Source organism: Phascolarctos cinereus, unplaced genomic scaffold (genome assembly GCF_003287225.1).
Source record: "Phascolarctos cinereus isolate Bilbo 61053 unplaced genomic scaffold, phaCin_HiC Scaffold_2;HRSCAF=192, whole genome shotgun sequence".
NCBI lineage: Eukaryota > Metazoa > Chordata > Mammalia > Diprotodontia > Phascolarctidae > Phascolarctos > Phascolarctos cinereus.
The window spans coordinates 252394978-252539156 of record NW_027555625.1 but is presented as its reverse complement, the minus strand read 5'-3'; the positions used below and the strand labels follow the sequence as shown (position 1 = coordinate 252539156).

The window sequence follows — 144179 nt, the reverse complement described above, 5'->3', positions numbered from 1 at the left end:
GGCCACCCCTTGTGGAGGGGGAACCCACTTTAGTGTGGCTAGACCTCAATACTTATACCAATGGTTGCGCCATGAGCTATAGCCCTAACAATGAGAGGTAACAGCAACAATGTGATAAGTCTGATTCATAGCAGGGCTTCATGACTAGAACTTGTCTGAGCTTGTCCAGTGCTTGTCCAAACTCAGAGAATAGCTGGTGCTAGTCAAAGCAGTGCAATAATTATGTGAAATAATTCTGGGATTTTGCTGGGGCTCAGATCATCCAGGTTATGCCAAGCTCAGTGCACAAGCCTGCTTGCTTGGCCTTAGCTCTGGAAAACAGGGTGTCTCTTAATAGTATCTTGACAAGTCTTAGGAGAAGAGGGAATCACTTGGCTCAAGAGACGGCAATAGCTGCAGGCAGTGGTGGAATGGTCAGAGTTCCTGGACTCAACCTCCTGGAAAGAGAAGAAGAGCTCCTAGAGCCATGGTCCAGGAGCTGGAGAAGCAGCAAAGAACAGATCCTCAATATGGAAGAGCAAACCTGGTCTTGCCTGCCAATGCCACCATGTTTATGTGGTGTGTTTCCCTCAAGAACTTCAACAATAGAGCGTGGCACTAGGACTCTGAATAAAGGAGAACTGCAGCAACTGTTCAGGGCTTCCTTGAGTCCTTTGTGCTTTGTTTTCTGCATCTGATAAATATTATTAGTTTTAATACTTGTATCAGGACTGAGGGTCCTCTTACCCACATCTATGGAGACTAAGACATCGGCAAGTTCTGATGTTTCTAGGTGATGCTCTGGGTGCGGAGCATAAGTCAAAGAGTTATTTGTGGGAGGCTTTAACAGATCATAAGCTCCTTGAGGGCAGGAACTGTCTTTGAACTCTTTTTGTATCCCCAGGGCTTAGCCCGGGGCCTACAACTTTTTTTGTGGTTGCTGTTCAGTCCTGTCCAACTATCTGTGATCCCATTTGAGGTTTTCTTGGCAAAGATACTGAACTGGTTTGCCATTTCCTTCCAATTCATTTTATATGTGAAGAAACTGAGGTAGACAGGGTTAAGTGATCCCAAGGTCACACAATAAGTGTCTGAGGTCAGATTTGAACTCATGAAGATGAGTCTTCCTCACTTCACTCTATCCACTGACCCACGTAGCTGGCCCCTCTAACATAGTAGACAATAAATGTTTATTATTTGTGGTTTATTGTTGTTATTATTTGTGTAAGTGTTTATCATTATTGATTGACCAATCTCAAGACTGAAACAAGTTATAAGCCCAGAGTTGACATTACAGCTATATAATGGCTTGCTACCATCTTAAAGTGTGATCAATATTCTATCTTAGGTCCATTTCTCCACAAAGGAATACACCCCTGAGATTATAAGCAATGTTAGCAGAGAAAGGATACTTCTTAAATAAGAAACGCATTCTCAATCAGTAATATTCTATAAAGGGAGCTTTCCCCACACTCAGCTTTTCCAGAAAAACTTCTTTTCTGACTCTCATCTGCTTTCCAAAGGCTGACTGCTTCATTCCTAAACTGGTTTTGGTTTGAACCTATCAAAGGCAAGAAGAAACCTAAATCAACGCCAAGAAGAGTAAAACGGGCTGTAGATCTCTGACAGAGACAAAGATCAGTGCCTTCCCAGGGGAAAAAAAAAGGCCAACTCTTGCTGGAACGTGATTCTCCAAGATCCATTAATCCCTGCAAAGAGCAGAGAACTTTTATCAGGGAGACTAAATTAGGAAAGAGAGGGGAAAAACATACATTCCTATAATAACATTAGTTCACACTCCTATAAGGGCTTTATAATTGGTATAAATGTTATCCCCATTTTACAGATGAGAAAACTGAATCTCAGAGAAAGGGAGTGACCCAGTCAAGAATTCAAATCCAAGGTCTTATAATGTTAAAGACTAGTACTCTTTCCATACGTACCTTTGTTTTTAGGTTAAAGCTATAGGGATAGGGACTAGACCTAGGATTTAATTGAAATAGGGGGCATTCAGATGAGAAAACTCCCACTACCAATACAGGTTGGCACCTTTCTGCTACTTATATCTTAGAGAGTTACCTAAAGGATGGTGTTAAACTCAAAAGAAACAGGAACCACTAAACCTTACATAAGGATCCCTTGAGGTCATGTGCCTTAGAAAACCACATATCAACATTTTCTATGTTCTACCATATTTTTATTTATTTTGTTAAATATTTCCCTATTACCTTTTAATCTGGTTTGGATCTCACTCAGGACTGTTGCTGGCCACCTGCTTGACAGCTCTGGCCTAGAGTACTAAGAAATTAAGTGACTTGCCCAGGGTCACACAGACATTCCGAGCCAGAGACTAGAGTTGAAATCTAGGTCTTCCTGGCTCTGAGGCCAGCCCTTTATATACTATAAAATGCTGCCTCTTGCTAAGTGAAGCAAGAGAGGGAAAATTTGGAAAGAAGAATCTAACTCTGACTATGTGATCACCTAATCTCTCTGGGCTTCAGTTTCTTTATTTCTAAGGTTGCCTTTGCTTCAGAAGGTCTCTGTAGATGGAATGCTGGGCCTGGAGTCAGGAAGACTCACCTTCATGAGTTCAAATCCATCCTTAGACACTTGCTAGTGTGACCCTAGGCAAGTCACTTAACCTTGTTTGCCTCGGTTTCTTCATCTGTAAAATGAGCTGAAGAAGGAAATGGCAAACCACTCCAGTGTCTTTGCCAAGAAAATCCCAAATGGGGTCACGAAAAGTCAGACAAAACTGAAATGAATGAACAACAACTTTGTTTTGGAGGACTTGGAACAATAATGTGGAACGTGAAGGGCAAGGGAGCATTAGGGGACTTTCCACTTGGTTTCAAGAGTAACTGGAATATATGGAATATTAGGAGAAGGTTCAGGTTAGTATTAAGGTGGTTTGGAAGACCCCCCAACTTATCCCTGTTCTCCCGTCAACTTAGTGAGGGAAGGCATTTTCTGCCTTCGTTTCATGGGTCTGGTCTGCAAGTGAATCATAAGGGTTTCTTCAAACTTGGAGAAGGTAGGATTGACCTGGCAGAATCTTAACTGTCCCAAACCACCCATACATATTGTATCTAGAAACACCAGCATGTTCTGGAGATTAGAGCTGATGAGAAGACTTGAGCTAAGACAATGAAGACCTCTGCACATAAACCCAGCATTATCAGAGCCAGATAGCTAAGGTGACCCAGAGGGCAAGGGTGATGAGCAGGTAAAGACCTTGGGCACTCAAGCTGCCTCTTCTTTCCTGCAAGAGCAGCCTGTTCTGGAAAAGGCTGACTCCTCTGCTCTACTAGGGGAATTTTAAACAAATAAATAAGCTACGTGAGCCAACATAAAAGGAAAGGTGATCACTTCTCTTCTAGGGTTGAAAGGTACACAGATATGGCCGTGGCTCCTTCTCTCCAAGTAACTTGTCCTGGGATCCTCCTGCCCCCTGGAACACACATAGCTTGACTAATAAGCTATAAGCTGATAGCTTGGGGTTAAGAGCATAGATATAAACAGATACACAAACAGACACCAACACACACAGATACACAAATAAGATCATAAAGAGAAACCAAAGACATACCCAGGTACACATAGACTCAAAGGGACACACCCACAAAAACACAAACACACTCTCACAAACACACTCTCCACACTCTTATAAACATCCATTCACAAACACACATACACACACACACACACACACACACACACACACACACACACGCACTCAGTTGCTGTTACATTTGAAGAGGGGGGCCAGTCAGTCACAGGTCCCAGCCTGAGCAGCACGAACTTCTCAGTTCATTTGCTTGTGGATGCAAGTGTAATCCCCTGGGCTGCCAGCGTCATCAGGGCTCAGAGACCCTCCACCTCCGCCTGCGTCTGCAGAGAAGAGAAGGCTGGGCTCAGGCTCGGAGACACCGGTGCGGTGGCAGTGATCAGGAAAAGCTGCAGGTAAGGAGAATGACCACTCAGGGCTCAGGTTTTAGCAGCAGAGGCTGAGATAAGGCTGAGACTGAGGTAAGGGGCCAAGGGAGCTAGACTCCTCTCAGGCATAGACTTGCAGGGAGCCTCTCAGAGCTGGGGGAGCCAGCTCTGAAGTAGGTATGCCATGCAGGGACTACATGTCCCTACTATGGGAGTTGGGTTCCCACCAATCACCCTTAGGGATGAGGGAGCAGAGCAGTGAGAAGCAGAAGGCACCCACTGTGGGAGCTTGGCTTCCCTCCACCACAAGAGTATAATGGGCAGCATGCGGGCAACGCTGTTCATCCTGAGTTTGGCCATCCTCAGTCCCTCAGAGACACAAACTTTTTTCTCTGGTCTCTCAAGTCTGTGCTGTTTTGTCGATAGCATAGGGCCAGGATAGGGCCAGGTTAGCAAGGAAGGAAAGCATCCCCCTACCTTCCCCTTCCCCATCGTTGCCTAGCCAGCCTGGATGCCTGACACCCAGATTGTCACGCTCCTATCTTGCTGGACAGCGCATTTCTTCTGCCAACACAATGTCTCTGTTGCCTGGATTCTCTGTGGAATGTAATGATGACCCAAAAGGAAAAGCTGTTTCCCCAGGACAGTGTAAAATCTCTACTTTAACAGAAGCAGTGGTGAGTAGCCAGCTTGCTTTGTGGAGCTATATAAGGTGACTGACTCAGAAGGGAAGGTGCCTTCACAGGGACTGGAGGGCAGAAGGCTTGCCCTGCCTGCCCATGGAGAAGGGCTAAGAGAAAATTCATCACCTATTTGTGGATTTCTCTGGGCAGAGCAGACAGAACAGAGCAAAGCAGGAAAGTGACAGCGACAGATGAAACCATGTAGAGTCCTAGGATTCAATGGGAATGAGGTTTGAGTGCTCTGAGTGGGTTCAGAGCCTTTCTGGTCTTTCTGAAGTTTTATTCTAGAATTTTTATCCTTGGAAAGGGGCTGGTACTTTCACTTGGGGAGGAGGGAAGAGGCACTTGCTGCGATGTCTGAGTAAGATTCTCAGACCTCAGAAATTTCTGGTTATTTTCTTTCCCAATGTCCAGCTCTGAGCCCAGCCCTCAATAACAAGCCAGTCTGTTCATCCCTCCAGCCACTATATGGAATATGGGGCAGAAGCCATTAGCCCCATCAGAGGTCATGATGCAGGATGACCAGCGCCACCAAGCTGGGGACATAGGGATGAGGTATGAGGACAATTGCTCTTTCTACAATTTGACAGGTAGTGACTTTTACCCAGATAATAGCAGCCAATCCAACTGCACCTTCCCAGAACAACCTCTAGACTTCTATATTCTCCTCCCTGTGATATACTCTGTTATTTGTGCTGTGGGATTAACTGGCAACACTGCAGTCATCTACGTGATCCTCAAGGCACCAAAAATGAAGACAGTGACCAATATGTTCATCCTGAATCTGGCCATTGCTGATGACCTCTTCACATTGGTGCTGCCCATCAATATTGCTGAACATCTTCTGCGCTACTGGCCCTTTGGTGAGCTCCTTTGTAAGGTCATCCTGGCCATTGACCACTACAACATTTTCTCCAGTATCTACTTCCTGACCGTGATGAGTGTAGACAGGTACCTGGTGGTGCTGGCCACCGTCCAGTCCCGACGTCTGTCCTATCGAAACTACAGTGCGGCAAGAACCACCAGCATCTGCATCTGGCTCTGGGTGACCCTCATTGTCCTGCCCTTCTTCATCTTTGCTAGTGTCTATACCAATGAACTGCAGATCAAGAGCTGTGGGCTAAGCTTCCCTCAGCCGGAGAGGTTCTGGTTCAAGGCCAGCCGCATCTATACCCTGGTCCTGGGCTTTGCTATTCCTGTTTCAACCATCTGTATCCTTTACATTGGAATGCTTCACAAGCTGAGGACCATGAGCCTAAATTCCAATGCCAGGGCCTTAAACAAGGCCAAAAGAAAAGTGACCATCATGGTCATCATTGTCCTAGCAGTGTGCCTCCTTTGCTGGATGCCCTTCCACCTGGCAACCATTGTGGCACTAACTACAGACCTGCCCCAGACCTCCCTAGTCATTGGCATTTCCTATTTCATCACCAGCCTGAGCTACACCAACTCCTGTCTGAACCCCTTTCTTTATGCCTTCCTGGATGACAACTTTCGTAAGAGTTTCCGAAAGATGCTGGAATGCAAAACAACCTGAGCAAGGGACAGTGGCCCCAGCTCCGCCAATATCCCCAGTCTCACTCCCTGTGGGCCCCCTCTCAATGGTCCTGGCCCAGGATTTGGGCAGCCCAGGCCAGCTTCTTGTTCTTTTGTCTTTCTTTGTATCCCCTATACTTAGCACAGTGCCTGGCACATACTAAGCTCCTAATAAATGTTTGTTGATGTGACTTGTCTTTCAATGCTTCCACCACTTTTGTGACTCTGGGCCCTCCCAAAGAAAGGTTTCGTTGAATCGCAAAGGGACAGTGAATGTTCTCATTTCATTTGCAATCAGTCCTGTGTTTTTATGTCATATTCCTAGGTTGCCACCTGCTGAACAGCTCCAGGACAGCAGCCTGGGTTTGAGGGCACTCAAAGTCTGGGACAAACTCAAAATGTCCAGCTCTCAAAAAATTCCAAGTCCATCCCAGAAAGATTGAACTGGACAAACTAGTAGAAACAAACTCTCCCCCACCAATCAGCTCAATCAGAAAAATTCAAACTAACACAAATAAAGTAACCCAAAGAAACTAGTTCAGACAGGTTAACCCTAGGTAGATCAGCTTAAAGTAGGCTGAATGTCTATTCAGTCTCCATAGACTAACACAGGCAAAGTGACCAGACTGATCTTACTGGAACACACCAATAAACAGTCCTAGACAGACTGATCAATGTGGAAAGAACAGCCTAGAGAAGCTAGGTCAGATACTTTATTGTTTCTAAAGACAAGTCTTATGAAACAAAAGGACAGGGAAGGGAAGAGTAGTGATCCTGTAGTCTGTTCATCCTGCCCCTTTCTGAAGCACATTGATTGCATTCATCCTAACCAAAAAAACTAAAGGTTGATCCTGGCATAGTCACCACAGTAGCCAGCCCTGGCCTTTGGGAACCCCCCCCCATAACCCTATCCTTATCATCTTATCCCTGTGAATTCACCCTTGTGACCCATTCAGCTATGATCTCATCGTGGTGCCCTCATCCTTGTGACCAATTTCACCTGTGACCTTATCACTGTGTCCCCATCATTACAATTTCGTTACCCGGCTCCCAAATACAAATAGCTTTTGATTCAGGGTGTGGCTACAGACATTTATTAGCTGTGTGGCCCTGGACAAGTCACTTAACCTCTGTTTGCTTCAGTTTCTTCAACTGTAAAATGAGGGTGCTATTATTACCCTTGCAGGGTTGTTGTGAGGAAGAAATGAGATAATATTAGTGAAGTGTTTAGCACAATGTGTGGCACATAGTAAGCACTATGTGAGCTCATTTTCTGCCCCTGACTAAAATTTGGGCACAACAGATTTCTCTTATCCCCAAAGAATGAAAGAACAAGAAAATGGGGGCACAGAGCAAGACTACAGAACATTGTGAGTGTCAAGAAATGTGTGTGTGTGTATATACATCTCCTCTCCAAATAAAGTCCAAGAAACTGTACCATTTCCAAGAAGTACCATTAAGCTGGAGAATTTATAATGAGACTTTTACCCTCCCCTTCCTGCCCTTAGAACTATAGCCTGTGGTCCCCCTTAACACATAGGGTTATGGCTCTTCCCTCAAAATTTGCCAGGACTTCCAAACATGACAGGGGAGATTTGAGAATTCAGAGGCTACTTAATAAATCTTTTCTTCCTATATACTGTCATCCTAACCAAGAAAACTAAAGATTGACCCTGGCATAGTCACCACAGTAGCCAGCCCTGGCCTTTGGGGACCCCCCCCATAACCCTATCCTTATCATCTTATCCCTGTGAATTCACCCTTGTGACCCATTCAGCTATGATCTCATCGTGGTGCCCTCATCCTTGTGACCAATTTCACCTGTGACCTTATCACTGTGTCCCCATCATTACAATTTCGTTACCCGGCTCCCAAATACAATGCATCCTGTGATTCCACTACCACTGCACATGCTGCCCTACAGCATAGCACACAGCCCAACAGAATGGGGAGGAGCACTGTGACCTCATGGACATGCCAGATCAGTAACCCACTCCCACCTCTACTTACTGAGTGTGGCCACTCTTAGTCATAGGTCCTGGAAGCTGAAGACAGAACCAAGAGAAAGTGAGGAAGAAACCAGATTCCTCCTGGTTTTAGTGACGCCCCAAATAAGGCAGTGCAACTAACTAATAGAAATGTCATTGATGGGACCTCCAGAGTCCATCCAAAGGGCAACAATGGCCATGGCTGGATCAGAGAGGTCAAAGGTTATGGGAGTATGGTATTATCTCTCAGGTGAGAGTACCTACTGGAGTGAAGGCGGGAAGAAGGGCCATAGGCAAAGCTCCCAAACATAGGATCCCTTCTCCCCACCAAGTACAAGTTTAGAAGCTTCATTTAGCCCTTAGGGCTCACTAACCTCTCTTTAATCCTCTCTGTCCCACTAATCCTTCATTAACACCACAGATCACTACCCCGAGTGCTCACTGACTCCCAAAGCCTTTTACTACCACCACCACTCCAGACCTCACTAATCCCCAGTCCTCACTGACTGCCTTGGACAATAGTTTTCTTGGCTCTCAGCCAGGACCCTTTCTACCATCAAAATAGCAACCAAGACCCTAAGAGAGTGAGTCCTGGCTTGTCTGTGGGATCCCAGCGCCCCCTCGTGGGAAAGACTCATCATGACTGATCCAGATAAATGGATAGACTCATGACTTATCCAGGGAAATATGTAGACTTGATACCCTCCCCAGGGTAAGCATTCATTTGGCGGAAAAACAGACCCTGGGTGGAAAGAAAAGAAGAAAAGACAAGGCAGGGTGAAACCAGGAAGAAGCATTTGCTCAGAGATGGGAAAGGTTCTGCAGAAGAGCTGAGTTCTGAAGGCTGTGGTGAAGGGGGAAGTCCAGCAGACAGGAGGCCAAAATACATACAGAGGATCTGAGAATTGGAACCTCCAGTACAAGGAACACTGACCACCCACCCCCAAACCTTCTGCTGCATCTAGTGCCAGTTATCAGCCTACAAGGCCTCCAGCTAAGGACTCGGGGTTCACCCTCCTTGAGAATGAAGAGAAAGTGTCCTCCACATAGGCCCTGTCCTAACCCTAGCCCAACCACAGCATGACCCCAAACCCCAAACACATGTGTGCACACACAATGTTCTTACACGAGCACACACACACACACACAGCCCCAATCCACCTCTACCTCACCACTCTCACCACACACATACAGGCTCAGTTCATTACATATACACTGCTTTGCCACAGAAGCTCTCCCACACACGTAGTCCCACTCACTCATACACACCCTCTATACACACAGCTACCATGACACCCAGATCAAGTGTCATCCCTCAGTGCACTCCAGCTGAGATAAACCCACACATAAGGAGCCCTGCCTCATCACCCCTATGTACAGAATCTGCTTATTATCCAGCAACACATAGCCCCTAACCCCAGGTCAGCCCATACACACACAAACACATATAACCCTTAGCTCTACCTCACACACAAGCAGCCCTAACTCAGCCCACACACAGAGCCCTGGCCAACTCAGCCCTAGCTTAATTCACACCTATGTTGCCCACTTATAACATAGCTCAGTCACACATCAGAGCTTATTTACACAGCACACACACACACACACACACACACACACACACACGCCTCCAGCTCCACCTAAACCCCTGAACATGTGCATGCATGCATGCATACACACATAAACACACACTCAAGAGCCCCATAGCAGCTTCCCTAACATACAACCCCACACATACACCTCTATATGTGGCTCCCCTCTCAGATACACAAATAACAGCCACATACACAGCCCTCAGCCTCTCCTATACATACAACTCTCAAATCTATCCTGTTCCCAGGCACATAACTCTGTTCCCACACACAAACACACACATAGCCTCCCTCCACATCCAAACACACTCAAAGAGCCTCAATACCCACCCACAAACACATGTTCAACTCTCAGCCCCACCCTGTATCCTCATACTCACCACTCACACACACAGTCTCCCTCCCACACATGCACAAATCACCAGCTTGAATTCAGCCCATACATGTACACACACTGCACCTGACCCTTTCTCAGCATCCCACAACACACATATATAGACCTTGTCCCCCAACTTCAGCTCATACCCACCCAGCCTGAACCGCATGTAGAGACATCCCCAGAGAGCTACCATTCCTTGCTCATCTACTCTACATGCACACAGCTCCCCCAAAAAGACAAAGCCACCAGTCTAAGCACAATGCAGATACACATACAGTATATTTCCCTAGTACAAACTCCATTCAAACAGCCCTTAGCCACACCTCAGCCTTCTAAAGAAAATTTGATCATATCACCACCACTCCTATTGGATCAACTCCACTGGCTCCTCATTGCCTACCTTTAAGATTCAATGTAAAATCCTCTGTTGGACTTTTAAAGCCCTCCATGACCTGGTCCCTTCCTAGCTTTCCAACCTTGTTACTCCTTATGCATCATGTACACTCTGCAATTCAATGGCACTGGCCTCCTTACTGTTCTTCAAACTAGGCACACCATCTCCCAACTCCAAGCATTTCCATTCACAGTACTCCATGCCTAGAATTCCTTCCTTCCTCTTTTCCACCTTCAAAATTCCCTGGTTTCCTTCACGCCTCAGCTAAATTTTCATTTTCTGCAAGGAACTTTTTGATCCTTATTCATACTAGTGCCTTCTTTCTGGTGATTATCTTTAACTTATCCTGTATATATCTGCTTGTATGTAAACGTTGGCATGGTGTCTCTCAATAAGACTACGAGCTCCTTGAGAGCAGGAGCTGGTTTTTTGTCTTTGTATCTCGAGTCTTAGTACAGTGCCTGGCACACAGTAAATACTTAATAAAGGGTTGTTGACTACTGGCTGAGTCTCTATACACAGTTCTGACCAGGTCTAGCCAAGAAAGGGATTTGTTCATAGCCTAGAAAGGCTTCACAGGGGATTTGAGTTTTGAGGCCACCATACAAACGTAATTCCCAGCACCATCTCAGTCCATCTCTGTACATAAATTTGCCTTTATTATTCCCAGAGAACCTCACCTCAGCACTCCACACAGAGTCCTACCCCACTTAAATCTTTCTTGAAGCATATACACACCCCAGACTAGTGCTCCTTTCTCCCAAACAGTTCAGCTTCACACATACATACACACATACACACACACACACACACACACACACACACGTCTCCAATCCCATAAACAACTGCTTATTCTACTGAAGGCTAAACACACACCGCTCCCATTCACTTCTCCAACTAATCCTCTTCCAACAAATCCATAGCCTGCAAGAATTGTGTTATGTTTATATTTTTGCCAGTGTCAGGTAATAGCTACTTATATACAAAGATTAGTCTCCCAATCCCAATTGATCTCTCCAGGTTATCACGTAGCACAAAGTATTTGTTCCTCGGAAGACTGGAAGAAGATAATAAAAAAGAAAAACAAAAGAGAGGCAAAGGGACATCCTAATCTGTATCAGGAGGAATACCATGACACAGAAAAGAAAGGGGGAAAGAATCACTGAATATTTGGGTTTGGATGATAGATAGGAGCCTCTTTCTATAGAAATGGGAGCTTGACAGTCTCCAGAAGATACAGCTACGTCAGTCACATGGATGCTATCAGGTGAATATTCGATCATCCAGTAGGAGTCAGAGGAGGAGGAGAAAACCAGCAGCAGCTGGTGACAACCTGCTGTATAATAGGGTAGCTATTGTTGATCAGCATAAACAATAAAGAGATCTGTGGTCTTCCTGGGCAGATGTCTGGCATGTGACAGTCTTCTAAGTCTTGGCAAACCTGATAATCATTATTCACTCTCAGTGATTCATATGGAAACAAATTATATTTCCAGAAAGGACCTAGAAAGCATTGCTAGAAATTAAGAAGTGCTGAGCAAGAAATTGAAGATAGACTGAAAAAAAAAAGACAGCAAAGTATTAAATTTGAAGAAAATATACTCATGTAATATACACTCATTTCCACACTGCACTGCCTGAACTCTGACCGTATTTTTCATTCTTTTCATGCCCATCCCACTAGAAGCTTCAACGCTTCCCTGGAGCATGGAGTTCTGGTAGATAGATGAGTTTTTGCCGTATCTTACCTAAAACCACGTCTTCTCGGCATTTCCACAACATAGCACTCATTTTCTGGTTCTGATTAATCTGTTATCTTCTTCCATTAGAATGTAAGCTACTTGAGGGCAGAGACTATCTGGCTTGTTTGTTTTTGTATCCCTAGTACTTAGCACAGTACCTGAGAATAACTGCTTGATAAATTTTCTATCTACAATCTATTTATCTATAGAACCAGAGAAAGGAAACATAACAGAGAGCATTTGAGTAAAAATCCATGGAGCAATAAACAGAAGAAATATCCTATAAAACACATGGACAGAAGGAAAAAGCACAAATGTGGTGGGGAGGCATAAAATGGTATTGATGGACCTGTTTGGACATCTGCTAGAGGTCTCTGCCAAGAGCACAGCAATTGATAAATTCTTGACTGGTCTTAACGAAAATTCCATTCTTCAAAAACAATGAGGAGAGTTTCCATTTTGAACTGGATGCTGAAGCAAATGTCATAGGAATCAGGTAAAAATGACCACTTCTGTCTTAGAATTCATGTTAGAGGAGGGAAAACCTGGTCCTCGTCTGGCGTGCACACTAGATTTGTGAAGACTGACCTTAAAGAGTTCCAAGAAAGAATAAAGTAGGATTTGGTGGTCTAAAATTACATAAGGAAAGTCTACCCAAAGGGGATGGCAAATTCTCAAAAACGAAATTCCAATGACACAAACACAAATCATTCTGAAAAGCAATCTGGTGGAAACTAAGTGTAGACCAACATTTCACATGACATACCAAGATAAGTTCCAAATGGGTGCTTGACTTAGACAAGGAGTGACATCATAAACAAATTAGAGGAGCTGGGAAGAAAGTATCTGTTAGGTCTAGCTTCCTCTTTCCTTCCTTCCTTCCTTTGTTTCACAACCAAACAAGAGAGAGAGAGGATCACAGAAGGCAAAATAGACAATTTTTAATCACATAAACTTAAAAGTCTTTCACAAACAAAATTAACACAACTAAAATTAAGAAAGAAGAAAATAAATAAAAAGGAATCTCTGGTAAAGGTCTCAATTCTAATGGAACTGGTCCAAATTTCTAAAAATCATAGCCATTCTCCAGTTAATAGTCAAAAGATAGTTAAATCCTTTTTCAGAGAAAGAAATCAAAGCTATCAATAGCCATATTTCTAATATGGCCTAAATCACTAATAATTAGAGAAATACACATTGACACAAGTCTTACATTCTATTTCACACTCATCAGATTGGCAAAATTGACCAAAAAAAAGAAAATGACAACTGCAATCTATTTCTGGTGGAGCTGTGATTTGATGCAGCACTTCTAGAAAGCAATTTGGACCTATGCTCAAAAAGTTATTAAACTGTGCGCAGCTTCTGACCCAGCAATAACACCATTTGGTTTGTACCCCAAAGAGAAGCAAGAAAGAGGAACTCATACGCAGAAAAATATTTGTGGCAGCTCTTTTTGTAGTGGCAAGAACTGGAAACTGAGGATGTGCCCCTCAAAAGGGGGATGATTGAACAGGTTGTGATATAGGAACATGATGGAATGCTGCACTATAAGAGATGATAAAGGGGATAGCTTAATAGAAAGCTAGGAAGACTTGGATGAACTGATGCAGAGCGATATGAGTAAAACCAGGGGGGGAAATTATACAATAAACTTTGAAATACTTGGGAACTGATCGATGCATTGACCAACCATGATTCCAGAGGACTCATGATGAAAAATGCTATCATCCTCTTAAGACAATAATTGCAAGATCTGTGTTCTTCAGTTATTTCAGTAGACAGAGAGGTAATAGATTCAAAATAAGGATTTAGAATTTTGTTTACATGGCCAATTCAGGAATTTGTTTTGCTTCACTATACATGTCATTAACAAGAATTTTGTTTTTCTTTCTCAACTAGGCAACTAAGTGGAATAGTAGATAGAGTACTGGATCTGAAATCAGGAAGACCTCAGTTCAAATCTGACTATAGACACTTAAGGATAAGTCATTAAACCTCTATCTGCCTCTGTTTCCTTACATATGAAAAGGGGATAGTAATAGTACTTACCTTTCATAAAATGCCTTGCAAACCCTTAAGCACTGAAGAAATGCTCTAGCTAATATCATAGTAGGGGGCAAGAGGAGAAAGAGAAAATGTTGATTTTCATTTATTTTCAAAATAAAGGTAAAAAAAAATTATTCCAAAGAGAGAGAAAAGGAGAATTTATCTGAAGAGACCGATATGTATGAATAGGTAATGCAATGACTGCCTTAGATTTTTGAAAGACATACATACAAACTGACAGCAAAGGCAGGTAACTAGGGATGAATTAAAATCAGTATCCTCTAAGAATAACATCAGAAATGCTAATACTCAGAATGAGCTGAGGCTGGCAATGAATGCTATTAAAAAATAAACAAATAAATAAAAATCAAAGGACTATTTTTAGGTATACTTGGACAAAGGGTAGGATCAAAGTAGATTAAGGATCAATGTTCAGAATGGGACAATTTAAACAGAAGATGGCAAGAAGGTAAAAGTCCTTGACTTTTTCTCCTGTTCTCGCTACCAAGAGAGTCATTTTTGCACTGGGAAAGATAGAACAAGGAAATGACAGTGAAAGGAGTTGTCAAGATATTAACAGATGAAAATTAGTGATGCAGTTTTAACAAGGTGCTTAGGTTTGATGTATAAATACCTATCAGTAGTTCCAAAAAGCAAGAATGAAAAGTTCAGTTAGTAAGGAAATGCAATGTCTTGTATCATGAGTGATGTTTGTATTTTTGCCACATTGATTGGCTGCTATTTGTATTCCAAATATAGGTTGATCTTTTTTCTGGGTTAGAAGGCAAAGGGACTCAAAGAATGACTCTCTATACTTCAGGTTATCAGGGATGATGAAGTGTATTAAAGGAAACAAAAAAAGCTTCAGTGGGAGAGAGACAGACAGATGGACAGAGAGAGGGGGGGGGGAGAGAGAGAAGGAAAGGGAGGAAGGGAAGGAAGGACAGAGGGAGAAAGAGAGAGGGAGGAAGGGAGTGAGAGAGAGGGAGGGAGGGGGAGAGAGATGGAGGGAAGGAGGGAGGGAAGGAGAAAGAGAGAGAGAGAGAGAGAGAGAGAGAGAGAGAGAGAGAGAGAGAGAGAGAGAGGGAGAGAGAGAAAGGGAGCTGAGGTGGAGAAAGGGAGAACTGACCCTTGTCAGGGTCAAGTGGAGGAGGTGTGTTACATAGAGAAGGAATGGAATACTTAAGACCACTTGTACAATTAGAGCTTAACAGATTTGAGGCTTTTCCTAAAGAGGAAGGAGTTAGATGCTTGAGGAAGAAAAAGTTTCTTGTCCTGCAAGAAATGATACAATAAAACACAGAAGCAATCAGGCTAATATTATCCAATAAGGGTCAGAAGAATTTTAAAAAGAGTGGTATGAATTGGTGATTCCTTGTTCAGAGGTAGTAAGGCACCTATTTATCAACTGAGAACCAGAAAAAGGTCTCTTGTCTTCCCAGGGCATGTGTCCAAGAGAATCTCCCAAGACCATTGAATATGGATGATAGGGGCAGCTAGGTGGTACAGTGGATAGAGCTCTGGCCTTGGAGTCAGGAGGACCTGAGTTCAAATCCTACCTCAAACACTTGACATTAGCTGTGTGACCCTGGGCAAGTCACTTAACCATGTTGGCCTCACCAAAAGCAAAAAAAAGTGGATGATAACTACACACTTTTGGTAATTCATGTGGGCACAAATGATCCTGCCAGAAGGAACCTAAAAAGGACAGCCAGTGATTATGAAGTCTTGAGGAAATAGCACAGGTTATGCTTTCCTTACTGTTTCCTACTACAGGCAAAGGATGCTGGTGAAGAAAGTCAATTCAGGGAGTAAGTATCTAGATAATAAAGTAATATCTTAATACAATTAGGACTTCTGGACCAAGGCTTAAAATATAGATATGCCAGATCTCTGATCAGAGATGTAGTATGAACAAAAGGTTGGTCAGAATGTGTCTTGAAAACCTAATCAAAAGAGCTTTCAATAAAAACAGATGGAGGAGGGAGAAAACTGCTATCTAACCCCAAACTAGGATAATACAGAGTAACTACAATGAAGGAAAAAGAATAGTAATTGACATACTCAGAAGTTCACAGGAAATAAAATCTAAGAAAGAAGTGAACAGCAAAACCCAAATGTCTATAAATACAGGCTAGGAGACAAGTAAAAGAAATCAGAGGTTCCTAACCCAAGAAGGCAAATTTGTCTTAAGAGCTGCCACTGAGATTTGATGGGATGAAATTCATGACTGAATCATGACTCTGGGAGGGTATGCTTTATTGAAAAAAAAAGATAAGTCAAACATGGAAGGGAATATAGTGTTATAGATTAAGAAGGTATATAAGAACCAGAGCAGAGGGGGCATAATAAAGAGTATTTGGTTGAAAGTAAACAGAGGGAGAAATGGAAATTATTTTGTCATTAGAGTACTATAGTACCAGTGCAGAAAGAGGAAACAGATGAAGAATTTTGTAAATATCATAAGCCTGGTGCAGAGGTAAGATATGGGAGACTTCAGGTATTCAGACAATAAAAGCCACTAACATTTATATAATACTTTAGGTTTACAAAGTGCTTTCCGTCGGTTATTTGTTTTGTCCATCCTCATAAAAACCTGGTAAAGTAGGTAGTTATTATCCTCACTTAACTGATAACAAAGACTTTTCCAGAGTCACATAACCAGTAAGCATCCGAGGTAGGATTTGAACTCACGTTTTCCTCATTCCAAGTCTAGCTCTTTATCCATCATATAAGCTCTTGCTAGAGCTCTGTCTCTACCAAACACTAATAACTTGTGATTTGTCTTTTTTAAGCCCTCTTGATAGTTGGTTTGGCATTTGTTGCGGGAGGGGTGAACACTTGCGTTTATTACTAGCATCAGCTCAATCTAACAAAGGGAAATTCTATTCTACTTTGGATTTTCACTAACAGGATGTAACTGATTGGTTGGATGGAAATGATGGGAATCCTAAAGAGAGGTTACCACTCTCTCTTAGAGTTTAGTGATAGAGGAAGAGAGGAAATCTGGATATAGTCTGATATGTACCTTGGATTTTTGGAAAATAAGTTTCAAAGGGTTCAAAGGATTCAACAGGTTGAAATGCTATAGGGAAAGACAGCCCAGGAAAGATGGGAGATGTGCAAGAATGAAATTCTGAAGACACATAGGAACACAATTCCAGTGAGGAAAAAAAAATATTTGTGTGAAAATACTGATGTGCATGCATGGGGAACTCACCAGTCCATTTAGATTTTAGAAGAAATATGCAAAAGATGGAAACAAGGCCAGGTTACCGAGAATTCATACAAGAGAATGACATAGTCCTATAAAAATAGTGGCAGGAGAGGGGAGAGATGGGGAGAAAATTTGGAGCTCAAAATCTTATGGAAGTGAATGTTGAAAACTAAAATAAATTAATTTTTTAAAATAGTGGAAGGAGTGGAGCTCAGTAATGAGATTTTCACCGTGCTTCTTTATAATGTTGTGCAAATTAATTAAATTCTAAAGTAGTATTGCCCTTAACTACCATGTCTCTCCATTCGTGATGGAGACCAAATGTTTGCTGGCTAAGGTGGCTAGAAGCCTTTCTAGCTTGCTTAAACCTTTCAGAACTTAGGTTTTCCTGCTATAACCTCCAAAAAACCAGTTCACTTTCATTCCGCAATGAGACCTAAGAGGACGATATGTGGTAAAGAAAACAAAAGTAAATAAGAATTAAAAACTTCTGCCTCCTCTCCGTCATCTGTTTTCATTGGCTCATCCATTCTGAATCATCATCATCATCATCATCATCATCATCATTTCACTTTCATTTTATTAGTGTTCATTAGGTATACTCCATCCCTAGACTAGAGTCCAGCATCTCTATTTTAAACCATAACCCCAAAATCTAGATCCGATTCTCATTCACCATCTTCTGAAAGAGCTGTTCACTTGAAAAGCCAGCTTTCTCTTCTGAATTCCTTACTTTCAGTCAGTAGCACTGAGAGAAACTCTTCCTAAGTGATTAAAATTATCAATTTCTCGCCAAAACTGTATAATCCTAGCAATGATTTCCAGGTTCCTTATGGAAACATCATTTCTTCCTAAGTGAATCATCTCATGGGGATTGTGTTCATCAGATTTCATAGTAATGTCCCAGATATATGCTCCAGAAAGACAACAGAACTCTAATATTTGTCAAGTTGACAAACAGCCACTCTTATATCTCTCAACAAGGAGTTATGACACACCACTATATATCTTTTCTGTTGACGATTATCTCTGTATGTCTCCCTTTTAAAATATTTTATTTTATTTTCAAATGAAGAGCTCCCTTCTCTCCCTACCACCTCCCCTTCTCCACCATTAAGAAATCAAGAAAAATAAAATCCCTCTTAATAACATGTGTATAGTCAAGTAAAACACATTCCTCATGTCAAAAAAATAATAATAAAGTCTCAATCTGTACTTGAATCCATCACCTCTCTCTCAGGAAATGGCTAGCATGTTCATTATAAGCTACCAAGAATCATAGTTGGTCATTGTATTGATCAAAGTTCCCAAGTCTTTCAAAGTTGTTTCTCTTTGTAACATTGTTGTTATTGTATAAATTGTTCTCCTAGTCTGATCACCTCACTCTGTATCAACTCATATAAATTTTCCCAGGTTTCTCTGAAACTGTCCCCTTCATCCTTTCTTACAGTACAGTATAATTCCATCACATTTATATACTATAACTTATTCAATCGTTCCCCAATTGATGGACACCTCCTCAGTTTCCAATTCTCTGTCACCGCAAAAAGAGCTGCTTATAAATATTTTCAAACATGTGGATCCTTTTCCTCTTTCTTTGATCTCTTTGGGGTATAAACTTAATACTTGCCAAAGGATAAAGCGAAGTTTAATGTTCTTCAAACCTTTTTGTTAAATGTTAAATTCTTTAGAAGAGTCTTTTTCCTATTACATTTCTCCAAATGTTCAGCTGGCCTTCTTCCTGTCCTTCGTTTTGTAATATTCTTCCACTTCACATCCTGCAAGCACAGATTAAGATTCTGCTTTTTAGAATAGAAAGCCTTTTTACCTTCTCTCATAGGAAGACGATACTGTGCTTAGGTTTTCTTAGTACTTGCAGAAACACAAACACAGAGCATTCTCTGCAGATCACTGCAAAATGCAAAGGCGTCAGTTCTCTATTATTCTTTTCAGTAGCTGCTGTGACTAAGCCTTACAAACTCTCAATAATGATCCCAAAGGATAGGGGAAGAAGACTTTGACCTATATGATGAAAAAATAAAAGACACAGATTTCAGGCCAGAAGAGGCAGTCAGATACAGAAGGACAATTTCAGATAGTATGATTTCTTCTCTGTCTGCACTGAGATGCAATTATCCTTTCCATATCATGACTTTCCTCATCATGGTTTCGATATATTGAGGGTCAGCATAAGAAATTAAAATGAAAATTTGGGGGAGTTTTGCAGAAGCCACAGACAGCATGCAAAGACCAGCAGATGACACAGAGCCTATGACCAAATACTTAACCCAAATTTTATAAGGTACTATAAACACTCCATAAAAGAAAAAGATAAAATTCAGACTTTTTCTCTGGTATGAAAGGAGGACCAAAAAAATTTCACACAGATTTTTCAGACTGCAGGAAGGAGTGGGGGACCGCACATCCCTAGCCCCCATGATGTGGAAAGGATAATTGTATTGACTACAGAAAACATTTATCTGCAGCTGTGTTTGTATACACGCTGAAATGATGACCTACTAGAGACATTTACCTAGATCTGTGCTGAGAAAATTAACAAGCAAATACCTATCAGAGTCTTCCCTGAGGCACTGACCAGAGCAAACATCTGTCTGTGCCTATGTCTATGTTAGAATGCTGACCAGAGCAAACATTAGAGGCATCATGGTACAATGGGAAAAAAACATTGTCTTTGAAATCAGAAGACTTGGGTCTAAATTCTGACTCTGCCACTTCCTATCTGTGTGACTTTCAGCAAACCACTTAACTTCCCCGGGCCTCAGTTTCCTCATCTGTAAAATGAGGGGGTAGGTCTAGATGGTCTCTGGAGTTCCTTCCAGAGGAGGACTAGAACAAAGGAAAACCAACAGCAAGACCTATGATCCTATGACCTTTAATTATCTCTGTCTGCACTGAGACATGACCAGAATAAACATCTCTCTATAAACATCTCTGTGTCTGGACTGAGGTCCTGGCTGCAGCAATCATCTGTCTGTGTCTGAACTGAGACCCTGACCACAGAAAACCTATGTCCATGCCTGAATCTTCCTGGAGACACTTATCAGAGCAAACATCCACCCCTGTCTAGACTGAGGTCACCGACCATCTCTCTGTGACTGTGACTGAGTCTGAACTGAAATATTGACCAGATCAAACACTTTTTCTGTATCTGTACTGTGACATTGACTACAGCAAATGTCCATCTCCGTCTGCATTGAGACCCTGCCCAGAACAAATGATTCTCATCAAGAAAGGAGGCAAGGTTCCCCCACACACAAAATGGTTTTTCATTCAAATCAATGAGAATTAGCTCCTTTAATTAACCATGGCTCAAAGTTTAGTCTCTGATCTATGAAAGCCATTTGAATTCAATTCAACTAAGCTCCACAAAAATCTATTAAGTGCCTACTGTATACACACCACCATTCTAGGCCTGAAGAGGAGGTCAGAGGCAGCTAGGTGGCGCAGTGGGTAGAGCTCTGGCCTTGGAGTTAGGAGGACCTGAGTTCAAATCCAGCCTCAGACACTTGACATTTACTAGCTGTGTGACTCTGGGCAAGTCACTTAACCCAGACTGCCTCACCAAAAAGAAAAAAAAAGAGGTCAATATAAGACATGATTCTTGCCTTCAGGAAGCTTACAGTCTACCTAGGAGGAGGAGATTTTAAACAGTTTACTGTAATATATAATAATATATAGTGTGTTCGAAAAGTTCCAAATAAGGTACTTCATGAGGTACAAGGGGGAAGAAGACATTACTAACTTGGGGAATCAAGGAATCCTTCATGGAAGAGATAGTTTGAGTTAGGCAATAAAAGACGAGTAGGAAATTAACTAGTAGAAAGTATAATGGAGAATTTTCCATGAATAATGTGCAGTATTAACAATGCAAGTGGAGAAGAGCAGTCAAACTCACCACTGCAGGTTGCATACAGCCCCACAACACTCCATAGTTTTTCCTGAACCAGATTAAAATGTAACTGGGAAATATTTAACAAAATAAATAAAAATGCAATAAAATATAAATACGATTACATTTTAAAACTAAATCAATTTAGGACAACTAAGTGGCACAGTGGCCCTAGAGTCAGGAGGACCTGAGTTCAAATCTGACGTTACTAGCTGAGTGACCCTGGGCAAGTCACTTAATCTCAATTGCCTCCAAAAAAAGAACTAAGTCAATATGTGACCTTCAGGGATCCTTAGGTATAGGTTAGTGGACCCCCTCTCTATATGAGTTTGACATGACTGTCCTAGATGACCTGAAAATTCTCTTCCAGCTCTCCAAGTGTGACTATGCCAGTGTGTAGCTGAAATGGAACCTGAGGGGGGAGGAATGATATTTTCACTTCCTCAGAGGTGATTAACAATGATGTCTGAGTCTCCCAGGATAATGTTGGTGGATAGAGAGAGAGGGTGAACATAAGCTTAGAACTAAGTCACTGAGAATGTTGAAACTGACCTGGGAGTTGGTAAATGAAAGCAGCAAGGATGAGGACAAGGTGGAATACATGGCTTATGTGGATTGTAAGGGCTGATTGGTTATGGGGGAACAGAGGCAGTAGAATGATCTAGAAATGAGTATGCCTATGCTTCCTTCCAATCCTGTGAGCTGGAGGAGGTAGGTGAAGGCCTTCTAATAGATAGGATTCTGAACAATGTAGTATCATCTGGGGAGAAGTCACATCCTAGTTAAGATGAAGCAGTGGAAGGAGTACTGGTTGAAAAGGTCAAAGCTGTAACCTCAGTTGCCTCACAAAAAACCCCCAAAAACAACAAAAAAGTTAAAAATTATTTTGCATGTAATTGGGGGAAAATAAAATATTAAATTAAAAAAGATTTTTCTGTATCTATTGATATAATTGTATTTTTTTGTTGATTTTGTTATTGAAATAATCAATTATGTTAATAATTTTTCTTATACTGAATCAGGTTGGTATTCATGATATAAATCCTGCTAGGTCACATTGTAAAAAAAGAGAGAGAGAGAGAGAGAGAGAGAGAGAGAGAAGGTCAAAGCCGTAGGGGAGATTATTGAAGATAGAGCAGAGGTCACAGAATCATAAATTTAGAGCTGGAAGGGACCTCAGGAGCCAGCCAGCCCCACACTCACATTTTAAAGGCGGGGAAACTGAGGCCCCACGAGGTAATCAGTGATTTACCTAAGGTCGTACAGATAGTAAGTGGCAGAGACAGGATTCCAACTTTGATGCAATGATTATAAATCTCATATCCTTTCTACCATACCATGCTGCTTCCCACAGGGAGATGATGGGGTAGGGTCACCTTCTTCTAGAGCCGGGTTTCTTAAACATTGTCATGGTATAGAAACTTTTGGCAGTCTGGTGATGCCTCTGGATTCCTTCTCTGAATAACGTTTTTAAAATGCATGAAATAAAATACATAGGATTATAAAGGAAAATAAAGGTTGGTGAAAATAAAGATTTAATTTTTTCCCATCTAAGTTCACTGACTCCGTAAAATCTATCCATAGAACCCTTGGAGTCAGTGAACTTCGGGATGAGAACCCCTCATCTAGAAGGGTGATGGGTCTGATCATCATCCCTCAGAAGAATAATGAAATTCCTCTCTCCTAGAGGAATGATGGAGACATCTGCATGTACACACACTCACTCACACACACACACACACACACACACACACACACACACACACACACACACACAGAATGGAATGGTCTAAGTAGACAGGGGTGAGGAAGCTGTGGCCTTTTAGATCCTTGGGTGTGGCCTTTTGACTGAGTCCAAGTTTTATAGAACAAATCCTTTTATTAAGAGGATTTGTTCTGTGAAGTTTGGATTCAGTCAAAAGGCTGCACTTGAGGACGTAGAGGGCCACATGTGGTCTTGAGGCTGCAGGTTCCCCACCCCTGGAAGAGATGAATGAACCAGGTTGGGGTGGGACTGGGAAGGAGCAGGGCTAATCAGAATAGAGATAAGGATTCAGGACAAAGCAGCGGGAATATGTAGTTTGCATATAAGGCAATGAGACTGGATGACTTGGAGTAGGGCACTAGCACTATAAGAATCAGTCTGGCAGCATCCCACAGACCACCAGTCCTGCTTACAGTCCAGCCCTCACAAGTTACTCCCGTGAAAAGATGTCAGCCATCACCACCAACTGTCAATCACCCGTCACATACAGGGTCAGCAGACCAGTCTAACAGTAAATTACCCTTAGGAAGACACAGAAGACAACATGTGTCAGGTAAGTCAAACCACCACCACCACTACCACCTTGACCACTATCTCCCCTCAGACCCTCTGGGAGACAGCCCAAGATCCTGAACCCAAGAGCCTTTGGAATAGCTTCCAGCCCAGTGTCCACAGGTAACAACCTGGGAAACAGCTCCTTGGGGAACACAGCCTGGACAACTGTTCCTAGAGCTGCTGTAGTCACAGCTACCAAAGAGCCAGGAAAGAAAGTTGTCACCAAAGTCCTTGGCTCTATCAAGTGACTCAGCATCAGAATCTGATATGATTTTATTAATGGAGATGACATTTAGGAAGAGGTATTATTACCATCTGCTTTACTGATGCTCCCTAAGGACCATAGGATTTTTCCCATCTGACTTGCAGCTAAAACTTTCTCTAAGTGTTGTGTCCCCCATTAGAATGTAAGCTGTTTGAGGGAAGGACTGCCTTATTTTTCTATTTGCATCCTCAGTGTATAGCACAGTGCTTTGCCATAGTAAGCCTTTAATAAATGCTCCCCCCATTCATTCATTCAACATGAAAAGTTTTAAGTGGATGTAGAATGCTGGTATTTTAGGGGTATCCCTGTGAGAAATCTTTGCCCAGGCAGACATATGCCCCCATTCATTGGCTAAAATTCTAGATCACAATTCTAGAAGCAGAAAGAACCTTAGAGGCTGCTGAGCCCAACCTCCTTGTTTTGCAGGCGTGGAAACTATAAAATCATCTATTTAGTATTCAAAGCCCTCCATAAGCTTCCCCTACACACACAACACACACACACACACACACACACACACACACACACCCCTTTCCAGTCTTTTTACACCTTATAAACATCCATCCACCCACGGATTCCTTGATCCAGCATGGCTGGCCTACTTGGCTGTTCCTCAAATGAGATGCTTCATCTCCTGACTCCTGACATTTTCACTTACTGTCCCTCATGCCAGAAATGCTCATCCTCTTCATCTCTGCCTCCTAACTTCTCTGGCTTCCTTCAAGTCTCAGCTAACGTCTTACTTTCTATAGGAAGCCTTTCCCAATCTCCCTTAATGCCAATGCCTTCTCTCTATTGATTATTTCCAATTTTTCCCACATACAGTTTGTACATAGAGTCTATTTTCTCTCTCTTCACACCCCTCATTAGATTGTGAGCTCTTTGAGAGCATGGACTGTATTTTGACTTTTCTTTTATCCCGTGGCACATAGTAGGCACTTAATGTTTGTTGACTGAATGACTGACCTAAACTCTTGAGACAGATGGTAAGGCCTGAAGCTGGGGGTAAAAGACATCAATCTAAATCTGGTTACTGACACATCTGAATTCTACAGCTCCCTCCTATTCCAACCTCAAAAAGGGAGAGCTGTGATCACTGGGTTTGCTCCAAGGAGATGGAGAAACCAAGCAACCTATTTTCCAGTTAACCAAAAGATAGACATCCATGATCTCAGTGAGCCCCAGGGCTAGAACAAGGGCTCAGGACTGCCCCTCCCCACAAAGCCAGCCTTAATGAGAGGACTGTAAGGAAACACTCCCTAAAGCAACTTCAGCAAATATGGATTTACATTTAGGGCTATGGAAAGCTCAGTCTGGGCTGTACTGGGGCCCCACACCAACTGATGAGGATGCTGTTGGCACCATCATGGTCTTATGGACTCCTGGGACTGTCTCTGTAGCTCTGGCTCCAATCAGCCTTCACTGTTTCTTTCTAATAATGAGAATACCGATCAAAAGGCAGCAAGCAAGAAGGTACACGTTGCTTATTACGTGTTTATTACATGCATAATACTGTTAATTACACAGATAATCTTGTTTATCACATGCAGGGTCCTTTCTTACAACTCCTGGGTTTCCCATTCTGTTCCCACCGTGAAGATGAGCACAGCAAAAGCTTCACTGCTGTGTTTAGGTATCCTGGAAAGAGCATTGTCTGTACCCTTTAATACAGAGATACCACAACGAGGCATATACCCCAAGAAAGTGAAAGACAAAAAGAAAGGTCATGTCTATATATATACCAAAATATTCATAGCAATACTTTTGTGGTAGCAAAGAAGTACAAAGTGCCCATTGCCTGAAGAATGGGTAAAGAGACTGTGGCACATGAACATACAGGAATAATATTGTGCCATAAGAAACAACAAGTTTGAGGAATTCAGAGAAACATGCAAAGACTTGCATGAAGTGATACAGGATAAAGTGATCAGAACCAGAAAAACAATGTACACAATGATAACATAAAAGGAAATAGTAAGTACTATAACAAAATGGAATGTTGTATAATTATAATGACTAAGATAGGCTCCAGAGAAGAAATAATGAGGCAATTTACCTCCTTCCTTTCATTAGAGAAGTGAGGGAATAGTGTTAGGGAATGTCATACTGTCAGACGCCTATGATGTCAGTTAAATCATAGGATCATAGATTTAGAGCTGAAGGGACCTTAGAGGCCATCTAGTTCAAGCTCTATTTTGCAGATGAGGAAACTGAGGCACAGAGAAGTTGTGTCTTTCAACTAGTATTTGAGGTGAAATTTGAACTGAGGTCCTCTTGAACCATTACACTTCAAGATCTTTGAGGGCAAGGGCTGTCTTTTTGCATCCCCAGTGCTTAGCACAATGCCTGGCACATAGTAGGCACTTAATAAACATTTATTGACTGAGTGACTTCAAGACCAGTGTCTAATACAATATGCCATGCTGGGGAAAGGAAGGCAGGAAGGGAGGCAAGAGGGATGGGAAGGAAAGAAGGAAGGAAAGGAAGGAAGGAAGGAAGGAAGGAAGGAAGGAAGGAAGGAAGGAAGGAAGGGAGGAAGGAAGGGAGGAAGGAGGGGAGGAAGGGGGGAGGAAGGAAGGAAGGAAGGAAGGAAGGAAGGAAGGAAGGAAGGAAGGAAGGAAGGAGGGAAGGAAGGAGGGAAGGAAGGAGGGAGGAAGGAGGGAGGGAAGGAGGGAGGGAAGGAAGGAAGGAAGGAAGGAAGGAAGGAAGGAAGGAAGGAAGGAAGGAAGAAAGGAAGGAAGGAAGGAGGGAGGGAAGGAAGGAAGGAAGGAAGGAAGGCAGGAAGGCAGGCATTGGTCTTTAAAGTTAGAATTCCTGGGCTCATATTCTGGTTTTACCACTTGGTAGTGTCATAACATGTAAATCATTTCACCTTCCTGAGTTTTGGTTCCTCATCTGAAAATGGGGATAATAATACTACATAAGCTCACAAGCATTGCTGTGAGGAAAGTGCTTTGTAAACCTTAAAGCTCAACAGACATGGGAGCTCTTATTCTTGTTACCACGGAGCTACTGCCCTGTTAGGAGGTGGCCAATCACTCCCTAAATTATTGTTCCTTTGGTTAGAACTCCCGGAGTGACACATGCTGTATCCTTGTGAAGAAGGGCTGGGGCTATCACTATTTTTTTAGTTGGTTATCTGGAGGTTTTTCTGCTTCCCAAGTACACATTCCGGAACAGAGGCTTGCAGTTTTTGTAATGTGGAAAGGATGATGGGAATGAAATAATCTGTCATTAATCCAATAATAGCTCAGCTATAGGGAAAAAGTGTTGGCAGCTTCACCAACTGTGAATTCACATTTAGGGCTATTGAAAGCCCAAACAGAATTTTATTGGAGCACCACGCCTACTGATAAGGATGCTGTTGGCCCCATAGTAGTCTTACGGAGCTCCTAGGACCATCTCTGTAGCGTTGGCTCCAATCAGCCCTCACCACACCCACGCCCTTCCCAATGGCACAGCACCATAAACTTATTTTCTTATTTTGCTCCATTTCTAACACATTCTAGTTATCAGTAACCCCAGAAATTGGCCCCCAGAGACACCACAGAGAATCATAAAGCTGAAGAGATAGACATTAATCTGCAGAGAATGAGAGAAAAACATCATCACATAGCACAAGGGGTTCTGTTCCTTCCCGGTCCTTCTTCCTCCTCTCACGGAAATATAGGCAAGGCCATGGCTCCTGATGGCCTGGATCAACCCAACGTATTTCAAAGTCCAACTCAGACCTAAGAGAGGTCTATTCTTCACCCATTACATTTAGTTAGAGAGAAATCCTCAACGGCGGTCTGAATGAGAGAACAGTGAGTACACAGTGCACAGTAGGCACTGGCTGCCTTTCTGGCTACAGATTTAAGAGCAAGAAAAACACGGAAGCCACAGGGAGCACTTCAGAGCGTGTAGAGAGTTGCAGCTAACAAATATTAAAGCATTTAGTCTCTCTTCCTGGAGGTATCCAGTCCATCCCAGAAAAGTACAGAATTCTTCATTCTTTGCAGGAATTTAGTAGGCACAGCAATACCTCTAGAGGCCCCTTCCCTGCCTGGTCCTCAGTTTCCTCATCTTTAAAATAAGGGCATTGAACTAGATGGTTTCTGAAGGTTCCCATCCACCTCCACTCAGTCAATCATCTGGCATATGCCAAGCACCTTGGTGTGGGGTCTTCTGTGCATTAGATTTCTCTTCTTTTGAAGTAAATCATCACTGAGAAATCATCACCATTTCCCCCCTTACATTGCTGAGGAAAGAACACTGAATATATTATGGCCTGTGCATAAAAATATTATAAGAGCCCTTCTATGCCTTGCCAGTAAGGATGGACAATATTACTGGTGGGCCTGGACACCATGGTAAGCCACAGGTCAGTCACAGAAGTCTTTAGTGTGTAATGGGTGAGGGGCACACCTTGTGAATGAAAAGGGGCCCAGAAATCAGAAGCACAGGCTCTTTTCCCATGCACTAAAAGGGTTTGCAGAAAGTAGCTGTAACAAAGCATCAGCAAACACGAAACACCAACAGCTCTCGGGCTGAGCATTTAGGAGAAATGTTTGCGCGTCTAGAAAGCGTGTTCAAGGCTCCCAGGGGCATTCAGACTCTTGGTTTGTTGTGCCCTGCTGGCTGCTGCTCATTTCAGGAAAGTCTTGTAACGTGGAATCAGGGCAACAGCAAGGCACTCTTTCCTCTCATGGCTGATCCGGCCCTGGGCACGGTGGATGACTGGAAGTCTGGGCCAAAGGGAGCAAGTGCCAGCAGCTGCCGAGAGCCAAGGCAAAGGGCAGCTAGAACTCTCCCAGATCTAGCTCGGCGTTGGCACACCCCTGTGATCATTCCCCAGGGCTACTCTGCCACCTCATTCAATTAGGCTCCAGCCCTTCCATCTAGGTTCCCCCCCAACAAGATCCCAAAGGAGACAGAACAGGGGAACACAGAAATAGAATGTCAGAGTTAGAAAGAACCTTGGAGATCATCAAGTTCACCTGCTCTCATTTTACATATGAGGCAGGATTGGTAAAGGTGAGGAATGGGCCTGGTCCGTGGATACATCATCAGGCATCCTGGGGCAGCAAGGCCCAGGGAACGGGATCATAGACAGCACATGGGATGACACCCAGCACCATTACGAGCACTTTTCTATCCTGAGACATCAGGTTTTCCTCTCCATCCCCTGAAAGGTAAAAAGTAAATAACCAAATCCTCCACAAGGATTTCTGTGAGATCGTGGCCATCCACGTGTCCTTGTGTTTTTACATCCCCGTTACTGTGCTTGGATGGGTGTTGGTGTGTGTGTCTCCATGTCTGTGTGAATGTCTTGGTGGGTCTCTGTACATCTACGTGTGTATATGTGTATTCGTGTGTGTGCGTGTTTTCATAAGTGGAGTGTTAGCCTGAAGGCCAGACGCCCTCTGCATAGGCTATTTTCTCCCCATTGCCCCTCTGCTCACCATACCAGGAAGGCATATTTTTGGTCCAGCTGTGACCAATCACAGAAACAGCCCTTGTTTTGAGTCTGTTTCCACGTGGACTTCCTCCCCTGGTTTTGTGGCTCTGCCCCTGGCAGAGCCGCTCTGAGGCCACAGCCTCTAAGGGTCACAGTCACAAAGCCATCCTGACGGTATCCAGCCCCACAGCTGATCCTTTTGCCCAACACTGAGTCTGAAGAGAACTCCACTACAGAGCTGTTACCTGCGTGAGTTCTGTGTTGGGTGTGGATGGACTTTGGGGGCTGGTGGGCATTATGGGGAGTTCCACGCCTAGTCATGCGGGCCTGGGTACAGTTTCTGAAGTCTTGCAGGCAAATGCCACATCCTTGGCAATGCTCCGCACACGGTCAGACACCTGCAGCTCCCGGCGTAGGGAGGATGCACAGCAGAACTTACGAAAACAGGCCTTGAAGTTCTCATCCAGGAAAGCATAGAGGATGGGGTTCAGGCCACTGTTAGCGTAGCCCAGGACGATGCAGAAGTGCAGGACAGCCACCGCAGCTCTACTGGCCGGCTCGACTCCCTGGCTCTGAGCCAGGACAAATACCTGGATAGGGGTCCAGCACCCCACAAATACAGCCACTACCACTAGAACGAGCCGAGTGATGCGCCGCAGGTTGCGGTCCTTCTCCCTTGAGCCAGAGAGTACTCGGACACTGCGGAGCCGCCGGATCATGAGGCTATAGCAGGCTGAGATGATGAGGACAGGAATCACAAAAGAGAAGAGGAACACGCAGATCCCAAACACGGAGCGCCAATAATTCTCAGGGGTGGGGTACTCCAGCAGGCACTCAATCTCTATCAAGAAAAAGAAAACAAGCATGAGGACCAGCCAGCCACAGCTTCCCCACTGACCCCAGCACTGGGCCCATCACTTGAGGGAGGGTCCCAGTTGGAGCTGAGTCACTAGAACTTCCCCAGCCCTCCAAATATCCCCACTCTCATTCTAGGTCCTGTCTAAATCTCCACTCCACCACCACCACCATTATCTGTACAAGGTAGGTTATGTCTACCATCTCTCAAAGGGACATTGGGTCTGGCCACTTGCTCACAGAAGAATGAAGGAACTAGATGGGTCTGGCTTCCTCCATGTCATAAGATCATATAGAGTTGTAAGTGACCTTAGAAGTCATCTGGTCCACCTCCTCCATTCAACAGAAGAAGAAACTGAGACCCAGAGAGGTTAGATGGCTTTGGGGATCACAAATTTCAAACTGGAATGGATCCTAGAAGCCATCAAGTATAACCCCCTTTCATTTTGCAGACCAAAAAAAAACTGAGATACAGAAAGGCTAATTGATTTGCCCTGGGCTCTATGGGTACTGAATGTCTGAGGCAGGACTTGAACCCTTCCTACTCTAAGTCCAATGCCCCATCTATTATACCATGATGGCAGTAAGCAGTAGAGGTAAGATTCAAACCCAGGTTCTCTGACTATAAATTGAGCACAATTTGCACAGTGCCATACTTCCTCCTACAGTAGGAAAATGTATCTGGATGGGTATGATCAACTTCCTCTAAAGCAGAAATTCTTAACCTGGTTAGGGGTCCATTGTAATTAGATGAGAAAGAAACTACATCTTTATTTTTACTAACCTCTAACTGAAATTTAGCATTTCCTTCAAGTATTAATTTTTTTTAAAAAGCATTATTCTAAGAAAGGGTATATAGGCTTTACCAGACTGCCAACATATCCACGATACAAAAGAATGTTAAGAACCCCTGCTCTAGAGACATAAGGGGTCTAGTCTCTTTTCCCCAGAAGGATAGAGACTCTGCATGGGTCTGTCTTTTCCCCAGAGAAATGATAGGTCTAGGCATCCTCCCCCAGAGAAATGATGAATTTGCCCTCAAAGGGTTGATGGTCTGCCTACCACCACCTCATATATGCGCACTAACCATCATCATCATCCATCTGGGCTGAGCCCATGACTGTGACAGGAACACCAATGAGGGAAGCTAGGGCCCAGATGCCAACGTTGACAGCCTTGGCCTTGTTGGGTGTGCGGATGTCCAGGGCCCGGACTGGGTGGCAGATGGCAATGTAGCGGTCCACACTCATGGCAGTCAGGGTGAAAGTGCTGGTGAACATGTTGTAGTAGTCAATGGCAATGACCGTCTTGCACAGCGCATTTCCAAATGGCCAGTAGCCCAAGAAGACATCAGTGCCTTGGAAAGGCAGAGTCAACAGGACCAGGGCATCTGCCAGTGCCAAGTTAAAGATGTAAATATTTGTAGCTGTCTTCATCTTTGTGTGTCTGTGGTGGGAGCAGAAGAGAGACAGAGAAAGGGGGGAAAATTAAATTCATGAGAACAATCATTGGGCTTTTCAGATTCCCTTAGAGACACCAAGGGATTGTGCTAGGTGGAGGAGGGAGCGGATAACAACAGCCTCAGGGGCTGACCACTCAACCTGCCCCCAAAGAAAGGACCCAGCCAGTTCAGGGAACCCAGAAAATTCAGGCCTAAGCTTTCCCATTACAGTCAGTCCTCCAAAGTGAAGACTCCTGCACATGTATGTGATTCAGAGGGACATGCTCTGATGTTTGAAACCTGAGTAGATGACCAATTCTCCCCACCCCTCAACACTCCCTCTAGACCCTGACAATAATCCTGTAACTTCCGGAGACTTGAGCTTCCCAGGTCACTTGGGTGATTGGTGACACTTTCTACCTTGGCCCAGACTGGTCATCGCTGTTTGGTGATGGCAGCATTGGAGCTGATGATAGTGACGATGGTGATACAGGTGATGATTCAGGCGATGAAAATGATAGAGACGACGACGGTGATAGATGAATAAGAGTGTTAGAGGTCACAATCGTTTTAGATGGCAATATGATGGCGGCAGTGGCGGTGATGTCAGTGGTAGTAATGGCAGCTGTGGCAATGGTGGTAGCCATGGTGATGGCAGCAGGAATGTTGGTGATAGCATTGGGGGAGATGGAGATGGCAGTGAAGATGGTAGCCATGGTGATGGTAATGGCAAAGATAATCAGGGTAGTAATCCTGATGGGGGTGGGGCAGCGGGCAGTGAGGGATATCGACTGTGTGTCCTTTGCTACGTCAGCTTTACGCTCCTGGGCAGGTTGTCAGTATGCTTTCCTGGCCCTCTCAATTCACATGCGTCGATGTCTCTGGAGAGCTTTTCACCTGCCTTGTCTATTTAAATTCAGGATGTAGGTTTGGGGTTTTTTCCCATCCCAATACTGAAGGAGGATGAAAAAGATAAAAATAGCAGCCTTAGTCTCTACTAAAATGCTTTCCCAGGAGGGCTCCAGGCTGGCCTGTCCAAATGATGTCGTCAGGGAAGGACATCTAGGACAGGTGGGGTCCACACTGGCGGTTGTAAAGCATAGTTGCATTGGAGCATTGGATTTGGAGTCACAGGACATGGGTTCAAATTTCAGCTCTACCATTGTGACATCAGACAGGTCACTTTGCCTCTTGGGCTTTAGCTTCCTTTTCTATGAAATAATGATATGTGACCCTTCTAGCTCTAAAACTATCTGTGTTCTAATAATCAATCTGGACTAGACTCAGCATTGTGCAAGATTTCAGAGATCATGTAGTTAATCTAACCACAAGTTAGAGACTAGAATGAATCCCAGGCACCTGATCCACTGTACCACACTGCTTGTCATCATCATCAGTCATCACAACTCCCACTTCTGTAGTACTTTTACAGTTAAGATACTTTCCCTACCAACTACTGTTATCCTCATTTTATATATTACTTACTTACATGTTACATATTACTTATTCACCTATGGCTGAATAAGGGTGAGTGCCCTGACCAAGATAAATATAACTAGTGTTGGAGGTAGGATTTGAACTCAGGTCTGACTCTATAGGTCTAACACTCTTTGATACATCCCTTTTGTTTGCACCTATGGTACTGCACCAAAGGTTCCAAGATGCCTTCTTGAGGAAGGCAAGACAGTAATGTCAGCTCTCAAATTATCTATGCCTTCTGTCCCTCCAACAACCTAATCTCCTCAGTCCTGCCTGTACATTTTTGCTCACATTGTCCTCCTCACAAAAAAAAAAGATGACCTCTCCTCTATCCTTTCTATAATCTACCCTATCCTATCCATCCTTCAGGGCCTAAATCAAAGCACAGCTCACTAAGCAATACACACTGTGGCCCTGTTTCCTGTGTATCCATGTTGTCTTCCTAGCCAGACCGACTTCCATGAGTGTGTGTGTGTGTGTGTGTGTATTATATATGTATATATAAAATATATGTGAATGTACCCTATTACCTATCTCATCTACAATGGGAAGCATAGGGCTGGGCACATATGTGGGCTCAATAAATCTGTGTTGAATTAAACTGTCTTGATGAAAAATTAGAGATGGGCCAGAGGAGAAATGAGAACGGGGGGGGGGGAGTTGGGGGGGGGGAGGGAGGAGGAGAAGCATCCATGACCCAAGCTCTAGAGTTCCCCAACACTGGGCTCCAGGGTCTGGCCTTAGAGGCACCATCCATTTCCACTGTGTGATGGAGCATGGCTGGCCCTAGACATGAGGCTGACATGAGAGTTAGAAAATCCCCCTCCCTCCCCACCAGGGCAGTGATCCCTCTAACTAGGCAGGCCTCAAGTGGCTCAGGACTTGCTGAAGCCTAAACCCCACAGGCATGCCTTCCAGTCAGGCCCTCAGACAGTGTCCTGCCCCGTCAGGGATCGCAGTGACCAGTTTTCTCAGAGGACCTCAGATACAGACCTCCTTTCTCATTCTGTTCCTAAGTCAAGTACCAGAGACTTGGGTCACAGCTTTTTCTCCTTCTCCCCAGGGGGTCAACAGAGCAGATTATACCAAAGATACATATTGGTCCCTAGAGCTCTAGAGCCCTACCCATTCATCACTTGCAATTGCCACTAAGAGTAGCAGGAAACTGGTGATAGCCATAGCCTCCCTATATCTGCAGCTGTCCAGATCAGCAGGGTACTAGGAGGTGTCAAAGCAAGGACAGAGGCACATCTGATTATGACATGTTAAGGAGGACCCAGAACCCACCTACCTGATGATGACATACATGACAAGGCAGTTCCCCAGCAGACCTCCTATGAACACAGCCAGGTAGACCACCACAATGGTGACCCTGAGGCCAATGGGCAGAAAGATGTCCTGGGTCACATTGATCCAGTGAGGAGGCACTCCGCTTCCATTTGGGAAGGAGAAGTTGTTGAACAGCCGGTTTCCATAGAAATCCTCCCAGAATGAGGCCAGGAAGAGGGGTTCCATGGTGCTCTCTCCACTCACTTGCCCCACACTGGCTCTGAGAAACCAAGGAAAGAGAGAAATGTGACTAGCGCCAGAGCTTCGCCTGCAAACTACCTCTCCGAGCCCCACCCCCCCAACAGACACACTCCTTCCTCACTTTTCTACCAGGCTGCCTAACGACAGTGAGACAGGTAACATGCTTACACACACACACACACACACACACACACACACACACACACTGACAGGCATGTGTGGACACAGATACATACAGAGGGACACTTGGCTACAACCCTGACAGACACGCCGGCACTGGAGAGACATACACAGAAATGCACGCACAGTAACTGCTCATTGGGAAGGATTCTAGCCTACTGTAGCCACTGCTGGGAATGTACCCCTCCTGAGACCCCCACCCATGCTTTCCTATCGTCCTGAAGTTCCCCCCCCGCCCACTCTGCACACAGAGAGAAGAAAGCCCGATCCTGTTTGTCCCTAGTGCCTGAGGACACACTAAGAACATCTCCGAGCTACCCCCACACCGCGGCCAAGCCCCGATCCTGCGACACCCAGAGCCACCCAGCCGCCCGGCTGCCCCCAACTTCTCACCCTGGGAGCAAACCCCCAGTGGGCTCAGAAACGCCCTTCCCCCAGAACAGGTAAATGTAAGTCGAGAGCCAAAGCCCAAAACAAAAAAATAAAATAAAATAAAAAAGCTGAAGGTGGGGGGCGGGGAAGGGAAGACAGCTTTAGGAAAGGATGGGGAACGAATGGCAGGCAGGCAAAAGGAATGGGGAGCAGGAGGGGATGGGGTCCGGAGGTAGGGCTGGGGGAAGATTGTCCCGCCTGGGGAAGGCTTCCCCCTCCCCCGCAGCCAGAGCTTTCTCCCACCCGGCTGGGCCAATTCCCGGCGTTGCCGCTCTGCAGACGTCTCAGAGAGCTCCTAGCCAACTGCACCCGTGGAGAAGAGAGGAAAGGAGGGGAGAGGAAGAGAGGAGTGGAGAAGAGGGGAGGGGAGAGAAGAAAGGAGAGGAAAGGAGCAGAAGGGGAAGGGAAGGGACAGGCGCAGGAGGTTTGCGGGAGAACAGGATCAGGAGGAGGAGGGGCAATTCGGGCAGGTTCGGGGAAGGGGAGAAGGGAGAGGCGGGACTGGAGGTGTCTGAGCCTAGGTTTTTACTAACTCTGAGTGCACCTAACAGACGCACACGCACTCGCTCAGACACACACACACACACACACACACACACACACACACACACACACACACACACACTGATGTAAGTCGAACACACAAACATCCACCCTTGGCCAGGTCCCTACAGAGGTCCTAGATGGAAGCCTATTTTCCTAGGATTATCCAACCAGACACTAATTAGCATCCAGATAGAAAGGAGAATGTGACCCAAAATGAGATAGGGGAGAGGAGATATCATTGTAACCATTTTACAATCTACGTGAATGTGCCTATGTGTGTGAACATACATCTCTGTCAGTGAGCGAGCCTGCGTGTGTCTACAGGTCTTTTGTGCCTTTGGCATTAGAGAAGAAACAGAATAGGATAGAGGAAAAAGCTCTGGATTAGGAGTTAAATCCCAGCTCTTCCACTGACTAGCGGCAATGGGACTGGGTGAATCCTCCCACCTTCCTGAGCCTGTTTCCTTCTCTGTTAAAACGAAGGAGTAGGATTAGATATCTCTAAGTTCTAGCACTAAATCCCATGCGATGCTTTTCCCCTTGAGGAGACAAGTGGTTGTCTAGACTCGGCTTGAAGTGCTCAAGTGAAGGGGCCCCATTACCTACCGGCATTACCTACCTACATTGGGACAGCTCTAATTATTAGGAAGTTGTTCAATATGTGAAACTGAAATTTGCTTCTCTAAAGCTCCCATCTATTGCTCCTCATTCTGCCCGTGGTGCCAAACAGAACACATCTAATCCCTCTTCCCTGTCACAGCCCTTCAAATACCCAGAAACCGCAATCCTGCCTCCTTTAAGTTTTCTCTAACTTAAACATTCCCAATTCCTTCAACTGAGCTTTGTATGACATAGTCTCAAGGTCCTTAACTGTACTTGTTCACAAGTGAGCATGGTGTTCCAGAGATGTTGTAACCAAAGCAGAGTAAAGTGAGACTCTCACTTCCCTCATTCTGGACACAATGCCTTTCCTAAAACTTCATTATTCATTAGCTTTTGGAGCTGCCATGTATAGCCATTAACCACTATTGAGCTTGCACTCCACTAAAACCCATGAATCTTTTTCACGTGAACTGCCAAGTAGATTGTAGTTGCTTAGCTGGGCTCCCTGGGTTTGCTCCTCTCCAAAGCTTGACTCTTGATGACAGTACTTCTCTCTTGAATCCATAGTCAGCTTTCTTCTCTGCTTCCAGAATTCATAGTCTCTGAAGCTGCTTCCTACCTAAAATGCTGTTATTTTCTATGGTTTTGTCTCTGTGACTTCTTTTAAGTGTGCATCCCTATTCAAGAGGCAGTTGGTGGTGCAGTGGATAGAGCATGGGGTCTGAAGTCAAGAAAGCTTAAATTCAAATCCATTCTCCAGACACTTACTAGCTGTATGACCGTGGGCAAGTCACTTAACCTCTGTTTGCCTCAGTTTCTTCAACCATAAAATGGGAGTAATAATAGCAAATAGGGTTTTTAGTGGACTGCAAACTCAAGGTTACAGGTTAGCAGGGTTCCATAAGGATAAGCTCATCACTTCTAAACTCACCACCATACTGCTAACCCAAGCCCTGATGCATGCTTCCTCTTCTCTGTTTGGAGGACTGGAGAGTGAAGTATCAAACTCCTCCCTATGCCTTCCTTCATAAAGAAGAGACTGGACTCTCAACTCACTCCATTTTGCATCTGCTCCTCTGCCTGGTTTCAGCTCCATGGAACAAGATGTCCAAAGGTGTCCAGTCCCTCCCACACCCTGGCTTTCCTGCCTCCTTTTGTGTGTTGTCTCCCTCTTATCAATTGTAAGCTTCCTGAGGGCAGATCCTACCTTTCTTTTATTAATTGTATTATTTATTATATTTATATATTATATAATATATACAATTATTTACTAATTGTATTCCCAGCACTTAGCACAGTGTCTGGTGCATAGTAATCACTTAATAGATGTTTATTGGATTGGATTGGATCAGATATGGTAAAGAGGAAAGGGGTGTGTGATTCTTCTGCATAGTGAAGGGAAGGAAACAGATGGTTGCAAAGTCATATTTAGAAGCAGAGAAGATGGAAGGTAGGAAGCTTATATTGAATAGTTTCCATCATCTCAATAAGGGAGGAGTTAGGATTATTTAACAAGAGTAGGTGGGACTTGATTTTGAAATAGCCTTGGAGGGGAGCTTCCCAAGAACTTCCAGAAAGATGCCATCATCTTTGGAGGACCACAAGGGAGCCAGATGCTCCTGGCCAAGAAAAGGATCATGGCCAAGAAGTGGAAGTGGCCAGAAAAACTTCAGGGGAATAAGATAGAATATTCATTTGGAAGCCTCCCCTGGCTTCTACCCCAGTTAGGCTGAGTAGAAATCTTAAATGTATTGTTTTTAAACTAACACTTTCTTGTTCCTTGCTTCAGCCCAATGTGACTTGAATATGGTAAAGAAGGAGGAACAAATGTCTAAATTGGGATTCCAATGATGGAGTGGGGAGGTAAGGGATCAAGGATTAAGCATGGCCATTCCCCAACACAGGGATCCCATCAGACTCAATGGTATAGAAGGTCAAAGAGGCTTAGTGTTTCCAGCCAAGGCTAAAAGATAAAGATAAGTGGATTTTTTTTTTAATAAGGAAAGGAGAAAACCTTAGGCCAAAGACAAGGGCCCCTGTAGACCAGTTCTAAGAAGAGACTGCTGTCCAGGAAGCTGATACTTTCTAGTTAGGCCTAAGGCCCAGAGTGTGAAACTTTATACCATCACCCACCCCAGGTCAAGAAAAAAAGTAAAAATGTGAATGTGCAAGACAGCCTTCCCTCCTTCCCTTCCCCTAGAACTAAATCCAGCCCAAAGGAGGAAATTATATTCCTTCTTTACTGGATTAATCTCTTAACACACACACACACATACACACACACATACACACACACACACACACACACACACACACACACACACACACACACACGTGCTCTTGTGCTTCTTAAACCAATCTAAAGGTCCATGAAGGCTCTCTGATGTTCCCTAACCTTTCACTCTCACTGGTGGATGCATAAACTCCAGTATCTACCACCAGATTTCTTTCCCTTTTTCTCCTTTCAAAATACAAGTCCAGAACTCAGTTCAGGTACCACCTCTTCCATGAAGTCTTATTCCCATCCATTATATATGATCTTTCCTTCCTCAGATTTTGCCAGAGCACTTTGTCTGCCATTTCCTTTGCATCCATCAGACTCCCCACCTCATAATTTCTGTTCTCATTCCCCTTATGTGGGTTCAGAACATAAGTATCTGACTCTGGTTTCTACTCCCCGGGGAATCCCAAATATAAATTCCTTCATGGTAGGGACTGTCCTTTCTTAATCATTGTATCCCCAGGACCTATCGCAAAACTTTATACATAGGAAGTACTTAATAAATGTATGCTAAATACATAAATGAAAATGTATTTTTCAGGATATTTATTTAAAGGAAAAAGAATAAATTCACAAATAATACAGTAGCCATATGCAATCTGAATGCATAGAGGGTTAACAGAGGGTCCCTTTCACTCACTATTTACATTGTTATGTAAATGCTAGAGCTACAGCAACAAGACAAGAGAAAGAAGTTAAAGATACAAGCACTGGCAAAGAAGAGACCAAATTATTCCTCTGTGAAGATGTCACAATGGCTTACTTAGAAAACCCCAGAGAATCAGTGAAGAAGCTAATTAAGATGATCAATTCAATTATAGTTTTTGAGATTGTCGTTTTTCAGTTGTGTCCAACTCTCTGTAACCCCCTTTTGGGGGTTTTCTTGGCAAAGGTACTAGAGTGGCTTGCCATTTCCTTCTCCAGTTCATTTTATGGGTGAGGAAACTGAAGCAAACAGAGTTAAGTGACTTGCCCAGGGTCACACAGCTAGGGTCACACACACTAGCTGTGTCATACTATTGGAACTCATGAAATCAGGATAGTATAGATAGTATCAGGATACAAAATAAATCAACAAATTATCAGCATTATTACTATAAATCAACAATTATTAAGCAATTATTATAAATCAAATTATCAGCAGTATTCTATACAATACTAACAAAATCTAGAAGGCGATAATAGAGAAATTTCATTCAAAATAACTACAAAATGCATAAAATCTGGTAGTTAACTTACCAATATACACTCAGGACTTTTCTGAATACAACTGTAAGACACTAGAGGAAAGCATGAAATAATTGCAGAATAGTCATTGTTTACAGTTAGACCTCAAACATAAAATAATCATGATACTACCTAAATCAATTTACAAATATCATGCTATACCAATCAGACTACCAAGGGATTACTTTGTTGAACAAGACAACATAATAACAAAATTCGTTTGGCACAGGTCAAAAAGTACAGAATCTCAAAGGAAATAAAGAAAAGCAGGAATGTTGGAGGCAAAGTATTACTACTGTTGTTGTTTGTCCTTCATTTTTGAAGACAACAAATGACATCATGGGTTGATGGCTTGACTCCTACGTAAATTGGATTCAAGTGAGGCAGAGTTGCAAAAAGTCATCAGCCTCACTCTTTCTTCCAAAGTCACTGAAGTCCAGTGGCAAGACAAAAGTCAAGATAACCGCCGATGGCCCAGGATGAAGGGGATGACCTTGACATCTTTGATGCCTGCCCAAGCTCTAAGCGCTCCATAGCACCTGCTTCAGCCATCTTCATGGCCACTGGAACAAACTGTTCTTATTCACTCATTCCACTGGGGGAAGTCTTCACATGCTTGGGGTAGACACCCTCCCAACTCACCACAGGGTTTGAGGCCCATTAGTTACCTTCAACCTGGTGTAGCCCATCTACCAAGACAGTTTACTGGGGTGTAGCCACCGAGAATGTTACAACTTTTTGGAGCCATAGGTGAGAGCTGAGTACCAGGTAGATACCAAAGGTGGATGAGCAACTCTGAAAAGAGCTCAGCAAACCCTTATACCGGAGGTGCTAGTCCTCCCTGAATTAGTATAACTAGATCTCAAACAATACTATAAGGCAGTAACCATCAAAACTATTTCGAACTATGCCAGTATGGCAGCATAGCCAATCATGCAGTCCTGTAATCCTTGCTACCAGAGGATGATGAAGTTGGTACAGGAGTTCTGAGCTGTGGTAGGGAGGGTTAGAGCCAATCAGTTGTCCACACTAAGCCCAGCTCCAATATAAAAGACTTATATGAACTGTGGCAGAGGGAAGAAAGCAGAACTACGAGTACAATATACAAAACAACTACAATAATGTAAATGAAAACTATATTCAAAAGCATATGAATTCAGGTTAGTTGCATTGACTAATCTTGTTTCCAGAAAATATGAAATGAAACACACTCCCTTCCTTTTAGTAGGCATATGGGGACATCTGGGTGTGGAATGCTTCCTATATCATTAGATGTCATCACTTTGTTAATCAAGTTTTCTTAATTGTTTTCTTTTTGTTTCCAAGGGAGGATTCAATGTGGTGGAGGGTTTATCATGAAACAATCATTACAGAAAAAAAAAATCAATAGACCTTTAAAAAAATTAAAATAATCAGAACAGAACTAGGCTGGTATGAATTAAACTTACTGGTATAGTTTATTCACTTCCCATCATTGATCAACATCTTAGGCCATGAGAGATCAGCATGTATTTCCATTCCTTCAAACCTTCTGCCCATAAATGGTAAATCTGCTCTAGAAGAGAACACACCCCAACAAATACACATTATATTAGCTGCACTCAACTTCCAGTTCTCTGGGCTATTTATAAAGTCACACCTTACCCACAACCAATCTGGAAACCTCTAGCTTTAGGGTTCCTCCTACCCTATCACTAACTCTCTGTTGGGGCCCTGTCAGTTTCCTCCACCCAAGGAGGCTTCACGATAAAGGGTGTTTCAAAAGTCTGCACTAAGACCTTTGGGATACCTTGTATGATTTTACACAGGTAAAGACAAACAATCATACACACACACACCCCCCAAAGATTAATTCAAATGTACATTACAGTGCTAAACGTCCTTGACTTACCACAGGGTACCTTCCTGCGACCATACCTCTCCAGTTCCCCAAACTGGGGCTCTCCCTGCCAAGCTATCCCCAGACCAGGTTCCCCCTGATTAGTCTAGTCAAGAGTTCTTAATCTGGGGACCATGAATTTTTTTTTAAATATTTTTATTCCTATATTTCAATATAATTAATTTCCTTTGTAATCCTACGTATTTTATACATTTTAAAACATTAGTCTGAGAAAGAGTCCATAGACTTTACTATACTATCAAAAAAGGGTCCATTACCAAAAAAATTAAGGGTCCCTGATCCAAGAGCTCAAACCACTTTCTTTTTCTTCCTCTAGCAAAGAGCCTGCAAGACACAGTCATGGCCCTCACTGGGTTTTTTTCTATATCATTAGTTCTCCATCCCACCCATGTCATGACATATATTCTAGCATATGGATTTGGAAATGGATTAGGAGGTGGGGTGGGAATTAGGGGTGAAAACTGGTGGGCCTGATAGTCCTTGCTTACTAGGTGAATATGTAGCAGTGATTACTCCACTTAAAGGCCAATTATATTATACTTCACCAGGATTCTCCAGTACCTTTAAGTGGTTTGGGGATATCTCATCTCTGTCTAGCTGAAGCCCTCATTTATTGTGTTCCCCAAATTTTAGGGAGTCCCAGAACCCCAGTTTCATCTAACAGTCAAATTAGCTTTTATAATGGAATATTCAAAGATAATAGCAAGAACAAATGTACAAATATTTCTCCCATCACCAGGGGCATGATCTCACACACAGACCTTTTATTCTTTGAGCAGGTGAAGAGGATTAAATTCACAGCTTAACTCACTTCACTAGTTCCACTACATTCTAAATCCAAACCTCCAACCCACCTCCCAGGCTTGCATCCTGGGACCCTGGCTTCTGAGGATTTCCCTTAGTTCTAGGAAGCCCTGGATTCATCCCTGAAAGGCCCTGATTTGTTCATCAGTGAGCAGACATTGACAAAACCACCTGTCAGCCCTTAATACCCCACGTGCTTTCCAGCTGTGCTCTCAGTCTCCACTCGCCTCACATGACTTAGACACCATTTTCCAAAAACAAAAGAATTTTCTTTTATTACCAGGAATAATCAGAGCCATTCATCTGACTCTCCTGGGGATAAATTAATCTTACCAGTAGTAAGTCATGTCATTTACAGAATGTTGCAAGCTGTCACAGAGCTAGGGCAATAGCCCAGCCAATCTCCCTTCCTGAGCATCTCCCTGGAAGGTCCTTATGAATGCTTCTTCCATCTCCTCCCCCTGTACCCAGCCTTTTAGATTCATAAGATCCTGTGCTAAAAAGGTCCTCAGAGATCATCTGGACCAACCTAGACTTCAACAGGAATCCCCTTTCCAATATCCATAACAAGTTGCAGACCTCCAATGATGAAGAATCAAACACTGCCAGAGAGAGATCATTTCACTTTGGGGCAGTTAATTAATAGCTAATAATATTAATTTGTTTTCTGGTTATGGCTGACTCTTTGTGACCCCATTTGGGGTTTTCTTGGAAAAAATAAGAGTGGTTTGTAATCTCCTTCTCCAGCTCATTTTACAGATGAGGAAACTGAGGCAGACAGAGGTTAAATGACTTGTCCAAGGTCACACTCCAGCATAAGTATCTGAGGCAGCATTTGAACTAAGGTCTTCCTAATTCCAGGTCTAGTACTCCATCCACTGCACCACCCAGCTAGAAAGTTTGTCATTACATTGATCTAAAGCTTCCCTCTCCACAGCCCCTTGCTCCTACTTCCATCTTCTGCTGAAAAGCAGAACAAACACAATCCATTTTCCACAACCACCTTCCAGTTATCGAACGCTGCCATCATGTCTCCCTAAGTCTTCTCTTCTCCAGGCTAAACATCCCTAGTCTCTTCAAGCTCACAAAAGTGTAGAGTCTGAGTTAGAAGGGACATCTAGTCCAACCTGTACATGTCATTCTTTTCCCTCCACATCTCCAGCTTAGTGATCACCTAGTCTTTAATCAAAGGACCCTGTCCTCTGACATCGTGATTTCAGCTATGGTCTGGTAGAGTGGATAGAGTGCTGAGACTGAAGTCAGGAAAAACTGAGTTCAAATCTGGCCTCAGATTCCTACTAGCTGTGTGACCCTAGGCAAATCACTTAACTTTTGTCTGCCCCAATTTCTTCATCTGTAAAATAGGGATGATAATAGCATCTACCTCCCAGGGTTGTTGTGAAGATCAAAATGATATAAAATGTGTAAAGGACTTAGCACAGTTCTTGGCACTTAGTAGGTACTCAACAAATGCTTGTTTTCTTTCTTCCTTTCAATTCCCCAACCATCTTGGTCATCCTGCTTTGGATGAGCTCCAGCTTGGCAACATCCTTTCTAATGTAATAAGAGTTGATCAGGGGAGAGTCTGAACAATCTGATGAGTCACCTCTATCAATTTGATAGCGAAATCACACACAATTGTCCCTGAGCCGACTGGGCTCTCTCTCTCCCCTTCTCTATCTCTCCTTCTCTCTCTCTCTGTCTCTCTCTTTCTCTTCTCTCTCTCTCTGTGTCTCTCTCTCTTTCTCTTCTCTCTCTCTCTCTCTCTCTCTCTCTCTCTCTCTCTCTCTCTCTCTCTCTCTCCCCCTTCTCTCTCTCCTATCTCTCTCCTGTCTCTCTTTCTCTCTCTTTCTCCCTCTCTTTCTCTTTCTCTCTCCCCTTCTCTTTCTCTCTCTCTGTCTTTCCTCTCTCTCTCCTCTCTCTGTTTCTCCTCTCTCTCTCTCTCTCTCTCTCTCTCTCTCTCTCTCTCTCTCTCTCTCTCTCTTCTCTCTCTCTCTCTCTTTCTCTCAGCTCCTACCTTTAGAATCATGCTCACCAAAAGGGTTCATGTTTCTCAAGAGAGGAGAACCCTCTGGCTCTTTATAATCCCATCCCAGAGGTTAAAATCACTCGAGATTTGCTTCCTGCATAGGATTTCCTCAAAAAGGAGGAATAGAAGGTACTCAATGTATAATATACATTATATAGAACAGCTATTTATTTCCTCCACATAAAAGAAATGCTATTAGCACAAAGACTCATAAGTACACATTGACAAAGACTTAAATATGCAGGAGTAATTTATAACTACCATAATATTCTCCTGGTGGTTGATACTTGAAATTAAAACATGAAGCATTTAGAAGGATTATTGAATAGGCATTTCACTCCATTTCAGCTCTGTCCTCTCTCTCAAGGTCATATCTTCTGGCAAGCCACTCCATGAGCTCGGCTCCTGCTTCTGTAGGTGGTCATCTTCTCCTCCTCCAAGAAGCACTGTAGTAGCTCTGAGGGTCATTTCCCAAATTGTAGCCTGTAATAACCAAGGAACATAGGCACTTTCACTTTCTCAAACTCACAAGACTGCCTTCAAGGGTGGAAATATTCAACCCAGGATTGCTGTTTGGCTACCTACACTCAGGCAAAGAAACACAAAGCAGAAGAGGCATTCAGGGCCTTAGATCCCAAATCAGGTTCACCAGGAAGAGTGGTTGTTCTGGTAGCCATATAAAGTACTCACCTTCTTGCTGGAAAGATTCACAAAGGAAGAGAGTTACATGGCATATGTTCCAGAATAAGAAAGGAAGAGGGAGGAATTAATGTAGCCTCTTCCTCCTGCTGTCATGGATGTGAAGGGGTTGCTATGTCATCCCAACGCACCAAGTGTTCAGCCTTGAGGGAATATATGTGGCCCACCAGAACAGGGAATATATCAGCCCAGCTCCAGGCAATACACATGACAATGGAAGTGGGCTAGCTTTGGATATCCTTTAGGAGGTGATCGTGAGCCACAGCAAATCCTGAGGGGGTTCCCCTGATTATACCCATCACAATGAAATCACAGGTTATAGACCTTTGGCAGAAATGGTATCTCCCATGGAACTAGAAATGCCCTGGTCCTTCACTAGGAGGATTCAGGGCACTTCTCTGATTGGTCTTCAGTGACCAGAGCTACCTCTTGACAATTGGTTGACTGAGGTCCAGGAGGACAGGTTCTTTTTGGAGGAATTATCCTCCCTGTTGTATATAAACTTAAGTTGTAAAAAACAGTTTCATCTCTCTCACCTCCATTTTTCTAATTCAGCTTTCTCCCCCTGGACTTCCAGATCTGAGTCTGTAAGAAGACATTTCATCCCAAATGCGGGCATTTTTACTGGCTGTCTCCCATGCTTGCAATGCTCTCCCTCCTCATCTCTGTCTTCTGGCTTCCTTGGCTTCCTTTGAGTCCCAGATAAAATCCTAATTTTTCAGGAAGCCTTTCCTAACCCGTCTTAATTCCAGTGCCTGTTATTTCCAATTTATCCTGTAGGTAGCTTGCTTGTACGTTGTTATTTGCATGTTGTCTCCTCCACTAGATTATATGCTCCTTGAGGGCAGGGGATTGTATTTTGCCTTTCTCTGTATCTCCAGAATTTAACACAGTGCCTGGTACATAATAGGTGCTTAATAAATATTTATTGACTAAGTGAAACAAGAAGGGAATGGATTTCTCACTTCCTCTTCACCAGTAGTAGAAAAATAATGACTTGCAGGAGGCTAAGAACATGTCAAGCCCAGCCTATCTGAGGCTGAAATTGAACTAAGGTCTTCCTAACTCCAGGTCTGGTATTCCATCCTGAGGCTGGAGTTCTTGGACTTTGGGTTTCTGTCTTCCCCTTTCTGCCTGTTTCCTTTTCTGAGCACGTTCCAGAAACTAGCAAACCTGAGAATAGATTATTCCAGCTTTGGAGTTTCGTCTCAGGTAATCCTGAGTCTGAGAGTTCCTGAGTTTTCAAGTGGGGCACTAGCATCCTGGAGGGAGAAGATTTCACTAACAGCATGCTACTTGGAGGAAAAAAGAATTTCCCAACTCAAGAACCAAATTCATTATATGACAAGCCAGGAAATTTATAGTTTGCCAATATTACATGACATCGCTGTACAGTGCATGGACAACACTGGTCTGAGGTGAATGGGAAATATTTGTTCAGCAGTCCCACTTTGGGGCAGGGGACAGGGACTTTAATAAGTGTAATGAGCTAATTGAGTGTTTTATGTTTCTTATAGTTGTTCAAATAATCCTATGAGCCTTTTACATCACAAGCATTTTCTGTTGTAGAGAAAATATAAAGCTGTCCCAAAAACAGTACCCATATTCTACTTTGAGTATATTTGTTGGAGAAGACACTGTTACTCATATTCGGGGGAAACTAGGCATGAGCCATACTAAGATTTGTTTTAGATTCCCGCAGAGTAGGGGCAGAGCCAAAGAGAAAACTTGACCCATTTTGTGAAAACTGCAGAAAACACAAAAATGTAACACCCACACCTGAACACTGTACTCCAGATATGGGTTGATTAGGGTAGGTGACAGAAGGTAACTAACCTTCTGTTAATGCAGCCTAAGCTAGCATTGGGTAGTTAGATGGCAAAGTGGATAATGCACTGGGCTAGGAATCATGAGTTCAAATCCAGCCTCAGACACTTACTAGCTGGGTGCCTGGGCAAGGTTTTATTTACCTGTTTACCTCTGTTTCCTCATCTGTAAAATGAGCTGGAGAAGGAAACGGCAAACCATTCCAGTATCTTTGCCAAGAAAATCCCAAAAGGGATCACAAAGAGTCAGACACGACTGAACAACAAGATAACATTAGCTTTTTTGGCTTCTAGCTCACACTCTTCAATTTCACAACTACCTAGACATTTATTATACAACTACAGAAATACTTATTTGTGATGATCCATATAGAGCCTATAGTCCAAAAACAAAACCAAAAGCAAACCCAGGCAATTTATTACAGTGATTGCCTAGACATATTATCCCCATTTTATGATTGTACGGTTGTTTTTGTCATGTTGGTTGCTTTTGAAATCAGCTCCATTTTTAAAAATCAACTCCAACAAGTATATATATTTTTAAATGGATTTTGAGTGAGCTGTTTTGCTGTTTTAAAACCATAACAAATTGATATGTAAGAGGCCTGAAAACAACACAGCAATGGTTCTGGATGGATCAAGGTGTTCCCATAGCAAGGCTAAAGAGTTCTCAGCCTCTGGTCTTTGAGAGTTAGAAGTCCAGTTCTTGTTGTTTAGACAGTTCTCTGCCCAGTATCTCTGGAGAGGAAGCATCATAGTCCATGTTCTAGCCAGATCTGAACAACAACAAAAATGGTCCCTTGGCCCAGAGCTCTATTGATGAAGGGCTTAGCCTCAGGCATTATATAAACAACAAAGACCCTTCCCACAATGCCATGCCAGCTTCTCCTTGTTTTTCTTGTCAAATTCCTTCTTGATTTGAGCCACTACTATTACGTGTTCTACTTTGTTAGTGCTGTCTCTCCTTCAACATGACTTCATTTTTATAATGGAACACAGGTGATAGAGGTGTTTTGATAAATGTTTAACAATCAGCTCTTGGGGAATGGGGCAGGGGGAATGGGAGACAGACAATGTATGCAGGACAAACATAAGTTTAACCTGAATTGTTAGCATTTTTTCCATCACTTTCTTAAATCAGATCGTCAACAAAACAATAAATCAAGCTCTGGTTTGCAGCATTTGTGGATTTCTGAGGTGCAAACGCTCACACTGAAAATTTAACAACCTCTCAATAGCCATTCAGGCTGGCTCTAGTATATCCTGAATGGGTCGAAGAGGAAGTTAATGAGTCTTAGACAAAGTTCATTACTTTCTTTATCATTGCTCATCTTAGAGCTGAGTTTTTATTTTTTAACGTGAGCATAGGACTTTACATTTATTTCATAGAAGTTTGATCTTATCAGTTTTCACCAATTATTCTAACTTGTTTTGATATCTTTTTAGATACTGGTCCTATTATCTACTATTTTAGCTAGCCTTTTCTAATTCTTCCTCCATGAATTTGATAAGCGTACCACCTATACTGTCATGAGCAGATAAAATCATATTAAACAGGACAAGGCTAAGGAGAAATAATGACTCCAGAGACCTCTCTCTAGGAAGATCCCCCTTTGGTCCCATTTGCTCTACCAACTCCCAAGTAACATTTCATACTCTTGTCTAGCCTACATTGTGAGAGATGTTGTCAAATGCCTTGCTAAAATCCAGACATTTGGCATTCTCCTCTGACCTCCTAGTAGAGGAACCCTGTCAAAAAAAAGAAAATGAAATTAGTCAAATATGGCTTCTTGAGGAACCCATACTGGTTCATAGCAATTACCACTTCCCTTTCTAAGTGTTCACAAACAATTCTTCAATAATACATGCATAACTTTGCTTGAAATCAAAGTCAAGTTTACCACAGGGCCTGTAATTTAAACAATAGCCCTTCATAGAAGAAAAAAGCCCATATGTACAAAAATATTTATAGTAACTCTCTTTGTGGAGGCAAAGAATTGGAAACTGAGCAGATGCCCATAAAATGGGGAATGGTTGAAGTGGTTATGGTATGTGAATGTGACAAAATACTATTGTGCTCTGAGAAATGATGAAGGCAATAGTTTCAGAGAAATCTGGGAAGACTTTTATGAACTGGGTGATGCACAATGAAGTAAGCAGCACCAGGAGAACAATTTATAGAATAACAACAATAATAATAACAACAGTGAAAGACTTGAGAACTCTGACCAACTCAATGACCAATCACAATTCCAAAGGACTCATGATGATACATGGTGTCAACCTCTTGATAGAGAGCTGATGGACTTAATACAGATTGAGATGTGTTTTCTTTTTTAGACATGGAGAATGAAGGAATTTGTTTTGCTAAAATATATATGTGTAACAGGGGTCTTGTTTTTCATGCTTTCTCAAGGAGGGAGTGGGAGGGAGAGGCAGAGAGAAGGGAGAGAATGCAGACCTGAAAACAAAAATCAAATTAAATTTTTCAAAAAGGAAAGAAAATTTATAAACAAATGTGATTGAACTACATTTCTAATATAAATGTACATAAATAAGTAAATATGTATAAATATATAATCTCATATAACAAATATAAATAAGTACAGTTCCTTTTTATTAAAAATTAGAATATTGACTGTCTCCAATCCTGCAGCACCTCCTCTGTAGTCCAGTTTTCCCAACACCACTGACAGGGCCTCAACAAGCCCATCTGTCCTTTCCAGGGCCCTGGAAAGTAGTATTGGGCAGCATGAAAAGCACAGGACATGAAATCAAAGGCCCTGAGTTTGAAATTCAGCTCTGCTGCTTATTACCTGTGTGACCTTAGGTAAGTCACAACCTTTCTTTGTTTCAGTTTCCTCATTTATAAAAAGAGTGAGTTAGACTAGATGATCCTTAAGATCTAAGGTCCCTGAATCTAATGCTATGTAATTTGTCCAGGTCCAATGACTGATAGTCATTGAGCATGACTAAGCAATCTCTTACTTATGGGGATTTCTCATTCCCTATTAACCTTTCTTGTATCCTTCCCACTCTGAAAATTATTCTTCTTGGCAAAGAAAACAGAAACAAAACAGAAGTTGGGTTGTCCTACCTTCTTCTCTGTTATCCATCATCATTTTCCCATTTTCTCTCCAAGCAGAAATATTATCCCTTTTTTATCTTTCTCTAGCTCTCAAGAGAGCTAATATATATATATATATATTTTTTTTCTCAGGCAAAATGCCTTTTGAAGTAACATATTATCTCTCCAAGTTCCCCACAGATCCCTCTATCACTACCTCTGGCATAAGACAGAAAAAATAGTAAGAAGCCAAGACACTCAGTGGTAATGGCCCAGTTATGGTGAAGAAGACGCTAGTACCTTCTTTGGAATGTGGCATCTAAGGGAATAAAGCTGGCTGCCCCCTACCCTCAATCACACCCTGGTCTTTAACCAGCCTCACTGGGGTGGGGCTTTCCACTACCCTAATCTCAGACCTACTCCCAGTGCTACATGGGTAATTCTTCACACCCTCTTTCAAGGGACATGGGATTTCTCCACCTCAGATCATTTTCCTAAAACTTCAGTCTTCCTTCCTCTCCTGCCTACTCTTTGTTTTGGTCTCATCACCTCGGACAATAATTTAACAAGCCAAACAACCCACTACACATATGCACACATGTACATATAAACACATATAAAATTGTACAATGAAATTCTGCACATTAGAGCTATGTGTGGAGAAGGGAAGTGTCCAATTCCAGCAAGGAAATAAAGAAGTCATGTCTTCCTGACAGGCCCAAGATCACAAATCATCACTGCAGTTTACTCATTCTCTTTGTTGGCTATGTCTACATCAGCCATGCATCTGATTTTCTTCCCTTTTTTTCATCTTTAAATGCATTTATTTTGAAAACTTAAAATCTGTACATGTACAAAAAAATCTGAATTTTTGGAAAAAGCCACAATGTTTCATTGTTTTTATCCTAGCCATTAATATTTTACCATAGGGAAAGAGTTTTACCGTGTGTATATAGATATATACATATACATATATATGTATATATATATAGTGTGTGTATTTGTATATATGCATGTGTGTATATATGTGTATGTGTGTGCATATACATGTGTGTGTGTATGTGTGTATGTGTGTGTGTGTGTATATATATATATATATATATATATATACATATATTTTTTTCCAGTCTGTCTGTAATTCAGTAAGTTAAAATATCTCTGTTACATTGAGATATTAAACTGCAAACACCGGTACTGTCAGAAAAACTGAAAATCCATTCACACACACACACACACACACACACAAAACCTTAAACCTAAGTTATCTCTTTTTGGTTCATATACAGTAATTGAAAAAAAATTTCATTTGGAAACGTGTCTTTAAGAAAAAAACTCTCACTTATATAATTCTCTATTTTGAAATGGAAATGCATTTAAAATAATGATAAAGTAAATTAATGTTATCAAAATGCACCCTAGCAAAGAAGTTTCAAGGTTTGCAATGCTACACTGATGACGTTTGGCTAGTGTTCCATTTTTTCAAAGGAAGAAATATAATCTGGTTTGCAATTTCAACAGTTCCGTGCTGAAAAGAACCCAGTCTTTTAGAAACAGACCAAAGGCACTTCAGAATGGTTCTGGTGTGTTCCACAATGCCATTCTGGAGCAGAGACAGCATCTGGCTGAACAACCAGTTCCCTCAGTAAAAGAAGCGTCGATTTTTTTTCCATTTCAAACGCTGTGACCGGAGCCGACTAGCTGAAGCAGTTTAAATTAACAGTCACAGTTCAGGGTTGTGTGGCCAATCAGAAGTGACTCTCCATCAGAGCCACCCAGCCCCTCCCCTCAGGTGGGGAGTCAGCCCCTCCCAAATTCCTCCTCCCACATATGACGACCGGGTCTTGTCAGCATCACTACCCTAGAGCTCTCGGCCCCAACCAAAGCTTTAAGACACTTTGCAGAAAAATGAGCCTGGCCCCTCCCCCACCTCTCCTGGGTCCTTCTCTGGAAGGTTCTCCAACAGGGTTGCTAGGAGACCCACATCAGCATCCCTGGGTCATCCAGCCAATAACTAAAAGTGTGATAGAGACCGCAGGCTCCCCCAGACAAATGAGCAAATGCAGGCACAGGGAAGAGTGAATGGGCACATATTTCGACACACATGTAGACATATACAGAGACACATGGACAAACACAGAGATAGAGACAAACACACTAATACATACATGGAATCATGGGTATGTAAATACACATTAACACATACATTGCAGACTGTTCCTCAGACTGGCTCTTCCTGTCTGATCTTGCTGTAATACAAGGATATGCATATGGACAGGCACATGAGCAAACACCTGCCCAGAGAGACAAACATGGGCAGACACTGAAATAACCACATAGACATATACATAGACACACAGACAAGTGAACAGACACAAGACCTATAGACAAGCATATGAATATATATATGTATGTGTATATATGTGTGTAAACATGTATGTATGCACATGGGTACATATACATTTGTTAACACATTGCCAGACCTGCTCAGGAATACATGCATGTACTGGCAGACATGTACAAACACACAACATACATAATAGCTCTTCCTCTCTAAGCAGCACTGTCAGATCAAGATCCCCTTTAGACTGCAGGTCTCTGACTCCGGAGGGGCTAAGGTACCTCTCAGAAAGCCCTGAGTTCCCATCATCATTGATCTGAAAACCCAGACACCTGAAACATCAGATGTGGAGGAGCATTCAAGCAGAAGTCTAAAGACAACAAATGACTGCCCAGCCATATAGCTGGACAGCCGCAGCTCTGCTGCCTCTGGGCTTAGGGGATGTGAAGGGTCCGAGATCCCTGGGTGACTAAGGCTAAGAATGGAATGAGGGTCTCAAGACTGATTTGGGGCATGTGGGGGGAAGAGCAGCCTCTCCGTGTCCCCACATAGGACAGAGACACTTTGTAGGAATAAAGAAACAGCAAATTACAGCTTCTTCCATCAAAGGCCACTTGCTTCGAGTGAAACCTTGTCTGTCAGACACAGATACGTGTATACACATGCAAACACAGAGACCCACACATCTGGTACTTAACCAAGGATCTAGGTGGCGTTTCCCAAGTAACAGCATTCCCACAGTACCCTCCAATCCAAATTCATTATTTCTGACCCCACTCTTTCTTCCTTTCCTTATTCAGTCATCCATCCACCCTAGAAAGGGACAGCTAGAGCTGAAGGCAGAGAGGAAAGAGTAGGCAGGGAAGGGGCCATAAACCTCGGACCTTATTGTGGTCATTGCCACACCAACAACATCTTTTGGCTAGCGTTGCCTTTATCACACTATCGGAGAAGGTGGCTGTATTCCCAATCCAGCTCCTTACCCCTGAGATAATAACCCAGGCACCTCTCTCTCCAGCTCCAGGATTACTGCACCAGACCCAGCATACACACTGCCCAGCCACCTCCAGAGAGAAGCTCAGGCAAGACAGATATCTATGCTCAGAGTGAGAATTCTGACAGACATTTCAGAGGTGCTCAAAGTAGGGAGCCAAGAGCATGCCCAGCTGGCAGATCTCACCAGTTCCCCAAATCCTTCCTAATTCAGATGTGTGATCTTGGGCAAGTCACAGTTTCTCTGGGACTCAGTTTCCTCATCTATAAAATGAAGGGAATGAACTACATGCCCTCTGAGGTCACTTCTAGCTCTAAGTCACTGATTATGTTGTGTTCCCTTGCCTTGATAAAGGAATCAAGACAATTATAAAGATTTCCTCTCCTTAGGAATTCAGCTCTGCTGCCTCTGAGGTCAGGGGAGGTAAAGGGACCAGGATCACTGGGCATTTCTGAAACCCATCAAATGACCTAAGGGAACTCTTAACAGAGTCCTGTCCCCTAAATGACATGGAAGTGAGGTGGGGGCCATGCTGGCAAAAATTTTGAACCAGGTCAGTCAGAAGGACATCACGGCCTGGATCCTATCTATATTCCATGATCTCTATTACCCCACCCCGAGTCCTGGCATACCACAATCACACAAAACTCTTCCAAGATGTCTTCTTCACCTATCCTCTCCTCCTCCCTTCATCAACTGTTTTCTGACCTGATGTACGCACACCTTGTAAGAGTCTTCTTCCTTTGGCATACACAATTTCTAGGCTTTTCAAAGACAATAAAGCCAAAGTTCTCAACCTGGAGTCAGTGAGGTCCATGAACACGGGGGGGGGGAATTACATCTTTATTTTTAGAAACCTCTAACTGAAATTTAGCATTTCCTTTAATTATTTTTAAACATTCTGAGAAAGGAGCAATAGGCTTCACCAGACTAACAGAGGATCTGTTACAATACACAAAAAAAGGTTAAGAATCCCTGTTATAAAGGGACTTCAATCCAATCTAACCCAATAAACATTTATTAAGTGCCTATTATGTGCCACATTGGGCTAAGTGTTGGGACACAATTAATAAAATTAAAGATAACTTCTGCCCTCAAGGAGCTTACAATCTAATGGAGGGAGACAACTCACAAAAGGAGTCAGGAAAGGAGAGGGGAGACTAGGGGAACTTGACTGGGAGCATCTTGCTCAGTGGAGTTGAAATGGGGGGAGGGTAGGGAAGGAAGCTGAGGGAACTGGTGTCAGTCAGGGTTTGAGTTAGCAGCCCAGTGATGAGATTAAAGGTGATGAGCTTTACCTGGGAGGGGCATCTTGTTTGGTGGAGTTGAAAACAGGCAGGGCACTAGACTAAAGGAAAAAGGAAAAAGGGATAGTGTCATGAAAGCAACAAACTTAAGGACAGACTTTGGAAGATAGTGGAGGAGAGAAGAGCCTGTCATGCTATGGGCCATGAGGTCACGAAGAGTCAGAGCCAACAGAATGATGGAAAAACAACAAGGGCAGTAGTTGTAGAATAGAAACACATTTCCTAATGTGACACGTTGAATATGATGTATATGTAGATAGCATGTTGGGTGGTCTTCTCATTCTCAGCTCATAACCCTTACTCAGAAAACTTGGGAAATATGTAGACAATACCAATCAATATCCTCATTCCAACTTCCATTGAAGTCTATAATATTACACGTAGCACTTGTGGCACCCCATTCTCACACCTGGAGTCTCCAGAATAGTTACCTCAGATTCAAAGTGCATTGTGGGTCCTCACCTACATAAACAATAGAACCCAGCCCTGCCCTCTCAGGGCAGCCATTCCATTTTGCCCCAGGCACTCTCTCCTGATATCCTAATTCCATTGCAGTCTCCTTGCCCCCTCCCAGGCACCCCCTTTCCAGCTATACACTGCTGCCTGATGCCCTGAGCTGACTCCACCCTGATGCTGAACCTATATGACACTGATAACCTTCCCGAAATCATGGTTCAGTGTTTACCATACTCCCACCCCAATATACCCACCCCACCCCAGTGATTCTGAACCCCCAGCTGCCATTCTTCAAATCCCATTCTTGGTCTCCCACTGCCCTCTCCTTTATTCCCATTCCCCACAACTCATCCCCATCATCCCATTCTAAAGCTCCCATTTCTTTCACTGTGCTCTCTAGAATGCTCCTCTAGAATGTTAAATAACAAACTTGCATCTTAAACCTTTTCCTTTCCTACTCCTTCCCTCTTCTTGTGCTCACTGACACCTGCTCCCTCCTGATGACACAGCTTACCTGACTTACCCTTCCCAGAGCTGGTTGTACATTTTCTGCTGCCCTGACTCACAGATAGGTGAGTTGGAATACTTGTTCCCCAGTGCTACTTCCAGGCTTTCCCTGTACCTCATTCAGTAACCTCTCTTCCTTTGAGGTTCATTCAATCTATATCACCCAATCAAGATTCTGGGGCTGCTGTCTACCAACCTCCTGGACACTCTCCTTCCTTTCTCAATGAATTCAGTGTATGGCTCACAGTCTTTCCTCCCAAATCCTGCCTTCATACTAGAGGACTTCAGCATGCACATTGATACTTTTTCAAACACTAACCTTCCAGTTCCTCAACTTATTTATTTCCTATAACCTAATCCTCCACCTCACCACAACTACACACAAGATGGTCATACCCTTGCTCTCACCATCACCCATAGATCTGCTACATCCATGTTCATGAATGCTGAGATTCCTTTATTTAATCACAATCTGTTGTCATTTCACCTCTGCCTCTGCCTTACAACCTCAAACCCTGTTCATCATGCTCACTGTGACCTAAGATCCCTCTACCCCTCAATTCTTTCCAGGACATCAGCCTTCAGTGGCTACACTTGCCCCTTGATCCTTTGGTGAACCAGTTCAACCTATACTGTCTTCTTCTCTCCTTGTCCCCTTATCCTATTGAAGATCTTCAAGCCTCAGCCTTAGATTACTCAGCCAGTCCACTGCCTTCACTATTATTCATATGCTACTAAATGAAGATGGAGAAAATCACAAAACTATGCCGACTTGGTCCTTTATACATTTATGACACATGATCTCAACTGAGCCCTTAACTGCAGCAAGACAATCCTTTTATACCTCGCCAAATGACTCACTATCTCACTCACCACAGCAGTTTCTAAACCTTTCCATATCTCCTCAAACTTCCCATGGTTCTCTTCCCACTCCCCATCCTCTCAGCTGAAAACCTTGCCTCATTTTTCACTGAAAAAATTGAAACCCACATCAAAACAATTCTGAGGTACCACATCATACCTATCAGATTGGCCAAGACAACAAAACAAGAAATGATAAATGTTGGAGAAGATGTGGGAAAATTGGAACACTAATGCACTGTTGGTGGAGTTGTGAACTGATCCAACCATTTTGAAGAGCAATTTGGACCTATGCCCAAAGGGCTATAAAAATGTGCATACCCTTTGACCCAGTAATAGCACTTCTAGGGGTGTATCCCAAAGAGATCATACAAATGGGAAAAGGACCCAAAAGAACAAAAATATTTATAGCAGCTCTTTTTGTGGTGGCAAAGAATTGGAAATTGAGGTGATGCCCATCAATTGGGGAATGGATGAACAAGTTGTGGTATATGAATGTAATGGAATGCTATTGTGCCATAAGAAATGATGAGCAGGTGGACTTCAGAAAAACCTGGAAAGACTTATATGGTCTGATGCTGAATGAAGTGAGCAGAACCAGGAGAGTGTTGTACACAATAACAGCCACATTGTGCAATGACTAATATTGACAAACTTAACCCTTCCCGGCAATATAAGGATCTAAGACATCTCCAAAGGCCTCATGATGGAAAATGCTATCCATATCCAAAGAAAGAACTATAGAGTATGAATACAGATCGAAGCATACTATTTGCTATTTTTTTTCTTCTGTTGAGTTTTGTTTCCTCTTTCTGGTGGTTCCTCCTATTGGTTCTAATTCTTACTTACAACATCACTAATGTGAAAATATGTTTAATAGGAATGTAAATGTATAGCCTATATCAGATTGCACACCGTCTTGGGGAGGGTGGTAGGAAGGAAGGGGGAGAAAAATTTTAAACTCAAAAGCATATGGAAGTGATTGTTGACAAATCAAAATTAATTAATTAAAAAATTGAAACCAATTATCGAGAGCCACCTCTTCTCTCCTCATCTCACTTCATTAAGATGCATCCTGCTGCTTTCTCCTTTTCCACTCCTATCTCTTAAGAAGACATAGTCTTTCTCCTTGCCAAAGTAAGCCCCTCTTCATGCACAAGGGATGTCATTCCATCCCATCTTCCTCAGCAGATTGCCTCCTGTAGCAACACTACACTCTCTTTTATCTTCAATCTCTCCTGTTTACTGGCTGCTTCCCTACTTTTCCCTTCTTCTTCTCAATTCCTCAGAACCCCTCACTTGATCCATCTATCCCCACTATCTATTATACTATATCTGTTTTCCCTTTTGTGGCTAAATTCCTTGAGAGGCTTGTCAACGCTTATCACCTCTACTTTCCTTCCTTCTTTACTTTCCGAGGTCTAACTTCTAACCTTTTCATTCAACTGAAACGGTTCACTCCAAAGTTACCAATAATGTCTCAACAGCAAATCTAATGGTCTTTTCTAAGGCCTCATCTTTCTTTACCTCTCTGCAGCCTTTGGAACTATCAATCACCCTCTTCTCTTCGATATTCTCTAGATTTTCATGACACTGCTCTCTCCTGGTTTTCCTTCTCAAAAGCTTCTGTCCTGGGCCCTCTTTTCTTCTCCCTCTATTCTATTTCATTTGCTGATCTCATCAGCTCCTATGAATTCAATTAGCATCTCTCTGGTGATACTGATGCTGATGCTCTCAGATTAATTTGTCCAGTCCTTTACCCCCCTTTAGGCCCTCTGGCCCTAAGAAATGGACCTTCAGCTCTAGATGCAGGGAGCAGAGCCTTAGATTTAAGGGGTTCTATTCATGGCGGCTTTGGAACCAGGATTCCATGTCAGAATTGCAAACCTACCCAAAATGACAAGAACATAAGTAAGGCTCAATGAAGATAAGTAGCAAAGAAAATTTTGGATTTTAGCACATGCTTCCTTACCCTAATAAATTGTAGGGCACAATAAGGCAAGCAATCTAGATCTGTTTAAATGCAAAAACAACAAATAGGCAGCATTCTAGTGATGTAAACACTGTATCTATCACATTAAACTTAATATAAATTATTATTTTTCATGTTTGTATAATTATATATAATGTATTTATACAATTATATAATATAAAACAAATGAATAATTTATTATATAAATTATAAACATAGGATTCAGTAATACAGAAGTATCCATTTTTTAAAACTTGATAAATCAACAGATGCAAAATTTGAAAAATCCTATTAATGAAACTGACTCCCTATACCTAGAACTGAAGAGTATAAACCAAACATATGGAAACCCCAGCTTGTTTCTCGGGGCCATGGGGCCTAAGGAGAAAGCAAAGGTGGCCCTTCTCCCTTCCAGTTTAGCATATGGTGGCCACAATGTGGATGAATGAGACATTTACCCCTGGATACCATTGGAAAGAGGGAGATATTGTGCCACTATGGGGTGGACTTAAAGACAAGGGCAATTCCAGCTACCCAGCCAATGCCAAGAGGCTACTCTCACCCATGGGGTAGGCTGCCACACAATGTCTTCTCTCAGAAGTAGATCCCTGGCATCACTCATGAGGGTACCTCCCTCTTAGAGAGTCTGGGCATGTGCCAAAGCCCCATTACATAATATTATTGCACTGTAAGAAATGACAAAAGAGGTGGATTCAAAAAAACCTAGAAAGATGTATCAATTCAGACAGAATGACATAAGTAGCACAACAAGTTATACAATTACTACAGCAAAGTAAAGAAAACTAACTGGGAAAGACTTAAGAACTCCAATCAATGCCATAACCAACCATGACATCAGAGCATCAATACTAAAGCATGCTTCCCACCTCTTGTTAGAAAGGTGAGAGACTAGAGGCACAGGATAAGAAAGATATTTTGGTCATGGCCCATGTGTAGATTTTTGCTTAATTATGCTTATCTGTCATGAGAATTTGTTTTTATTCGGAAAAGAAAGCATAGCTGGTGATAGTGATGTCCCAAAAAATGAGAAAAGAAAAACAGTACAGAAGTGAACAGAAGGAAGTTCAGAGGGAGACACAGACAAGAAAGATGGCTTTGAAATTAATATACTGAGTTATTATACACAATTTTAAAAATAAGAGATATATAATAGACATTTGCAATTTCACACGCAATTTTCTTCTACCTTTTCTGTAACTGTTCATGTTTATTGGTTCGGAATAATAAAAAATAGACATTGCTAAAGGATTTTTTTAAAAAGAAAGACTTAGAGAAATGTGCCTTTACTCTCTAGAAAATCAAGAAGAATAAAATGTTCCATGAAAGAATGTAATAAACACTTCAAGGAGGAAACAACAAAGAGAAAGGATGTGAAGAAGCAGAGAGAAAATCTTACCCTGTTTCAGGAGACTGGGGGTGTGGGAGAGGTGGAAGAATATAAAACAAAGGAAGCAGAGAAAAAGGATCATTGAACTTTTGGAGTTAAATAATAGGTTTGGTTCTCTTTCTATAGAAAGGAAGCTGCTCCCTTTCAGGAAGAAGAAGCTTTATATGTTCTGAGAAATGATGATATGCACCTACAAGTTACAGAATCCTATAATTCAAGAGTTGGAAGAGACCTCAGTGGCCATTTAATATAACCTATAAACAAAAAGGATTTCCTACTTTCCCATACTCAAGTAGCTGTCAAGCATCTGCTTAGAAAGACCTCCAGTGCAGAGGAACCACCACTCAAAAGAGACCATTCCACTTTCAGAGTGCTCTTTTTGTAAGGAAGCACTTCCTGACATCACACCCTAAAGCAGCCTCTTTGCAAATTCCACCTCCAGCTCCTAGTTGTGGCCTCTAGGACCCAACAGAACAACTCTATTCCTTCCTCCACATGACAGCCCTTCAAACACTTGAACACAGCTATCATGACTCCCCCCCCCTCCCCAACCAAAGTCTTCACTTCTTCTGGCTAAGGATTCTAATTCCCCAATCTTTACGTGACAAAAGGCCCTTTGCTATCCTGGTTGCTTTCTTCAGGACACTCCAGTTTAGCAATGTCCTCCTTAAACTGCGGCACCCAGAATTGGACCCAGCATCTTCTGGACTTTGGTTTAATTTATAGAAATGATGGACATTTGGCCAAGCATGGAGTACACCTTACAAGGGCTCATGGAAACATGTTTGCTAGAGTTTGGGAAATTTGAATTAAGAAATCTTGAAACTAAAAAGCAAGAGGAAGAAAACTTCAAATGAGGATGTCAAGCTGTTACAATAGAAAGTCAAAGGCACAACACAAGAGGAATAGCAGAAGGCTAGTAACTCATGAGAGACAATACCCAAGAAGAAAGACAACAATTATGCCTACAACTTCAGATAGCTAAGCACATATGCTTAATCTGGGTGATAGATAAATCAGGTGAATTTGAGATCCTAATGCAAGAAGGAAAATTTAACATCATAGGTAATGCTGGTGACATGGAACTCACAACTGGAATATGATTATGAAGAGGCATTTCTTATTCAAAAGGAGCAGAATAAGTAAAAGAGGTGGTTGGGTTGCACTCATCTTAAGATATACTTACTGGAAAAAATTCTGCAACTAGAGAAGAGATACATGACAGCATTCAAATAAGGAACGATGAAAGGAAATAGAAATTATATGTTTGTGTAACACTGACTACCCCAACCAAGTATATTACATTCCACCTCTCCCCATGGTTCTCCAGTACCCTTAGAGGATTTGGGGTGTCTAGGCTCTGCCATTAACTTTAGCCCCCCATTGAAAGTGTTTCCCCAATTTTAGGGGTGGATTCCCTGAACCCCAGTTCCATTTAACCACTAAAAGTTGAATTAGATTTTGTTATTTGTTCAGTCGTTCCAGTCATTTCAGTCATGTCTGACTCTTTGTGACCCTTTTGGGGTTTTCTTGGCAAAGATTTCCTTCTCCAGCTCATTTTACAGGTGAGGAAACTGAGGCAAACAAGGTAAAGTGACTTGCCCAGGGTTGCCCAGCTGGTAAGAGTCTGAAGCTGGATTTGAACTCAGGTCTTCCTGACTTCAGGCCTGGCACTCTATCCACTGTGCCACCTAGCTGCCCCCATTGCTTTTGCAAATGAATATTTACTTCCAAGGTATAATAACAAATACATAAACATACTTTCTGACATGCTGAACATAATCCCACTACTCCTCATCCCTCAGCTACCTCAATACTCTGGGGAGGAGAAAGGAATTCTGTTCACAGCTTAGCTCAGTTCCTATATAGGATAGTCCCTAGCTCTAATTCCAAAGCTTCCCTTAGGTTTGAATCCCAGGCACCCTAGCTTTTCTGAGTTTCCCTGAAGGACTGGCAAATTATAACATCTCACCTGGAATCTTGGCTCCAAGGTCACCATGGCTCAATCCTGGGTCCAATGGGGATTCTATCTCCTGCACCTGAAACTAAGAAGGACAAAAGAAATGGAAAAAGATGAATATTCCAGGTATGTTTCTTGGGGCCATGGAGCCTAAAAGGAGAGTAGGGGAAGTAGGAAGGCCTTCCCCTTCACCAGTTCAGTTCATGGCCATGTAAGGGTTAAGCTTCATGCTCTCTGGACACCAAACTAAAAATAAAGTGAGGATCCCAGTCTCAAAGCTTTTAAAGACATGACTTGTTCCAGTGACATAGCCCATGGTAGAGGCCATTACCATTTACATGATAGGAGAACACAGGATGTCTTCTCCCAGAAGTAGGATATCTCCATATTAGATAATCTGGACATATATGGCAAAGTCCTCATTACAGTTGTAAGACTGTATTAAAGATGGCACAGCTGGGTGGCGCAGTAGATAGAGCTCCAACCTTGGAGTCAAGAGGACCTGAGTTCAAATCCGGTCTCAGACATTTGATACTTACTAGCTGTGTGACCCTGGGCAAGTCACTTAATCCCGATTGCCTCACTCCCCCCAAAAAAAGAATATATTAGAGATAATCAGGAGAGAATAAGAATGAGGAAATAGACCAAAACTTAGCAAAACAAAACACAAACCTACAATGTAGTGATGGTAGACTTCAATTATCAGTACATTTGCTGCCAAAAGCAGACAAATTATGGATTTGCCTTAATGATAATTTCATTCTTTAAAAGGTGTTACGGAGCCTATTGCACTGTGACTGTGACGATTCAATTCATGACCTAAGTGTTTGAAAATCATCCACCATCATTTAAAAGCTAAGACTTTCTCAAAGGATTCCAAAGTTTATTTCAGTCATTATTTAAACTACATGTAATACCGTATTTCTGAGCTGTCATGGACAAGTGGATTATTCACACATAATGATTTCTTTACATACTGCAATGGATTAAGTTCACTATTCATGTCTACTTTTAATGATTTTTTTGCCTTTTTAGAAAATTGGCTGCAGTCAATATATTTTTTAAAGTAAGTCTGAACTTGAGGTCTCTATAACCCTTTCTTATGTCTATACAGGTAGAGTTTTGCTTTTTGGAATTTTGTAACTACAAGTGCTAGCCTATATCTCTGAGAGATATAAATGAATATTGCTTGCTACAGAATATATATTTACATATATACATTTATACATAGCTATATTAATAAGCAAGGACTTTGTTACCCTGTTATGATCTTTCTATGATGAAAGTTTATTGCCCTCCCCTGTGGAATTTGAGTTAGTATTTCACATATAGAATCCCAAGACAAAAAACCATGAGCGCCACCATAGGGCCTTTGATCACTCACTTGACCGAGGAGGGCAAGGGTATCCTTCTGGAATTTTCCAGACAATTTTGGAGAGAGAACTCCCTCAACAGTTTTATTCCATGTCTTAAAAGTATCAATTGTGGTTACTTTTTTTTAGCTTTCATCTCTAAGACCTCTTTTCCCCAATAATAACTCCATGAAGTGTCCATCTGAACCCAGACAGCCCCACCACACCCAGAGCATCATTGGTAAGGTTTTGCATACCTTCCTCATAGCCAACCTTGAGTAAATCAGGGAACATTCCATTTTCATCATCCTTCAGATAATTACTGTACTCAAAGATCCCAAAGCTCAAATCTCACTGCCTCTCAAAGGAGTCTATTTGACAGCTCTAATTATGAGGAAATGTCTCCTGATATCAAGCCTGAATTTGCTTCTTTGCAATGTTTGTTCCTTGTTCCTGGTTCTGCCTTCTGGGATCAAACAGAACAAGTCCAATCCCCCTGCCATAGGAGGGCTCTTCAGATACTGTAACATAGCTATAAGGCCACCCTCCTCCCACTCCCGCCTCATCCTCAATATTCTCTTCTCCAGATTAAATATTCCCAGTTCCTACAACCAATAATTATATGAAATGAATTCAAGCTCGCTAGGACTCAGTTTTCTCATCTGTAAAATGAGGGGATTGAACCTTATGGATCTTAGGGGCCAACTCTAAATCTATGATTTTGTGATGCTAAGTCCCCAAGATGCTTTCACTGTCCTGGTTGCTCTTCTCTGTCTGCTCTCTAGTTTTGCATGCAGGCCCAAACCTAACCCTCCAGAAGAGTTCTGCCCAGGGCAGAATACAGTGGAAACTACCAACTCCCTGGGGAATTCTGGGAGCCAGATTCTCTTAATATAGCCCCAAAATCCCATTAGCTTTTTTTTTTTTGGCAACTGCTTCACATCACTAACTCTTACTGAGCTTCCAGGCCACAAAACTCCAAAATCTTTTTCAGACAGACTGCTGACTAACCATGCTTCCCCTAACCTATGCTTGTGAGGTTGACTTTTTAATTCAAGTATAAGATTTAAAATTTATCTTTATTGAATTCTCACTTATTTGATTCAACCCAATGCTCTAGAGTATCAATATCTTTTTTGGATTCTGACTGTGTCACTTAATACAGTTAATGCAGTTAGCTCTCCCAGCTTTGTGTCATCTAAAAATTTCATGAGCTTAATACCATCTATGCTTTTACTTAAATTATTGATAAAAAAAAATGTTTTACAGCACAGACACCTGAGGAACTCTACCAGAGACCTCCTGCCATATTGGCATTGAACTACTAAAATACAACCATTCTTTGAAGCTGACCATCCAACCAATTCTGAATTCATCTAATTATATCATCATCTAGTCTCTGTCTCTCCACCTTCTCCACAAATATAGCATGAGATGCTTTTTCAAAAAGATGAGGACTGGCCTGTGATTTCCAGTACCAATATCCATGTAGGTCAGCACAAATTTCTTCAATTTAGAGTCTTAAAGAGTTATCTAGAACAGTGGTACCAAATTTAAATAGAATTCACTAAACCACACACGAGGATTCCTGCAAGAAGCATATTGACTTAGAAAACCACAAATTAACATTATTGATGTTTTATTGTATTTTTATTTACTTTGTTAGATATTCCTCAATTACATTTTTATCAAGTTCCTGCTGGCATGGTCAGTATGTTTGACACCTCTGGTCTAGAACATGGCGAAGTTAAATGACTTATCCAGGGTTACACAGTAAACAAGTGTCAGACATCAGTCTTGAACTAAGGTCTTCTTGGCTCCCAGGCCAGGCCTCTATCCATCATACCATGTTGCCTCTCTTTTGATTTACTAAAATCTAAATAAATTATATCCACAGTTTCCCTCTCATCTATTGGTTTGATAATTTTGTCAAAGAAAATAAATTATGTCATTCTGGCATGACCTGTTCCTAAGGAGGGCAGCTAGGTTGCACTGGGATAGAGCACCAGGCCTGGAGTCAAAAAGACCTGAATTCAAATCTGGCCTCAGACACTTACTCGCTGTGTGACCCTGGACAAGTCACTTAACCCTCTTTGCCTCAGTAAAATGAGCTGGAGAAGGAAATGACAAACCACTTCAGTATCTTTGCCAAGAAAACCCCAAACGAGGTCACAGAGACTCAGGCATGACTGAAACAACTGAACAACAACATTATTCCTAAGGAAGCCAGACTGGGTCCTTATAATCACTGCGTCCATTTCTAGATGTTTACCAGTTACCTCTTTAATGATTCCTTTTAGTATTTTCCCAGGAATTAACATCAAGTTCACTGGCCTGTGGTTTATGGCTTCTATTGTCTTCCCTTTGTTGAAAATTAATGTAATATTTGCTGTTCTCCAATCTTTTCATACCTCTCTTATTTTCCATGATCTTCAAATCATTTTCAGGGCTCATCAGTCACATCTGTCAATTCTTTCAGTATAGAAGATGAAGGTCACCTGGGCCAACAGACCTGTGTTCATCAAGGGCAACTAGGTACTCTCTTGTTATCTCATTATTTATCTTGGGTTTCAACTCCCCACTAGTCATTTTTGCACCATTATTTTCAGGGCAAAAGTCATTGACCTGAAGTGATCTTTACCCTGGAATTATTCTTCTTAACAGAAAAAAAAAGAGAAAAATTGTGCAGTTCTGCTTTATCTCTATTCTCATTTGTCACCATCCTTTCTATCTCCAGCAAGTATTCTATTCCTTCTCTTATCTCCTTTATCTCTTAATACAGCTTTAAAAAAAAAAAAACAACCTTTTTTGCTGTCCCCTCCCCAGCCCCAGCTCATTCTATGATTTAGCACTCCTGACTTTATTTTTATAGGACCATATCATGTTCTGGCCTTGACCCCGTCTTCTTTACATTTTCTTCTAGAATCTAAGATAGTTTGTTGAGTTCCCTTTCCTTCCACATAGATCTCTCCAGTCAAATCCCATTTTTCCTCCTCATTGGAATTGTTTCCCTTTGTGTCTTTCAAATTTCATTCTTCAGCATTTCCTTCATCTGCTGGGATGGCATCCCCTGTAGAATTGTACAAATGTAGTTCATTCTTTTCTCTGAATACTTTGAAATCTGCTTTCCCAAAGTCTAGTGTACGTCTCAGACTAGGCCTAGATATCCTCTCTTCTTCTATCACAACCTCTAAGAAGGAGTAGTCACTTACCCTTAGGGTTTCCTACATTTCCACCCCAGCAACAAGCTCCTCCCTGTTAGTGAGAATAAGATCCAGAATTGAATTTCCCTTTGTTGGTTCCTCTACTCTTTGGAGTATGAAATTAGCATTAAAGCAAGTCAAGAAGTTATTACCTGCTCTGTTTTTGGCAGAGAGAGCACCAACAGATGTCTGGATAATTGAAAACTCCTGTTAACTAGTACAAATATCATGTCTCCATGCCAGGTCTGTGATCTGTTTCCCAAATTCCTCATCTATTTCCTCTTACTGACCAGAATTGACTTTAAAACTCAGATTTTTAAAAGACATATTTGAAAATGAATGTAAGAACAGGAAACTAAGGACATGTACAGAACAGTAGCATGATTCTGTGAAAAATATGAAGTGCGCTAAGACCCAAGATGAACCAAGATTGGTAATGAATGCTAAGAACAATGAAAATGGGTTCTTTAGTCATTTGGGGGAACAAGATGAAAGCTCAAAGAATAGGACCTTGGCTTGGGGTGGATGAACCAATAATAGGGGTCAACAATGAGAAAGTTGAAGTACTGAATCATTATTTCACTTCCGTTCTCTTTTTTTCTGTCAGGAAGAATTATCTTTGGATTAAGAAGAGAATAATGATTACCTGAGAATGACAACTAAAGGTAAGTCAAGATAGCAGTGAAAAAGCCACTAAATGTCATCAATGAGTTCAAGCCACTGGACTCTTAAAAACCCTAGACTAGGGTGCTAAAAGAACTGGAAGCTGTGATTGGTCAGTCTCTGTCTATGATCTTTGAAAGACTTAGGAGAACATGAGAGACGATGTTAGACTGCTGGGGGATAGAAGTTCCAATTTCCAAAAAAGAGCAAAGAATGGTGACTTCTTCTATGCCTGACAAAACCTAGAACACGTGGTTTTTGAGCATTTAAAAAGGGAATTGGTAATCACTAAAAGCCAACATGGCTTCATCAAGAACAGGTCAAGTCAGATTATTTACTTTTTTTGATAGGGTTACAAGATGGTAGGTCAGCAAATTGCTATAGCCATGATATAGTTAGCAAAGTTTCTCAGGGTCTCCCATGCTACCATCACATACAAAGGGGAAGGGCATGCTAGACAATATTAGAGTTGGAGAGATTTAGAACTGATTGCACAACTGAATCCAAAGGGTAGTGCATAATAAGTGCCAAATAAATATTTATTGAATTGAATAAGTGGGTCAATAACTTGGAGAAGTCTCCAGTGGATTGTACAAGGATCTGTCTTTCTCTCTGTGGGGTCTTACACTTTTATCAGCTGGAGGCAGCTGGTGGTTCAGTGGATAGAACTCTGGACCTGGAGTTAAGAAAACCTGAGTTCAAATCTGGCATCAAATACTTACTAGCTGTGAGACCCTGAGCAAGTTACTTAACTTATGTTTGCCTCAGTGCCCCCAAATGTAAAATGGGGGTTATAATAGCATCTACTTCACAGAGTTGTGAGGATTAAATGAAATAATATTTCTAAAAACACTAAGCACAGTGTCTGGTACGTAGGAGGCATAATATAAATGCTTATTCCTTTTCCTTTATCAAAATTTTATATAGAATCATAGAAACTATGCTTGTCAAATTTGCAGATTATAAGAAGTTAGGAGGAATAGGCAGCAGATTTAATGACAAAGACTCCAAAAGGATTTCACCAGGCTAGAATGATGAGCTAAATCAAAGAAAACTGAATTTAATGAGGGATAAATGTGAAGTTTTATATTTGTGATCAAATACTCAAGGATAGTAGGTGTGGCTAGACAACAGTTTGTGTGAAAAGAAAAAGTCTGGGAATTTTACAAGATTAATGAATGTCAATGTGATATGCTAGCCTAAACTCCATTAAAAGGAATAGTATCCATCGCAAGGGAGCTAATGGTTCTACCATCATCTGCATTGGTCAGACCATGGCTAGAGTCCTGTGTTCAAGTCTTGGGAACCACATTTTAGGAAGGACATAGACAAGCTTGATGTTATCTGGAAGAAGGCAGCCACAACAGTAAAGGAACTAGAGATCATATCATATGAAGGTCATATTGACGAAAGTGGGCATGTTTAACCTGGAAAAAAGAAGGCAAATCAGAGGAATATGATAGCAATATTGTAGTACTTGAAGCACTGCTGTAATGTGGAAGAGGTATAAAAAAAATTCTGCTTAGTCCCAGGGGTAAAACCAAGAAGGCAAAAGTTTCATAAAGGCATATTTAAAATTGATGTAAATGTAGAAAGTTGATCAAGGGAGTTTCCAAACAACTTGGCGAGCTTACAGAATGATGAGCTTCTGTTGGGTTTTTTTTTTGATTCCCTGGAAACTATACTCCTAATGCCAGCCCTACAGTTCCTCAGCCTTCTCAGCTCTTGTGAATGCCATCTCCAAATGGACATACCATCTGGACTTTACCATCACTCTCGACTATGCAACCTGCTGGACTCTGGGATTCCCCTCTCTGATAACACTCTCCTTTCCTTTCATGTTTCTCACATGCTTGTTTTTCTTGTTCCATTCTGGCTCCACCATCATTGAGAGCCTCGAGTTTCCAATCCCTCCCTATGCTCCATTTCATCACCCTACCTCTAGCTCCATTTTCTTTTCTTCACAGTCTTGCCTCTATGGTCAACCTTTTCAAAAATGTACTGTATCTCATCCTCAAATCTTTCATCTCCTAGTGTTTCCACTATTCCCCTGATAATCTCCAATCTTGACCAAACCCTGCCTTTTTGCCTTCTCTATGCCTATTCTCAAATAGTATGAGATTGCCTGGAAAGGTTAGGTGGATACCTAACATGGAGGGCTTTAAGGTCAGATTAATGTGTTCAAATATTTAGTGAGAAATAGTGAAAAGCTGGGGGCAGCTAAGTGGCATAGTGGATAGAGCACTGGCTCGGGATTCAGGAGAACCTGAGTTCAAATCCAGCCTCAGACACATAACACTTACTAGCTGTGTGACCCTGGGCAAGTCACTTAACCCCATTGCCTAGCAAAAAAACAAAAAACAAACAAAAAAACAAAGAAATAGTGAAAAGCTGAAGCTAAGTGGAACAGTGGATAGAGCACCAGACCTGAGTCAGGAAGATTCCTCTTCCTGAGTTCAAATCTGGCCTCAGACACTTACTAGCTGTATGAAACTGGGCAAGTCACTTAACCCTGTTTGCCTCAGTCTCCTCATCTGTAAAATGAGCTAGAGAAGGATATAGAAAACCAATCCGGTATTTTTGCCAAGAAAACCCCAAATGGAGTCACAAAGAGTTGGACATGACTGATAAATGATTGAACAACAAGGGAAACATTGAAGGATTTTCAGCAGGAGAATTACATAACCAAATCTATGCCAAAGGAAGATTGGCCTGTACCAATATGAAAAATGGATTGTAGCAGTGAGAATAGAGGCTAGAAGAATGATTAGGACATTATTAAATATTCTTGGTAATGAAGATGGTAGCACTGGAAAGATAAAAGAGAGAAATGTTACAACAACAGAGAGGGAGAAAAATAAAAAATAAAACCAAGATTTTAAACATGAAGAACTAGGTAAATGATGGTGCCTCTGAGAGGAATAGGGATATCAAAAGGAAGAACAGGTTGAAGAGATAAATCGTAAATGTGGTATTACTTTTTTACCTATGGAGTATGAGGTACCAGCAAAATATACCAATGAAGCTGTGCCATAGGCAGTTAGAAATGAAAGTCTGGTGCTTCAGAAGAGAGGTCAGATAATAGATTTGAGAGTTATGCCCATAAAGGTGATAGTTTAAGCTATGGGAATGAATGGCATTGCCAGGGAGGAAAACATAGAAAGGAAAGTGATTAGAGAAACAGAAGAGAATAAGAAGAGCATAGTGCCTTGGAAGCCAACAAACGATGGAGTATTTTGGGGGTACTAGTCAATAACATCAGACACTACAGAAAGGCCAAGAAGTACAAATTTGAGAGTCAAAATCGAGATATTAAAATTTGGGAGTCAAAATCTGGGAGTCAAAATTCGTGACTCAAAGAGTCAAAATCTGGGAGTCACATTTCAGGAAGTCAAAATTCAGGAATCAAAATGTCAGAATCAGGGGCAGCTAGGTGGCACAGTGGATAGAGCACCAGCCTTGGATTCAGGAGGACCTGAGTTCAAATCCAGCCTCAGACACATAACATTTACTAACTGTGTGACCCTGGGCAAGTCACTTAACCCCCATTGCCTGGACAAAAAAAAAATGTCAGAATCAAGGAGCCAGAATTAAGGAGTCAAAAAGTCTTAATTTGAGAATCAAAATTAAGGGAGTAAAAAGTCCGCAAGTCAAAAAGTTTAAATTTGAATCAACATCAAGGAGTCAAAATTTGGGGATCAAAATCTGCGAGTCAAAATTCATGAGTCAAAACATCGAAATGTGGAAGTCGCAATCCAGGGAGTCAAAATTTGTGAGTCACAATGTCAGAATCAGAGAGTCAAAATGGGGAAGTCAAGGTATAAAACTCGGGAGTCAAAATCCTGTAGTCAAATTTGGGAGTCAAAATCTAAGAATCAAGAAGTCTAAATTTGGGAGTCAAAATCAAGGAGTTGAAATTTGGAATCAAAATCTGGGAGTCAAAATTCATGAGTGAGGGGCAACTAGGTGGCACAATGGATAGATCACCGACCCTGAAGTCAGGAGTACCTGAGTTCAAATCCGGCCTCTTGACACCTACTAACTGTGTGTCCCCTGGGCAAGTCACTTAACCCCAATTGCCTTTAAAAAAAATTATTCATGAGTAAAAAAGTCAGAATTTGAGAAGTCAAAATCCAATGAGTTACCATGTCAAAATTTGGGAGTCAAAATATTAAAATCAAATCTAATACCTGTAAGGAAAAACCGTGCACAGTGACATGCTTTGCTTTTCTGTGTGGCTGAAGCAGACATTATGTCCTGATTCTATGATCAGGGCTCAGGTAAATACAATAGGACATATGGAAGAATCAAGGTTTTTCCACCGGTACGAGCTTAAAAGTTATTTTTGCCTGGATATATCCACACTGACCAAACTTCTTATACTAATGAGGTGGATACAGCCACCCTGTTGTAGAAACGATGAGGGAGGAGAGGGGATCAGGGAGAAAAGTGGTTAGTTCTCTGAGAACCACAGAGAAATTGGCACTTCCCCAGAACTTTCTCAAGTACATAAGGCGAGTATAGAACCTCCTAGTGCATGGCACAAGATTGGATTAGGAGCAGCAATACCACCTAGTGGTTAATAAGGAAAAATAATTACGCAGTATAGACTATGAAAACTAATAGCAATAGCAATTTATTTGTGTCCCATTCCAATATCTTTTCCATATGTATATTTATAAAGTTTTGGAATAGTTGCCATTTTTTCTAATATACTCTTCTTATTTCTCACTTTGCATCACCTCATGTCTTTCCATATTCTTTGTCTCTTTCATGCATCAAATGAACACTTTAAGAACCAGTGATTCTTTGTGTACGGGAACTCTCTCCATCAAAGAAGAAAAGCCTTAGTGAAATTTTTTAAGTAACTAACTAGCCCCTACCCCATGATCACACAGGTAGTAAGCACAGAAGCAAGATTAGAACCCAGGTCTACCTGACTGCAAGTTTAGCATCCTGCTACATCATTGCCACCTGCCATTTTTATAGTTGTCATTTTTACAGTATTATAGCATTCCACTGCATTAATATATGCCAATTAATTCAGCCATTCCACAACTGTTGAAAATGCTGATTGTATCCAGATTTTATTTTATTTCATTATTTGCCATTACCAAGAAAGCAGCCATGGATATTTTTGGTACAAATAGAACCTTCCTGTAGTACCAAGGTACATGTCCCCAAGAAAAACTACCTTAGGTTTGAGACACTCCATGGGGTCAGCACCCACTCAAAACATAACTCATGAGTTCCCACCAATTTGTTTGTTCTTACCAACCAGCCAGGGGACACACCAATTCAAAGCAAGAGATATTCAATCAAACTGCATAGCAAATAAAGTGTTGAAAAAAGAACATTCCATACACATAAGGAGTTCATTTTCCAACAGGTTACAATGCCAACAATAGAGAAGGATATATAGAGAAAGAATTCACCCAACCAGAGAGTAATTATATATAGAAGACAAACTTCTAGGAAACACATGTCACCAAGGCTTACATGAAGGAGTATACAAAAGAAATGTATGTGGCCAGGGCACAAACATGTAGGTTACATACAAAGAGAACAAATACGGCCTGGGCAGGCACATGTCTAGGGCAACTCACACATCCTAAAGTACAGAGCTGCTAATGGTGCTTCTGGTGATGACATTGCGCTGCTCTCTGCTGAGCATTTCAGTTGCATGTCACATTTCACTCTCTTCTGGGTATCATATCGCCTCTTCTAGATGTTTCTCCTCATTCTCATAGCTGACAGATTGTTCTCTGATACCATCCACTGAGAAGTAAGTAGGAATCTTCTCCTTGATGTGGGCAGGCTGACTGCTCTTTTTAGTGTGTGAACAAAGTTTTGAGTCACTGAACCCAACTACAGATGCTAGCAAAGCACTAGCAGATTTGTCTGGTGCTAATTTGAAATCCACAGCCCCAGTGCATAATAGACAATTAGAATTTCCCTAATTTTAGTCGTATTGTTGAGTAGATTCAGATCAGGCTGAAAAATTGGTCTCAAAGAGTATGATTAATAGTTCAACGTCAACCTATATGGTAGAGTTCATAAGGGATTTGTCTAGTCTATTAAACATCATCATCAGTAACTTAGATGATAGAAGAGATGGCATGCTTTTCAAATTAGCAGATTACAGAAAGCTGAGCACTACAGATGGCATATGGGATGACAGAATACAAAAATACCTTGACTGTCTAGAACAATAGACTGAAATTGATTAGTAATAAATATAAAGTCTTCACAGCAATTAAAAAAACTGCACAAATATGAGATGGGAAGTTGTGGTTTGCTAGTAGTTCTTATGAAAGAAACTTGAGGGGTTTATTGAATTAACTTATGAAATGGCAATCAAATAATAATAATTAATAATATACTCTTCAGTTGCACTAATGACTGTATCATAGGTGTAACAGAATGCTTTGGGCTGCAGAGGTAGAAAAGACCATAATTAGCACTTCATGCTATGCCAGCCTGGAGAAAGATACATTGTGGCTGATCCTACTGGCATTTCATCAGGTATTGAAGAGACTCCCCTTTGTCAGTGACTGGGATGGAGCCGTCTGAGCGCCCCAGTGAGTAAATTGGCAACAAGGTGGAAGACTTGCCAAGGTCAGAAGAAGAGCAGGAGGACTGCAGGTGCAAAACGAAAGGACAGTCCTAGAAGAAACTTCTCAAAACACAGTAACAGCTAATATTTATATAGTACTATAAGTTCTATAAAATGTTTAACAAACATTACCTCACTTGATCCTCCCAATAACATTGTGAGGTAAGTGCTATAGATACAATTTTCCCCATTCTACAAATAATACAACTGAAGTCCTAAAAGGGCTTGTCATTGGTCACACAGCTAGTAAGCGTCAGAAGCAAGATTTGAACCACAGCCTATCCTAACCCCATGAGGGCATCTAGGTGGCACTAGGTTGGAACCAGGAAGAGTCATCTTCATGAATTTAAATCCAGCCTCAGATACTTACTATCTGTGTGACCCTGGACAAGTCACTTAACCCTGTTTACCTCAGTTTCCTCATCTTTAAAATGATCTGGAGAAGGAAATGGCAAACCACTCCAGTATCTCTGTCAAGAAAACCCCACATGGGGTCACAAATTGAAATGACTAAACAATAACAACAACCATATGCCAAAGGCATGCCTCTAATGCCAGTCCCTCTTAGTTCAGGTCTGATGTTGGAACAAAAAGAGGTACTCCCAAGTCACTGAACACCGTACAAAGCGGATGGTTTACTTTGGCCTAACACACCATGACATTTAGTTTCTCTGGATGTGGTGCCCCTCGTCTCCATCTGGAAATGCAACTGGTCAACAACTCGACAGAAAGGGTAGAGTATGTAAACTCCTGTGGTGTCAGCTACCTACCAAGTCTGAGACACCCTGACTACATGTGGGTAGGACTCTTAATGGCCCCAGACCAGGAAGCTACATCAGGCAATCTGAGGCCATCCGGGAAACTGTATCAGGAAAATGCTGGTCCTTTCACACTCTCTCTGAGTTTGTCTTGTGCTGTGACTCGTCATGCATGAGACAGAACGAGGGCTGACAGGATCCGTGTCCATGAGGGAAGTGAGAGTGATGTGATCCAACCTTGGCAGAGGATAAGGATGGCTCACCCTATGAGACAAGAGGAAAGGAAGAAGAGCCTGTGAAGACACTGAGAAGTGCTGGAAGAGTCAAGGAGGGGAAATGAGCTTGTCAGTTCGAGGCAGTGGGAAGGGTAGGGCTGGGACTAGGAAGTAAGGGAAGAAGTATGGATGTGCATGTATGTATGTGTGTGTGTATGTATACATACATGCGTATATGTATGTGTGTGTGTGTCCCAACTCACAATGTCCAAAATAGAACTTCCTCCCTAAACCCAGCCCTCCTTAAACTTCCGTATTTGTATGGAGGGCAACCACTAGTCTTCCATCACCCACATTTACAACTATGAAGTCATCCTTGACTCTCCCCTCTCCTTCATTCCCATAGCCAATTAGTTGTGATGTTTTCTCTAGCCTACCTCCACATTATTCTTGTATATGTCCCTTTTCTTCACCCACATGATCATTCTACTAGTTCAGACCTGCATCATCCCTTCCCTAGACTATTGCAATAGCCTCCTAGCTGGTCTCTCTGTTTTCAATCCCATCTTTCTCCCAAATTCCCCACACGGAGCTGCCCAGAAAAATCTTCCTAAGACATGGGTCTGGCCATGTTACTCCCCTGTTCCATCTTTCAGGGGTCCCTGTTTCCTCTAGGATAAAATACAATCTCCTGAGACTGTCATTTAAAGTCCTCCACTGTCTGGAGCCAAACTATTTCATGTCGTATTCATGAATTCTACTTTCCAGCCATACTGGCCTAATTTCCCCAAATTTGGTATTGCATGCAGTTCACACAGGCTGCCTCCAAAGCCTGCAATGTCTTCCAATTCCTAGCTTCTATCAAGGTTGCTAAGTGGTACAGTAAATTAAATGCTGGACTTGGAGACAAGAAAACCTGAGTTCAAATCTTGCAACAGACATTGGTTGGGTGACCCTGGACAAATCAATTGACCTCTTGGATCCTCAGTTTCTTCATCTGTAAAATGGGGATATTGACAGCTTTTACCTCAAAGGATTATTGTGAGGAGCAAATAAGGGGAGGGAAGGAAACAAGCATTTATCAAGTATCTACCATGTGCCAGGCACTGTGCTAAGCACTTCACAAATATTATCTCATTTGATCCTCACAACAATGCCTGTTATTTTCATTTTACAGTTGAGGAAACTGAGGCAGAGAGAGGTGAAATGACTTGCCTGGGGCTTCACAACGTGGAAGTGTCTGAGGCCATATTTTAATTCAATTCTTCCTGACTCCAGCCCCAGCACTCTATCCACCGTGCCATCTAATATATGTTTGCTGTGTAAAACTTAACATGATATAAAAATGCTATTATTATCATCAAGGTCCAGTGCATAATCCATTCTCTGGGAACCCTTTCTTGTTCTCCTGAGTTATTTGTTTCCTTCCTTCTCAAAATATCACGTGTATATTTACCTGTTGGTTCCCCGCACAGAATGTAAGCTCCTTGAGGGCAAGGCTATATGTCATTTTATCTTTATATCTCCAGCGCCTAATAGTCCCTTGAACATAAGAGCCATTTAATAAATATTTGTTGGATTGGGTTGTTTTGATTGGCTGGGGATGAGGGAAGACCCCTGGAGACACTGTCCAGATAGCCCTGCCTGCCCCTGCCTGTACATCTTGGTGCTGACCACCCAGGCCCCTCTCAACTAGCCATAGACTACTGGGGACAAAGTTTGGGAGGTGCAGGATGCCTGTCTGAATGTCTGAGGACCTGCATATTAGAGACATCTGAGGCCCAAGGATCCCAGCCCACTCTAGCACAGTGAAAAGACTGTTGGGTTTAGAGTCAAGCGACCAAGGTTTAAATTCCATCTCTGCCACTCATTGCCAGTATAAGCTACTACAATTCATTTGATTTCTCTGACGTTTCCTCCTAGGCTTGTTTCTAACTAAATCTATGATCCAATGACCTCTTGCAATCAGTCCAGGTATTGGAAGGAAGGTGATTTTCAGATCCTCCCCCCCAAACAAATGCCCCTTTCATGTTGCTCTCACCATCCCCACCACCACCACTTCCTCCTCAAACTGAAGCCAGTGGCAGGCTGGAAGAGAGAGGGACTTAGAAGGAAGGGGAAAGAGGAAGGGAGGGGGGTGGTTGCCAAGGCTGGGGTTGCCAGGCAACCAAGTCAACAGTATCAACAGCCTGAGCCACTGACCAAGGAGGGAAGGGGCTTCCCACTGAACAGACAGAAAGACAAAACGGCAGGTAAGGGACAGAGAGACTGGTCTGGGGGTCAGCAGGAAAGGAGTTTATGCCCCATAGATTCTGCGGGAGAGGGGTTAGGGAAGAGTCTTGGTCTCCTCGTGAGGCTGCCCCCACACACACTGCCCAAGCACAAGGCAAGTCAGGATATGTCAGCCCAGACTCAGCACGAAGTTTCTTCTCCCTTACCCAGAGTCCACAGGGATAGCCACCACTCCCCCCGAGACCTCCAGATTCCTTCTCAAATCATCTACCTATTCCCACAGTCACAGGCCCACAGGCCTCAGGGACTCTCTCTGCCCCTCAACTTCAGGGACACTTGGGACATTCCTGTTCCTTTGAGCCTCATCTAAACTCTGTCCTTCTAGCAATCCTGCATTCTTTTCTATTCTCCGCCCCCTCTAACGAGAGGCAGCAAAGAGTCACAGAGCGATGGATTTTGATTCAGGAAGGTCTGGGTTTTCAATTTGTCTCTAACACTTACTAGCTGTGTGATGCTGGACAAGCCATCTAACCTCCCAAGCCTCATTTTCCTAATCTGTAAAATGGGAATAACAATATTTATGGCACCTACCTCACAGAGCTGTTGTGAGGTACTTTGCAAGCTTAAAAGTGCTTCGGAAGGTCAGTCCTTATTGCTACTCCATCCTTCCTAACGTGGGGGTCCTCTTCTCCATGCCTCTGGGCTCCCCAGAACATCCTCCTTCCTATAACTCCAGCTTTCCTATTGCACATCCTCCGGAAAACAACAACTTTGGGACTTCACTTCCTGCTGGCCCCTCTCATATGAGATGGCCTATGCTAGTTTTTTTTAATGCCTTTCTCCCCTCCAAATACTCCAAATAATCTAGTGAATGGCCTTTTTGCTATTCCTTGCACATGACACTCAGTCTCCTGACTCCAAGGCTTTTCTCTGGCTGTCCTCCATGTATGGAACTCTCCCTCTTCATCTCTGTCCCCTGGCTTTCTTAAATCTCAGCCAAAGTCCTACCTTCTACAGAGGCGTTTCCAGTCCTCCTTAATCTTAGTGCCTTCCCTATGAGATTATCTCTGATTTACCATATATATGAATATATGTTGGGGCAGCTAGTTGGCACAGTGAATAGAGCACAGGCTCTGAAGTCAGGAAGACCTAAGTTCAAATGTGGCCTCAGATATTTACTAGCTGTGTGACTGTGGGCAAGTCACTTAACTCTGTTTGTCTCAGTTTCCTCATCTGTAAAATGAGCTGGAGAAGGAAATGATAAACCAGTCCAGTATCTTTGCCAAGAAAATCCCAAATGGGGTCACAAAGAGTCAGACATGTCTGAAACAACTGAACAACAACAATGAATACGTGCATATGTGTGTGTGTGTGTGTAACAAATAGACCATAGATATGATATGTTTGTATATGTAATACTGTTTATACATAGCTCTGTGCATGTTGTCTCTCCCTTAAACTATGCCCTTCTCAAGAGGTATCTTTTGCCTTTCTTTGCAGGCCCAGCACTTAGCATAATTCCCATCACATAATTATTAATAAACCTAATTGACTGACTATGCAAAAATCTCTTTTGGCTTTTTAGTAGCCAATGCTGCTGCCATGGATACAAAACAATCCACCCTAAACTGCTAGTTCCCTTCCACAGTGACAGGGTTATCTGAGATTCCAACACCTTGTTTGGAAGCAAGTGTGTCTATATCTGGCCAGTGACCTCGACACCCCCTCCCCCTGTGTCTATGCCCTCACCCCAGAACACCCTTTTTTCAACAGATACCAAGAAGATCCCAGAAGCCCATGCACGATTCAAATGCACAGTACTGGACAGAATCTAATCTCAGAGCTTTTCATCATTGCTCACTCCATATTGACTTCACAGGAAGGAGACACAGTAGGGAGGAGCAGGAAGAGCTCTAGTGACCAGGTGATAGCCCTATCCCCACATACCATCCCTGTTCTACACTCATTATAACTAGTGGTGTAGCAGATAGAGCACTGGGCCTAGAATCGGGAAGACCTAAGATTAAATAGGGCCTCAGACACCCACAGCTGTGTGACCCTGGGAAGGGAGCTCGCAATCTAATATGATAATAGTAGCACCTACCTCATAGCGTTTCTGTGAGGATCAAATTAGATATCTATAAAGCACTTAGCAAAGTGCCTGGCACATAGTAGGTGCTTAATAAATGCTTCTTCCCTTCCTCTACCTCTCCTATAACTATACTCATACCAAGTCCCCAGGTCCTGCTGTGGTTCCCAAGCTCCAAATTCACACTCCACTAAATCTCTAGCCTTTCCCAATGCTGCAATCACTCTCCAACAGACTTACAAAATCTCTGCTCCCACACAGCAATCACTGATTCCCTTCCAAGATGCCACACTCCCATGTGGCTCCCAAGCCAGCCTCTCAAACCACCAATAAACATCTACCAACCCCGAGGCTACTTCCTTTTTTTTTTCTTTAAAAAAAAGATCTAAGATTTCATCAGTGCAGGGAGTTTCTGGTAAGGAACTTCCTCCATTAAACTCTGCAATTTATAGTCTCAGAGAGCTGCTTGGGAGTTTGGGGGTGGAGAGGTACTGAGACAGGCTGAGTGAATTGCCCAGGGCAACACAGTCATTACCTGGCAGGAGCCAGATTGAAACCTAGGTCTTCCTGACTCAGAGGCCCTACTGCTTCCTCATCCTCCACAATACCACCCCTAGTCCCCCACATGAATTGCAGGCACTTCCTTCCCTTTGCATCTGCCCCCATTTGGTAAGAGATGAGAAGGGAATCTTCCATGACACAGCAGCCACCTGTCAAGCTTCTCTCTCAAGAGCCTGTCCTCCCCCTCCTCTGGGAAGAAAAGATTCCAACCTTACCTTTTTGCCTGCCCCAGAGAGGAAACAGACCGTGAGGTTCCCATTGGCCTGATGGGTCTGCTTGAGGAAAGGCCCTGATTTCTTGTGAGTGCTTTCTTTCTGCAGGTAGTGCAGTGGATAGAGCTCAGATCAGAAGTCAGAAAGACCTGAGTTCAAATCCTGATTCATTCATCATCATCAAATAATGATTCATTATACACTCTAGGTGTGTAATCTGAGCAAGTCACTTAAACTTTCTCAGCTTTAGTTTCTTCATTTGTAAAAAGAAGAGAGCTAGAAACAATGACCTGAGGTCCCTTTCAGGTCTTACTTAGATGAGAGAGTAGAGATGAAAGTAAGCCCAATATTTCTTTCAGGCCTCCCTTCTTGCTAAGGCCTATACCCATCCCCTCACCTTGAGCCAAGGTGGAGGCCTGAATTTAAGGGCCTTTTCCATCACAGTCTCCCTTATTCTGATATATCTGTGCATCTGCTGTTTCCCAAACCCAGGCCCTTAGCCTGGGTAATTGCAGCCCCCTCCTGATGATCTTGACTTCATGCCCCTATGTGGTAATAGAATCACATGAAGGGTCTCAGGCCCAGCCCTCCAAACCTATGAGGAGGGGTATTATCTAGCTCTGTGACCCCAGAAGGGAGGACCTGGCCATATATCAGAAATGGACCCGGGCAGGCCTATCAGAGCCCTACTTTGGGGAATTTGGGGTGCTGCTGGAGCTGTTTGTCCAATCTACCCTATTAATCCACAAACTGTTCTTTTTGTATCCTGAACTTAGAAGCAGTAACACTGCTAGGCCACATGGCCTGGGAATCTACACCATGGCTTGCCCTGGACTTCCAAGTCTGGGAAGTTCACCTGGGCCAGGGAGAGCTTGGCTGCATGGATTCAGGCCTGCCTTCCCCTCCATCCTCTGAGTTTCCTCTCTTCTGATTCATCTTCTGTTTAGAGGGCCAGGCCCAAGCCCATGTCCATCAGATCTGTCAGGTTGTCAGGAAAGGGCACCCCAAAAGCAGACTTAGAGCTTTTCATTTAAGCCCTTCTTAAAAATCTCCAACAAGACTTCCTCTATCCCCTTTACCCCAAAAAATGGCTCTTAAAATGAGTCTGTCATGCAGTCCAGCAAGGATCTCTCACATTCCCTAAAAGTTAGCATTGCAACTACAGCAATCCACGTCCAAATGAGTGAGCCAAATATCACCCAGAAATCTGTCTCAAAGAGCTGGCAACTTCCCAGCAATGGATTATCTTTCCCCAAGTCACCATGCAGTACCTTTCAGCCTGCCGAGGAAGAACCCCGCCCTCTACTGCACAACCAAAAAAAGTGTAGGACTGTATTATGGACACTAGATGGCACTGCTCCCAGAAAAGCCAGAGTATTCTCCGCTCCCAGGGAAAACTAGGCAGGGCTCTAATTACTGGCTTCTGTGGCAATTACCACCAAAGATTTAGGGCAATTCTGTTGCATCAAGAGCTTAACGAAAATGGGGGAGGGGGGATGTAATAAGTAGAATTATAATAAAACACAGTCCTAGCCTTAAAAAAAAAAAAAGCTTAGTTATGAGGCTTAGATCTTGCAAGGCCACCCCCCAAAATAGGTACCAAACCACCCAAGCTTACCGGGCAAGGAGTAATAACTAAGCCTTCTTTTATACATTTCCTTCTCTCCCATTATACCGTGAGCATTCTTGTTCCTTCCTGATACTGCTGGCCCCCCTTTACACCCTCTCCCCTTTGTTATTTGGGTGCTTACAGTGATGGGGCTGGATGGGATGAGATGATAGGGAGGAATAATTATTCTGTTAGCCTTCCTCTGATTCTTTTAATATTTGGAAGATATTCTGGTTGTCCACTGTTATTCCTCAGTCTTGTTAAATGACCAGCCCTCCTCCTTTTTCTGATTACACTTGTCCTGGATGATTAATTTTATGCCAGTTGTCACATACAAGGAGAGAGCCAACATAGTGAAATGTGTATAGAGCCAGCATCAGAGTCAGGAAGACACAGGTTCAAGTCCCACCTCTTACATATACTGGCTGTGTGACCATGGATAAGTCATGTAAACAACTCTGTGAGTCTATAAGTTGCAGAGAAGATGCAGATCTCTAATCAGTAGAGGGAGTTTTCTCACCTGGAAGATCCCTAAAGCAGTAAAATCACAGGTCTGCTCCAAATATCCCACACAAGTCATCATTGGTAATATTTTGTATTCTACTTAGATTTAGAAAAGGTCAGCTGGTTCAATTCCCTAGTTTTATAGATGAAGAAACTGAGCCCCAGAAAGGTTAGGTGCCAGGCTATAAGTGGCAGAGTCAGAATTCAAACCCAGATGCTCTGATCCATACACATTTTCATCGTCCTTTGAGTCATCTACAATTAATAGTCATAATCATAATAATTAGCATTTATGGAGAGATTACTGTGTGCCAGGCACTATGGTAAGTGCCTTACACACGTTGTCTCATTTGATCATCACAACAATAAGTACCATTATTATCCCCATTTTACAGTTAAGGAAATTGAGACAAAGGGTAAGAGACTTACCCAGGGTCACACATCAAGGAAGTGTCTGAGTCTTTTCAAGTCTTGTGATCTGCTATGGTTCTGTAGTTCACAAGCACATAGTGGCACTGGGAGAAAGAATATTGGTATTAAGATGATAGCCTTTTCTGGCAAGGAGTTAGCTCAGGATCATTAAAAACACCATACCAAATTTGATCCAGCCTGCTCTTCTCCCCCTAGTTAATTCTGGGTCCCATCTGCAGTGCTTATACAAGGTATTTTCACTGACAGACGAAATAAAAAGTCCCCTCCTCCAACTTCATGTGATAACCTGGATAAAACATGTTCTGCACCCACTTTATGTTTCCTCAACGGATGGCTAGGCTGATCTCTTTTGAGAGTCTGTGGATTTCAAAAGGGGGCAAGTTACTTGACTCAGTACAGTGTGGTCAGCAAGCATGTGTTTAGACATCCCCATAGACAAGTCCTCTTCTATTTGGACTTGACAAGGACTTCCTCTCATAAGTGTTACATCTTCAGTCAGCATACCTCCTTTTCTTTTTTTTGTGCTTTGTTTGATATTGATAATCAAAGGATCACTAAACAAAGTTGATCTCCACAGAAGCAAATGTCATTTAATTATATGTGTGTGTGACTGTGCATGTGTGTGTATGTGTGTGAGTCCATAAATTGCAGAGAAGAGAATATATATATATTAGAGCTGGTTTATACATATACATATATATTTATATATATAACATACATAACTTTAGCATAGGAAAATAAGGCATCTTGTTTAAGGATGAATTGGAGACTATATCATTCTACTGAGTCAAGTTTTTTTTTTCATAATTAACAAATAGACACAGTTGGACCTTATATTGTCTAAAATAGATACTCATTTCTGTAATTTAAAATGAGGCTCGCCATAGAAAACTGCAGAAGTCTGCCTAATTTATGTTTTCGTCAAGCATATCTTGAACATATGCATAGAACATTCTCATAAGGATTTTATAGAGATCACAAAGTAGGAGTGAAGATCTATAGTGATGACATCTTCTTACTTAACCTTTTTTTGGTCAGAGTATCATTTGTGATCTTTTCCATCTTATAGAATCTTCTCCCTCTTTGAGAGATCTTGAAAGTCAATACCAGCTCTACTACTTAGTACCTGTGGCACTGGACCCTAAACAAGTCACTTAACCTATTTGAGTCTCAATTTCCAAATGAATAAAATGAGGGCATTGGCCTACATGATCTCTAAGGTCCCTTCCAGCCTAAATCTATTATCCAAAGAACTCTGAATGTCTTTTCCTCATCTGCTTTTATAACAAATGTTTTCAAAAAGTCTGATTGGATATGTATGTAGCCCCTGGATATGTGTATGTGTAGTATGATTCTAGACTATGTATGTTTAAATTAACTTTTTATCGAATTAAACTGTACAGGTATCCATTTTTTACATCATGCATGGTCCTTTTAGATCACATGAAGTTTGATTGGCAGACATTTCTATAGATTAACTTGTATATGTGGTTGTCTCATTAATAAACAACCTGAGCATAAAAAAAAATTGTTTTTCATCATCTCTAGCATGCAGTTTTTTGGTTGGGTCCAGCTGTTTTTCCTGTGCAATTGTAGCTTCCTCATAGCAGATATTGGAAAATACAGAGTCTAAATCTGATAGTTCCCTTATGATTGCTAATGAGGGTAGATTATTATGTAACTGCTAGCAGAGTTATTTTATTTCACATATATTTGTTGCCCTCTTTCTAGTTTCATTGATTTAGGGCTATACTGAAACAAATGTCAGTCAATAAGCATCTATCAAATGTTTACCATGTGCCAGGTACTATGCTAAGTGATGAAGATACAAAGACAAAGACAGTCCCTGCCCTCAAAAAGTTCTCATTCTAATGAGTGAGACAACCTGTAAATAACTAGGTGCATATAAGATATGTACAAAGTTGGTGGATTGTAATTTCGGAGAAGAAGGCACTAGCAGCAGGACAGGGAAAGGCTTCCTCCAGAAGTCAGGACTTGGGGTGATTGTTGAAAGCCAAAGAAACTAAGAAACTAAGAAGTGATGAAGCAAAGCATTCTAGGTATGCAGGACAGCCAATGTGAAAGCATAGAGATGGAAGATGAGATGTCACATATGAGGGACAACAAGTATGCCCGTGTGGGGAGCTGGGAGCCCAATAGTAAAGGAGGATTCTCCCTGGAGCCACCAACCAAGCTCTTTTTGCGGACTCATTTACCATCCACTGTTTTTCACTAGTTTCATAGGATAATAAGGCTCATCAAGCTTTCCCCGTCCTCCCCCACAATAGTTTGAAAACGAGCTAGTACTCTAAACTCATGCTGTCCTTGGCTGACAGTCTCTCCACATACAAAGTGATCAAGTATTTGCTAGCTGAGGTGATTTCTGAGCTCATTCTACCTCCTCATTTTGGCCACTGTTTTGCATTGGTTTAATTTTTCTAAGCATAAAAATTTTTTTTTCTAAGTATGTGATAAACCCATTGTCTTTTTCATTAATTTCCCATTTTGCAGAATCAATAACTAGTTTAACAAGTCCAATTAGAGTTGCTATGATTGACTGAAGTATCTTCTCATTTTTTTTCCTTTCTTTCAATTTGATATTGATTTTTTACCTTTGTTCCAACAAGCTGATGATCTGACTGCCCAGAAAGCTGACTCTAAAATTACTCCCAAGTCATTCCCTGCTGTGAACATATAGTCCAATTTCACTTTTGGTGAGGTTGTTTCAGTCTTCACCACATGCAGCTCTTTCAAACTCTTTTCGAAGAAAATACTTCTAATGTACAGACCTCTAAACTATGTACAATGTTTTAGCATCTTTTGATTTTTAGTACTAAAATATATTTTCTAGCCTAGTTTTCGCTAGCCTCACCTGTACCTACCTTCATATTGAAGACACTAAATATCAGTGTCAATGTCGATTTTCTTTAGCAGCATTTGTCAAATTCTTCATGCAACATGTCTGCATATTCATCCTCTACAATTGGTATTAGGATATGTAAAAATTAAGCTGATTTCAGGGTGATCTGTTTGCCTACACTCACTGTGAACACTGCAGGGAGATGACCAGGTATCCCATGAAATGATGTTTGTTGTTGCCTTTTGGTACAGGATGGAACCCACTCCTTTGTCTCTATGTAACTTCAACTACTTCTTGCCTTCTAGTTTCATTTCTAGCTAAAATATCAGTAACAACGTGGTTCATTTCCTCCAAGAATGTATTGACTCATTGGTAGTTGGCCAAAGATGGCCAAAGTTGGGCAAAGATTAAAAATGTGAACAGTCAAATGTTTATAGAGAATCTGTCTCTAGGGCACCACCATGGTGGGCTGGATAAAGAGGCAGTTTTGGAGCCCTGAAGACTAGTATTCAAATTCTGCCTCTGACATAATGCTGCCTGTGTGATCCTGGTTGTTGCTTAATTTCTCAGTATTCTATGAAACTCTCAAGATTATAAATTTCAGAGAAGGTGCTGAGTTGCACATACAAGTGAAAATACAGCGCCAGTCATTATCGCTATGGACAGTCTAAGAGTTGTGTAACACAAAATATATCTTTTTTATTATTATTATTAAAAGAGCTGAATTGCCTGATGGCTTTCTGCCCCAGTTAATTCCCCAAGGTCTTCTGTTCTTCTCTCTCAGACCTTTCCTCCATTTCCTGTGTTAACACAGGAAAAGACCGGGAAGACTGCACAGAGATAGGAATCCTGAGCCTGAGTTCTCTGTAATCAGGGGAAATAATCTCCCACTTTACTCTTAAAGAAACAGCCCCTACCCATCCGCTTTTCCCAAGAAAGCATCTGACTCATAGTAACCTGACATTTACACAGAGTAACAAGGTCTCCTATACTCCCACATTGCTTCAGTTCTGAAGTTCCTCTGCTGTTTGCTGAAAGAGCCTATATTCCTCACAAATAACAAAGCATTTTAAGTAGAATTTAAACAAGGAATTAGAATCACAGATTCTCAGACCTGGAAAGGACCTCAGAGTCTAATCTGAACTTGAAGACTCTCTCTACACTATAACTAATAAGTATGCCCATCCAGCCTTTGCTTGAAAACCTGAGAGGGAAAGAATCACCTCCTGGGTGTACCTCATTCCATTTCGGAGCCACCCTGATTATTGGGAAGCTTTTCTGTATATGAAGCCTAATCCAACCTCTACAATTTCCACAAATTGCTAGGTTTTGCCCTCCTGGGACAAGCAAAAAAAAGTCTAATACCTTTTTCAAATACTTGAAGACAAATTTCATAGGTCCCTGTATCTTCTTTTCTCCTGGTTAAACATACTTGACACTTGCAACTGATCTTCAGAAAGCTCCCACGTGAGTCCTAGACCCCATGTGATTCCTCTTTAGCATCTATTCCATGTCTCTCACTACCCCAATCTCTGTGGTCTAACATGTCCTCCAAGTTGTGAACTGATCCAGCCATTCTGGAGAGCATTTTGGAACTATGCCCAAAGGGATATAAAATTGTGCATATCCTTCGACCCAGCAATATCACTTCTAGGGCTGTATCCCAAAGAGATCTCAAAAATGGGAAAAGGACCCACATCTGCAAAAAATATTTATAGCAGCTCTTATTGTGGTGGCAAAGAATTGGAAATTGAGGGGATGCCCATCAACTGGGGAATGGCTGAGCAAGTTGCGGTATATGAATGTAATGGAATGCTATTTTGCTATAAGAAATGATGAACAGGCTGACTTCAGAAAAACCTGGAAAGACTTGTATGGACTGATGTTGAGTGAAATGAGCAGAATCAGGAGAATATTGTATGCTGTAACAGCCACATTGTGAGATGACTGACTTTGATAGACTTAGCTCTTCTCAGCAATGCAAGGATCTAACACAACTCCAAAAGACTCAAGATGGAAAATGCTATCCACATCCAGAAAAAGAACCATGGAGCCTGAATGCAGATGGAAGCATACTATTTGCTCTTCTTTTCTTTTGTTGTTTTGTTTTATTTCTACTTTCTTGTGGCTCCTCCCATTAGTTCTAATTCTTCTATTCATCATGACTAATGTGAAAAAGTAGAGCCCATATCAGACCCTCTTGGGGAGGGGAGAGGAGAAGGAGGGGCAGAAAATTTAAAACTCAAAATCTTATGGAAGTGAACGTTGAAAACTAAAAGTAAATAAATTATTAAAAAAATCTTTTTAAATGTCCTCCAGTTCATCAACATTCTTCCTACAATGTGACAACCAGAATGAAACACTGTATTCCAAACAGACATGGTCTAGAAGCTACAATGCGGTGCAGTGAATAGGGTGCTGTCCTTGAGGTTAGGAAGACCCTACTTGAATTCAGATTTGAGTTCAAATCCTGTCTCAAACACTTACTCACTGCATGATAAGTCATATAACCCCCCCCCCAGGCATCAGTTTCCTCACCTGTAAAATGAAGATAATAATAGCACCTACCTCACTGGGCTTTTGTGAGGATCAAATGAGATAACACATGTAAAGCACTTTGCAAACCTCAGAGGACTATGCAAATGCTAGTGGTGGTAGTGGTGGTAGTGGTGGTAGTGGTGGTAGTGGTGGTAGTGGTGGTGTTTCTGTTGTTGTTGCCATGACTAAACACAGCAGGACTGCCACTTCCCTCACTTCTAATATAGCCTAAGATTACAACAGCTCTTTTGGCTACCACATCCCAACATTAACTTATCTTCAAGATGAAATCCACTAGAACCCCCAGCTTTCTTACATGAAATTCTGCCTAACCATTCCTCCCCCTTCCTACCCTCATGCAACTGGTTTCTTTACCAAAAAAAAAAAGGTTAAGACTTTATCATTATTATATTTCATCTTACTAGATTCAGTTCATCAGTACAGACTATTGAGATATTTTTAAGCTAGACTGCATTATCCAAGATATTAGTTATTCCTCTACAGATTTTATTGGTATGCCATTTATGCCTTCATCTCAGTCATTGGTAAATATCTTGTGTACAATAAGGTTAAGGACAGAGCCCAGGGGCACTCCACTGAGACCTCTCTCTAGTCTATCTCTATATTAATCACCATTGTCTGGGACTGATTCCAATCCAATCTAGCAAGCATTGATTAAACACTTTATTATGTATGAGACACTGTGCTTGCCACCGGAGATATTGTTGTTATTTGTTGTTCAGTTGTTTCTATTGTGTTCGATGCTTCATGATCCCATTTGGGGTTTTCTTGGCAAAGATACTGGAGTGGTTTATCATTTCCTTCTCCAGCGTATTTTAAAGATGAGGAACTTGGGCAAACTGGGTTAAGTCACCCAGCTAATAAATGTCTGAGGCTAGATTTGAACTCAGGTCTTCCTAACTCCAGGCGCATTGCTGTATCCACCCAACTCAACAGGCTTATATTCCACTACAGAGAAACAATATATAAGTGATCAATATATAAATGATTATCAGAGAAGGAAGAATACTCCAACAACTAGGGAGATCAGAAAAGACAACATAAGAAGTTGTACCCTGAGCCTCTGACCCTTGAAACTTAAAAGACAATGATGAGAAAGGAATAGATTCTAGTTTGGGGGGATAAGTTTTTCACAGGGCCTTGGAGGTGGGAGGTGGGAGGTAGGAGGTGGAAGATGAAAACAGGAAGTAGACCAGTTTGGCTGAAACAGGAGTGTGCAAAAGGAGAATAATGTGAAAATAAGCCTCAAAAAGCAGACTAGAGACATATTATGAAGAGTTTTAAAGGTTCTTGAAAAGGAGAGCAACAAAATCAGACCAGTTCTGAATAATCTTGTCAATCTATATATCTTTCATCTAATTGGTAAGAAGTTGAGAAATATTTTATATCCCTTGATAAAATCCAAAAATGGGTGTATCAAAAGTCATGATGCAATTTTAACCTATCAAAGCTGATAGCTTTAATAGGAATATACTAGTATTTTTATGTATGGTAATCTATATACATATTTACATATCATATATTTACTTATATTATTTATATGAACTCTATATACTTTTTAACATATCCTAATATTCTTATTTATAATGTATACATAATATATATTAATATATAATATATATCTTAATATACTGGTATATCTTGTATATTGTGTCTATGGCATTCCCCTTATCTGCTAGTCTAATAACCCTATCAAAAAAGTTGGGCTTGATTTTTTTTCTTGAGAACCAGTGCTAGTTTTCAGTGATTATCAATTCCCTTTCTCACTCCTCCTAAACCACCACTTTAGTAATAGCATTTTGCCAGGAAGCAAAGTCAAGGTATACGGAATGTAGTTTGAAACCTCCATCTTCCCTTTTTTTAAAAACAAAGATAGCATTTGTTCATCTGCAGCTCTATGACATCTCAGTTTTTCAGAGTAGCTTAGCAAACACATTATCAAATTTTTCAGTGCCATGTTCATTCAGGTCTGATGCTTGAATTCATAGAAGAAAACTAGGTGCTCTTTTACCATCTCCCCATTTAACATAGGTTTCAATTCTCTCAGTCAACTTCACAGTGTGAGGATCATTCATTCAACTCAACAAATATTTAAAAGTGCTGGTTATACTCAAAGCAATGTACTAGCTAGAAGCTGGAAATGAAAGACAGATATAATACAGAGAATAAATGCTTAGTGTAATCTATTGGATTGGACACTGACCTCAATGAGTTTACAATTTCTAACAGAAGAAATACCAATAATAATATATAATATATGTATATATGGGTATGTATATATGTATATATAAACATACATATACATACACATACATAATGCAAGGCAGGAAAGCTCAGGCAATGTAACATGAGAATTCCGATGAGAGAGAGATAACTTTCAGTTACAGATTGGGAAAGGCTTCAAGGAGGAGATAGCAATAGAGATGGCCCTTGAAGGAAAAGAAATGGACATCTATAGATGCAGATGCTAGAAACAGATAAATAAATGAAAGAAAGAAAAAGAAATCAATAAATTAAGTAAAATTCCAGAACTAGGGAAAAGGCTGACAATGGGGAAGGAGGGGATAAAGAGGGGAATAGAGTTACATCAAAGTATGCTAAGCAAACTTAATCATAGGGACAAATTACTGAATTAAAAAAGAAAGGGGAACCAAAAATCCTAATTTTGAAAAATTAAGACACAAATGAATGAAAACATAAGCCTAACTCTCATAACTTTAAGTGTGAATGGATTAAACAGTTGAATAAAATAACTGTATAAGAAAACAAAATCCCACCATCTATTGCTTATCCAATCCAATAATCCAAACCAATAAACATTAATTGCCTTCTATGTGCCAGAGGCAGCTAGATGGCTCAGTGGATTGAATGAATGCTAGGCCTGGAGTCAGGAAGACTTGAGTTCATATCCAGCTTCAGACACTAGTTGTGTGACCTTGGGTAAGTCACTTAACCTCTGTTTGCCTTAATCAATTGGAGAAGGAAATGGCAAACCACTCCCCATATTTTTTGCCAAGAAAACCTCACACATAACATGGTTCATAGGGCCACAAAGAGTCAGACATGACTGAACAACAACAACATGTGCCAGGCACTGTGCTATTGGGCACTAGGGATATAATCAATAAAAAGAAAGATGGTCCCTGCCCTTAAGGAATTTACAATCCAATGGGGGTAGGGGGAGAGAATATACAAAAGGAAGCAGGAAAAATTGGAGGAGACATTAAAGGGTATTCAGGGTCAGGGGCCTCTTGTTCTGTTAAATTACAACCAGGTAGAACAGCAAATTCAGAGTGCAGTGAGCCCAAAAATCCAGTTTTTGTTCTGTATAAAATAAGTATTGGGAGGAGTTTGGTACTCACTGTCTAGTCCCCTAATCAGAAGAAAGAGGAGGCTGAGGTAGGTGGTGTCAGTCAAGGCTTGAGTTAACAGCTTGGTGATGAGATTAGAGGTAATGAGTTTCATTTAGGAAAGGCATCTGGTTCTTTGGAGTTGAAACCCAGCAGATGCAGAGTGGAGTGAGAAATACAGCTAAAAAGCTTATAATACATCTAAAAAGCAAAGTCATGCATAGAAACTGAAACAAAATTTCCTATGTATCAGGTGACTTAAAAAAAGGAGTTGCAATCATGCTATCAAGCAAAAGAAAAAGAAAAATTCACATTATGAACAAAGATAAACAAGAAAATAACATACTTAAAGGAACCACAAACATCATGCAAGTTATCAGTAGTAAACTTGTGTTCTCTAAATGGCATACCATCTAAATTAATAAGTGAAAAACTAACTGAATAACAAAAACACATAGATAGTAACCTTATAAAATAGAAGAGTTTAATGGCCCTGTCTCAGAGTTAGATAAATCTAACAGAAAGATAAATATAGATCCAGAGGAGTACACTTTAGGCATGAGAAAAGGCACTAAGATAGTAGAGGGCAAGGTGGGAAAATACCAGATTTCCTATAAGGTAGAAGAGTGAAAGAAAATATTATTAGATAAAACTGGAACACAATTATAGGTTACAGGCAGAGTATGAAGGGCCTAAAGTATCAGAATCAAAAGTTTATAATCTACTTATCCTGAAATGGACAGCCATTAAAGTCAGTCAACAAGTCAAAAAAAATTTATTAAGTAACTGCTATCTACCATGCACTGTTCTAAGAACTAGGGATACAAAAAAAAAAAAGCAAAATACTGTCTCATCTCGTAGACTAATAAGGGAGACTACATGCAAATAATTATATACAAATAAGCTAAATTCAGAATAAATTGGAAATAATCAAAAAAGGGAAGGGACTACAAGTAAGGATCAGAAAATGCTTCTTGAAGAAGAAGGAATTTTAGCTTGGACTTGAAGGAAGCCAGGAAAGCCAGGAGTGAGAGATGAGGAGAGAGAACATTCCAGGACCAGGGGACAGCCAGTGAAAATGCTTGAAGTAGGAAGATGGAGTTGGCCTGTTCAAGAAATAGTGAGGAGAGCAGTGTCACTGGATCAAAGAATATGTGGGGGGGTGTAGGGTATAAGAAGACTGGAAAGGGGGAGAGAATGAGCAAATTTTAAAGAGCTTTAAAAGCCAGAGGATTTTATATTTGATCCTGGAGATGATAGGTAGTCACTAAAGTTTATTGGGTAGGTATTTGGGGTCTGACATGGTCAGACCTGCACTTTCTGAATATCACCCTGACATCTGAGTAAAGAACGGATTGGAGTGGGAAGAGACTTGAGGCAGCGAGACCAACCAACAGGTTATAGCAATAGTAGAGGCATGAGGTGAGGAGGGATTGCACCAGGGTTGTGGCAGTGTCAAAGGAGAGAAGGGAGCACATGCAAGAGACATCATAAAGATTAAAATCTACAGGATTTGGGAGCAGCCAGATGGCAGGAGGAGGCATCAGGGGGCCTTAGTGAGAGAAAATGAGAAATCAAGGATGACACTTAGGTTTCAAGCCCAGGCAACTGGGATAAGTAAAAGAGGCATAATCAGAGCAGCACATTAGGAAGATTACCCAGGCAGCTATGTGAAGAATGGACTGGAAAAGGGATCAGCTGTAGGCAGAAAGACCAGTTAGGCCATGAAAGCTATCTAAAAATGGAATGGGCTGCCTTAGAAGGTAGTGGGTATTTCCTTAATGGAAGTCTTCAAGCAAAAGCAGGATGACCACTTGTCTTGTATAATAAATTGGAAGTTCTTGACTTGGTTTGCTTTGGGCTAAAAGGCTGTGGCCATCCTTCCAACTTGTATTCTGTAATCTTTTAAAATGTGAGTTTCTTATAAAATTATTAAGTAATGTGAGATTATCATCATTGTTGTTATTACCCCACTACTGCCCCCACATCTGAGGAACTATCTTGGACCAAGGACCCAAGTGAACATCTTGGCATTTCAGGGACTCAACTCTTCAGAACAGATGGAGGAAAGCCTCACTCTTGGCCAAGGCTGCTTCTTATAGGATTCAAGCTACCTTTAATTCCCTGGCCTGATCCAAAGCTCCAAGCTGTAAGACCTGAAGCCCCCAATCCTGATCCCTTACCCTGTTTTGTTCTCTTGGCTCAGAGATCTGCCACATTCAACCTCCCATTAACATCTTCCCTTTTCCTGCCACCATACCAAAAATTCGATGCCACCAGCATTCACCCTTTCCTCTTTCCTTTCTTTCCCCAGAAAACAAAAGTGTGTTCTATAAGGTTGATTCATAAAGGAAAAACAAATATAAACTCTGAATTTATGTTCAAGGACAAGAAAATCTAAAGTGTATCTAAAAGAAACTACCATCAGATAGCTCTTTCTTAAGATGGTGGGAAAGAGGAATGAATTCATCTAGTACAGTCAGATGAGCAGAGTACTAGGTTTGGGACAAAGCTCTTGATGCTACCGTATTCTGGCATTAAATTTCCTGGGGTCCGAAGTAGCACAACCCATAATCCCTTCCCAACTCCCACCCCACTAATAGTCTACAATGAAGACACTGTGAGTGAAAAACCAAAGCCTACACCAATATCATAAACCTTCTACTACCTGCTCCTCCCAGTCCACCAAAAGGATCACAGAATTTAAAGGTAGAAGAGGAATCTTTTAGGGGTAATCTAGCTCAGAAGCTCTTATCCTTTTTTTGTATCATGGACCCCTGTGGCAGCCTACAGAAGCCTCCAGATCTCTCCTCAGAATAATGTTTTGTACATGCAGAAAATAAAATGCATCAGATTACAAAGGAAACTATATTGAAATACAGTTGTCAAAATATTTTTTTAAAACAATGTTAAGAACCAATGTTAAGAATCCTGATAGTCAAACCTCCTTATTTTCCATGTAAGAAAGCTGAGACTCAAGAGATTTTAAATGACTTGCTCAGTAGTAGATAATAAAAAAATAATAATAATAACTTAATAAATTCCTATTGACTCTATTCAGTAGTAAAGCCAGGAATCAAACCTAGGTCCTCTGACTCCAGTGTATGCCTGTCCTATACTTTTTCCACTACACCAAACTGCCTGGCCTCAGGCTTTTCTGCCCTTGTACCACTTATGGGCCAATCTGAACACTGATGCAGCACTTCCATTTCCTAAGTATCCATCCCCTAAATAGCCCTGTCAGAAATGCCAGCATGATCACCCTCCAGCTGCTCTTCAAAGTCCCTGCATGGAGCATCCCAGAGCTATCTCCTATTTCCAATAAGAAAAGACATCTATTCCCTGTACCCACAGCACCCCACCACTCCCACTAGATAGAAGCTATCACCTCTTTAAAGATCATCTTCAACTTTTACTTTGGAGGGGCAGGGAAAAGAGAGGGCCAAATCTGCTTCTCTGCTTGGGGAAGGCGGGGTAGGGCCTACAAAGGGCTCTCCTTCCTTGTCATTTTGTGCTATGATGGGCCACAGACTCCTACTAAGCAGATAGCTTTGCATATGGAAAGGCTTCTGGGGCCTGCCCAAGGGCATACTTACACAATTCTCTATAACTTTTCTTCCAGAGAATCAAAGGAATGTAGGATATGAAGCTAGAAGGGACAGTAGAAATCATCTGGCCCATCCTTTTGTAATTGTAAAGACTTAGCATGGTGCCTGGCACATAGTAACCAGCATACAAATGTTAGCTATTATTATTTCCAAAGTTCTACCAAGGAGTATAAGTCAACGGCTGTTGCACCTTCTCTTTCTGAAGTCTGACACTTTCTTTGGGGTAGATCTCTGGATTTTCAAAACGTTGTTTATGAGGTGTTTTGTTTGTTTTCCCTCATGCCTTAGATCACACTCCTCAGGACAAGAAGGACACTGACCAATTCTATCCCACCCCCAGACTCCCATTTTGTATCTTGTCCTTCCAGCTGACCCTGCAATATGGTACCTTTTGCTGCAGTGGAATTGTAGGTGGGCCCATAGAATCATCTCTGCAAGTCCAGTTCAGGGGAGGTACATGGTCCTAATGTCCCATCAACTGAAGGCCAGTGCTACCTATATACACCATTAGGCCAGATGCACTGAGCTTCCATATTGAAAACATTGACTCTGTTAGGTCAATTATGGTTGGCCCTAGCAAACAAGTCCCCAGCTCCCCCTAACCTGGGGTTCTGTGAACCTGATTTTTTTTTTCCTTGCCACCTTCTTCTGGCAGTAAATTGCCTGGGGTCCGAAGTAGCACAAACCATAATCCCTTCCCAACCCCCACCCCACTAATAGTCTACAATGAAGGCACTGTGAGTGAAAAAACCAAAGCCTGGGACCAATATCATAAGCCTTCTACTAACTACTCCTCCCAGTCCACCAAAAGGATCCCCGAATTTAAAGGTGGAAGAGGAATCTTCAGGGGTAATCTAACTCAGAGGCTCTTATCCTTTTTTGTTTAGTATTTTTTCCAATTACATGTAAATATAATTTTAACATCCATTTTTTTAAACTTTCGAGTTCCAAATTCTCTCCCTCTCTCCCTCCCCTCCCCCCTCATTAAGAAGGCAAGCAATTTGATATAGGTTTATACATGGGCAGTAATGTAAAATATTTGCATATTGGTTATGTGAAAGAAAACAGACCCAAAAAATCCCAACAAGAAAAATAAGGAAAGTTTTTTTAAAAGTATGCTTTGATCTGCATTTAGATTCTGTCAGTTCTTTCTCAAGAGGTGGATAGCCAGTTTTCATCCTAAGTCCTTTGGAATGGTTTTGAATCATTGTATTACTGAAAATAGCTAAGTCATTCACAGTGGATCATCATAAAATACTGTTGGTACTGTGTACAGTGTTCTCCTGGTTATGCTCACTTCACTTTGCATCAGTTCATGTATGTCTTTCCAGGTTTTTCTGAAAGCATCCTGCTCATCATTTCTTATAGCACAATACTATTCCATTATGATCATATACCATAACTTGTTCAGCCACTACCCAATTGAGGGGCATCACCTCAATTTCCAATCCTTTGCCACCACAAAGAGAGCTGCCATAAATGTTTTTGTACATACAGGCCCTTTTCCTTTTTTCTTGATCTTTTTAGGATACAGACCTAGGGTGATATTGCTGGGTTAAAGGGTATGCAAGGTTTTATAGACCTTTGATAATAGTTCCAAATTTCTCTCCAGAATGGTTGAATCAGTTCGCAACTCCACTAATAGTGCTTTAGTATCACAATTTTCCCACATCCCCTCTACATTTGTCATTTTCCTTTTCTGTCACATTAGCCAATCTGATAAGGTGTGATGTAGTACCTCAGAGTTGTTTTAATTTGCATTTCTCTGATCAATAATGATTTTGAGTATTTTTTCACATGACTATAGATAGCTTTGATTTTGTTGTTTGAAAACTGTCTATTTATATCCTTTGACCATTTATCAATTGCAGAATGACCTGTATTCTTATACGTTTTACTCCATTCTCTATATATTTAAGAAATGAGCTCTTTGTCAGAGAAACTCCTATAAAAATTTTTTTCACAGTTATAATTACTATGTATTTCCCTCCATCCTATCCCCCTCATTTATCCTACTCTCACTCTCCTTTCTCACTCTCACTCTCATTTCTCCTGTTCCTCCTCAAAAGTGTTTTGCTTATGACCACTGCCTCCCCCAATCTGCTCTCCCTTCCATCAACCTTCCCCCTTCTCTTAACCCCTTCCCCTCCTACTTACCTGTAGGTTAAGATAGATTTCTAGACCCAACTGAGTGTGTATATTATTCTCTATTCAAGCCAATTCTGATGAGAGAAGGTTTAAGGGCTCTCCCCTACCTTCCTCGTCACCCTTTCCACTGTAAAAGACTTTTATTGCTTCTTTTATGTGAGATAATTTACCTCATTCTACCTCTCCCTTCCTCCTCCTCTCAGTGTATCATTCCTTTTTCACACCCAGTAACTTTATATTTTTAGATATCATCCCAGCATATGTGCCCTCTGTCTACGTATATTCCTTCTAACTGTCCTAATAAAGAGAAAGTTGTTAGGAGTTAAAAGTATCATCTTCCCATGTAGGAATATAAACAGTTTAACCTTATTGAATTCCTTATGATTTCTTTTTCCCATTTAATTTTTTTATGCTTCTCTTGAGTCTTGTATTTGAAAATTAAATTTTCTATTCAGCTCTGGTCTTTTCATCAGGAATGCTTGAAAGTCCTCTCTTTCATTAAATATTTATTTTTCCCCTGAAGGATTATACTCAGTTTTGTTGGGTAGAGGGATTCTTGGCTGTAATCCAAGCTCCTTTGCCCTCTGGAATATCATATCTCAAGCCCTCTGATCCCTTAATATAGAAGCTGCTAGATCATGTCTTATCCTGACTGTAGCTCTGTGATATTTGAATTGTTTCTTTCTGGCTGTTTGCAGTATTTTCTCCTTGACTTGCGAGCTCTGGAATTTGACTATAATATTCCTAGGAGTTTTCATTTTGGGATGTCTTTCAGGAGGTAATCAGTGTATTCTTTCAATTTCTATTTTACCCTCTGGTTCTAGAATATAGGGACAATATTCCTTCATAATTTCTTGAAAGATGATGTCCAGGCTCTTTTTAAAAAAATCATGGCCTTCAGGTAGTCCAATAATTCTTAAATTGTTTCTCCTGGATCTATTTTCTAGGTCAGTTATTTTTTCCAATGAGATATTTTACATTTTCTTCTTTTCTTCTTCTTTTGATTTTGTTTTATTGTTTCTTGATGTCTTATGGAGTCATTAACTTCCACTCGCCCAATTCTAATTTTTAAGGAATTATTTTCTTCAGTGAGCTTTTGTATCTCCTTTTCCATTTGGCCAATTATACTTTTTAAGTTCTTTTATTCAGTGAATTTTTGTATATCTTTTACTATTTGGCATATTCTGCTTTTTAATATATTATTTTCTTTAGGGTTTTTTTGTGCCTCCTTTACCAAGCTATTGACTCTTTTTTCATTATTTTCTTGCATTGCTCTCATTTCTTTTCCCCATTTTTCCTCTATCTCTCTTCTTTTATTTTTAAAATCCTTTTGGACCCCTTCCAAGAATTCTTTTTGGGCCTAGGACATTTTTCCTTTGAGACTTTGCATATAGCTGTTTTGACTGTTGTCTTCTTCTGGGTTTGTGTTTTGAACTTCCCTTGTCACCAACAGTAACTTTCTACAATCAGGATCCTTTTTGTTGTTTGCTCATTTTCCTGCCTATTTCTTGACTTTAAACTTTATGTTAAAGCTGGGCTCTGCTCCCAGGATGGAGGGGGCAGTGTCCCAAGCTTCAGCTTTTTCATGCTTTTATTTTCTGGGCTAGTTCTGGAGGTCTGTAAAGTTTTTAGTTCTTCAAAGGTGCTATGATTTAAGGAGAGGTGTGGTCACAGCTCTTCTGGCCTGTGCTCTGGTCTGTGAGTGACCACAAGTACTCTTTTCTGCCCTGGAACTGTGACCAGGGTCCCCACTTCCCTGTTTCCAAATGCTGTAGTGTTCAAGTGCTCTTCCTCCCCCTGAGACTACAACTTGAAACCTCACATAGGCAATGCAACAGAGTTCTGTGCCCACTGCCAGCAAAGTGTGGCCTATAATCTCCTTCTGACCATTGGTCCAACCCCCTTACTGTCTGTGGGCTGAGAGCTCTGGAAGCCACTGATGATGCCTATTCAGTCACCCCAAATGCCTGCTGCTGGCTTGCTGGGGCATGGCCTATGCTGAACTTCACTCCACTCTCAAAACCCCAGTGAGACAGACCTTTCCTGCCAACCTTCTAAGCTGTCTTGGGCTGGAAAATTGTTTCACCTCAGCCTGTCCATTCAGCCACTCTGGAATTTGTTCTAAGGTGTTGTTTGGAGGAAAATTTGGGACAGCTCAGACAAGCCCCTGCCTTTATTCCAACATCTTGGCTCCCCCCTGCTTTTTTTTTTTATTATGATAATCTTAGTTGAATAGAATTGGTTTTCTTGGGCAGCTAGGTGGCATAGTGGATAGAGCGCTGGCCCTGAAGTCAAGAGGACCTGAGTTCAAATCGGGCCTCAGACCAAACACTTGACACTTACTAGCTGTATGATCCTAGGCAACTCACTTAACCCCAAGTGCCTTAAAAAAAAAAATTGGTTTTCTTCATAACCCTATTGAGACAAAACTCCCAAGAGACAGGGTTTCTGGGTAATTAATAATATGTTTATTTATTGGGCTAGCTGGCAATCAATAAATTGATAGCTAATGGTTTCTCTCAGTAACCAAAGACATCAAGGGAGACCCTGAAATGTTTTAAATTCCCTCTGAAAGGGAATTCCCCAGACAAGTGAAAATCAACCTTGATTAGTGGACTCAGCTCCTCCAGTGGAGAATGTGGGTTGATCATGAGACTCAGCAGCCTCCAGAAATCTGAGCAGGGGAAGCCATTTTCATCCAGATCTCTCACAATCTGAGTCACCCTAAACTCTAGTGGATGGGACCAAGAACAGAGGTTCCTTTCCCCAGGGTAAGGGCTTGCCTGGACTGAATTCTATTTATACTCTAAATAGAAATGAGGTATCCTAGTTAGATGGGGTCCAGTCCAAGACTGATAAGCATGTTCCCTGAGGGCTAGGAGCAGTCCCATCAATCAGCCATGTCCTTCAGAGACCGATTGACCTTAACAGAAGTTGTGCCTTTCCTAAACATAAAAAGAAAAGGGTAGATCACAATTAATTATTAGTTATTAATATAATCATATGATATTAATTTCTTTCACTATGTATTTTACTTTATGCAGTTAAAATCATCATTGTGAGGAGAGTTATCAGACTACTAAAGAGGTCCATGACACACACACACACAAAAAGGTTAAGAACCTCTACCCCAAACTCACCAGCCTAGTCCCTCCAAGGGCTTGAAATTCTTCTAAACTCAGACCTATTGACACTTCTAGGTACATCCTACACTTACCCTGCTGAAGACTTAGCTCCTCCCACTCCATCTTCTCTCTCTGTATATATTCTTACCACATAATCAGCACTCACTCCTGGGTATGTGCCAATTTGATCAGCACTATACCAGCTGTATCACTTGTCTGACACCCATTAATACTCTGATGAGATACTTATAGCCAAGTAAAATCAAGGCAACAAGCATATCAAGTACCTGCAATGAGCCAGCAACTGGCCAAAAAAAAAAAAAAGTACTGCTGCATTCAGCTTCCCTTCCATACTGATACTTAAATAACCCATCCTTAAGCTATATAAAGTTCCCCCCCACTTGTAGATACCACATAATTCTTTCCTAGATCCTCTTCCCATATGACACCAAATGAGATGCAGCTTCTATGAAAATGGCTATAACCAATTGGGGTTTTGTCCACTTGGGCCTGTAATCCCAAATCCACTTTCAGCCAATTAAGAAGTTTCCTAGTCACTAGCAGACTTGTGGTGATCCTTGAGATTCACCCCTTCCTTAATCCAAAAAGATGAGGGAAAAGACTTCATAATGGATATTACATTATTAGAAGCATTAGTGCCTCAGACTCATGAAGGCATAGGTTAAATCCCACTTTTGCCAAACTGACTGTATTATGTTGGGCAACTCAATCTCTTCTCAATGTCTCAGGCGACTTTCTAAGACTGTAAGTCACCAAGTAGGTGCTGATTTGTATTGGTAGAAGTTGCTCACCAGGAGCTCCCAAAACCAACAAAATCATTGGTTGAAATCATTAGCCTGGTCAAAAAGAAAATTATTCCTATGGTTCCTATGATCCAGAAGAAAAAATAAGGATAGTTCTACCCAATAGTCACTTCACTCCCAAAGTTTCTCAAAATACACACTCCTTTCTTCATAAGTATTCCATGAAAAACTTCACAGTTTTGAATGAATGAAATAACATTAAGCTGTTAAGCAGGGGGAATGCAAACAGAAGACAATCCCTGCTCTTGAGGAGCTCAATTCTAATACAGAGAAACATTTATAGAAAGGTTCTGTTGCAGGGTGAAGAGAAAGACCCAGGAGTCCTTAGAATACACAGGGTATCATATGAAAGGGTACCTAGGGAAGTTCAGCCCACTTTGGAAAGGGGGAGTGATTCTAATTGGGGTAGCTAGATGGTACAACGGACAGAGTACTGGACCTGAATTCTGGTGGGCTTCAAGACACTGTGTGAAGTCACTTAACCCTGTTTGCCTCAGTTTCCTCATCTGTAAAATGAGCTGGAAAGGGAAATGGCAAACCACTCCATTATCTTTGCCAAGAAAAACCCAAAAGGGGGCACAAAGAGTCAGATACAACTGAAAACAACTAAACAACAACAACAGTGATTCTAAAAGTCAGATGAAAGATTCGGTCTAGCAAGATTAGGGATGGGAAAGGAGGGGTAGTCAGTGTTAGGGAAAGGAGGAATTGGAAGGAAGGTTGGGGTAGAAACTGCGTGTCCTGGGGAGGAAGAAGGGCAGGTTTTTGCCATCTTACAAGGTCAGCAAGTTCCTCTAGGAAGTAAAAAGGTTTCCCCCTTCAAATCAGGGACTCCCTGAGGGCAGGGGCCATGTCTTTTTCTTATGAACTTCATAACCTACCTGCTGTAAGCCTAAGTGGTACGGAACTTTTGAAGTTACCCCACCTTATTCTTTGATTTAGGAGCCAGGGAGATGCCAGAAGCACAGCCGCACCCAGGTAAAATGAATAAAGTAAGGAAGTCATCTTCCATAAAGGAGAGTGAAATAGGGAAACCAGAGCAGGAAACCTCAGCAGAGAAGAAGGTGGCGGCAGGAAATGAATCTAAGCAAATGAAGAAAGCATCAAAAGCAACCAAAGAGTGGAAGAAGATAATGGCAGCAAAGGCCGCAGCGAAAACAATCGCCGCCGTGACAAGGGAACAAAGATCAAAGCACCAAAGCCAGTGGGGGGAGCCTACCGCGCAGAAGATGGCCACATTTCTGAAGAAGTACCCAGATGACCTGATGCGCAAGGACCTGACTTTCTTATCTCCAGCCGAGGCAAAGCGCTACTTGCTTTTTGTGGAACCCAAGAGGGCTGGCTCCACGGAAGTGCTCAGCAGTGATTCGATTGATAGCATCAGCAGCAGTCAAGGCTGCAGGCAGTGGGAGCTTCCTGAGAAGCCAGAAACGGAACAGCAGAACCGCCTCATTGGGGTGCTGAAGGCTTCTGAGGCTCGAAGCCGAGTCCGAGCGCTACGACTCCGATATACACGGATGAGGGTAAGGGATGCAGGTTAGGCACCAACAAAAAATCTCTTACTCCAATGGAAGCTTCTTAGACATTACCAAGGACCCTTTTCGGGGAGGAGGATGGGAATATAACAAGGTTTGCCCACTTACCCACCACCCCACGTGTTGTGAATCCTAGATTCTTCACACCAGCCATCCCTGGGATAGCCTCAAGTCTGGGAGGTTGGGGTGGGAGGAAGGGGGTGGCTTGGAACAAACAGGCACAGGATTCAAGGTCCCAGTCCTGGGGGAACATGGTGGGAGGATGCCCCCCCACAGGATGTGTGTCCCCAGAAGAATGGGCACAACAAGATGCAACATTGTCTTGGGTGGGGGGGGGGTGTTGGGTCCACAGGCCGAGGAGATAAAGCACCTGATTAGCAGGCAGAAAACAGCCCGGGCAGCAATCCGACTTGAACTATTCCTGCCCCCTCATCTGAACCCCATGAAGATCCCGGACTGTCTGGACGGACGTGAGGTGCCCCAAGCCCCAGGGAAGCGGGGAGGGAATGCTATAGGTGGGACCCCAGCGAAACAGGAGATCCTTGGGGAAGGGATAAATAGGTAGAGCATGTGATATAACTCAATTTATACAATTGGCAGAGTCTTGAAAAATAGTGTAAATTGAATAGTGTAAATTGAATCTTGTTGACCCAACAAATGCAGTCCTGTCCCTAATCTCATTGGCTTAAATCTAGTTTGCCTTTTGCTTAAAGAAGGACCAACCTTTAACCACCCCCAGGATTCCCTACCCCAACCCGGGTAAAGCCATTCAGAGAGGGGAGATGAGCTAGAATTCAAGAGGACTATGAGAGAGCAGTATTTTGCTTTAAAATGTGCCTTTTGTACATTGGATTTTGGTCATCCAGGATTCCCTGGGGCAAGCTCTCCTCCTCAGTCTTCCTCCTAAACCCCAAGATTTCTCTTGATTTCTACAAATTCATAACATATTGATTTGGGCAGGAGGACAAGAAGGTGGGGAAAACATTACCATTCCCACAGTTGTTTCTGTTCTCTCAGGCTCTCTGGCTTCCTCCCAGTTGCCCCAATTCCCCCTTAGTCCTGTCCCCTTAATTAACTCTTGTTCTCCCTGAGACATTCCTGTCACCTCAGTCACTCTTGTCTTTCAAATAGACTCTACTTCTTCTGTCACTTCTCTCCTCCTGAGTTATTACTGTCCCCTCAGTCATACCTGTTCCAGTCATTGATGGCCAGCCCCTTCTTGTTACTTCTTAACCCTCAGGCTCTCTCCAGTCTCACTTTATGCATTCCTGTCCCTTCTCTTTTATTCTGATTGCTCCTGAAACTGCAAATCACACTTGTCACTCCTATCCCTTCAATAACTCCCCATAACTCCTCATCCATTCCTGTTACCCTGAGCCACACCTGTCTTCCAAAGTCAGTCTTGTCACCTCAACCATTCTTGATTGCCTTCATTCACTCTTTCCCCTCTTCAATTATTACTGTCATTTCTCAGTCACACCTACTCTTCTCAGACACAGCTGTCTCCCTTCAGTCATTCCTATTCTTTAGTTACTATATTCCTGATCCCCATTTGGTTTCTTCTGTCTCTCCAACTTCCCTTCCCCACCACCCTAGAGGCGTCGTGTAGAGGCCATCCTGCAAGAAGACAACATCCATCCGCTGTTCAGATGATTTGGAGGAGACAGCTGGAGATCATTTTCCCTACCACTTCAAGCTTTGGACCAAAAAGAAAAAGAAAAAAATGAGAGAATTCTTTCCACCTGAGACTTTTGTCTTCTATCATAGTGTTCCCTTACGGCATGCCTAAGACTCTTAATTTTGTGACTATAAATTGAGTACCTGGGTCAGGTATACCCCCATATTCTGGCTTCAGCACCACACAAACAAGCCTTCTTGGCCCAAAGATCACAGATACATATAGCAGATACAGGCACCAGACAGCACTTTGCTGAAATCTAAATCAGAATGCTATTTAAAAAAAAATACATGGATTTCATCAGAATATCTGAAAAAGTCTTTTATACCATCCTTATGAATAAGGAGGAAAGATAAGGGCTATATGACTATCCCAAACTAAATTTGGAACTAACCAAATGACTGGACCCAAAGGGTAGTCCATTTAATGGAAAGTCTCAAGAGAAATCAATCCTGGGCCTTGTACTATTTAATATTGTTATCAGTGATTTGAATAATACCATAGAATCCTGATCAAAAGAGCTTTGTAGATGAGCTGAAGCTGAGAGAGATAGGTAATAGGTTAGATGCCAGAATCCGAAAAGAGCTCCACAGGCTAGAATGATTGGGCCAAAACTAATGAGATGCAGGTTAATAGAGATAAATGTAAATTCTGAAACAAGTCCCCAAAAAATAAAATACACAAATCCAGAAGTAGGGGGAAACTTTTCTATACTACAGTTCAAATGGGGGGAAATAAATCAAAGGTTCTAGTGGATACAATTCAATATGAGTCAACAGAATGACATGGCAGCTAAAATGGCTACTGTGATCTTGGAGCAAATTCACAGAAGTAGAGTGTCTCCAACGAAGTGAGTCATATAGTCCAACTCTATTCCACTCTAATGTAGTACTGATGTGATCAGTGCCCATCTGGTCCTGGGCACCAGATTTTAGGAAGGGCACTGATAAGTTAGAGTGTGTATAAAGGAGAATATGAGATCATACTCCATGAGAATCAGTCGAAATACCTGGAGATGTTTACCCAGGAAAAGAGAAGACTTACGAGGAACATAACTTTTCAAATATTTGAAGATCTGCCCATGTCAAAGACAACTTTGACTGCTTAGCCAATCTTAGAGAACAGAAATATGAACAACAGGTAGAAGTTTCAGGGGCAGATCCCAGCCCAACAATTAGAGCTATCCAAATGCTGAATGGATGCCAAAGGATCACATTTCCCAAAACTAGAGGTCTTCAAACAGAGGAAGTCCTTCCAACTTGAAGATTCTATATGATTCTCTTTCTGTGTCTTGTTGTTGTTGTTGTTGTTGTTGTTGTTTAGTTATATCTGACTCTTTGTGACCCTGTATGGTGTTTTCTTAGCAATTTCCTTCTCCAGTAGATTAAGACAAACAGAGGTTAAGTGGCTTGCCCAGAGTCACACAGCTAGTTTGTGACTGAGGCTGGATTTGAATTCAGGTCTTCCTGACTCTGAGCCTAGCACTCTATCTACTGAGCCACCTAGCTGCCAACAACAACAACAACAACAACAAATGATTCTCTTCTTTCTCTGGGTGTCTTGGTTGTCTTTGTGTTATTTAATGTTCAACTCCTTTGCTCTCTGAGGCCTCTGCTGCCTTTGGCTTCCATCCAAATCCACAGTTGTTTTCCAAGCTCAGAAACAGAAGAGTGTTGGGAGGCCCCTTCAGTTTAGAGGGAAGGAGAAAGATTCTTTTTATAACTACTGAGGACAAGAGGAAGAAGGAATGGGAAGGGAATGGGGGTGAGAAGAATAGATTTCTGGATTCAGGAGAACCTAGGTGAGGAGGGGAAGGTACAATTCTGCCTTCAGGGAGCTTCCAGTAAAACAGGAAACCAAGTTACCTAATTCTAGGAATTTGTTATGAGACAACCCCAAAGATTTCCTCCAAAGAGATTCTGCCCCTCAACTGTAGATCAACAAACATTAATTATTACAGGGCATCATGCTAGGCTATGGATACAAGAACAAAAGGCTTTTTCATACTCCTGGGTTGGGGGCTTGGGAAGGAAATATAATATATACATAGATAAGCAAGCACAAATATAGTAATGTCAAAAGAAAGAGTACAACAGGAAGGATTGTGAAAAGCATTCTATAGTATATAGTAGGTGATTCTATAGTAGGTGATGCCTGAGCAGCAATTTGGGTAAGGGGAGGAGGGAATGTAAAGATTTGGAGGCAGGTAATAGAATGTAGGCTAGTTTTGCTGGAATGGAGACTCTGTGAAGGGCAAAAATCATAAATCAAACTGAAAAAGTAAGATATCAATAGTAGAAAACTTTTTAACTGTCAGGCTCAGGATTTTGTATTTTATCCTAGAGGCAGTAGGAAACCACTAAAGTGTTTAGGACTGACATAGCCTGATACATGCTTTGGGAATGTCAGTTTGGTGGGAGGCTAGATTGGTTATGGGAGAGAATAGAAGCAGGGAGAACAATTAGTAACCTATTACAATAGCCTAAGTAAAAACTTGCAAAGCCCTGAATCATGGTAAAGCCTATGAGTAGGGGAAAAAAAGTAAAGGGGGAAAAAAATGAAGCTGTACATGTATGTTGGATGGCACTTGGCAATTGATCATATATGAGCATAAGAAAGAGCAAAGAGTCAAGAAGGAATCCAATGTTGGGGAGCTGGATGGCTGAAAGGATGATTGTATCCCCCAAAAGAATAGGGAAATGTAGAAGAGAGATAGGTCAGGGAAGAAATGAGTTCCATTTTTGACAGGCAGAATTGGAGGAGCTGGTGGTATATCCAGATAGAAATGCCTAGTAGCCAGTTGGTGATAGGAAATTGAAGCTTAAGAGATTAAGACTAGATATGTAGATTTGGGGGTCATCTGAATAGAGAAGACCCTTGGGAACTAATGAAATCACCATCAAAAGAGAGCAAAAAGAAGCATGCCCAAGACAGAAGGCTTAGGGGATGTGTCCATGCTTATTAGACAAGGTGTGGAGGAGTGAAAAAGGAACAACCAGACAGGAATAATTCCAGAAGAGAGCAATGTCTCAAAAGCCAAGTGAAGGTAAAGAATCCAAGCAGAGGGAGTGGTAGGTGGTTTTGGAAGATGCAAAGAAGTCAAGTATAATCCCTGAGAAATGGCCATTGGATTAACCACAATCTTAGATGATGAAAGGGATGTCAAGGTCCCCCTTAAGGAGATGGCAGTTGGGGGGCAGCTAGGTGGCGCAGTGGATAGAGCACTGGCCCTGGATTCAGGAGGACCCGAGTTCAAATTCGGCCTCAGACACATAACACTTACTAGCTGTGTGACTCTGGGCAAGTCACTTAACCCCATTGCCTAGCCAAAAAAAACCATAAAAAAACAAAAAAAACCAAGGAGATGGCAGTTGTGTACAGGGGGTTTTTGGGTGGTTGGTTGGTTGGTTTTTAGGATAGAGAGAGATCTGGGCATATTAACAGAAGAGGAGGAACCAATGGATAAGAGACTGAAAATAAAAGAGTAGGCATTCAAGAGTGCAAATAGTAAGGTAAGACTTGGTAAGAAGGGTTCTCTTTTTTTTCAGAGGCTGAAGCAAGAGGAAAAGATGGATGGAGAGATGGAGGGATGGTTGGTGATGAGGGATTCTGAGGTATAGATTAAGTGATCACAGAGCTCACAATGGATAGCTTCTTTTACTAGTAAAGTAAATGGCTGGTACTGGGAAGAAGAGAGAGGGAGAAAGTAGTGGATGAGGTTTGGGAAGACGGTTGGAACACGTACAGGGTTTGATTGGGGGGGGTTCCTTAAAATGGGGAAACCTGAACATATTAAGAGGGGAGGAAGAACCATTAGATCAGAAGAGACTAAAAATAAGATAGAATAGGAATGATTGAGGCAGGTGAGTTCCCAGGAGGAGATGGGAGGAGATCAGAATCAAGAGCATAAGAAAGAGGTTTGACTTGGTAAGAAGAGTCCTCTTTTTTTCAGAGACCGAAGCAAAAGAGAAAATAGATGAATAGTGGTGAGGGATTCTGAGGTGTGGATTAAGGGAGAACAGGGAGTTCTCAATGGATGACCTCTTTTTACTAATGTCAGTAAGGAGAGGGAGAGAGAGAAAGTAGCAGAGGAGGCTTAAAAAGAGGTTGGGAAGTTCAGGCTATAGTGCAATAGAAAGTCAACCAGAAATCAAAAAAAATTGTCATTGCAGTAATCAGGGCCTGGCTGAGATCAGTGTAGTGGACCCAGTTGGTCAGGTTGTGACTTCCTGAGCTACATGGGAGCAGGAGCAGAGAAACCAGTTGAGGTAACTCGGGTCAAAATTTAAGTAAGGCATGATTGAGGACAAAGGAGCAAAGGGATCAAACAGAGGGCTCAGTGTAAAATTGAATTAGTTAACCAGGGGGTCAATGTTGTGAAAGGAGAAAAAGAGAAGCCAAGGTAAGGGGCTATGGACTGGGAGAGCAGAGAGGAGCTGAGTGACAAAACTGGGTGGAGGACAAAGGAGAGAGTTCCCAAGAAACTTCCAAATGCCATTTTTTTTTGGGGGGGGATGTGAGGGGGGGAATAACTGGGCTAGAGGAGGATTTCTCAAAAGACTTTAATCCTAGGATTTAAAGTCCTTGTCTTTCCTTTGCTCTGCAATGACCCTCCCCCATCAGGCCCATTATAGTGCAGAATATGTTCAGGCAGCTGTATACAGATCACAAACTTCTACTCCAGGACAAGTGATTTTCAGAGCATTGAAATGAAGCAGAAGAGAATCTGAGGTCGAACTTCAGTTCTGCCAGAGTTTGATGGCAACCTTGAGATACATTTGAATACAGCTAGCCGAGGTGGTTCACTGAGCATACAACTCCATCGAAACTAATAAAACTGTCATCAAAAGACAGCAGATAGAAGGGTGCCTAGGACAGAGCCTTGGGAAATGAGGCCATACTTAATGGTTAAGGTTATAGTGCAGAGAGATGTGGCCACAAGCCAGGGAGACCTGGATTTCAAGGCATTATTTTAAAGTTGTTTGGAGGGGGATGTTAGGAAAGCTGGACTGTAGTGCTTTCTCTATTCTGCCATCTTGGCTCTACCTCCCAATTTCAAGTCCCATTTCTGACATATATTGGCTGTGTGACATTGGGTAAATCAACTTGTCAATGTCCCAGGAAACTCTGTTGAGACTATAAGTTACAGAGGAGTTATCTACCTGCTTTGATGGAGGGAATTTTCTTGCTTGAAAGTTCTCTATGCTAATGAAATCACAGGTCCATTTACTATCCTTAATACTTTAACAAACCTTCCCTGTCTGGAGACCTCCAATTACTAGAACAATAAGGCCATAGTTCTAGAGCTGGAAGAAGAGACTTCAGAGGTCATCTAGTCCAACCCCCTCCTCATTTTACAGATAAGGAGACTGATAAGTAAACTATACAAAGTCACATAGGTAGTAATCATCAGAGACAGAATTTGAACCTAAATCGTCTTCCTCTAGAACCAGTGCTCAGTATCAGAGACATCTTAGGTGTAAGCCTGTCTCCATCAAAGCATCTCTGAACCTACATGAACCAAAGCCCTCTTCCCACCAAAGAGGATCTGGAGATCACAGTAGAATCTAGACAGGTAGACTGAAATGTCAGGGTCCCAAGTCAAAATAATGTACCTTTGCCTCTTTATATCCCCAGTGCCCAGCATACTACCTAGCACACATTAGGCACTTGGTAAGTGGACATCAAATGTAATTGAATATTCTGCACAACAGAGTACTAATTCAACTGAACAAACATTTACTCCCACAATGTGCAAAGAAGCTAGGGAGTTTAGATGAGAATTGGCCCATTTCTTGAAGTTATATACTAGGACTCAAACAATAAAAGTGCTTTGTGGAGTGTGAAGGCAGAAGGGCCACTGCCAACTAGAGAATTTGGTAAGGCTACGTAGAAAAGGCAGAATTTAAGTTATGCTTTAAAATATGAGTAGGAATTCTACTGAGTGGGGTAAGGGGAGAGGAGAAAGGTACTCAGACTTGGGAAAATGAGAAAGTAAATTCAAGGAGTCAAAATAGTCTTTTAAAAAGCCCTTATTGGAAAGGTTAACCAATTCCTATCCCAGCCCTTTGGGAAAGGACTGGCTTCCCATTTTTCTGTCTAGAAATCCATAGCAATTCACAACCTACATTCAAAGGGGTTTTCCCAAAAGGAGGAGAAAAAAAAATGAAGGGTTCATCCACCCACCTTCCCTGCCTATTTTTCTTTCAGGCAGAGCAAGATAGAGGGAAAAAAATAGTCTTTCCGGCTGCACTAGGCTTCCCTCCACTCCCCCCCTTCCCTTAACACCTAGAACTTTCTACTCTTCCTGTGACCTAGGACAAGTAATTTCACCTCTACAAGCCTCAATTTCCCTATCTGTAAAATGAAGAGGTTGGGTTCAATCTTTAAGGGCCCACTTTCTGAGTTTGTGACTCTGTGCCAAATGCTAAGCCCCACAGGGCAGGGGAGAGGGGAATATGGAAAAATAAGCCCCACTATGAGATGGAGGAAGGAATTACTGTATCATGATTAGGCCTACTATCTCCCAAAGCTACCTTAGAGGAGGTATCTTAGTCTGATGAGATTTGCTCCTAGGGATGGATTCAGTACAGGCTATAGGGAGAGAAGCAGGGAGAAGGTGGCACAGGAGAAAGTAGGGGCTTTGTTAATCCAAAAACCTGAGGAAATAAGCTCCTACCCAATATTACCCACACACGCACCTCCTCCAGAGACCAGGTATATAATTTCCTTATTAGCAATCATTTCATTAGATTCTGAGCACCTTGACAGCAGAGCTTTTCTCTTTTCTTTGTATCCCCAGCACTTAGCACAGTTAATTTCATATAGCTTGATATTTATTGACTATTGCCAAACAAGAGACCTGGGGCCAAGATAAATTTTTTTCCTTGGAGAAACTCAGCCACTTAGAACCTTTTCCAGCCCTGTGCAGTAAATGATTAGATCCTGACCGTTTGCACCCCTCTCCCCCACCCTTTAGAGCCCCACTACTCTCCCAGTGTGAGTTGGTCACCACCTGCTGGGCAGTCCAGACATGGCAGCTTCTGCCGTCTTCCCCCTCAGACCTGTGGGATCTGCCCCCTCACTGAGACATAGAGACACCAGGATAAAGAGACCCAGACATGAACGGACACAGCGACATGAACTGAGATACGGAGGCAGACGCACAGAGAGAGGAATATGAAGTCAGAGACATAATCCCGAAGTCAGAGATGCAGAAATACGGACGAAGAAAGAGATTCAAAGAGACACGGACACAAATATAAGAAACTCGGAAGACTGAGACAAGAGTCAAGGACACAGACCACAGGCCTCAGGACCCCCTCTCCCCATCCCTTGTCCAGAACCAGCGCTGTGGAGGGGGGAGGAGGACACGCATCTCTGGGGCCATTCACCGGGAGGGGGGGCGGGGGGGGGAGAAGAAAATCTGTTCCCCGCCTCTCCTCCCACTCCACCCCGGCTCCTCCAGCGAGTCTCCGTGGGTCTCCTCCCTCACTCCAGCATCCGGTCCCCCACCCACACACCTTCACACACCCACACACCCACTTTCGCCCGGTGGAGACGAGCCCGAGAGTTATCCTGAGCCCCCGCCAAGCCTGGTGGAGGGTGGGCGAGAAGAAGAAACTCCTGGGCTGCCGAACCCCGGAGGCTGCAAAGTGAAGTCCTAGGGCGGGGGCCGGGACCGGGACGGGGGCGGAGGCGGGGGCGGGCGGGGCCCCCAGCGGTAAGGAAGTCTCGGCTCCGTCGCTTTTGGGAAGTCACTGGTGGCTGCCCTGGCGCCTGCGCAGTGAGCCCCTCAGCCCCCCTCCTCCCCAGCCCCGGGGGCGACTCCGGAGCCTGAGTCTCTGTCTGCAGCGCGGGGAGCCCGGGATCCCGGGATTCCGAGATCCTGAGACTCTGAGACTTCGAGACTGAAAGACGCTAAGTAACCCTGAGAGATCTGGGGACACGGACCCCGAGGAGCACACGGACCCCGAGACGCTGAGAGACACGCAGGCGCCCCAAGTCAGAGATACTAAGGGACACACAAGAGACCCCGAGACACAGGGACCCTGAAGAAAGATTGGGAGACCTCTGAAACGGGGAGAGAGCGCAGGCCGGGCTGTGGACGCCCCGATGGTGAGTGCAGATCTGCCCGTCCGCACTCATGCCCCGCGTGTGTTTGTTGGGAGTGGGGTGTGAGGGGGTGGGGGTAGTCTGCAAGGAGAAGAGGAGTAACGGTGGGGGTCTGCAGGGCCGAGGGGGAGGAGTCTGTGGGGGTCTGCAGGGAAAGAAGAGAGGCCTGTGGGAGTGTCTGTAGAAGGAGGGAAAGGGGAGGGGGTCTGCATTGGGCGGGGAGGGCCCAGTGGGAGTCTGGAGTGGAAAGGAGAAGATCCTGGGGAAGGCAGAGGGGCTGCTGCAGGGAAAAGGGGAGGATTCTGTGAGGGTCTGCAGCGGGACGGGAGGGGCATAAGGTAGAGGGGGGGGACGGAGGAGAAGGGAAGGGCAGGCGTTGCTACATACTGGTCACAGGTTCCCCTTTTCTGCGGTTGGGTCGGGAAGTGATTGCACAAAAGGGGTGCAGTGAGGCCCCAGGTTTCCTGGCTTCCCATGTCCCAGCCCCAGTACATCCAACCCTCCACCTGTGGGACAGGAGGGCAGGATTTCTTCCCATCCCCGGAAAGTAGGGGTTCAGAACCTCCAGGATACACTGGACTCTACTTCGTTTCCACCAAGTTCATGTGGGGGGTGACCAGGGCACCAATAATTCACTCTTTGGGGAGGAGGTGCAGCTTCATATACTGAGAGAAACACAGGCTCCAGGGTGGGAAAGAGGTCTATCCCATCCATTCCCCTACTGTGAAGACATGTGCCCCTCCCCGCTGGCAGGAAGTGTTGGCTTTCCTCTGACTGCGCTCAGTGCTTACGGCTAGAGTGCCTTTATGGCCTGAGCTGAGACTGGACCCCCACTTCCAGGGAAGCCCCCCAGGGGTTCTTTGCAAAACTGCTCTGTGCTTTAAGCTTCTCTCCTCCTCAACCACTCTAATTATGCTGGACTGTATTTCTGCTTTAATGTGGATCCTGTCCTTTGACCCATCCCCCAACTGAGGATGCTTGGGGAAAGGGTAGAAGGGGGGAGGGGGTGGAAGGAGTAATTCTCTTGAGCTGTTCCTAACCTGTTCAGTTCAATACACATAAGAGGCAGCATGGTATAATGAAAAGGATGTTGGATATGGAATCAAGAGGATGTGGGCTCAAATTTGCCTCTGCTTACTTCCTACCTGAGTGATCTTGGGCAAGTCACATTGGGCTCTCATTGGGCCTCATTTTCCTCATCTGTAAAATGAAGTCGCTGGATTAGATGATTTCTAATGTCCCTTACAGCTTAAACAGCTTATGACTCACAAGAAAGCATTTATTAAGTGCCTGTTATGTTCCAAGTCTTGTCCCTTCCCTCAAGAAGCTTTACTGTTCTATTGGGGGATACAACATGTGCCCCTTATGTCTATATAAAATAAATAAATCAAATACAAGGATATTGGGGAGGGAGGCCCTATCTGCTGGGGTAGGATCGAGAGAAAGACCTAGCAAGGAGGCAGCCCTTGAGCTGAGGCCTGAAGGAAGCCAGATTCCAAGAGGCAGAGATGCAAAGGAAGCACACACATTCCAGGAATGGGGGACACAGCTTGTGCAAAGGAGATGGAATATGCTGTGTGGAAAAAGAGCAGGAAGTCTAAGTTCAGCTAGACCATAAAAAGCAATGTGTAACAAGCCTGCTAAGGAAGGTGGGAGACAGGTTGTGAAGGACTTTAGATGCCAGATAGGAGTTTGATTTTATTTTAGAGGCAATAGGGAACCACTAGTGCTTCTTGAGCAGCGGAGTGATAGAGTCAGACCTACAGTCTAAGAATGTCACTTTGTTAACTCTGTGGAGGATGGATTGGAGAAGAAAGAGGTTGGAGACATGGAGGCTGTTGCATAGTTTAGTCAAGAGGTAATGAAAGCCTGAAATAGGGTGGTGGCCATGTTAGTGAAGAAAAAAGGAAGGGATGAGAGAGATGTTGAAGAGGTGGAATCAACAAGATTTGGCAACTGATCAAGTATATGGGGTGAGAGAAAGTGAAGAATGGAGGCAAAGTTGCAAACCTGGGTGATTTGAAGACTGGTAGTGCCCTCAGTAGAAATAGGGAAGTTGGGAAGAGGGAGATAGAAGTATCTTGCAAGGACCCACAGGTCCCCATGAGACAAATTCTGTACAGGGACAAACTTCCCCTTGACTCTAGTGTGGGCTGAATCGAGGGTGGAAGGCTCTTGGGGAGAGCTGCCTAAGGAAAGCGACACAGCCCTCCTCTCTGGGAGCCCTCAATCTAGAAACATAGAAGTTTAATCTCAGGTGCTAAGGGGATATAATAAAGCATAGATCAGAGTTGGGTTAAGTGGGATCAACAAAAAGACCCTTTGAGGGGAGAGCTAGGATAAGATCTGTGACCTGCAGAGTAGACATATCTCAGGGTCCTTTAGGATGGGGGCAGCTATGTATAAGGAAGGAGCCCAGGGCAGTTGAGGACAGTATCAGGCAGTCACGCCAACCCAAGTGTCTGGGGGCCAGCCGGAACTCAGTTTCCAGAGTCCAGTGGGGACAGTCCTCCCAGGCCTGTCACATTTTACGATTTTGTTTGGACATCGCTGACTCTAGGAATTTTCTTTTTCCTCATTTTGGAGCCAAAACCTCCCCTGAGTATGAGAGCAATTCCCTGGGGAGATTTTCCCATCCTGATTTGCCAGGACCTTTTGGTCAGTCCAGAAGGGTTACGCAGGGACCCTGCATGATCTGATCAGTGTTTTTACCCAGGGACCCTTTATGGTCAGGTTGATTGTGCTATATCATTAGATTAGTACTGTTACCCAGGTGGAACAGTGATTTTTACCCAGGGAGCCCCTGTGGTCAGGCTGCTGATGTCACTCAGAGAACCCTCCTGTGGAGATCAGGCTGTTTTTCTCCATCCATATCCACCTCAGACCTGGGATGGAGGATGCCTCTGTCCCTGCTGCAGCTTCAGAGCTAGGCCCTTCTTTAGATTTCAGCCAGGAGCCTCCACTGCTCCAATTTGTGGGAGGAACACCAAGCAAGGCATAGAAGTGACAGACAAAAAAATCTGTCCTTAGATCCTCACCACTATTAGAGCCCATCTGCAGAAGGTCAGACCCTTAATACAACGTCCAGGATTTCAGGTCATTCCTTGCATTTGAAAAAGAAACCACATTATGATGTACAGTTATAAGACAGAAGACACCAATGCCTATGGAAAAGATTTTGGGATTTTTGTGGACTGCATACTCAATTTAATCAAGTCAACCCTGGGACATGTCAACCCAAAAAGCTGTGATCTTAAGCATCATTGATAAAGACATATTCTACTCTATAGTCAGATTACTGCTTGAGTATTCGATGTTCAATTACAAGTGCCATATTTTAGAAAGGTCAAAGATGAATTTGAGGGATTCCAGAGAGTATCCAGGGTGGCAAAACTAGAGACCAAGCCATCCAGGGTAATTGGAAGGAAGTGGTTGTTTAGTTTGGAGAAGACTGGGAGGCTAGTAGGATGGTGGGAAGGGAATGATAGCTGTCTTCAGGTATTTGAAGAGCTATCAGAAGAAAAAGAAAAGCTTCTTGTTGAGCAGAGCTGTTCAAAGGTAGAATGGGCTGCTTCAGGAGGTTGTGGGTTTCCTCTTCAGGTCTTCAGGAAGAGGATAGATGTCAAAGATGTTACTTGTCAAGGATATTATAAAGGGGATTTCTATTAAGTTGCATATTGGCCAAGATAGTTTCTGAAGTTCCTTCCAGTCCTTAGATTTCTTTGATTCTCAAGATAAGAATCAATTGGGTCTTATTGGCCTCTGATAGAGAATGCTCCAAGGAGCCTAGGAGTAGCCTGATTGAGGGTAGTCAGTTGGCTAAACTCCCCCTCCCCAGTGGAGCCATTGGTTCCAGAGGTTGGGTTCTACCAAAGACACCAGCTTTGGTGGATAATAACTTTCCCACCAGGCTTAAGTTGCAACCAAGATCTTAAGGCAATATCCTCTCCCTTCACAGTTAGAGGTACTTTTAGGATTGTTGGGCCCAAAGTTTAAATCCAGGCCCCCACCCCCATCCTGTGAGCTCAGGAAGGGCTAAACTTATCCATCAGCCCAGCCTGGGCCTGAGTTGATTTAAGAGTAAAACTGGAGAGATTTGCTCCCCAAGGACAGGTAAGGCCTTCCAAGGCAAGGAGAGATGGCTTAGAATTATCTGTGCCTCAGTACAGAAAACTGATTTGCCTCTACCATTTGCCTTTAAGATCAATTCAGTTCAGTTTCAGTTCAACAGACCTTTGCTGACAGGGCACTTAAGATAGAAATAAATTAGACCCAGGTTCTGCCTTTAGGAAGTTCATAGCCTGTAGGAGTGAAAGAAAAACAGACCTAGACCCTCTCCTCAGGAAGTTTGGAAAAGGAGCAGACTCAGGCTCTGCCCTCAGGAAGCATTTAACCAACTGACAGATTATGGAGCACTTGTTGGGACGCTCTTGTTTAGGGAAAAACAAAGAAGGAACAAGAGCTTGGGTCCTTCCTTTAGGGAACTCACAGTCTGAGGAGGAACAGACCTGAGCCCTAAACTCCTGGACCTCATCGTCTGAGGGTTACAGATAAGAAATAGACCCAATCCCTGCCTTTAGGGAGGTCACCATCTAGGGGTGATAGACAGCCAACCTGGGCCCTAAACTCCAGGAGCCCACTGCCTGGGAAGAGACAAGAGTGGAAGACTCAGACTACGTGCATGGGGAACTTATAGGCCCCTGGGCCTTCAGAGATAATACATAGATACAACTATAATAAAAGGCAGGAGGTGAACATGGATGATATTCCAGTTCTGTGAAATCAGAGAGTAGCGAGATTAGTTGTGACAACCAGGGAAGTCTTCATGGAGAAGGTGGCATTTGGAAAGGTTGTATGATAAACCAAAATCATGCTGGACTTGAAGTCAGAAAGTTGAGAGACCCTGGTTTCAGATTCTGCCTCTGATACCAGTTTTGTGATAATAGAAAAGTCACTCTTGAGTTATAGTCTCCACATCTGCAAAATGGAGGCAACAAATGAGAAAATGTAGGTAAAGGGCTTCGTGAACCTTAAAATTAGCTAACTGTTATTGTTGAGTTAGGCTGCTAGGCAGTGCAGTGGACAGAGCTGGAATCAGACAACCTGTGTTCAAATCCGGCCTCAGACACTTACTAGCTTGTGACCCTGGGCAAGTCACTTACTCCTGTTTGCCTCAGTTTCCTCATCTGTAAAATGAGCTGGAAAAGGAAATAGCAAACCACTCTACTATCTTTAACCAAGAAAACCCCAAATAGAGTCATGAAGAGTCAGATACCATTGAAACAACTGAACAACAACATTGTTGAATTGGGTCTGGAAGGATGGGTAGAATTTCAGTAAGTGGAAACATAGTCTGGGAATAGGAAACAGCATTAACAGAGGTGAACTAGGGTCTTGAGGATACGTCCAGACCATATGGAACATAGAGTATGGGAAGGGCAATAGAGTGAGATAAGACTAGAAAGGTCAGTTGGGGCCAGACAAGGGGGCCTTGAATGGTGGGTTAAGCAATTCGCATTTTATTCTTCGAGCACTGAGGGCTCTTCAGGGCTGTGATTTGGAATCAGGAGACCTATGTTCACATCTGCCCTTGTCATTTACTACCTTGAGTGTCCTTGGACAGTCACTTTATTTTATATCTTAGGGCCTCCACCTCCCTGTTGTCAACTCTAAAATGAAGGTGTTGGATGATTCCTAAAGGTCCCTTCCAGCTCAAAAACCCTAAGATTCCCTCAGCAGTAATGTGATGGATGGTAGGGATTCCCCATTCCTGGAGTGCTTTCATTGCTCATCTCTGTCTCTTGGCTTCAAGTCCCAACTAAAATCCAACCTTCAACATGAAACCTTTCTACAGGTAGCTTGTTTGTACATATTTGCTTACTTATTGTCTCTTCCCATTAGACCGTGAGGTTTTTGAGGGCAAGAACTGTTGTTTGCCTTTCTTTGTGTCCTCAGCACCTCACAGTGCCTGGCACATAGTAAGTATTTTAAAATGCTTACTAATTGAGGAGAAAATGTGGTAGGAACAAAATGTGTTGGGGAACAAAAGGTAAAGAAGGCCTGAATTAGGATGATGCAGTGGGAATGGAGAGTAGAGAGATAGTCCAAGCAAGATTAAAATGGAATAATTAAGAGGACTTGGCCACTCACTGGATGTAGGAGAAGAGGAGAGGAGTCAGAGTAACTGAAGTTGATGGTGCCATTGACAGGGACAGAAGAGGAAGAAGCTGGTTTGGAAAATAGATAATAAGCTTAGTTTTAGAAATCATGAATTTGAGATGCCAGCAAGATACCCAGATAGAAGCATTTAGAAACCCAAAGAAGGAGTTTGAGATTGAAGTTAGAGATGGAGAAGGAGATATTCCAGAGAATGAGAGGGATACATGAAGAGGTTAGTGGGAATGGAGAGTGGGAAGGAAAGAAAACATCATGAACAGGACAAGAAACCAGAGAAGATGAGGAGAAGGAAACAAAACATATCAGAGAGAAAGGAAGATAACAAATACAGACATATAGAAGGTGGAGGAATGGTGAGCAGAACTAGTGAGAGACAGAGGTGGACACTGGGCTATAGCACCATAGCTGGCCCAAGATATTCCCACACCCGGCCCCATCGCTTCCTGCGGCTAACAGTATATGCCTTTGTGGTAGGGAGCCAAATAGTTGGGCTCAGCCCTTCCCCCACTTCAAATCAACAACCATTTATGCAATCCCTACTATGTCCCAGGTTCTGTGCTAGAGAACAGGGATACAAAGAGGAAAATAAGAAAGCCCCTGCCCTCAAGAAGCTTATATTATAATTGGGGGGGGGGTCATTAATATATTAAGCATATGTGTAACATATGGAAAATACAAAAATAAACTGGGGAGGCAGTAACAAGAGGGGGAATTGGGAAAACCTCTTATAGGAGGGTTAGGAGCTGAACTTTGAAGGGAGCTACCGATGCCAAGAGTTGGAGGTAAGAAGGGAAGGCATTCCAGGCAAAGGAGGCAGCTTATGCAAAGGCACATAGGCAGGAGACAGAATGTCTTGCCTGGTGAACAGTGAAGAAGCCAGTTTGGCTAGAATATCAAATGTATGAGGGGAGTAGTGTATAACCAGGCTGGGATGACAGTCTGGAACCAAATTATTAAAGTAAGAGCTTTAAATGCCAAAGAGAGAAGTTTACATTTTATCCTGGAAACAATAGGGAGCCACTGAAACTTATTGAGCAAGATAGTGACATGGTCAAACATACTTTTAAGAATATCAGAATCACAGTTTTGTGGAGGATAGATTGGAAAGAGTTAAAACTGGAGGCAGGAAAACTAGTTAGGGAGCTATTGGAAGAGTCTGAGAGAGGTGATATAGACCTGAATTAGTGTGGTTGTGGGGTAAGTGGGAAGAAGGGACCTAAAGAACAAGGAGATCAGCAGGAGGTCAGTCTGGGTACTTGATCAGGACTTGGGGGGGGGGTGGACCAAAGTTGCCCAGAACACTGTCCATCCTTCAGACACCTCAGTCTTTTTTCAGCAAGACCTGGACAATCAATAGCAGAGCCCAGTTGGAGGTGACCTCATTCCCTAAGCCAGGTACCCCAGCAACGAGGCAAGGAGGGCACTGGCAGGAGGCATACCAGGGCTCCCATATTTCTATGTTCCTAACATTTCTGATATTTCCCCCAATCTCTGAACCTCGCTATTGAGGTCTAAGATACCAGGACCTAAGTGTCATACATTGAGACTTTCCTTCATTGTTAATACTCAGACAACTCTAAGAACTCACATTGGGCTGCCTTACTTTGCCCATCAGCTCCTCAGCTGGAGCCCAAGGTTTGCTATTCCCATGTGGGATACCATATCAACCACCTCTCAGAGCAAAATATGAAGGCAAATGTTTGTTTTATGGCTCTATTCCACCAGCGGGATCCAAAATCCCAGACAGTTACTACTGGAGCATTACTGCAGGTCTCCCCATCCCGTCTGAGTCTCCCTCAAAGCCTTGCTCTAAAAACCCAGGTGTCTGGATAAAACAGAAGCTAGAGCCACTAAGGGAGGTATGGCCACACCCAGGTCTAGCCCGTTGAAAATTTCCCTCCAAGGCCCCAGTTGACTGGGTCATCTGAGATTTGATTGGCTGAGACTCTCCTCCCTGCCCCCACCGTCCGGGGATTCCCTACTGATGAGCCTCTAAATTCACTTGTTGACCCATTTTTGGTTGCGTTATGGATCATCAGGTGAAGTAGGTGGCAAAAGGGATAGAGTGGGAGGCAGAAATCTTCCTCGGTTCAAATCCGGCCTCAGATACTTACTAGCTATGTGACCCTGGGCAAGTCACTTAACCCTATTTGCCATAGTTTCCTCATATATAAAATGAGCTGGAGAAAGAAATAGCAAATCACTCCAGTATCTTTGCCAAGAAAACCCTAATTAAGGTCACAAAGAGTCAGACACAACTGAAAAATGACTACAACAAATGGTTCATCCATGCTGGTGTTAACCCAGGCTGGCCTCTTTTCTCTACCCAGAATTAAAACTTGGGATGCCCAGGGACCCCGCAGGTGGCTTGTGCCTAGCCCCAAGGTTGACCTGGAAAAAGAAGAGACCGTCTGTCTAGGCTATCTGTCCCCTTCTCTGGCCCCTATTCTTAAGGGATGAGGGGAACTCATAATAGAAGGAAAGGTGTGAGATAAAGTCAAAGCAGGCATGTGGCTGAGATTAGGAGCCATAGGAGGGGGAGATCCTAGGGCTGAGCCAGGCTAGGAATCACTGTGGGGGAGGCTTAAAAAGAAACCATAGCTTAATGCAGATGCCCCAGCTCCCTGCACCCCTCCCCTAACCTGGCAAGCCCCCGGCCCCCGCAGCAGATGTATCAAGCTCCACTAGCAGGGGGTGACTGGTGAAGAAGCAGGGATCCTGGTAAGGATGGGCCAAACAAATGACTGGGGGAGGGAATGGTCAGGGGCCAGGCAAGGGAAGGAAACGGGGCTCTCGGGGTCTGGATACCCCACATAGGCTTACCTAAGGGAGAAGGTTTGAGCCCTAGAGATGGAAAGAAAGTAATTTCATCCATCCCCTTTACTACTCTTTTCAAAACCTCTAAGGAAAAAGCCCTTGGTCCAGCCTCCCCCATCTCACAGAAAAAATGCCTGACCAGGGTTTCTCCTCATGCATAAATCTGCATTGTAATCCATCTCACGTTCTTAGGTTCAGTCCTTTGAGGATAGTAGATGGTCGGCAACTTCCTGGGACTGTTGAGAAACAGTGAACTAAAAGCAGTTGGGCCCCCTCCTTTCTTCTGTCCACACTGCCCCCCCCCACACACACACCTCCTGGGCCTCTGAGAACTAGAGGCAGAGTGGCCAGAATGAGACCAGGAGGGAACATGTTTTCGACCCCATGCATTCCCTTGGCCCCTTCCACCATGACCCCACTCTCCTTTGGCTTCCTTAGGGCTAATGTGACCTGGTCTTTCCAGTGATCGACCACCCCCTCTCCCCAGCTTCCCCTCCCCAGAATAGGATCAAGGAGGGGCTGAGAGAGCAGGAAGCGTGGAAAGAGGAACAACCCTCTCTTCCGGGTTTCCGGCAGAGAAATGACTGAGCAAACCTATGGGAGGGCGGAGATACAGTCCCAGAAGCTCTAGAGAGGTCTCAGGCTAATGGGGGGGGGAGGGGTAGCAACATAAAGTATACTTTATAATCTCTATTAATCAAATAATAACCTTGGCATGTGGATTGGGGGGCATGTCAGATCAGCAGTCACATTGGAGAATCATATGGGTGAATCTGGGAAGTCTCCTTGAAGGAAATGACTGCTCCATAAAGAGATCCACAGCAGCAGCTTAGCAATCCCATTCTCAGGTTCTGTTAGTGCCCAGAGTTATAACTGGTCCTCTTGAACAAAGTATATCCATGCAAACACCCAGGAGCTGTGAGGGGGCCATCACCAAACAAAAAATTCCATAGAGACTCAGAAAGCAATGGCATATGGTGAGAGGTAGGAAGGAGGTCCATGATACCAGATTGTGAGGTCCCCTCTCCCCAGGGCTCCAAGCTGATACAATATCTGGAAGGTGACAAAAAGGGCCTAGGGTGGGATATTGCTAACCTAAGGGTGGGAGAGGGAGGCTTGGGGACTCTCAGCAACCTCCTCCCATGTAAAAAACTGACCCAGAAGTCAAAGGTATACAGAAAAAGACTAAGTCAGCAAAACTACTCACTGTTATTTGTACGCTTTCGGTAACCATGAGTTCACTACCTCTCAAGGCAGCCAATTCCACTTTTGGACAGATCTCATTGTCAACTAGTGCTTCATTATATTAACCTGAATCCTGCCTCCCTATAACTTCTACTTAATACACCCAAGTTCTGACCAAGCAGCACAGATTTAATACATCATTCACATAAGTGTTCTTCAGCCACTTAGAAAACAGCTATAAATCTTCTCCTCTCAAAGCAAAACTCTCCCATTTCCTCCAATCATTCCTTATCTGGCAGCCCTCTTATCTTCCTAATCAGTCTAATTCAGATGGAGCACAGCTTGCTAATGCCCCTTTTCCCCAAATGTGGTACCCAGAATTGAATGCTCTAAATGTGGCCTGACCAAAGCAAAATACTATAAGGCGTAAGAATGTCATTTCCCTCATTCTGAACACTGGTTGGCTAGCATGTTACTCTTGATTCATATTGAGCTTGCAGTCTACTAAAGCCTCCAGATCTTTTTCACTTGATCTATTGTTGGTCCACACTGCCCCTAATCTGAGCTTGTGCGGCTGATTTTTTTTTTCAACCCAAATTGAAAAGTTTGCATTTGTCTGTATTAGGTTCAACCTATTGCTCTAACCTATTGAGATTTTTTAACATCAAGATTCTGTAACATCAGTCCATTAACACCACTTGGGGGAGGGAGAGGAAAAGGGGGGGAGTTTTAATGTATCTTATCTAATTGTACCATCCTCAAATCCTCATCTCTCACTCTTGTCTATAAGAATAAGATAAAGAACTTTATCAAATGTCTTGCTGAAATCCAGACATAATATGGCATTCTTCTGACCTACCAGCTCAGTAAACCTATCAAAAAAAAGAAATAAGATCTGTGTGGCAAAACGTGTTCTGGATGAAAATAGTGAGAAGTGGTGGTGGTGCAGCAGGACAAGAAACAGGTACATGTCTCAATTTTGAAAAAGCTTAAGATTTTTTATTGATAGGCCTATGGACTTGAGTTTTATTCTTGGCAAAATTCTAGACCAAAGGAATTTTTTTTTAATCTTTAGAAAAGGAAAGAGTGAGACACTAGGAACATGCCTATTTCTTATCAAGCCCTATCATCACTGGCACCTTCCAGTCTTTTAAGGAGCTCAGCAATCTTATCCATAAGTCCTTTTGGTTCCCTGAGATGTGTTCATCTTGATCTGATGACTTGGCCTCATAGAGGGCAGATTGGTACTCTTCCTATTTCTTCACTTCCATATCAATTCCCTAAATTATCATTTTTCATCCTAATCTGAAGATCAGTCTCATTGTCAGAGAAAACAGAAGTAAAATGGAATTATCACAGAATTTGAGAATTGGAAAGTACCTCAGCTACCAGTTAGTCCAGCCTACACCCAAAAGGAATCCCCACCAGAACATTCCTGACAAGTCTCATAACATTCTAGCCTTTACTTGAAGACCTCCACAGAAGGGAAAATCCACCACCTCCTGAGGAAGCCCAGTCTCTATTTCTGACACCCTTTATTGGTAGGATGGGTTTTCCTGATATCAGACCTAAATTTGCCTCTTTGCCATTTCCATCCATTACTCCAGGTTCTGCTCTTTGGGGCCAAACAAAACATTTTTGATCCCTCTTCTGTATGACAGCCCTTCAAATACCTTAGCACTTCTCATACTTCTACCCTTTCTCCAAACTAAACATCCCCAGTTCCTTCAGTCTATCTTCATGTGGGTAACTAGGAGTGCTGGGTTTGGAATGAGGGAGACTCATCTTCATGAATTTCTCAGACACTTCTTAGCTGTGTGACCCTAGGCAAGTCACTTAACCCTATTTGCCTCAGTTTCCTCATCTGTAAAATGAGCTGGAGAAGGAAATGGCAAACTACTCCAGCATCTTTACCAAGACAATCCCAAAAAAGGTCATGAAGAGTCAAACACGACTGAAATGACTCAACATCTTCATGTGACATGGATTTGATGCCTTTCACCATCTTGGCTACCATCCTCTGGATGTTCTCCATCTTATCAGTGGCCTGCATAAATGGGGGCACCAGACTGAATACAAAACTCCAGATGTGATCTGCCCAGGTTGGAATATAGAGTTGAGTGATTCTGTTTTTTCTCTTATCATCCATTATCATAGACCTATCCACCGTAAGTGTTTTCTTGTATCTTTTCTTGCCCACAGCTTAGCTTTAAAAAAAAACTGTTCTTTAAAAAAAAGCTGTTCTTCTTATTGAGCTTGGCATCCATTGCCAGCATCAGTTGGCCTGTTCTGGATTTTGGATTCATGACACTCTTCTTAATAGGACCATGCCACTGTTTGTGTTCATCTGCAGTTCCTTGCCCTTGCTTCAGTCTTTCAAACATGTCTTTTAAAAATCTAAGTTGTTCGACGATTTCTCTGTATATTCACATCAGCTTTTAATTTTTTAGTGCTTTATTGATGCCTTTTTTACTGACCTCAAAGTAATTTCCCACCACTGCTCAGACTGAACCCTCCCTTGTGACCAAGAAAAACAATTCAATAAAAAACACCTAATACCCAAACCTTGACTGACAAAGTATAAAATACCTGTACTCGTAGAATCCCACCTCTCTGCCATGATAGAGGCATGTTTCACTACCTCTTCTCCAAGACCTTTATTGTTGTCTTTTTTGTTATTGTTAATCAGAGTTTAACTTCCTCTTGGCCTTTTCACTTACATTGTAGTCATTGTGTGAATTGTTCTTTTGGTTCTGCTTATTTTGCTGTGAATTGGTTCATATGGATCTTCCCATTTTCTCTGAATTCCTCATATTTGGCATTTCTTACGCCACAATACTATTAATTCACATGCCACAATTTTTTCATCCATTTCCCAATCTATGTACACACATCTATCTGTATAAATGCTGCCTGCCACCCCTGCCCTTTACTTTGTCATTGGAATAATGTGTTTATATTCTCAGAATTTTGTTCTAAAGATATCCAATCCATTTTGGACCAATTTCCCTTATAGAGTTTTAGGCCACAGAGACTTAACTATCCTTTCCTTGAATCGTTTGAAGTCTGCTTTCCCAAAAGCTTGGCTGTTCATTAGATTGACTACTCACTCTAAGATGGCCATGTCTCCCCAAAGTTCCTGCACATCAGTTGTTTTCGATGATGTTCAACTCTTCATGATCCCATTTGAGGTTTTCTTGGCAAAAATACTAGAGTGGTTTGCTATTTCTTTCTCCATCTTATTTTACAGATGAGGAAACTGAGACAAAGAGGATTAAGTGACTTGCCCAGGGTCACACAGCTAGTAAGTGTCAGAGGCCAGATTTGAATTCAGGAAGATGAGTCTTCCTGATTCCAGGCCTGGTACTCTATCCATTGCACCACCTGCCTGCCTCTTCCTGTGCATTACTAACTAGTAAAAAAAAAAAGTTTCTCTCATTGCTTTCTTTGTGTTCTGAAAGATGAAATTATCGGCAAGAGAAGTTAAGAGTTTGGAGCTGTTATCTCCTCTGCTTTTAACAGAGAGCTCCAACAGTGGTGTATTCTCAACGAATTCCCTTATATACTCAAATATTCAACTAGCATCTTTGCATCTTCTGGTTTTAACTGTAACATGCATCTCCCCCAAGGATACCACAACACTTGTAATTTTACAGTAGAAGCTACTTTTCCGACTGATCCTACCTGATTAACAAGGCCAGAAGGAGAGTTAAGCATACACCTTGCTTTCTAGTGTTGTTTTCAGACCATTCTTCTTCCATCTTTTTGATGTCATCTATTGGCCTTCAGATCACTTTCCCAGCTTTCGAGATTAATCTAATATCAAGGTTTGGCCTTCCTTTCCTTCACGTCTCTTCCCATCATCCAGAAAGACTTCTGTATTCATGCTGATAACCATGGGCATGCATTGAGCAGAAGCCTGTATTGGCACACCTGATCCACAGTTTATGCATACTTCATCTTCATCATCATCCCTACAACAACCTGACTTCTCAATTCCTCAACCTCCTTAATGGCAATGAACTTTGTCATCCTGCTTCTTACATACATTGACATAATCATACATTAGACTTCACTATCTATCAGAAATGTACCATACTTAATCCTTCCACTTCTCCTACTCATATTAAACAAGCTCTTTGCCTTCACTGTGACTTCCAGTATTTTATTCATCCTCTTCTCTCAGTCCATTTCCCCCAAAATGATTTCATTTCAATGTTTCACCAACTATTATCAAATTTATTATCTAATTAGTACTATCAAATGAGATATTTATAAGGTGCTTATTAGCACAGTGCCAGGCACTTATTAGGCACTATATAAATATGTATTCCCTTCCTTCCCTTATTATTCTAGAATACCTTGCTTCCCTGACTTTCTATTGTTCCAGATCTGTGAATCCTCAACCCTGAGTAATCCTTACCATCCAACTGTTCAGACTTAGGTCTAGACTGAGCTTGGAGGGAGAAACAGATGCACTATTGTGGTATCTTGTGGCAGGATTTTACAGCCGATGACTAGGCCAGGAGAAGAAAATGGCCAAGGATGTTGGGGAAAGAGATCTCAAACCTTACTTGGAGGCATGATTGTAGGGATGGGAGACAACTCCTCAGACACAGATTCATAGGATCATAGGATTTAGAGCTAAAAAAGGATCGTAGAAATTATCTAGTACAACTTCCCTCATTTTACAGATGAGAAAACCAAACCCCAGAGTGAGGTCAAGTGACTTGAATAGAAAGTTCTACAGTAAGCAGCAGAGGCAGGATCCCAACCCAGGTCTTCCAAATCCCCATCCAGTGATCTTTCCACTCCAGCATGCTGTTCTCTCTGCCAAAAGCAATATTCTTGACATGCCTTAATGATAATTTCATACTTCAGAATGTGGAAGAAAAGGAATAGAACTGCTATTCTGGATCAGATTCTGACCAATAAAGAAGAACTGGTTGCTAAAGTTAAAAAAAAAAATGATGTGAACCTTGGGAGAAAGCAATTCTTCACAGAGGAGAGAAAACAGGAATAGTCTGATTGCAACCTAAAATAGTCACTTTACCATGTTTGCCTCAGTTTCCTTATCTGTAATATGAGCTGTAGAAGGAAATAGCAGACCACTCCAGTATCTTTGCCAAGAAGACCCTAAATGTGGTCACAAGTCGGACACAACTGAAAAATAACTGAACATACAACAACAACCCTAAATTTGGGTAGAATGAATTTCAAGGATTTTAGGGAAAGTATAAGTAGACTTCCATGGTACTCAGGGGTAGAAAGCTCTCAAGAATGCAGTTGTGAAGATACAAACAGACAGTTTCAGTAAGGAAGAAAAGGGGAAGCTGTCTAGGAACTCTAAAGTGGATACATAGAAAGTTCACTGGCCAAGATTTTTTTTATCTTGTTATAAAGCAAGGGCAAGTAAGTGAGAATGAATACAAAAAGAGTTCTATCACCCTGTAAAAAGAGTTTCAGGACTGCTAAAATTCAGAATGTGTTCAGGCTGATAATGAATGTTAAGGACAATCAAAAGACCTATATCCTTGGGTACTGAATGCATTTCCAGGTGTGATTGCTGAATCCTTGTCAATGATCTTTCAAAACCCATGAAAAACCCAAAAACCCACTCTAGGATAAGGAACAGGCAAATATCACCATTTACAAAATAAGAAAGGGGTAAATTCTTTCAATAGGCCTTAAACCTTGGCTTTAATTTGCAGCAAAATTCTAAGAGAGAAAACATTGATCACCAAGTGTCAAAATAGCTTCCTTAAAAACAAGTCATGGTTGATGAACCTCATTTCTTCTTTTGACAGGGTTACTATCCTGGTAGTCCATGGGAATGCCATAGAAATATAAGATACCAAGATTTCAACAAGGCATTTGAGAAAGACTTGTGGACAAGATGGAGAATTTTAGGCTACATAATACAGTTAGGTAAATTTAGAACTGATTGATTAGACAGACCTGAAGAAAAGTTAGCTCTTAATTGATCCATGTCAGCTTTGAGGTCAGTTGCCAATAGAGAGCCCCAAGGATCTCATCCCCTTGTCACTGTGCTGTTCAGTATTTTTATCATTGATTTGCATGAAGGCATAGATAACATCTGCGGTTGATGTGAGACTTGAACTTTGAGTCAAGATTCAAAGAAAATTGACTAGAATGATAGGATAAATCTAATCAGAAAAAATGTAATTGCAATGAATGCAAAGTCGTACGTTGGGGTTAAAAAAAATCAACTGCATAATTACGGGATATGAGAAGCATGTCTAAGCAACAGCTTTGTGGGAAAAAAATCTAAGAGTTTTAGTTGATCTCAAGCTCAATATGAGTTAAGGGAATGAGGCAGCCAAAAAAGTAGAAGCAGTCTCAGGCTACAGTGAGAGGCCAATGTCTAGAGGTAAGTTTCTTGGAATTGGAAGAGACTTGTAGTTCAAAGAATTCAAAGATTATCTAGACCCAACCCTGAATTTTATTTGTGAGAGAATTGAGGCTCAGGGTGTCTCAGCTAACAAATAAGGTGGGATTCAAACTCATGCCTTCTGACTCTAAATCCTGTCCCACATGGCTAGATTAGTGCTGTCCTGGTCAGACCACATTTGGACTATCGTGTTCAGAACTTGGTACCATACTTGGGAAAGAACATTTACAAACAGGAACCCATTCAAAGGAAGGTGACCAGAATGGTGAAGGAAATGGAAATCATTAGGTAGAAGGATTGGTTGAAGGAATTAGGGGTGTTTTGCCTGAAGAAAAGAAGCCTTGTGGAGATTTGACAGCCATTTTGAAGTATTTAATTAGCCATCATGTGGAACATATGGTCAGACCAGTAGCTTAGAAATGTTCATTTGGCAGCTGTATGGAGGATGGATTGGAGAGAGGAAGAAAGTGGAAGCAAGAAAACCAATTAGGAGGCTATTTTAAATAGTCCAGACAAGGGTAACAAATGGGAAATAGAGAGGAGACAAATGTGAAAGATGTTGGGGAGCTAGTGCCAACTAATTGGATGGGGTAGAGAGAGGAGGGGGGAAGAGAAAGAGAGGAATAAACCTGGATGACTAGACTATGACAGAAATTGGGAAGTTTGGAAGAGGGGTGAGGAGAGGATAATGAACTTCATTTCGGACATGTTGAGTTTGAGGCTCCTATGAGCTGTCCAGGTAGAGAGAGCCAGCAGACAGTTGGTGATACAAGACAGCACATAGGAAATTAGAGGTGGCTATGTAGATTTGGGGGCAGTCTATGTAGAAATTGTCATTGAACCCATAAGAAGGACTAATTGTTGAGGATGTTGTTATGGCTATTCCTGTTCTGGTATGGGATGAACTGGATGGCCTCTGAGGTCCCTTCCATGTCTGAGATTCAGTGATTTCCCCAGTACAGCTGTTGAGTATTACTTAAGAAAATCCCCAAATTCAGCTGACTTCTCCCATCACAAATTTATGTTATACAAGTTCAGCTGGGCCCTGGATGCTGTTCAGAAATCCTACTCTAACTTTACCAGTTCTTTATCTCATTCCCCATAATGTCTTTTCTTCTCTCCTTTCCCTTCCCCCAAATTCTATCCTTTTTCTATACGTAGAACAGATGATGCTAGCCTCCTGCATCACTGAGAAGATTGAGGCCATCTGACATCAACTCCCTCAGTCATTCTCCTCCATTCCTTAAAACTTCTAGCATCACCACCCATTCCATGTCCCCCATGGCTTTAAGAAAGCAGTATTCTTCTCATTTAGCTTGCTTTCTTAATCATACTGCCTCATTCTTATGTCTTCAATCTCTCCCTTTCCAATGACCCTTCTCATTTGCCTGCAAACATGTTGAGTATCCCCAGTCCTTAAAAATGCATTCCACTGGGGCAGCTAGGTGGCACAGTGGATAGAGCTCCTGTCTTGGAGTCAAGAGGACCTGAATTCAAATCTGGCATCAGACACTTGATACTTACTAGCTGTGTGACCCTTGGCAAGTCACTTAACCCCATTGCCTAGCCAAAAAAAAAGGGGGGAAAATGCATTCCATTGACTCTTCTACCCTCTCCAGCTACCAGTTCCTCTTTCTCCTCCCCTTACTGCTTCAAAGATTCCTCACCCTCCTGCTATTTCTTTAACCCTGCCTCCTGTGTCTTCTTCACTAGTGGGCTGACCTACCCTACCCGTGGAATGCCCTCTGTCCTCCTCTGGCCTTCCTCATCCTTTAAAGCCCTATTCAAATGCCATCTCCTTCAGGAAGCTTTTCCCTAATGCCCTATGGTCAGTAATAATCGTTCCCCTCAAATCTCATATAACACTGTTTTACAACTCTCCAATTCACCTATCATGTATTATTGTGTATGTTTGTGCTATGTGGCCCTCCTACATTTAAGTTTCATGAGGGCAACGATAAGTCTTCTCTAAGCTTTCAAGCTTTCTCTGAGCTTTTCAATCACCCACTGCTCCCACCACCACCACCATTACCACCATATCTTCTAGCACCTAACATAGTGTTCTGCACACAGTAGAGCTTAATCAGTTCTTAACCCCTGTTGAATGAATTGTCTAGGTGAAATCCCCCATTATAGTTCCATCCTGCTTCCAAGTCTTCAGGTCATCTGTCAGGAACTCATCATCTGCATCATCCATGACCTAGTAGCCTGTAGTAGAGTATGTACTGTATCACCGGCTTCTTCCTCCTTTGATCGGCACCCAGATGTTCTCCACCAGGCTTCCTCCCCTCAGACTCTTGCATTCCCACCTAGGACCCCACATTTTTGAAGTACCAAGCTGCTTGACCCTTCACATTTGCCTAGTCTGATCCTCTTGAATAAGATGTAACCTTTCATAGCCATATTCTAATCATTGAGCCACAAACCATCATGTCTAAAATCCTACTGAGCAAGTTAGCCTTAAAGAAAAGAACAAGCTCTCACCAATACCTCTGTCATCATCTAGTTCATTATGTCTGTTTTACATATTTTTTGTGTATAACCATCTAAATTCTGGGTTTTATTGCTGTTGCTTTTATTTGATGTTGTCAAATTACCAGTCCTTTCCTTCTGCATTATACCTGCAGGTAAAATATCATTTGTGGTATCTAGGGCAGCTAGGTGGTGCAGTGGATAGTGTACTGGGCCTGAGTTGGAATTCCCAAGTTCAAATCCAGCCTCAGATACCTACTAGCTGTGTGACCCTGGGCAAGTGACCTAATGTGTTTGCCTCAATTTCCCCAACTGTAAAGTGGGATAATAACACCTATCTCCCCCACCCTCCAGGGTTGCCAAAAGGATGAGATAATATTTGTAAAGTGCTTAGATTATTATATATTACCATCTGCCTTGGTAAATAATATGAACAGTTTTCCCCCTCCCTTTCTAGTTGAAACATAAGGCCCTCCTGAACAGATATGCAAGAAAATATATAGTTTACCAGTCCTCTTCAGACATTTTCCATTCCTGGCCATCATTCTTACCTTTAATTTGCATCCATGATGAAAATATGACCACTGCCTGTAACTACTGCCCACGACACCATAATCCCAAGTAGTGTTTTAGAGGGCCTTTCTGTCAATATCATTCATCTCTACACAAATCACCAAAAGTGAATAGTAGTCATCAAGTCTGAGTAGCTTCAGGAAGAGTCATAAGAACCAGGTTCATATACTGTGTTACCTTCAGAAGCAATGTATCCTCAAGACCTCAATGTTCTCACCTGTAAATGAGGAGATTCAGCAAAATGATCTCTAAGGTCCCTTCCAAGTTTAATGGTCTGTGATTTATGGCACCTCCCAGTTATTTATTATCAGGCTGACTTGTAGCCACCTTGACAGCCCTCTGGAAGGAGTCACTATCTATCAAGACTCATATCTTCTTCCTATGGCCAGTACTGGTTGGCGCCCTTCCCTGGAAGCGCCTCTATCTCCTTATCACCATTCAGTGGAGCACTGAAAGCCGTTTCCTCTTTCTGAAGCCCTGCTTCACTTTCTATGGGAAAAGCTTCCTGCCATGGTCCTTCTTCTTCCCATCCTTCTCTGTCACACTCTTTCATCCTCTTGACACCGATTAAGATCGCCTCTTGCCTCTCTCTGGCTTTTTGCTCTTCCCCTGAAGAGTTTCTTCAGTCTTTTCAGACAGACAGCCATTGCTCCAGCCTTCTCACCTTCTGCTGTAATGAGACTAGCTCACATTTTATCCACAAGAATACTCCCTTTGTTCTCCTTACCTGCTGAAACTGAGATACCATGTTCCAACGTGGCTTTTGCTGCTTACTCTTCCTGACAGCCTCAGGCTCGAGGGGGTTGGGGGGAAAGGGGAATTGTGGGGAGGAATTCTGAGCCAAATTTTTTTTCTAGATTTTTTTTTAGATGTTCCACACCTTTTTTCTGGGGCATTTCAACTTTTTCTGATACCTAGTGCTAGTCAGGTGCCTCTGATTTGCAATGAGCAGATTCTAGTCAACCCCGCCCTCCCAGTTGCAGTGATTGTCCTCAGTTGTGTGACCAGCCCTCCTGAAAAAAAATAGTTGACATCTACAGCTAAAGTGTTTCACATATGTTATCTCTGATCCAAACAATACTCACTGTGAGGTAGGCATTCTGACTTCCAGCTACTTCTCATCTATTCCTTTTTCTTCTCTTTTCACTACTAATCCTACATCAGCTGCTTTCTGTTATCTTGACTTTTCACTATGTCATAGCTTCTGGAGAAAGGAAAATGAGGGAGCCAGGCCTGAGAGTACATTGGGGACCCCACCTAAGCACTGTTTGTCATTCAAGGATCAGGGATGTGTCAGGAGCCTGAGCTGGATAAACAGAAGTCACTTCTAAAGAACAGTCATGAGGGGGGAGGGAGAAGGTAAGGGGTTAGGTGGTCCCCTCCTTCTCCCACGAGACCAATTGTGGGTCAAATACAGTCCACTCTGAATTATTCAGACTAATGAAGGAGGGAATAATGGGATAACCAAAACAGCAGAGCCCAAAGTGCCTTCTCCTTATCTTTGGGAAGCCAGGCTGATCACATTCTTGGCTGGGTATTGGGAAGCCCAGGCTAGGATTGAGAGTTTGCTCTAATAAAGGAGAGAGAGTATCCCTCTCTGCAAATCCAGCCCAGACTCTCATGTCATTATAACAAGTCCATTTTCCCTGTAAGGAAAAGGAACAGAAGCTAGGGGGAAATTATGTTCTGGGGGGAGAGATAGAGGGCCTTATTCCAAGAGCGCCCCTCTGCAAAGGAAGGTTCAGCAAGGAGGGTCAGTACTAAGACTATTTCTCTATTTTCCCCAGATCGTTTAACCAAAGAGTGTGGGCATTGGGGCCCAAAGTGGAAGGAGCACTAGGGACAAATACAGCCCATTCATGCCAACAGCTGATGAGGCTGGGAAGCAGGTGAGAGAACACCACCTTGACCTCAATTTGCCCTTTCAGGGAAATGGTTACAACATATCCTTGGGATACAGAGAATAAGGAGAAAGTTGGAAAGATGAGCTGCTCAGGCTGGGAAAATCCATACATTGGGAAAGATCAACCCTAGGGTTGGGGGGAACCAGACACTGGGGCAGGGCCCCAGGCCTCCTTATTCTTGTTTTCCAGCACACAGAGCCTGAGGAGGCGGACAGGCCCCCATCTATGTCCCGAAATGACTCAGCCCCTCTGGCTCCTTCCCGGCCCAATGCCTGCTGCTTCTGCTGGTGCTGCTGCTGCAGCTGTTCATGGTATGTGTTTGTTTACATATAAACATGTGTGTTGAACTTACTAGCTGTGTGACCCTGGGCAAGTCACTTAACCCCAACTGCCTAAAAAAAAATGTGTGTGTCTCTGTGTGTATGTGTGTGCTGCATATGTGGTGGCCTTAATAAATGAGTATCTAGAATGGGGTTATTCTGCCATCCTGACACCAGCACCTCCTAGGCAGGTACTCTCCAACATCCATGAGGTAGCTTCTTTAATGGTTATGAGTCATTACACTTACACTCACAGGCTAGGAGTCATCTTAGCTATCCCTTTTCCTTTGGGTAGAACAGCTTCTAACACTTGACCCCAGGACCAGTCACCCCAACAATAATCCTAAGATGGACCCCAGCACACCTACCCTTCAGGTCTCCTGACTGATAGTATAGCAGGAAAGCAGGTAATCCAATGAGTAGTTAAAACACACTTCAGTAGCATTTGACCTTAGGAGTCTGCAGGTCCAGCCCTTTCTTGAGCTATCTCATCCCTCTTGCCACCATACCTGATCATGACAGGAATGGGGTGAGACAAAGAAGAAACAGACTCTATCCTCACCCTTGGTGAACTCATAGTCCTGAGAAAACAAGAGGAGCAGATTGGGGGTCATGTCCCTGGGCAGTTGCCAGGCGTGAGAAAACAGATGAGGAGCAGCAACTGTCTCTGTCATTAAGAGACAGTCAATGAAGAGATTGAGCTCTTGCAGATTTAAAGGAAAGAGTAAGATGTGATCAAGTGCTACATCATATGATCTAGTCTATGGATTTGAAGTCCATCACCACCATTTACTAGCTGTGTGATCTTGGACAAGTCATCTTCTTTCCTTGGTTAATCTTTTTATCCATCTCTAAAAATGAGAGTTTAGATTTAGATGATCTCCCAAACCCTTTCCATGTCTGTCATTCTATAATTCCATGTTATATAACTACTTCAAAATACCAAAGAAAGGAAAGATTACTGGACTAGATAAGTTGAGGAAGTCTTCTTAGAGAAGATGAGATCCTCAGTGCCTGAGGCCTGGCCTTACTCCTGGGGAAGGAGAAGGCTAAGGAAGAAGGGGTTAACCATGCTGAGGCCAGATGAAGGAATTAAAGACTACTGATGGCAGGGGCAGAAAGGCATGCTCTTTCTCCTCACCGGAACCCCAAGTTCTAGGGAAATCTCGTGGAAGTGGAGCCTGAATCTTGGGTTCCAGAATTTCGCCCTTCCTGCTTGGAGTATTCATTTACAGAAGATATGAGGTGAGAATGTATGAGCCTAGGTTGGGAGTATGTGCAACATGTCTTGAGTATGTCTATGTATGACTAGGCATGTGTGCTCCTATATCTGTAAGCATGTGTCTGAATCCACATGCTTATATCTGCATATGTGCTTCTGTGTGAGTATGGGTGTGGGGGGGGGTGGTGGATGTGACCAAGGCAGTGTGCTGAGTGCTGGTACTACCTTTCAATCTCACCATCAGGAATGAAGATCGGCAGCGGGCTTGGAAGACCTCTAGAGAGACCAGACTGGAGACCATCCCCAACTGTGAAACTTGGTAATTCTCTCCCATTACATGCCCACAGTCATGGAGGAGGAGGAAGCTCTCTTCCCTGGGGGACTTCACAGTAGGGTTAGCAAGTTTCAGCAGTCAGGAAGCTTGACTTTGGCTCTGAGGGGAATTTCAGTTTTCCAAACAAAATAGCTTTGGAGAATGAGGGGAGTGGAGAAAGCTGGTGATGGGAGAATAAAGGTCAGCTGATACCCTCACAAATGTCTATCCCTTCCATGTGGACTTACACATTTGCAGCACCAAACCCAGCCAAGAAGAGGTCCAGAGCTGGGCAAAGTCTTTTGACAAGCTAATGAAGAATCCTGCTGGCCGCAATGTGTTTCGGGAGTTCCTTCGTACAGAATACAGTGAGGAGAACATGCTCTTCTGGCTGGCCTGTGAGGAGCTCAAGGGAGAAGGAAACAAGCAAGCCATTGATGAGAAGGCTCGGCTTATCTACGAGGACTATATTTCCATCCTCTCTCCCAAAGAGGTGCGGCCTTGGGCCCCCAGAGCCCTCAATAACTTCAGTATCCCCTTTCCTCCCCACCCTAGGGTCCTGCCCTCATTCCCTAGTCCTTGTGTTCCTCTCTCTCATCCCCTCTATGCCAGGACAGGGTTATTTATCCCTTCTTGGGTCAAGATCACTGCTAATGTTTGGCATTGTGTTTGCCCCAAAGAGGGACTGCGGTGATGGGATGGATGGTGTCATTATCTGGCAGATGCTTTATCAATGTTGCCTGTTCACTGGGAGACAAGTATTGATCTGACTAGTCCAAAATTAATCCCCCCCCCCATTTTGCCAGTGAGGAGTCAGCTGGAGGGTGGCAGGGGGAAAATATAGAAAGACCAGTAAGGTTGAATCTCTCGAAGGTGCGATCCTGCCCAGCCCCAGGGAGGGAAGGGGAGGAGAGGGGGCCACCAGTGTTCTGGCCTCTGGGGAAGGTAAGCCCCAACCCCCATGTAAGCCTCAGGGTACCGGGAGTGCATGCTCACCTGTAATCCTCATACTCAGGTGAGCCTGGACTCCAGGGTACGAGAGGTCATCAACAAAAAGATGCAAGAGCCATCATCCCATACATTTGATGATGCCCAGCTCCAGATCTACACCCTCATGCATAGGGACTCCTACCCTCGCTTCCTGAACTCAGCCTTCTACAAAGCCCTGCTCCTCAGCACCTCGAGATCCTCCTCTGAGTCCTAGGGCAGCCTTCCCTCCCCATGGAAGGGATGAGGGCAGCCTAGACTCTTAGTTCTACAACACCTAGAGGGACGAGATCTGGCCACTCTGGAAAATGGGACCAAGGGGGCAGTTATGCCTATGCCCTCTCTCTTAGAGAAACCTCAAGCTTTTCCACACAGAATTGTCCTCTTGTCTCTTGAGGTCACTGCCCACTACCTGTACTACAGTGTTGGACCAAGTTATCTTCACAACCTCAGGCCTGACTTCTTGTTAATAATAACAGCTCCCATTTCTATAGCGCTTTCTGGTTTACAAAAGCGCTTTCCTCACAACCACTCTGGGAGGTAGGTATTGCAAGTATTTTCCCCATTTTACAGATTGGGAAACTGAGGCTTTCAAAGAGGTTACATGACTTGGCCAGGGTTACATGGTTAATAAGTGGCAGAGCAGAGACTCGAACTCAGGTTTTCTGACTCCAAGTCCAGTGCTCTTTCCACACCACCACAATGCCTCTTTTACTACTGAACCCCTCGTAGGGACCCACAGGGCTCTCAGGAGGAGAACTGGCTATTCAGGGCAGAGTGGAGCAGTGGAGGGTGTCGTAGGGCCGGAGGACAGCCCTAACCAGCAGAACCTGCTGCTTTTCTTTTTAGATGGTCACTTTATGCTCCCTCCTCTAGTCCTGTCTCCTGGCCAACAACCTCCCCCCAGGAAGGGAAGGTTTAGTATTATTTTTTTTTAAGTCTCTGTATAAAGAAGTGTCAAGTTTACATTGCCTTTGCTGAGGCCAGCACCATGCTGAGAGCGACACTGAACTCGGGGATGTGGAGGGTTGCAGCCCTAAAGTCCTCCTTCTCTTTAGCCTCCCCCCCCACCCATCTCCATGTTAAAGTATAGTTTAAAAAAAATTTTTTTAAAGGACCAAGCTCCTACTACCACCCAACACCCACTTCCACCTCTAGAGCAGCAGGATTCTGGTAGGAAGTAGGTAAGACAGACATGTATTCGAGCTAAGGCCGTGTCTTCCCCCAAAGAAAGGCCCCCCAGGACAGTACCCCCACCACACCTCAGTTTTCTGGTGGTAATTTCTCGTGGCTTTGAGATCCTGCCATGCCCAAGAGACAGGAACTATCTATCCCCATTCCCCTGCTTCCTCCCATCTGTCCTCTTTAAGGCCCTGGGTAAAAAAAAAAGGAGAGAGCCCTGGGGAGGCAGGGAAAAGCTGCAAAGGAGAAAGGGGGAGGAGGCAGAATGATCCTGTAATAGAGGCTCTGCCCAAGCCCTGAGCTGAGAAGTCTTTCTTTCTCATGCTGGCCAGCAGGGACTGGGTAGTTCTAACTAACCATTTTTGGGTAAATGCTTTGGCACTCCTTCCCCCACCCCCACAGTAGCCTCCAGTCAGGCTCCCTGTTTTCCCATCCCCACCCCCACCCTCCTCTTCTCTGTGGCTCTGGACTCCCTTCCCCCACCCCTTTACTGCACATGGGTAGTGTCTCACACCTGGCTTACAAGAAGAGGGCTAGAAGCCAGCCAGGCTCTTGCCCACTTTATTCGCCCTTCCAATCCAAGCCAGCCTAGAGTTCTGTGCCAAATTCTGAGAGGCCATCAGAAAGAAATTCAACCCCTGAGCCAGATGAACTCAGGCCTCTGAAGATGCCTCTTTGGAGCTCTGAGCCTGATCCTCGTAGACCCTGAATGCTTTGCTTGGGGAAACAACTTGAGGACACAACTTGAGCAGACTTCTTATGGGGGAGGTAGGGTAAAGAAAGAGACCACAGGGCCATTAATTTATAAATGAATATACAGGCCCCCTCCCCCTCTCCCAGGCTTGCAGGGGAAGGAGCCAAGTCACTGAAGAAAAGTCTTTGATGAGGAATATAGTCTACTTACGGATATATTTTTGTAAGGTAAAAACCATTTGCTCAAAAACTCAGGCTGTCTCTAGCAACACTCCCAACTCTCCACCCCTGTGCCAGCCATTCCAGGAAGAAACCACTGATCCCCTAATCAAGCCCTAGAAAATTATTGGTCTCTCAAGTATTTTTTGTATTTTCATATCATTTCTGAGTCTGCCAGGCTGTGAAAACAATAGTCTTTCCTGTATGTTTTAGGTGGGGGGAAACCATGGTTTTAATATTTATCTCCCCCAAATTTAGGATGTTCTTTTTATTGAAAATATTTTTAAACAAAAACAAAAATAGCTTCTCTTTCTTTCCCCTTTGGTGGCTTTGCAGGGATGGGAATGGGAGGCAGGGTAGGGGGTGAGGAAGGAAGGCTGAGGGAAACACATAGAAGCCCTTCGGGTTAGAATCCCTGGGGAGAAGAGGATGTACCTTTTACTCACCAGCTTACTAAACTTGACCGTCTTTCCCAACACTACCTCCGGCTACCACCAGGGGGCAGGCCTTCCAACTCTAAATTAGTTTTCTGACCCAGTCCCGCCCTAAAGAAGTGCTACTCCTGGTCCTTATCTATCAAACTGGTTCACCTACAGTTCATAGATGCCTTTTACAATGGGGTAAGAGAAGCTTTCATCTGTCTAGGTTAGACATAGTGTGGCCTTGAGGCAAGAGAATGTCCAGGATGAGGCTGGCTTATATATCATTTTACAGTAACAACCCCGGACCACAGAAACAGGCCAGATGTCTGACTAGGATCCTTCGTTTCCTGGCAAGCACCTTAGCCCTGGGGGGATCTGACTGGTTGGCTGTAATGCAGAAGACATTCAGGGGCGATGGGTCCAAAGCAGTCACACACAGAAGGCAAGACTGCTCCCCAAGAAGCAGACAGACATGCTTCTGTCCAGATATCCAAAAGCAGGGCTTTCCTCCATTTAGTGCTTGGGATATATTTAGCTGCATAAACAAATTTCTTCTATCAGGATTCCCTGGTGACCCTTAACTGATATATCCCAACTGGTATGAACAAGGCTCTTGTTCAGCTATGCCATCCAACTGGGAGGGGGAGGGAGAGCCAGTATGTCACCCTTCTTTCATCAATATTAGTTGAGCCCGAGTTTTAACTCAGAGATAATAATTGCTAACATATAGTGCCTACTATGTGCCAGTCACTGTGCTAAGTGTTTTACATATATTATCAAGATACATTCTGAGTGACATCAGGAGTTGGGGAAAGTCTACTTTACCTTCTAATCTAACTATAAAAATGTTTTTTAATGCACCTCGCTTTAGGTAGGGCATCCTTTCAGGGACCTGGTAGCCTAGAAACAATGATTCAGGGACCTATGATGTCCTCAGCACGTTAGTCCCTCCATTCATTCAGATAACAATCTCAGCCCCTTAGTGGATCACAGATTGAGAGCTGAAAGGGACCCGAGAGATCATTTAGTCCAGTCATCTCATTTTACAGATGAGTAAACAAGCCCAGAGAAGTTAAATGACACAAAAAGTGAAAGGAAAAAAACAGGATTCAGACTAAGGGCCTTTGACTCCAAATCCAAGGCTCTTTCCATTATGACACAGTGCCACCATTAACAGCCATTGTGAAATGCCGATTGCTATAAGGAAAAACATTAACTCACTGGCCAATGTTCTGGTGATAAGCCTCTCTAAACTTTGACAGGCTGGTCCTTGAACAACAGTCAGTCTTACTGAGCCTGCACTCAAAGTTGGTAATTAGTACCAGAGCTTGGGCTCATACAGTACAGCCATAAGAACTCAGGGTCACTTCCATGCCACAAGGAGGCATCAAAGCACTGTAGTGGAACTTCATGAGGTTATCTCAAAAAAAAATATGTATATTAGGCTTAGGGTCAGAGAATCTCAGAGCTGAAAAGGACCTGAGAAGTCAACTGTTATCCTCAGTATGAATCCCATCTATAACATGCCCAATAAGTAGGAATCCAGCCCCTACTCAGAGACCTCCAATGATGGAGGGAGATCATTACCTACCACTGTAGCCCAAAGCCACTTTAGGACAGCTGAACCTCCCCTACTAAAGCAACGACGTCCCAGAACAAAAAACCCAGCCACATTTGATAAGCCATGTCCCTAACTGCAATGAAAGCTTAGCAAGAAATCATGTTAGTCATCTCATCACTGATGAGATAGCCAGAGCCTAACATTCCCTGTGAAGTTTTGGGCCAGAAGAACCCAAGGAGATGTGTGTCAGTGATTCCCTCACATTGGTGAGGGAAGACCATAACAGCCATACCTGTAAGGACAGGAAATACTCATTCTGACTCAGAATCTCCACAACCTTTTATGTGCTTGACCTGTAGTTCAGCCTGAAAAGCACACAGGCAGATCTCTGGAGGCAAAGAGATTCAGAAAAAAAAGGTCAGAAAAACCTGGTCCTGATAGGTCAGTAGCTTGGGACCTTCTGGGTTTTGATAAAATTTCCATGCAACCCTAAAAGACAATCACTTCATCTGCCCCCATATCTCTCCTCTCTTTCCTCTGTGTGCATACATACATATATCTATACTTAACATGTGCATACATATATATACACACCAAAAAAAACCACATGTGTATACATATGTACACACATAAATATACACGCACATATATTCCTCACATGCAGGCTTGGCCAATTGTGACAAGCTCACAAACCACAGCTTCCTCCCGGCCCTAAACTGCCGGGGATACAACAGATGCTGGAAAATGCCAACTATAGCCCGATTTCCTGCCTGACACAATGGCTGAAACTCCAGACACTTCCTCATATTAATGGTTCCTGCAGGACCACAGCTTATGTGTCATATGTGAGAAGGGCAGCAGCCTTCTCAGCCTTGGGTAAGCTAAAAAAGGGTTGCTCCTGGATTCGGCCAGCATTTCCAGGCATTCTCTGGGAGGCTAACATTGTGGGCAACTTCTAAGGCCTGGGAAAGTGTTCTGTCCAATGCCCCTGTTCAAATAAGCCCTGTGCATTTGTGATGACCCGACCTTTCTTGGCCAAGAGATGCTTCTAGGATGCCCTGGCAGGCAACAAGATGTAGTATATGCTCCACAATCTGCAGAGGTATGAAGGCCAAACAAAGCAAAGAATCCTAGAGAATCACAAACTTCACTGAGGCTTCACAAGCTGCCTCCATCTCTCCACCTTCCTGTGAATTCATCAGATCACTTGCCTCCTTCCCTCTCCCAACCTGTTCATTGCTTAGATTCTGGAGCAATGCTGCAGTCCAAAAGCAAACTACAAGAGGATGAGGGGAAGCAAGCAACTTGGGTCATCTACACCTAGATAATTCGCCACTGGAAAAATTTTTTAAAGGCATTACTTTACAATATGGCTAAAACCATTCATTCCCCTTGTTCCTAAATCAGGAAACTGGCCAACAAGTCAACATGAGGCTTAAGTCCTCACATACCTCCGGCTCTGAAGCCAGCATAGCACTGAACAGAGTGAATGGGGGTAGTGCTTTGTGAAGGAGTTGCTCCCTCATCTCCTGAAACCAAGGGCAGGCAATAAGAACCTGAAGTTCCCCAGGACAAATGTGGACTTCAGAAACATTGGGATAGCCATGCAAGTCTCCTGTCCTCATCCCATGCCTTCTGTGACTTCCTCTGTGCCAGGGATCGGGGTTTGGGAACTGGTACACAGCCTGCTTGTTCTGCAACCTCTGGTGGCAAAACCTATTCTGGCTTGGTTTTTCAATGCAAATTTCCTTATGTTATTTAAACACGTTTATGTTTTTGGTTTTTTTTTTTAGGCAATTGGGGTTAAGTGACTTGCCCAGGGTCACACAGCTAGTAAGTGTCAAGTGTTTGGTCTAAGGCTGCATTTGAACTCAGGTCCTCCTGACTTCAGGGCTGGTGCTCTATCCACTGCACCACCTAGCTGCCCCTACGTTTATGTTTTCTTAAGTAACCTGGTTGCTACCTCTGAGGTGTTGTTGAATTAAACTGAACAATAATTTTCATGTGAAGGACCTGAATATTTTTTTTTGAGGCAACAGAGTTTAAGTGACTTAAATACACAGCTAATAAGCATCTTTTTTTTTAAAGACAATTGGGGTTAAGTGACTTGCCCAAGGTTACACAGCTAGTAAGCGTGGTCTGAGTAAGTTTGGTCTGAGGCCAGATTTGAACTTGGGTCCTTCTGACTTCAGGGCTGGTGCTCTATCCACTGTGCCACCTAGCTACCCCTGCTAATAAGTATCTTGAAGTCACATTTGAACTCAGGTCTTCCTGACTCCAGGGTTGGTGCTCTATCCACTGCACCACCTAGGTGCCCCAATCACCTTATTCTTTGCAAGATTCTACCCCAGCCCGTGAAGTCTTTATAATTGTCTGGCCCAGCAAATTCTCAGGGAAAAGTTGGGCTTCCTGAGGGCTCAGCAAAGTGGGTCAGGTAGAAGCCCATCACTGGCAGCTCATGTTAGTGGTCTGCTGCCATGACCACATCCTTTTGTAGCACCATATGCTACTGCTATTCTGCTCATCTGTCTCGGGCGGCAGCTTTAGGGCCTCCTGTTGTGAGAAGAGTAGCAGAGATGTCAGCTTTCTCACAGAGCGGGTGGTCTCATTCTCCGTTGCACAGGCAAAGGCTGCCCAGAACAGTCTAATTCCTAACACATTGGTGGAGGGTCTGAGTATCCTCACATGTTGGTTTTCCTTCTATGTTGCTTCTCTTGAAGAATCTTGGAGCTGTGGATTCTAGGACCGTATCTAGTCCACCGTTAACCTGCATTGCTCAGGACACAGCTCTGATAACCTCTATTAAGAATAACATGCCCCCCATACCAGAGGAATAACAATGCTTCCCTAAAAAATCTTCACATCTTCAATCTGCCCCTATCAATGAGGATATCTGATTGATTTTGGTATCAACAGCCTCCTGAAGCATCCTCAACGAGTGGGGGGCATTTACCAGGAGTCTTGCCAATGGCAGTATAGTGCTTCCAAACTAAGTTCTACAACAGCAGGAAATCCAAGAGGAAAATGAAACAATCTGCCTATCTATGATTCTCAATCTCTCTCTCTCTCTCTCTCTCTCTCTCTCTCTCTCTCTCTCTCTCTCTCTCTCTCTCTCTCACAGACACACACACCCACACCCCCCCCCGCCACCCCTCCCACACACACACTCCTACCTACCCAGTTACCAGTTTCCAAGTACCCAGTTTTTAAGGGAAGGGGAAAGGGCAGATGGAAAAATGAAATTCCTGATACTTGAAACTCCCAAAATGTTACAAATTAGCTCTGGGGCAGAGGAGCAGTAGACAAACTGATCCCCTGTGCGTAATGCGTGGCTTCCAAA

At 42.8% G+C, this 144179-nt stretch overlaps 4 protein-coding genes and 1 long non-coding RNA gene across 10 annotated transcripts; 3 read left to right on the top strand and 2 right to left on the bottom strand.

Annotated features, from left to right (window-relative positions):
- The first annotated feature begins 4490 nt into the window (after window positions 1-4490).
- NPBWR2 (neuropeptides B and W receptor 2) lies at window positions 4491-6255 on the top strand. The gene is made up of 2 exons (XM_020981398.2): window positions 4491-4563; window positions 5060-6255. Exons 1-2 carry the CDS (start codon window positions 4491-4493, stop codon window positions 6133-6135), a joined length of 1149 nt encoding a protein of 382 aa, XP_020837057.1. The 3' UTR covers window positions 6136-6255.
- Window positions 6256-26561: 20306 nt separating this feature from the next.
- OPRL1 (opioid related nociceptin receptor 1) lies at window positions 26562-35173 on the bottom strand. The gene is made up of 3 exons (XM_020981673.2): window positions 34497-35173; window positions 31373-31731; window positions 26562-30271 (listed from the first exon to the last, which is right to left on the bottom strand). Exons 1-3 carry the CDS (start codon window positions 34718-34720, stop codon window positions 29748-29750), a joined length of 1107 nt encoding a protein of 368 aa, XP_020837332.1. The 5' UTR covers window positions 34721-35173; the 3' UTR covers window positions 26562-29747.
- Window positions 35174-67309: 32136 nt separating this feature from the next.
- Window positions 67310-104573, top strand: LKAAEAR1 (LKAAEAR motif containing 1). 3 transcript variants are annotated; one of them, XM_020981675.1, is made up of 5 exons: window positions 77088-77191; window positions 78945-79095; window positions 101995-102575; window positions 102940-103062; window positions 104184-104573. In XM_020981675.1, exons 3-5 carry the CDS (start codon window positions 102006-102008, stop codon window positions 104238-104240), a joined length of 750 nt encoding a protein of 249 aa, XP_020837334.1. In that variant the 5' UTR covers window positions 77088-77191; window positions 78945-79095; window positions 101995-102005; the 3' UTR covers window positions 104241-104573. The 3 variants fall into 3 exon arrangements, with proteins under 3 accessions (XP_020837333.1, XP_078006047.1, XP_020837334.1); XM_020981674.2 differs by lacking the exons at window positions 77088-77191; window positions 78945-79095 and adding an exon at window positions 67310-67352; XM_078149921.1 differs by lacking the exon at window positions 78945-79095 and having other exon boundaries at window positions 77087-77191.
- LOC144455882 (uncharacterized) lies at window positions 99549-111978 on the bottom strand. Its single transcript, XR_013484707.1, has 2 exons — window positions 111811-111978; window positions 99549-100048 (listed from the first exon to the last, which is right to left on the bottom strand). It is a non-coding gene; the product is annotated as an uncharacterized LOC144455882 (long non-coding RNA).
- Window positions 111979-112033: 55 nt separating this feature from the next.
- On the top strand, window positions 112034-142848 carry RGS19 (regulator of G protein signaling 19). 4 transcript variants are annotated; one of them, XM_020981670.2, is made up of 6 exons: window positions 112034-112383; window positions 133804-133905; window positions 134110-134231; window positions 135707-135781; window positions 136034-136268; window positions 136791-142848. In XM_020981670.2, exons 2-6 carry the CDS (start codon window positions 133876-133878, stop codon window positions 136977-136979), a joined length of 651 nt encoding a protein of 216 aa, XP_020837329.1. In that variant the 5' UTR covers window positions 112034-112383; window positions 133804-133875; the 3' UTR covers window positions 136980-142848. The 4 variants fall into 4 exon arrangements, with proteins under 4 accessions (XP_020837329.1, XP_078006048.1, XP_078006050.1 ...); XM_078149922.1 differs by lacking the exon at window positions 133804-133905; XM_078149924.1 differs by lacking the exon at window positions 112034-112383 and having other exon boundaries at window positions 133818-133905; window positions 134079-134231.
- The last annotated feature ends 1331 nt before the right edge of the window (window positions 142849-144179 follow it).

What these genes read in the sequence shown, in the direction of transcription:
- OPRL1 (XM_020981673.2), bottom strand. Translation starts at nt 34,720, where the DNA reads ATGGAACCCCTCTTCCTGGCCTCATTCTGGGAGGATTTCTATGGAAAC. An exon ending in GTCATGTATGTCATCATCAG is followed by an intron (nt 31,732 to 34,496) that starts GTAGGTGGGTTC and finishes CTCCCACCACAG; the next exon opens with ACACACAAAGATGAAGACAG. An exon ending in CCAGATGGATGATGATGATG is followed by an intron (nt 30,272 to 31,372) that starts GTTAGTGCGCAT and finishes TTTTCTTGATAG; the next exon opens with AGATTGAGTGCCTGCTGGAG.
- LKAAEAR1 (XM_020981674.2), top strand. An exon ending in TCCGATATACACGGATGAGG is followed by an intron (nt 102,576 to 102,939) that starts GTAAGGGATGCA and finishes TTGGGTCCACAG; the next exon opens with GCCGAGGAGATAAAGCACCT. An exon ending in ACTGTCTGGACGGACGTGAG is followed by an intron (nt 103,063 to 104,183) that starts GTGCCCCAAGCC and finishes CCACCACCCTAG; the next exon opens with AGGCGTCGTGTAGAGGCCAT.
- RGS19 (XM_078149924.1), top strand. An exon ending in TGCTGCTGCAGCTGTTCATG is followed by an intron (nt 134,232 to 135,706) that starts GTATGTGTTTGT and finishes TCTCACCATCAG; the next exon opens with GAATGAAGATCGGCAGCGGG. An exon ending in ATCCCCAACTGTGAAACTTG is followed by an intron (nt 135,782 to 136,033) that starts GTAATTCTCTCC and finishes ACACATTTGCAG; the next exon opens with CACCAAACCCAGCCAAGAAG.
- NPBWR2 (XM_020981398.2), top strand. Translation starts at nt 4,491, where the DNA reads ATGTCTCTGTTGCCTGGATTCTCTGTGGAATGTAATGATGACCCAAAA. An exon ending in AGCTGTTTCCCCAGGACAGT is followed by an intron (nt 4,564 to 5,059) that starts GTAAAATCTCTA and finishes TCATCCCTCCAG; the next exon opens with CCACTATATGGAATATGGGG.